The 102,201-nt window shown below is 41.2% G+C and overlaps 5 protein-coding genes across 9 annotated transcripts; 1 reads left to right on the forward strand and 4 right to left on the reverse strand.

Moving 5' to 3' along the window:
* Positions 1-15,714: 15,714 nt before the first annotated feature.
* On the forward strand, positions 15,715-19,997 carry LOC308086881 (glomulin-like; the record flags this gene model as incomplete). Its single annotated transcript, XM_080430524.1, has 15 exons — positions 15,715-15,847; positions 16,052-16,301; positions 16,506-16,596; positions 16,683-16,861; positions 16,971-17,024; positions 17,131-17,161; positions 17,281-17,370; positions 17,686-17,727; positions 17,816-17,889; positions 17,990-18,074; positions 18,366-18,475; positions 18,867-18,930; positions 19,021-19,156; positions 19,730-19,824; positions 19,902-19,997. The coding sequence occupies 15 exons, from the start codon at positions 15,715-15,717 to the stop codon at positions 19,995-19,997; spliced, it is 1,530 nt and encodes a 509-aa protein (XP_080286650.1).
* Positions 19,998-20,583: 586 nt separating this feature from the next.
* Positions 20,584-23,681, reverse strand: cUnh1orf146 (chromosome Un C1orf146 homolog). The gene is made up of 5 exons (XM_080430325.1): positions 23,543-23,681; positions 22,203-22,296; positions 21,889-22,060; positions 21,550-21,628; positions 20,584-20,753 (listed from the first exon to the last, which is right to left on the reverse strand). The coding sequence occupies exons 1-5, from the start codon at positions 23,606-23,608 to the stop codon at positions 20,640-20,642; spliced, it is 525 nt and encodes a 174-aa protein (XP_080286451.1). The 5' UTR covers positions 23,609-23,681; the 3' UTR covers positions 20,584-20,639.
* Positions 23,682-24,161: 480 nt separating this feature from the next.
* btbd8 (BTB domain containing 8) lies at positions 24,162-56,896 on the reverse strand. The gene is made up of 19 exons (XM_080429823.1): positions 56,627-56,896; positions 55,821-55,951; positions 52,439-52,615; positions 51,474-51,592; positions 50,000-50,117; positions 47,365-47,454; positions 46,142-46,222; positions 45,943-46,039; positions 44,603-44,694; positions 39,787-39,889; positions 38,909-39,091; positions 35,465-35,611; positions 33,976-34,105; positions 32,882-32,943; positions 30,726-31,275; positions 29,332-29,416; positions 28,990-29,126; positions 27,026-28,912; positions 24,162-25,077 (listed from the first exon to the last, which is right to left on the reverse strand). Exons 2-19 carry the CDS (start codon positions 55,928-55,930, stop codon positions 24,578-24,580), a joined length of 4,668 nt encoding a protein of 1,555 aa, XP_080285949.1. The 5' UTR covers positions 55,931-55,951; positions 56,627-56,896; the 3' UTR covers positions 24,162-24,577.
* A 3,745-nt stretch (positions 56,897-60,641) lies between these two features.
* Positions 60,642-70,124, reverse strand: ephx4 (epoxide hydrolase 4; the record flags this gene model as incomplete). The annotated part of the gene is made up of 7 exons (XM_080431903.1): positions 60,642-60,882; positions 62,459-62,607; positions 63,919-64,022; positions 64,526-64,654; positions 66,822-66,979; positions 68,740-68,825; positions 69,882-70,124. The coding sequence occupies 7 exons, from the start codon at positions 70,122-70,124 to the stop codon at positions 60,642-60,644; spliced, it is 1,110 nt and encodes a 369-aa protein (XP_080288029.1).
* A 6,645-nt stretch (positions 70,125-76,769) lies between these two features.
* Positions 76,770-93,557, reverse strand: brdt (bromodomain, testis-specific). Of its 5 annotated transcripts, none has more exons than XM_080431899.1 (21): positions 93,505-93,557; positions 87,668-87,937; positions 87,084-87,221; positions 86,830-86,968; positions 85,104-85,258; positions 84,644-85,000; positions 84,347-84,475; positions 83,926-84,174; positions 83,613-83,824; positions 83,191-83,483; positions 82,955-83,068; positions 82,742-82,864; positions 81,884-81,939; positions 81,628-81,799; positions 80,966-81,256; positions 80,595-80,668; positions 80,347-80,404; positions 80,159-80,262; positions 79,839-80,035; positions 78,455-78,683; positions 76,770-78,362 (listed from the first exon to the last, which is right to left on the reverse strand). In XM_080431899.1, the coding sequence occupies exons 2-21, from the start codon at positions 87,857-87,859 to the stop codon at positions 78,297-78,299; spliced, it is 3,348 nt and encodes a 1,115-aa protein (XP_080288025.1). In that variant the 5' UTR covers positions 87,860-87,937; positions 93,505-93,557; the 3' UTR covers positions 76,770-78,296. The 5 variants fall into 5 exon arrangements, with proteins under 5 accessions (XP_080288025.1, XP_080288024.1, XP_080288026.1 ...); XM_080431898.1 differs by lacking the exon at positions 93,505-93,557 and adding an exon at positions 92,204-93,476; XM_080431900.1 differs by lacking the exon at positions 93,505-93,557 and adding an exon at positions 91,928-93,476 and having other exon boundaries at positions 85,104-85,231.
* Positions 93,558-102,201: the final 8,644 nt, after the last annotated feature.

The raw sequence follows: 102,201 nt of genomic DNA on the forward strand, positions 1-102,201 counted from the left end.
CAAAGTATTATGACATTGTATGACTTTTTTACAACAGTATGTTGAACTACTTTTGACTTATGACTAAAGTATTGCATGACTTAATTTATTATGACATAGTATATTAAATGACTTTTGTATATACTGTTGGCAGGATTTTACTGAAGTAAAGGTGAAATTGAAAACCTATAATAATAAATAATAAACAAATAACATTTACAGTAAACCAAGTTAAAGGGATAGTTCACCCCCAAATGATTTTTTTTCCTATCGATTAGTCACCCCATGGTGATCTATCCCTTTAAGCATACATCATTATTTTCTTTTACAAGGGCATGGGGTCATCCCTATGTTCCCCGGGTTCTATGTTCCCCATGCAGTCCCCACTTACCTTAGGGTTGGGTTTAGTATTGTAAGCGGGGGACATAGAACCCGGGGAACATAGTTCCTTGAGTTCTATGTTCCCCGGGTTCAACCGGGAACTTACCTATCTACAATCTTTACTCTGCACCCAGATTGACTCTTTTATTCAACGCAAAACTACGTATAGCAGTTTTAGTCAACCAGAACTATACAAGATTGATTTAATCAAGTACATTTGCTGTTGTCACTTTGGTTACTGCACAGCTTCTCTTTGATTAGCTGAATTAAGTTTAATTGAGAAAATTCCACTCATGGCATGCAACCTTGTTGTGAAAACATGCCGCATACTTGTGAACTGCCTTTTCTTTTGAGCTATTCTTATGACCCAGATTCATTAAACTGCATCCAACCACTTCCATTTCATGTTATTCATTCCAACAAACACCAGTTAATTACAAAAACAGATCACTGTGCTGTGAACAATTTAGGCAACTTGTACAAAGTATTATGACATTGTATGACTTTTTTACAACAGCATGTTGAACTACTTTTGACTTATGACTAAAGTATTGCATGACTTCATTTATTATGACATAGTATATTAAATGACTTTTGTATATACTATTCCCAAGTCAATGAAGGAACTCCTTTTTGCATCAACTCCTCCAAGGAACAGGCCACATGAATGTTGTTGGCAGGATTTTACTGAAGTAAAGGTGAAATTGAAAACCTATAATAATAAATAATAAACAAATAACATTTACAGTAAACCAAGTTAAAGGGATAGTTCACCCCCAAATGATTTTTTTTCCTATCGATTAGTCACCCCATGGTGACTAATCGAGCTTTTTTTTTGCTTTCCTAAGGCAATAATTTGATGACCGGCAGCGGTTCCGGTAGGAGAAACAAATTTGTGTCTCCTACCGGAACCGCTGCTTATTGGCATAGGAATGCGTAAAAAACTAAAAAATATCCATGAATTCAAGTCTCCATGGGGTGACCAATCGATAGATTTTTTTTTGGGGTGATCTATCCCTTTAAGCATACATCATTATTTTCTTTTACAAGGGCATGGGGTCATCCCTATGTTCCCCGGGTTCTATGTTCCCCATGCAGTCCCCACTTACCTTAGGGTTGGGTTTAGTATTGTAAGCGGGGGACATAGAACCCGGGGAACATAGTTCCTTGAGTTCTATGTTCCCCGGGTTCAACCGGGAACTTACCTATAGGCAGGTGTAATGTAGGCCTACAGCATAGCCTACTCCAAATATGATCACTGAATCATTACTAAGGTGTTTAACTAAATATTTACTTACTGACAATGCCACAACAGGAGAAACAAACAAACGATCACATGTTCTCAATCAACCTAATTACATCCACTTACCGGAGATAACATGTGACCACCACACAAAATAAAAGTCCTGCATCCTAGGGCTTGAACCTACCGTTCTGGCTCAGCAGAGGCTGTGGTATCAGTGACCGATCCTCTCCCCTATGGTACCTTCACACTTAGCACGCTTTGATGTCAAGAGTATGAAAGCCTTGGTTTGAACCAGCAACCTTGTGGTCATCTAGTGAATGTCATAACACAGTGATTCACTGTTCTATTGCTGTTTTTGTAGAACCTTAGCATACCTATTCTGGGGAGAACATTTACAGAAAATATCAAATCTACAAACTCTCAACACATCACAACTTCAATGCGTTTTGAGTTTGCATCTGCTATTTTCAGCAAAGAGATTAGATAATTAATAGTAGGGTATAAGTGGTTAAATATAAGTCTCAGTATCCTGGTCAGTATCCTGGTGTCAGTATCCTTGTCAGTATCCTTGTGTCAGTATCCTTGTGCCAGTATCCTGGTGTCAGTATCATGGTCAGTATCCTGGTGTCTGTGAAGTACATGCGAAGAGGCAGCTCTGTGTAGGATTTTTATAAAATGTACTTTCATTTTCAGAATACATATTTGTATCTCAAATACATTCCTCAGACCAGTATTTTGTATTTGTATTGTGATTTAAAAAAATAGACCCAGTATTTGTAATTTGTATCAAAATATCTTTTGATATATTTTTGCCCATCTCTGTGGGCACTGGGGAATTGCCTTCTGAGGAAGTGAAAGTCAGTGTACCATTTAATTGGCTTTAAACATTCACCTTGAATGTACTGAGTCAGGGACCAATCCCTGTGTATCCCTCTGAAGAAGTGGACAAGACTCATGTCACTATGGTATTGTCCAATTAAGGTCAAAGCTTTAATGATACAATATACAGTTCAACAAAAAACAAAACCAGAAAAACTGTTACTCAACTAAAACCTGCTTCAGATTTACAGAAAATACCACAAAACCTCTGTTAATACAACCATTAACAACCTTCTTAACCACTTAATAGTCCAATTCAAAAACCTTCAAAAATAGCCTATCTACAAGCTCACAACGCATTGCATCGTGACACATTGTGAGATTGTGTATCTTTGAACATTTTTGAAAATCTTTACAAATAATGGCATGCCCAAAATAAGGATGCCAGTGTGAAAGTGGTTAAACGGTTGAAAGATAGTTATTTCCTGTCACCTATGGTCTCTCTAATGCTGTATGGTTCTCTGTGAGAGAAGCTCTTCTAACCAAATCTCTGCTCTTTGAGTTTTCAAATGAGCCATTAGGATGACCAGATTTCCTCCCAGGGACCCAGGACATGGGTGCATCGGTTTTTAAAGCTTTACCCCACTGCCCCCAGGCATATCAAATATGAATAGAATACGGCTCAATCAATTTGAGTGGCTTCAGTAATCAGAGCACTGCAGTCTGAGGCTCAAATCTAGGTCTGTGTCTTGAGCCTGAAGCAGACATGCACAGGTGAACACACACACACACACACACACACACACACACACACACACACACACACACACACACACACACACACACACACACACACACACACACACAGTTGAATTAATATTTCTTCACACAGTGGTCTGAGTTGTGCAATTATAAAGTTAGGTGTCCTGGGTTTAGTGGTTTTGGATGCTTCATTATTAATCTCAAGTTACGCATCAGTTATAAAAGATACATTTTACAGACACAATATTTTGGTTTTTGATGACAAACGTTATAGGCTAATCCCTTGCAAATGAAACTAGGCATATATGAGCTATGTAGGCATTATACATGTCTACATATGCACATTTATGAACCTGCTGAATGTGGCATATAAGAGTCATAAATGTGTCATATACTTGCCATATATTTACATACTGTATATGTTCATATATTTTCTTTCTGTGTGGGTTATGAGAACAAGCATAAAGAATGCAAGACTTTGTAACAATATACATTTTGGGGTATTTTCTTCACTAAGTTAACACTTGACCTCAATGAGCTCTCAGACTCTGTTGGTCTGCAACCAATTAGGTCATTCATCAAGGTGTGAAAATAAAGAACAGACTTCTCAAAATGTTTGTAGCACTTCTTTATCGCCACCAACTTTGAAAATATTCAAGCACTGGTGTTTTTATTACTGCTTCATGATATAGCACATGCAGGGTAGCTGCTATCAGACACATAATGTGCTATTTTGAACCTACTGTATCTTGTTGCAGTTAGACCTTTGTCTATGTTGTACAGCTACTGGTAATTTTTGGCATAAGAATTAGGTTAAACCGGGTATCCCTATTAGCAAATCTTCCAAAATAGCGTAAATAGCTAATCTACAAGCTCACAACACGTCTCATCGCGGTGCAACATGAACAGGACTGGCTAATTCGCCGCATGACACCATCTTACGACCAAGTATAAAGATAGGGCTTACGTGATTAATTCTCCAACTGAGACTTCAGAGACCACAGACAAGCTAGTCTCATTTGTCAGTAAGTAACTGGCATAAAGAAACCCCTTTTTAAAAACAGACCACGTGTCAAGAGGAACTGATTCACAACTGTCACACATGCGACTAAACTGCCACAGAGCAAAACTGCAACATGTATAAAAAAGATTATCACACACATGCAAGCCACTGTGGCTGTTACTGTGATCAGCAACATCAACATCTGGTCAATGCCAAGTACAAACTGTAAAACTGACTTATCACACAGTACGCTGCATGGTGAGAAAATCCTCACAAAGAGAGAACTATTGTGATTATGGCCTGAGGCTTTCTGATTGCCACAGTGTATACTGTAATAATAGCGTGGTATTCACTGTCACGCTCTGATCAGCACATTTTGCTCTAGTTGAACAGGTTTGTAGCCCTACAGAGATATGAACTGGGGGCTGGAGCAGGGCAGGCTCCTCAGCAAGCTGGGAAAAAAATCTGCAGTGATCAGCAATCAGTGATGGAAAAAACATAGTAGGAGAAGACTCAAGAGTGAGGGAGAAAGAGAAATGGAGAGAGATAAAGGTAAAGGGTGATAAACTTTCCTCCATACCTGGCCCCTCCCCCACAGGTTGACATGCCCTGTGGTGGGACAGACAGAGAGAGAGAGAGAGGCAGGGCTCACGCAGGACGCAGCTCTTTTGTTTGCAAGGGCTTATTCATTATTCACCTGATCTGAAAAATAGACTGCAAGCCAACTGCACAGCTGTCATCAAGCAGCAAGGCATAGACACAAATTATTCATGATCCTGGAAAGAAAAGGCAGGAGAATGAGAGAAAAATAATAACAAGAGATACCAGCGAGGCAGGCAGCTGACAGGCTGAACACGCTGTGTGGGAGAGTTGGCCATGTCAGGCTGACACGCTTGTTTCAGGACGTACCAGAGGGTCCTGGCCAACTCCAGGCTGTTCCTGGATGCGCTCACATACTGTAGCTGACTTTCACAGTACTCATTTTACGCTCATGTATTTAATAGCTTTACTTTTTAACAGTTTTACACAGCATTAAAAAAGTGCACTAGCATTAAAAGAGTACTATACTATATGTTTTTAAAGGACCATGCCGGGGTCTGTCATGTTTAGCCCATTGACTCCATGATTCATGGTATACTCGACATTGCTCAAAGCAAATCTTTCAAAGCATGGCATAGGTTTCTTTTTACCAGCTTGTGGTGCAAGCTGGTCTATATTCAGTCTCTGAGCTAGTAGTGATTTTTTCGGGACTTTTTTTGTGACCTTCTCCTCATTGGCTGTCCTTTAAGCCAATGGGGAGTCCGCGATGCCTTCCCACATTCTGAACGGGCGTAAGACCTCCGAATTCAGTACAACACTCGCTAATTTACCGTCGCTAACTTACAGTAGACACACGCTACTCTTCACCCTCTGGCAAGCATTTAAATGAACACCTTCAATACGTTTTTCATGCAAAATAAAGCACTAAAGGACTAAAGAATAAAAAGTGAACATTCAGGCACAAACAATCCAACATCTAACTGTCAACATAAACAAAAATAACTTACTACTAGGCTTCTAATAAAAACTCCAGTAATACATAACATACCGGTATTCAACTCCTTTGAACACATAGCGAGACATAGCGAATTTCATTATTAATCTATTGGTTCTCATTTAGTAGAGTCATGACAGTACTTTTCAAGTCCCTATTTTGGACAAAAATGTCCAAATAATTTCCAAAAACATAAAGACTTTTGTTCCAAGAAAGGCCCTTGTTGGCGTCAGGGCACTTTATTATGGCATGTCCCTTGTCTACCAGCAGACTATCTTTCGATCCAGAGGAGCTGTGGAGGGACTGAGGTGTTTGCGTGTGTAAGTGTGTTATTACGCCCATGAGGAAGTCTTTCAGTTTTTTCTTAGCCCAGGTTGAACCCTCAATAACGACCACACACACACACGCACACACCAGTGACACCAGAGAACGGTAGTGGCCAAATGAGAGCCGACATTTCTTTTTTCTTCCTCCGGCCGCCTTGAAAGCTTTCCATTAGCCGTGCTGTGCTCCAAGGGTCTTGGGGGGACCCTGAACAGCGTGTGTTCAGGGGAGGGGAAGCCTGCCAGTCTGATGAAAGGGACGAAGGGAGAGCCGGGGTTAGAAGGGATTGGGGGTTGTAAGAGGTCGTCTTCTCATTTAAAGACATGTTTACCCGGTTCATTTAGCATTACATATCACTAGACAATTTGGATGTGAGCTGTCACTCAGGAACAAAGAGGGTGTTCTAATGCTCAGTTAGGGCCCATGCAGCCATGACACAGATTCCTCCATGTGCGGCCTATGCACTGTAACTTTGCACAGGTTTTTTTGTGTGTAAGACAGGCTCATATTCTGTACCTTATACTGTACTGTACATGTGGGGGGGAAAAGCTTTTTCTTCATTTCTAATCCTTTTTTTCGTGCTGTTACAGTGCACCTGCCATGTTGCATCTTTATCTATGGTTGTGTCTGATAACAAGTGAATCCCGAGTGTGACATTAAAAGGATCTACCTTGGTTAAAAGGCTCGATAACAATGGATTCTCTTTTGGGGGCGGAGATGACATATGAAAAGGGAAATCCTGAGAGAATCACAGTGACAAGGACTAGAGCTTTAAAGCCTTTTAGAGAAGAGCTGAAACTGCTGACATATACAAGCTTTAGTTAGTTAGTTAGACACTTTGCCAGACCTGAAAGGGATGAGATCAGGAATGTTAAGTAAGAGGGTTCACCAACCCTTGTTTACTGTACAATTAACACACAAATGTTAAATTAATGAGTCCACTTGGTCCTCCTCGTTGCCTCCAAACTTATATTATTTAGCATAAATGCAGCTGTCTAGGTAATTGCAAGATAAATGCATTCATCTGTGTAACATAACCGTTTTAGAAAGAATGAAGATTCCAGTTTGCCACCAGAACAGAACAGAAATTACACACCAATATTAGGGAAGTTATACTTCTTATGGCCTATGCTGTTATTACAGTACCATTTCTGTCTACTCGCTCTGTGTCTCGGAGAAGGGCTGGACAGTTCAGAAACCTACCTACCGATGATCATCTCAAAACAAGATTAAAATGTTCCATTAATGCAAGCTTCTATTTCAGCATGCAAACTTTACAGGAAGACAACGGTTGTAGTTCCTAATTGCTTGGAATCCCCTTTGATGATGTCATTGGTGGGCAGGTTTCTGAACTGTCCATAGCCCACCAATGAGACGCAGAGTGAGTAGACAGAAATTGTGCCATCTTATAATGAACATTAATGAGGAACAATTACATAAAGATAAGGTTGAAGATGGGTGAAGTGCTCCTTTAATCAAACCAAGCATAAAGCAAGTCTACAGGTGTCTAAGAAGCGTCACAGATTGTAAATGTTGTACACTCTGAGAGTGTACAAATGGACTTGAAGACCGGAGTCAAATAAACACTCAGGACTTTACTGTGCAAGCAAATATTTAAAAGTTTACGTATCTGTTGGGAAAAGCCAAAACCTTGCTCTTCCTATCTTATCAAATGGCACATGATTTGAGAGAGTCCACACAACCCAGAGATGTTGCTTTCTGATACAGTCCTACCCTGAACCGAGCCTGATTGCAGCTATGAATCTCTCTGAAAAATTCATAAGATCCATTTCACAAATGACCAAGCCAAGCGTGCACTTGTATCCAAATAGGAGAGGGAGGGAGAGAGAGAGAGAGAGAGAGAGAGAGAGATAGAGAGGAGAGAGAGAGATGCACAAGTCAGCAGAGGATTTATAAGTGGTGCCACAGCCAGGGGAGAGAGAACAAAACGACAAAGATTTATTCTCAGCCATGATAAAATATTTATGCCGAGGCATTCAAGTAAAGTTACTTTTTGTGTTCTGATTTAATGAGTGATTTGAGCGGTGGCGATGCTGGGAGGCACAGATGTAAGGTTTGTTGAAGCCTGTGCTAATGCCCATTCAGGGGGCCATGTGGTCATGTGTCAGACTGCAGCAGGATCAAAACTGGCTAATGCCGGCATAGAGATCACATACGGGAGAGAAGAGATGGGAAGTACTTCACCAGCCCCAGAGGTCTCTGCTGGTGCCTGGCTGCAGGAACAGCACAGGGAGAGAGAAAGACAGACAGACAGAGAAAGAGTGGATTGTGTTTGTGAGCTCACAATAAGGTTACTGATCCTGAATGTACAGATGACCAACCATTTGTTACTCTACGTTTTGAAAAAATAAATAAGTATATACTGTATAGGGTATATACATAATTTTGTACTTTGTGTGTGTGTGTATAGTGAGAGAATGAGAACAGGCATAATGTGTAGCTGTTTAACATTTCATTCAAGGTGAATCCTGTGGTTCCATTATTTCAAATGGGATTGAGCTGATCAACTAGTGTGCCTGCGCCTGTCGTGAAAACATTCACCGAACGGTAACCGAGCACCTCTGTTATCTTTTCCCCATATCTCTGCACGTGGTATAGACGACCCAACGTTTCCATGGCTTTGAGTGTAGGTCTGATCCAAAACGACGGAGCCATGGTTAAAAAGGAAATGGATCCAGGCAGTGCGGCTGAGACTCTCCCAGTCCCCCTCTGGCGCCCTCTGAAACATTCATGATCATGAGGAGAATCTGATCTGGTCCACTTCAAACTCAGAGCTGTACCTTCACTCTGAATGGGACATTCACAGCGCATTGATAAGGCCACCTCTGAGAAGCATTGATTATAGCTGCTTGTGCCTAGAGATCAGATTCAGATTCACTTTATTGTCACTTAGATGCACTGTTTAGGTACATACATGTGGAAAAATTCCAACACAATAAAACAATTAAAACCAAACCAAACAGAAAAAACTTGGAAGATGTCAACATAGAGAGAGAGAGGGGGGGGATGTTTTTGCTGCATTATGTCTTGTCAAACTAAGTTTTCATATTGGACAACATATATGCCAATACCGATATATCTGTGACAGGCCTGTGCCCAATATTGACCGATAAAATCGTCCGACCTTTATATCGTTTAGGCTAAAATAAATAAACCAAAAAAAGTTCCCCTAGAAACAACAATTTGACCAGCAGCCAAAGAAAAGATTCCTGGTCAAGTATCTCCAATTCAGGGGTGATCAGTTGACCTGGCAGGGAGTGGTGAGCGCACGTGGCAGGTGAAACACAATTCTTAACACTCGAGCGAACAGTTAAACGGATAAAGGGAGTTTTGAAAAAATAAGGGGAGAGAAAAAAAGAGGCTTAAAAGCCTCCATCACTTCAAACAAGACATTGGTACCCCAAACACAGTGTGTCAGCATCTCCAAACACCAACCCGAGAGAGGGGATGACAAAATTGCTTTGACAGCCAGTTCACATGAAACATCTGCGATTAGTCCACCTTGGGGAGTTGCCGGGCCGGTCTTGGCCCCGCAGCCGGGGAGGGTGAGGGGGTGTTTACTGGGTCTGTGTGCGCGGCAGCAGAGTGCCCGTGAGCGCACAGTGCTTTATTGATCAGAGTCAGACAGGGTGTCAGTCACCACAGCCCGGAGAAACAGCGGACATGCAGACGTTATCTGTGTCGACCAGGGTGTGTGCGCTCTGTGTATTGATTGGGAACAACTTGACACTGGTAATTGTCATTAAATGGCAACATACAAAATGGTGAGCAGGCTCCGGCATAGGCGAAGGTACGGTGCTGGTCGAAGGTGGTATGGATTTGCAGGGGCACTCCCCCCCCCACCCCAAGCGTCATCCGCTACCAGACAGATGCAGGACAGACTGCGGTGTCTGGTCTCGGGCCCTTTGTCTCACCTTGGGAGCTTTCTACTCATGCTACACCGGCAGATGAAGAGCCTTTACCCCATGTTGAAAGATGTGAACAAGGGCCGGGCCCGGACAACATCCAGGTGACAGAGTACACACACACGTCACGTGTTCTCCAAACACACTCAGACCCCACCCTCAGAGCCCCTCCCGTCAATTGTTTGCCACGGGGAGCAAAGCTTTTACAAATATTCTCCCTTGTGAGAACAGCCACTCCATTAGCTCTTAGCTCACTTGGGGTACATCTTCCTCCTTTGAATTTTTGTTCTACTCCTAACATCCACACCAGCATTGGTTTTGCACTGAACAAATCACACAGAATAAACTGACTAAGCCCCCACATCACTCTGACAATGCTGACATCTGCATCTTTCAACCAGTGCTGGAGGAAAACCTGTAATCCTGCGCTCACTTGCTGCAGAATTCTTGAGGGTCACCTGGATCAGAGAGCAAAGGCAGCGATCAGATTCTGGATGAAAAATATCCTTGTTTGAAATCAAATGCATCAGTCCAACTCAGAATGAACTGGGCCCAGTGGGAGAGGCCCTAAACACGGCGCTTTTTTCCTGACAAGCACAGGAGGGGCCCAGAGAGGGTTTTGGCAGACAGGAGAGGTTGCAGTGGCACTCTTTGAGGGCCTCCTGGGAGGCCTCGACTGGGTAAATAGTCACTCAGAACATTATGATCTCTAAAAGCCTATGGTCACCAAGGAAATATGGGAGAGAAACATGCAGGCTTCATATAGTTCTCATACTGCTAGACTACATACAGTACGTAAATATTGTACAGTATACTAGCACTTCACTATCGAACATGAAATAAGATTCAGGATCAAGCTTTTCCTCACACACTCTTTCCACAAAATATAATTTTATTTGTAGGCTATAATTGAGTTCTTGTTCAGTCGGGTTACAGTAATAGGATAAAACTATCAAATCTAAGCTGTACACAAAATTCATGAATTCAATGAAAATATGAAGATCAAGAAAGTAAAACAATGAATATTATTTTGTTTTAAATCCATGCTCTAATACGTGGTTTAAACACATATTTTGAGATCCTGTTTGACCACAGTGCAGCCTCCACACACCTTGAAGCACAAACTAAAGAGTCGTGAATCCATGAGGGGATGGGGTTACACAATTGTTTTCTTGTAGTCCAGCAAATTAAATATAAATGGACATGCGATAGCAGTGACCTGAGATATGCCTGTAAGCGACAGACAGCTCCCGAATGCCTGAAGCAGAGCAGCCATGATTGGACAAGGTAAAGGTATATTAAGCTATAATGCTGTTAAGTGGACGACAGTGTTGTGCGCTGAAAATAGCCAATCTACAAGTTCACTATGGATGCAGTAGTGCCTTGTGAGCTTGTAGATCTGCTATTTGCCAGTACAAGACACCACCATATGAGGGAGCATAAATTAGCCATTATACACTAACTACCTCTGTCAAATGACTACTCATCAATATATCAATCAAGGCCATGGAAATGGAAACTTTAGTTGACCTGATACAGTACATCAGGCAACATTCATTTAACAGGGGCACTCTGAGCTAGTCTTAATTAGATTTCATAATTGGATGTCATTCAAACTGTGTGGTTGTTCTTATAAACCTATGCACATAGTTAACATATCTTGTATTTATGTGCCTTTTGGTTTTTATCAGAGTCTAATATGCAAACTTTGGGTCAGCAAAAACAAGTCAAAAAGCAGTTCTATCAAACATATATTATATTATTAAGTAAGGGGAATATTCACACATCCAAAATAAGACCATTTATAATAAGTAGGATAGGATGAGCACAATAAGTAAAAAATAAACACACACACACACACAACAGAAAGAAAAATCCCACACTGCACTGCTCTTACAAGACATTATTAAGCTTCATGCCTTGTAAGAGCAGCAGTGAGAAGAATTCAGGTTCTCTCACTTTTTTGACTTTTCAAACATTCCATCAAATGTTTATCAAAATGTATTAACTCATGTTGTCTGCCTGTTTGATCATCTGGTACACTACCTACCATGGAGTCACTCTCAGACTAGGCTATAATATCATGAAAACAGTGCCCTCCTGAGTTGGACACTGATCACTGCAAAACACTGAACCAGGCACATAAAAATGTCAGTTTATAGATTTAATTTGTCCCGCCATGTCCATCTCACAATGTCCATAGATTTTGATCTACAAGAATACATATTTGAATGCATGGTGGTAAACAATAAAAGCAGTTACAATACCATAAGAGGTTACACTATTTTATTAATTGTTACAATCCCAATGTTTTCTGTTTAAAAACAACTAATTCTTCACTATTTTGTGACCATGCGCACAAAGATAGAATTACAATGTTTGAATGGCTGTACCTTTTAATGAAAACAACTGGTCATATTTAAACCAGTGTTTCTTAACCAATGTGTCAAGACCCTAAAGAAGGCTACTTGATGCTGTGAAATGATTCATGACAAACAACTTTAATAACTAAGAATTTAATATTGTGTTTTCATATTTTTGGTCCTAAAATAATGGACAACAAAAATGTGTCTCCCAGTGTCATACACTTTGATAATCAGTTACTTACAAATATAAAATGAAAGTTAAACATTCTAAACTCATGTGATTTGGGCTGTGATCTGTCTCCTGCGAATCCTACATTGGTAATTCATAATTGAGAATAGGGCATAAACAATACAAGCATTGATCCCAAATTTCATATACTCTCATGTACTCCTCACCCAGGTCCCACTGTCAAAACATAACCTCATCAGCCAGCAATTAATAACAAAAATCAGGGACAAACATGCTGTGAGCGTCAGTCTGTGTATCTGTATTTGCTTTGTGGCTTTTGTATAAGGCTTTCATCGCGCTGTAATAAAGAGAGCAAACCTAACCAGCAGATGCTGGCTAAATCCTACCGTTCAAACACGCTCCTCACCCCATTCATCTCAAATCAGGGCTTGAGCTGGTCCTTTACCCAGGCTGTCTAGCTGGGGCAGGAAGTCAGTGATTGTACTTATATTATATTACACACACATGAGTTCATTGGGGAGAAAGGATGGAGCATCCCTTTGAAGCCTTTTGTCATTAGATAGATGACTAATATAGTGACATTGGGCAATCATGGACAGGCATTCCTAATCCCCACATTTTGTGTGTGTGTGACATGCTTCTCCATTTGATTACGTTGTGAAAAGACAGGGATGCTCAGCTAGCATGGTGACTAACAAACGGTCAAAGCTTTTATTAATATTTTGTGCATGTTGTCTAGGCTAAAGCATTTACAGGGAAAGTGAGTCTATTATAACAGCCTTTATAATAGCAGTGATCTACCAAAAGATCCGTTGGGACGACCTTATTTTCACCAATTTACTAGCAGATAAAATGATATGTTGGCTACAGTACAAATTTCCATTTTGAGCTTCATGGTGGCTCCACTGCAATATCTATGAATATTTATTAAATCATATACAAAAATGTTAAGCTTTTTAAATTACCTCTTGTGTAATGGATATCTACTTTGGGGGACTTAATCCAGTGTATATGTTTCTACTGTATTTGGGGGTGGGGGGTGGGAATTGAGCTAGAACACTCCAGACAGTTCTACATGGCCCATAGAAGTGCCCTGGTTTAATCCTATTACGCCTCAAGCACAAAGGGAGATAAGAGGTTTATGGTGAGCACACTTCTCCCTGGAGACTTGACAAGATCTTTAGATTTGGCAGGTTACTGATGCTGGGACTGTTTTATTTCTTTGTGTGTATTTAGGACTGAAATTCTGCTGAAATTGACCACACACTTAACACTGCCTGTAGAACCAGAGGAGACTGAGGATGTCTGTGCATCAGGTGAATGATGTAATTCAGAGATGGGTAAGTCGTCAAGCTAACAGACCTTGTTCACGTGCTTTTAATGAGTGTACAACAAATCCTCTGATACACACCGAAATATAAAGACGCTAAATTAACAAGATTTAAAGCAAAAAGAGAAATCAGAACACAAGTTAAAAATGTAGAGGAATTTGTCAAATGCAACATTAGAAAGCAGGCAACTAGCATTTTACCTTTCGTATTCATTATGACATTATAATACAACTATAATGTCACTATAACAGCTTATGATGTCTATGACTTATAATGCCTTATAACCAACCCTGTACCCTTGACCACTTTTGGAACACATTTATGCTGCCTTGGCAGAAACTGATATTGGTCTAATATTTTGAAATGAAACTGATTATGAGATGTTACTACTTTGCCTTGGCATATTAGCATGAAATGGGACATTTTAAAGCCTGTTGTATATTTCATTCACACATATATATATATATATATATATATAATTTATTTTTATATCAAACAGAAAATCATGCTAAATGAATACTGCCCATAACAATTCTTAACAAAAGCATTCTACACAGTAAAAACCTCAGTGATAAATTAATTCTCAGAGTTAAATTATTGTGTATCCTGTTTCTTTTACTTAGAGTGATAATCCAGAGGGGGGTTTGAAGCCAGAGGACCATAAGCTATTCCATAATTTCATAACAACCTGTCTCGCTCGCGATGGCAGCGCGCAACTACTAGCAATCCTTCAGGATGAGAAAAACCAGGTAATGCTACAGTACATGTGCATCACAATGACAAAAACACAGTTAGGACTGGTCTGGTCACACATGTGTGGAGACATATATACTAGTGTCCCAGAAGTAAGAACTGCATTGCAAGTCTCCTCGTGAAAACAACATAACCACTTAACCCCTACGTAAATACTTCATTGTCCAGGGTCCCAGGCTTTGTGCCCTGCTTTCAGGGCACCACATCTTTTTGCTGGAAATGGCCGATCAGATCTGCTTTTTTTGCAGAATACGAACAATAGGGTTCATGGGGTTAAGAGATACTGCAGTGAACAGCGGTAACTCACCTCCCTACCAGCAGAATATACAGTACATGTCACCACTCACGCCCTGAAGGTGTGCGAGCGAAGGCAGTAGATATGCAGTCAGATTTCTCGCTCCACTGATAACCGTCTTCGATACGTCAACTCCTCTTAAGTGCCCTTGGTTGTCCCATCGCCCTATGCTTCCCACTCTAAAGCTCATGTACTTTCAGACGCATGAGCCTTTCACTTGTGTTGTCTCCAAGTCTCCATACACTAAAAGAAACCAGCTACCCAAAGAGAAACATGTGACTTTCAGTTTTTGCATCTGCTACATGCATAGGGTGCATTTTAATGTTCAGAAACATGACAATAAGCCATACAGATATTATGAACATATTGTCACTTTGGTAGCATTATGTAACATTTTAATTCAGAACATCCATAATGCTTTGAGTCTGAAATGTCAGAGAACGTTAATAATTGAAAATGACAATCGAATTTCTCTTTTACTCAGGAATTTGTTAAGTCTACGGGCTGCGCTCTCTTGCCAACCCTCACAAATGAAGTGGTTAGAAATGAGAAGAGTGCTTGTCACTGTGAGGCTGCCATTACACACCTGGCCAAGGTATGTAAAACCGAATGTGACGATAGGACAATTATCATAACGATAGGACACAACATCAGCAATACATGTTAACTGAAGCCTGATTTATACTTTGTCGTACAACGGTGTCACGTGTAGAAAATAGCCGATCTACAAGCTCACAATGGGTCACTGTGACGTGTGATACAGTTGTACGATGAAGTATAAATGACCGCAGGCATTATAAAGTTGATGAATGTCGATCCTGTTGTCCAGACTTGCTACCCAAAAGAGCTCCAGTGTGTTTTGCTTCAACTAGTGGAGGACATTAATCCAGATGTCATTGCTGATACCATCATAGCCCTGGCTCCACATATTCAAACAGGTACCAACCACCACAACTCCTATCTATGACATAATGACCAGCTATAACTCTCACTCACTTGCATTAAAACATTCCCCACTATCAACAGCAATTTCCATGTAATGATCATACATGGCAAGATAGTTATTTACTAAAAAAGTGCTATTTGCCTCCCCCTGCTGGGAAGTGACAGAATCTCATTTGATGTCCCTGTGTCTCCAAAAGTGGTACTTCGGATGGGCGAGGAGAGGGCAGCCTCTTTGGGCCTGGCTCTGTCTGCCCTGCAGAAGCAGGTGTCCCGGCTACCGGTGCCTTACACCCTGCAGCAGGAGATAGACGACATACACGGTCTGTGTCGCTGCTGCACTATCTTGGCTGCGTTCATGGAGCCCTTTGTGGAGGAACTGAAGAGGAAAGAGGCGAACGGTGCCATCACTGCTGCCGACCATGACCTGAAGACTGAACTTCTTAAGTTGTACGTTTCACATAAAATCTACCATCTCCATATTTGGTCGGGTTGAAGAATTTGAATATACATTTACAGTTACTCACCACAAGTCACGATGTGTCGTGTGGTGAGCTTGTAGTAGAGAGATCAGCTAGTTCAACAATTTGTTTTATGTCGAAGTTTATAGGGCTTATGTGGTTAAAGGAGAGTTCTTTTTTTTTCTTCCTACAGCTGCATGAAAAGCTTGAGGGAGCCTCTCCTTAAGGCCGAACTAGAACCAGGGATAAAATCACCCTTATGGATCTTTGCAACAGTAATAGTGGTAAGACAAAGCTCTTTCTTACATTGCATCTATGTAAAGGCAGCCATAAAGACACTATACATTCACTATACATTTCCTGATCCTAGGTCACACTGCCAGTCATCCAGGGACCTCTACCAAATCTCCTGTTTTACAACAATATCATGAAGAAAAGCATTCAGGTGGAAAATGATCAGAGTCAGGAGGCAAAAGAATCAAGGGCCTGTCTGGCTTACCTACTCTTTGTCGAACTCATCACCATAGAGAGTTTTCCTGCAGTGTTCAGGTAAACCTTTACTAAAACGCAGATGATAAACTTTCACAAAATGTTAATCATTTATCACACAACGATCCAACTGTAAGGAGTTCATACTTGTGTTTTTTTGCTGTTCCAGTCCTGTGTTTGTTCTTCAGTGCAACATGGAATACATAAATATCTTACTCAGCACGTAAGTAAACACTAGGCACTGAGCATGGCGCTTGTACAACATTTAAAAAAACATTTTTTAAATAAAAGCTGGACCACAAACATTAATTTATCTTTTTGTCTAACAGAAAAGATGAATCACGTGCACAAAAAGGCCTGGTAAGAGACAAATTACTTTCTATAAAAATAAAAAGCTCCTTAAAAAAAAAAATCAGCCTGAACCTGCAGCTGAATCAATTCTCCTCAAGTGTTAAAGTGTGTTTAATAATTGTATTCAGGCACTGTATGCCAAAGCATTAGAGGGCGTGCAAGACAACAGCCTTCCAGTGGATCTACTGGAATTACAGACCTTCTACAGTGTCCCACAGGTGAGCCACGTTGTGATAGTGTTCCCATTCTTATAGTCTCAAATATCTATAGAAATAACACATGGTGAAGTATGCCCTAACAAAGCTGTGGAAACATAACATAATGTGTGTCTACAGTATAAGGAACGCTGTGTAAATGTTGTCAACCTGTTTGTATTCCTCTGTAATGTTCTACCTTGAATTCTTAAAATCCACAATGTCATGGCTGCCACTGCTTTGAGTTATCTTAATGCCATTTTAAAGATCTTAGTCAAGTGCAGAGCATTTCAATTGCTGACAAATCAAGTCAGACTTGTGTTGAACTCTACTTGACAGCATTTGCGCCACATTCTCACTGACTGTCCGATGCAACATTTGGTGAGTATATCATCTATTTAATGATAACTTATTTCGCAATGGACATACTGTCAAACAAATCGGTTTTACCTGAGGGCTGCTTTCCCAGAGAGAAAAAGGACTACAAGTTATTCAACTCTTCATAAATAAATTGGACGTTGAGGCAAAGTACAAGTTCTTCAGGTAAGAATACTAAGAACATGAGAAAAAAAGAAAACATAATGTCAACTACTAAAATATATCCATCTCCAGTTAGTTCAAAATGGTTGATTTTCTTTTGCAGGTGCATGTTAAAAACCAGCCACCATGCAGGGCTGGAGGGTTATATAATAAAGAACATCAAGAATCAAATTGAACTTTCCATGAAGGTAAGATAAAAAGATGTCACATTACATTTTTCTTTACACTGGAGAAGTCCTATCTGGATATATATTATGCCTGTCTGGGCCAATTTGGCTGTTCATCTATTAAGCTATAACAAGCAAGAGGCCTAATTAAGTTGCAGAATAACTGAGTCAACTGCTTATGGATCCCTGGAGCAGTATTACATAAAAAATAACAGCACCATAATGAAAAAAGTTGCTGTCCCAGGGAACCTTTTGTCTAAATTGGATGTCCATCAACTAAAGACTGTACATTCTATGACAATTCTTCTGCAGCCAGGCCATGGCAATGACTGGTTTCTAGGAGCAGAATTCCTCCCTCTGTTGGGGCTGGCCCTGTGTCTGCCACAAGGTGCCGAGACAGACCTGTTACACGGCATGGACAGGTGAGAAACATTGTCCTCGTCCTTTTAAGCACAGAACTGATCAGTAGTTTCTGTACTAGCCTTACTTTATTTGAAAGCAAGTCTATTGTCATAATTAAGGTATTGCCATGACAAGGCAGATGGATGACAGCACAGATCCACTTTGCAATGAAGCTCACATTTCAGGAACCGTGGAGCTAATTTCTCAGAGGCTCAGGTGTCACTGACAGACGCGACAGATTCAAATTTAGACCAAGTAAACTTAAAGGCCCTAATGGCTTGATTACCTCTTAAATATATGCATTTTCCAACTAGTAAAATCCAATGGACAGTACACTTGTTAATGTGACTGATAACAGCTCCTCATTTAGGCGGAACCAATATTAAACAATACCCTTGTCTCTCTACCCAGGATAATGGAGTGTCTCAATCTGCTACGCTATCTCTTAATCAGAGACAAAGAATGGAAGAGAAATGTGAGTCGTTGTGATTCACTACAGATCTTGTCATCTGTCACTTGGTGCAGATAATGCAGCGCGCTGACAGCTTATTCCTCCTGCTTTCAGACAGGTGTCTGGACAGAGCTGTGCAGGATCAAAGACGAATACATAAAAATGCTGCGCGTTTGTCTCAGCCTCTCCAGAGCCTATTACGGAGCTGAGTTAAGAGCACTGCGGGAGGATCAAAAGCTGAAAGCTAAGGGTAGGCATTATTCACTAATCCACATGAAAAAACAAACCAGATAACCTAACACAGATTGATATTGGGCGGCCACAGCTGAGTGGTTAGTGAGCCCGCCTGGGGAGCCAGAGGCCCTGGTTGTCCCAGGTACAATTCCAGGCCAGGCTAGCAATGTGTCCCTGAGCAAGGCTCTTAACCCCTAATTGCTCCCCGAGCGACGTAGAATGGCGCTGACTGCTCCTAGTAGTTATAGGATGGGTAAATGCAAATTTCAACAAGGTTCAACAACAACAGGGGGGTTCCAGGGGGTCCCTGGCTAAATGATTAATGGTTAGAAACCAAATGGACCCTTTCTGATCTGTAATAAATAGTGTACAAATGGAACCAAATGGACCCATGAGCCATTTGGTTCCATTTGTACCCTCTCAGAATGAAATTAACAGTGAAGATTGGATCCCAGACATAAAATGAATGTATCAAATGGTAGTCTGTGCTGGTCTAACTCTAATGCATAACAAATCCTTGAAAGTAAAAAGGTTGAGAATCACAGAGCAAGCGTTCATATTCTGAACTGTTCATTTTCTTCTCTTCTAGAAGCCAGAGCTACAGCTAGATCTACCAAATCCTTCAAAGGCACAACAATAAGACATGAGAAGGTGTCTGATATGTCCCCAGAAGTCCAGCACCAGGTACTCTAACTATTCTTATCAGCTGCCAATTGTCAGACCTGCATTAAGAAAGCTTAAAGAACTCCCATACTTTTCAGGTACTGCAGAGTGCTTTGGTCACATTTGACCTGATGGAGAGCCTTATCAATCGCGTTGAAGAGATAACCGAGGAGAACATGAAGAGCATAGAATAAGTAGTTGGAAATAAAGAGCAGATCAACATAATCTGTTGTTTTTCCAACTTGTTCTGTTACCACTGCTGTGAGAGTGAAAGCAAATAAATGAAATCTATGACTGTGATTTATTTTCATCCCTTGATAATGACAAAGCAACACTGACAATGTTCCACAGTAGTGTACCCTGGATGATGTCACTGATATACAAAGCTGAACCACAGAGATTGTGTAGAGTACAGGGTATTGTAATATTCACTGTTTGGTCCAGGGACATTTCTGAAAGCAATACCGAGCGATAGATAGTACGGTACATTATAGCTTGTGTGGTTTTATTTTTTATTTTTAGGAACTTCATGCAATAAATAAGATTGTAAAATGGCCTATAAGTCACCAGTTTAGACCACTCACTGATTTCACGAAGTTTTTTTATTTTTTATGTTGTGGCTAAATAAAGACCAAGCACATATAAAGTATGCATGTTTCTATCCATAACATCTCACAGGAGATATAACAATCTCTTCCTATAGTCCGTACAGTAGTAGACTAGAATCGTAGTCTATGTTGAATTCTCAAGGAAAAAGGCTCAGAATTTGTACGTGTACATTAACAAGTTCAACAGAATATAGTGAACAGTTGGGGTCTTGAGACTTGACTACCTGCTCAGCCAAGCTTTATGTCTCTCAGCATCTCCCATACAGGACTTCTCTCAATGATGTGGGCCCGTGCCAGAGACATCCGATCCCGGATGCTGTCCACATGGGGTTTACTGGTAGCCTGGGAACATATGTGACTTTAAACATTAATATCATAGAGGGTAGAATAGCCTATACATTTTGTTTCCCACATTCACCAACGTATGAATCTTTGGTTCTGTCTCATTTAGAATACTGCCCTGTAATCTGGTCGTCAGCTGCAAAATCTGATTTGAAAAAGTTACAGGTTGCTCAGAATAAAGCAGCTTGTCTGGCACTAGACTGTTCCTACAGGACAAGTATTAGCTATATGCATGAACATCTGGCATGGCTAATGGTTGAACAGAAATGATCGGTGAGTCTTCTAATGCTACGGCGGAACATTATTAGCACTAATAAGCCGTCTAGCTTGGCTCACCAGTTACATATGACTTCTGAACATGGTTACAACACAAGAGGAGCAGCTTCTAGTAACATAAGAACAAGAACAGCACCAAGAACACATTTTCTCAAACTCACTTATATATATGTCAATAGTACTCTGGAATGCTCTGCCCAAAAACATTTTATTTACAATCCATAACAAAATTACTTTAAAAAAGTAAGTAACTTGTCAAGTGTGTAACTGTTATTTGTGTATTTCTTTAATTTGACTGGACTGTTGGATTTGATTTCATAATGTTAATATGTCTTTTTGTATTCATTTTTATTTGATTGATCTTTTTTAAACTTTAATTTATAAGTTTTAGTTGTATCTGTATTCTATTTGCTTTGTTCAGGACCCCAGGAAGACTAGAGGCTTATTCATGTGTCTCTAATAAGGATCCTTTAATAAACATAAACATAAACGTATGACCATGTGCTGTCTTTATCCATACCTTAGCAATTGTCAACATGCCTTGGACGATCTCTGCATTGTTTCGCACAGGTAGAATCCTTAGACTGGTGCCAAAAAATCTGAAATAGACCAAATCAGCTCCTTTCACAAATGACAGAAACATGACCACCAGTATAATTGCATTAAATTAAACACATTTATTGGAATCATTGTAATGAAACCCATGGAATTCAATGAAAATCCTTATCTAATTCATGTCGTTGTTGAATTACATTTGGACCTGTGTACATGTGACGACAACCATGAACTTGTTTTCCAAGATCCAACACAGTTGTCTGAATAATCAATAACAAAAAACACAGCATTGTCATGAAACTACCTGTGTTGAATCATTGACAAGATGTTCGTTTCACTTTTCCCATGAAAGGGGGCCTGTAGAAGTAGGAAGCAGTTGCGGTGGACTTTCACAAACGTATTGATCTTCTCAAACAGTCCTGACTCTTCCACGTTCTCTGGGAGTTCTTGTAGGTGAACAAGCAAAAATGCTGTACCTGCGAGGAAAGGGAATAATGCAATGATGGTCTATTAACACTTATTACCCATCTCCATCAAAGACCGTGGCTGTGGTGTCTTTAAATTGTAAGTTTATAGTTCTGACCATGAGTTTATTTGTATAATGTGAACTGTTTTTACCTGATAATGGGAAAACAAAGGCCCCAGGCTCCACACTGTCTGAAAATCTAATCCTATGTTGCTGCACACCCAGCATCCTTGACACACCATGATTCTGTTAGATCACATAAAGATCATTTCAGATTCTTTCACAATAGTTGAGAAGCTGCAAGCGACATCATTAACGGACCACTTATTTCCAACCTATCTTCATATAATTGGTCCTTTGCTCATGATTATATGGTACCATCGTTTTCTAACCGGTCTGTGTCTCATAGTAGGGCTGTGGACAGTTCAGAATCCCACCTACCAGTGACATGAGTACCACAGCATGGTACCATTTTTGTCTACTCTGTCTGTGTCTCAGAGGAGGGCTGTGGACAGTTCAGTTTCTGAAGTGTGCACAGCCCTCCTCTGAGGCACCACTGAGTAGACAAAAATGGTACCATATTATCATCAGCATTAGTGAGGACCTACTATATCAAGAAGACAGGTTGAAAATGGGTGAAGTCGTCCTTTAACCTTGAATATTCAGCATTATGCTTAACAGTATTGCTATCATCTCATATCTGTCTATATCTATCTATTATATCTATATATAATTTTAATTGTTTTAAAAATATATATTTTTTCATTTTAGCTAGCAGTGTTGAGTGGTGTGTAAAAGGACCCTTGTCAAGTTCAACATCAGTCATATAGTTTATATAAAATTAACAATTGTTGTTTGTTTACATTTTGGCCTTATTCAATAAACATTGAGTGTTTGTCGACAATTACAAAAGTATTTTGTAAAATACTTATTTAAGTGCTCTTCAAGCTAAATAATACATTATACAAGCTAACTACATTTAGCTTTAGCCTGCCTGCTGCACACCTCTCCCCCTTTCACAAGCTCACATGTTGGATGTGAAGGTTGTGAGCTTGTAGATCGGCTATTTTCAAATAGCCTGTGGATAAAATAGGGCTAAAGTGGTTCATGCAAGTTTTATAATGTAATAATTTATATCTGCAAAGTAACTAGTAGGCTAACTAAAGTTTTCAAATAATTGTAGTGCAGTAAAAGTACAATATTTGCCTCTGAGATGTAGTGGAGTAAAAGTAAAAGTATTGCAAATTGGAAATACTCTACTAAAGTAAAAAAAATAAGTGAAAATTGTGATCAAGTACAGTACTTGAGTATATGTACTTAGTTGCTTTACACCACAGGTAATAACTTTACGTGGGTGTGTCACATCTGTACCATGGACATGCAGGCAGCATGGACTGTCTGCTATCAGAGACCTAAATGAAGCACGTTAACTTCAGAAGGCAGCGTTTACTACTGTCCAGTTGAAGTAAAATGTTTAGAGTAACTTTGTTACCTGAAGTGGTGTGCTGACTATAATGGTGGTTTTCCATTGAACGGGTGAGTCACTGTGGGTAGACATCACTGACCACTGACCAGACGGACTGCTTGGATGAAAGAAAGCAACTGATGCAATCTGCTGCGACTAGATCCCATAGGCTGGAACGATCCGCCGTGTGATTGGCTATTCGGACACCTGCTGAAACAACGCCCATCTTTGAAGCGGGCTCTCTCTTTCCCAGACGTTTCGCCCAGGTGGGCAGGGTTTTGAGGTTAGGTTTAGTTTAGGCATATTTGGTGTGCGAGATGTTTAGTGATGTTAAGGTTAGGGTTGTTTCTAGGCATATAACCACGCTCACCTGGGCGAAACATCAAAGAGAGAGCAGTCCCATCTTTGATGTTTCAGCTTGTGTCAATCAATATTAAAGGCGGATTACATTTTATGAAACTTTTCTTTTACCCAGTATATGAAATTGAAATGCGCCTCCAAAAGTATTTAAATTTGTGAACTAACCATGTATTCAAAGTGTACTGCATGCATGCATGCACTCTCTCACACACACACACACACACACACACACACACACACACACACACAGTAAAAATAACGACATGACAAACATTTGTGATTTATTCAGAAACACTACCTTTTATTAACTTAAATATTACAGTAAATGTAAGCCAAGAGGCCCACTTGCCTTTATTTTTTTTAAGAAACGCCAGTCATTCATCAGACCAATGTCATGATAAAGAAATGCTATTTTACTTCTTTTCTAGAGTTTTGAAGCAACACCAAGTAAACAGTTGAACATAGGAAAATATCCACATGCATAACAGCCCATGTATGTCTAAACAGTCCATGATTAGGGCATCGCTATGGGAAATGCAAAAAAGATACTTGTTGCTCAGTCCCAAAACTCAAGTTGACCAAAAGAACAGGATATGCCTAGAGATGGAGAGATATGTCAGAATAAGTTAAGACGATGTTGCAGCTGGTAAACGTTCAGAGAGAAAGGTGACAACTGTCCGTCAGAGGAACTCCTCAAGACCATCAGTGATGCGTTTCCAGTTCCACTATGGTCCATTCACCCTGTGGAGACGCAGCGTCCTCCGGGGAGAAGCTGGTCACAGTGATGCTGGTGGAGGAGTCGTCCATGGGCGAGATGAGCTCTGCCCAACGTTTGAAAGTCTCCTTTTCATGGGGCAAGAAGGCCTCCGTCTCCAGGCAGTCCCGTGACAGGGACAGTGTCTGCTTGATGAGGTACTGGGCCAGATTCAGCTCCTCGGGCACAGGGTTTATGATGCCCAGACTGGACCCCTGGTCGGAGAGCAGCTGCCTGAGAAGGCTCCAGTCCCGCTCGGCAAACTTACAGTTCTCCTCATCATCTGCTCTCTGCTTCTCTTCCTCTGCCCGCTGTACATTACTCTTGTCCTTGTGCGAGCAGCGCTCAAATGCTTCACCCACATCCGTCTCGTAAATGGGCGAGAGGGCTTTGGATGGACGGCGTTCATGTTTGCTGGTTTGATCCAATCTGTCACAACCAATGTCGCCTAAAAGCAATTGACAATACTGCAGAATGATAAAGTGTTTCATTCCTCCATAGTTTTTCTTTTTTTAATGTCAGAGATATTCTCATACTACTCACAGTTACATTAAAACATTGATTATTGAATTTCCACCCTTAAAGCAACTGTGTCCTTTAGAAATGATCACCCACTGCAGTTGGGTCAAAACTGTATGGTGGGGAAGCAGTTTCACTGACGTTATCACCACATCTGGCCACATTATGGTCAGTCAATGGCTCATATTTTTTTATTACTACTAGATCACTGCTTAGAAGATGGAGGACAAGGATGAACAGCTGCCTTAAAGGTAATACAGAGGAATGCTTTTTTCTGAATGTGTCTCTTTTATCCACCAGTGTCAAAAAACAGTAAGCCATGCATTGTCAACACTAGCGAGCTTTCATGTCTTAAGCTCATGTAGCATGAATGTATTTTTTGTGAAGCTCTTTCAATGAACCGACCCAACATAAAGACTATAGTACTATACTGTCACAAAACCCTAAATGCAAGCAACAATGAGTAGCAGAACAAATGAACACCACCAATGTCCTTGTGACATTATTATTATTAGTCTTTCTAAACAAATGAACAATTTCACTGTAAAACCTAAGGTGGCAAAAAAAAAATGCATTTTGGCATTGAAAGCAGAAAATAATGAGTTAATGTTTGCACTGGTATAGCGCACACAGCAGGGGTTTTCCATATAATGACAGTGAAAAAAGAGAGACATGGCAGAACCGTTAAGTCTGTTCTAGAAACACGGCACACAATACTGTACAGGAGACTAACGCTAAACAAAATCTACAGAACGAAAAGCTCACACTACAAAACACTATTTTCTTGAGCCTCTATCTAGAAACACCAGTCTAGTGGGAATGGCAAAAGGTAATGGATACAAAAAAACAAAACAAACTTAAAAAAAACAAAATATTGGATGGAATAAAATAATGCAGCAACAAATGGTCTCTAATAGTAGCATGCATGTGTCTGCAAGTGTATTAAGCTGAAGCACAGGTACAATTTATGGAGGACAAAAGCAAAACGGCACCACAAAGGATCCTGGGAGAAAGGGTCCCTGGTGTAGCCCACCATTTCTCAAAAGCAGTCAAGTGAAATAAGTCAAGTGGCAGTTTGTTGTGGTCAATGTTGTACAAATATTTTAGATTTATAATCCCATATCAACTTGCCACGCAGCATAATTTTGTAATTGGATTTTCATAAAATAGAATAAACACAGCTTACTCATGATTTGCGTTTGTTAAAATCAAAATATGGCCAAAACCTGCTAAATTTCAAGACATAAGAGAGACAATGAAAATAACTGAACTTGCATTATATGTACATCAAAGTGCATTGATATGACTATGTCACAAGCCTTGTCGCAAGGCGGATTCTTTAAACCAGCACATGGCATTAATTTTGACATACAATTCTATCCATGTTGTTGAAACGAACATTGCTTTTTCCCTTTGTTTAAATGTAAACGGTGACATCAAGGGCTAAGTGCCTCTGATGTTAGGTAGTTTAGTTGTCAAATATGTACATTTCAGCTTGTGTTTTAATGAGACCAATCTACATCCTTAAAAGGATATTGGCGTTACAAATTCAAATGTAGAACAGTTGCACAGAAAATGATTTTGAGATCTACACAACAAGCATTTAGCTATGAGCAGATCAAGAGATGATTGCTCATAAGAAATTTGAATTTGTACTGGTACGTCTAACTAGTTCTTAAACTAGTAATTCCAATAATATCCTTTTTTTTCCCTAAAGAGGGACCATATGTTAATGTATTGGATGCAGATATGGTCTAGGCATCAGACCAAAGGTGACCTGTCTTGCAGGGATAAACAAAACCTTCATCGATGGAGTTTGGGAAGAGAGGATGGGGTTTGACTTGGGTTTCTAGGAGGGTCCATAGATCATACATTACCTGCTGGGGATTGTGCGGTATGTACAGCAGAGTCCTCTGTCAGCTGAGGCTCATTTAAGTCTAGGAATAAATCAGCTCTCTTGCTGTCTGAGGGCTTGGCAGGGTTCTTGCGTTGCTTCCCATTGCTGTACTGCTCAGTATGTCTGAGGTCCAGGTGGCACGGCCGCTCCTGGGGTGGGAGGTCTCTGGCGTCGTGGTCAGAGCCTTGGATACTTGACTCTACTCCATCCACCTGAACTACCGGACGCTCCGCTTGCCTAGACTCCTCGACCTCTGTAAGGAACATGACCGATTTATCTTCTTGCTCATCGCAGGGTTGTTTGCCTTCCAGCTCTGTGCTTTCCAGATGGTCTGAGAGTCTGTTCTTTTGTTCAGTGGAAGGGACAGGGTCGGGCTGAGGGGTTTTAGAGTCACATTCAAAAACGTCACAGGGTGTGAGAGTATCGTCGGGTTCTTGGGGCGGGGTTTGGATGCCACCTTCTTCTGATGCCAGCTCCTCACACTCCTCGACAGAGAGCAAGACAGAGCGACGGAAATTGGAGGCTGACTGGTAGTCAGTCTGCTCATTCTCCTGCTCACCGGCGTCATCATCGAACGCAAGGTTGACGATTCCCTGAAAGTGGGGCGGGGGTTCGGTAGGGGGAGCCAGGCCCTGCGCGGGGAGGACCTCGACCTCTGACCTCTCATCTTCCGTCTCCTCCTCTTCTTCCTCCTCGTCTTCCTCCTCCTCAGAGAAGAGTTGGTGGTCGGGGACGCACTTTGCAGTGACAGAATCAGTGGGCTGCTCCTCTGCAGGGAGCTCGTCCCTGTGCAGCCAGGAGCGGGGGCGCTGCCGTGCTCCCTCCTCCTCGCTGGTGGTCTCCGCCTCTCGGCCTCGGAGCCGCACTTCGACTCTCAGGCCGGCCCCGCCTTCGCATATCTTCAGCTCCTCCGGGGTGCTGGTGTCGCTGCTGCTGCGACCCACGAACTCGTGACAGCGCACGGTGCCGCACTTGGACACACCTCGGTCATTGGAGCAGTCGTCATCCTGCGAGCCTCCTGCGTCATAGTCCTCCGAGCGTGGCTTGATGTCATCAGAAGACGTAGTGTTGCTGCCAGTCTCTGACTCTGGGGTGACCTGGTGATGGATACCGCTCCATGAGTCCTCCAGCGGGGTCTCGGTGCTGCCCACGCTACAGGGGGTGCCCAGGGGCAGCTCTGTGTCTTTTGGTGAATTCAGGGAGCCTGGCGAGTGTTTTCCTTTACTCTGTTTACAAGGCGCTGCATTAACAGAGGTGACTTGGGGAGCTCGGCGAGTAGGTGGTGGTAGAATGGACTCGCCTCCCGTGCTGCTGTTCTCAACCGTTTTAATTTTTGTCTTTTGGAGACTGTGCTCTGGGTCTGAATTCAGGGAAAGGGAACGTGAATCCCCTGCACCTTGGCTTAACGACTGGGTGCTGTGTGCTGTGGTTTGGTGAGAGGAATCCGGCTCTGAGGAGCTCTCTTTATGTTCTGCAGCTCCAGTGTTATCAGGTGTAGAAGATGTTATTTTGCAGTCCACATTTTTGCCATTCACTGCCTCTTTCCCTTTAGTTCCTAGTTTCTTTGAGGCTTTCATAGCTCCCCCAGATTTTGGCGAGCCTTTCTCTGTGGATAATTCAGTAGCACTTTTTGGCTTTGCTACTGGTTTGGAAGTTGCTAGCGGAGATTGCTTGGAGGTAACCGATGAGGCTTTTAACGGTTTAGTGCTGGATTTAGTCACGGCTGCAGTTGATGAAGTAGGTTTAGTCATCTTTTTCTTAGTGGCTTCATTGGTTGCTTTGTCCGCTGCTGAGGACTTGGACGCATCCTTGTTGTCTTCTTTCCTGGGGGACGCAGGTTTTTTCATGGCAGATGCGTGTCTTGAAACTACATAGAGAACACGATGTTAGAATAGGAAAGAACATCAATGCTTTGAGTGAATTACTAAACCATGCACATCTCACCATGGTTTTCCGTTGCACTAGCTGGAGGTGTGCTTCTCCCCTTCGTGTCTGCTCTGGATGTAGTCACTGCAGAGGATTTCTCTGCAGCGCCCAGCTTGCCTTTACTGCTTTCTCTCATACTTGGCTTATTGGTAGGGCTGTGATCAATGCAAGAAATAGGCAATCAGAGCCATTAAAACACGTTTTTAATGTAATATATATCTGCGTACAATCTATTTCAACAGTTTTCTGTTTGAGTCATTCATGCATTACTATGTGACAACAGTGGGGGGCAGCAAAGTTGTCTCTAGCTTTTCTCAAGGACAAGTGTCTGAAACATGACTCCAGGATTTAAATGCTCACCTGTTGGTCTTTGTTGTGTCCGTTTTCTGGGGCTTTGTCACAGGAGACTTGTTCATCACCTTAGTCTGCTGTTTTGGCTTGGGCCCTAAAAAAGATTACCATTGCATGTACCATGACTGTAAATATTAAGTTTGACAGTTTTGAGAATACAAAAACAAACGAAGGCTAACAGACACCGGACATTGTGGTGATGCTGAAAGGCCAACACACTTAAACATTATTAACCGAGTCAATATAATACACCAATATGACATATATATTTAGAAAACAAGCCAATAAAGAACCTTGATCAATAAAATAAATAGTGGTCATATACATTCTGTATGCGTATTGGCAATAATATTATTCACTGCTCCTGAATAAAATTTAAAAACATAAACTAAAAACACGTTAAAAGACTACCAGAATGCAGAGGTTTAAAAGCATAAAGACTATTAGTGGGGGAGGGAGAACATATGGCACTCTATTTCTCTTCCTTTATTGTAAGAGGAGGGATGGACATCTGCATCCCGGAGGAAACTGGTATCAGTAATGATTACCCCACCTCCCCCAAACAAGCATTCGCCATCGCCACAAAAGCTCTGGTCATACCCCTGTACCCCTAGTGACAAGCTGCATTGGGGTTTGACCTTTGCTGTTCTGCTGTTAGTCTGCATATCAATGATGATGCATTCAGTTGACAAGGGCAATGTAGTCTAGTGCGCAACAAATGTTGATACATCGACATAATGTATGACAAATTAATGCCGAAACAGTATCAACAGACTTGTGAAGTAGGCTCTATAATGGCCTAATCCCTGACTCTTTAGAGGTCACTACTGAAAAAAGAAATGCTGCAAACTGCTGTCCTTTATCAAATATTTGAACGGTCTTAGAAGTGCATTCAGTCTGTGGATGTCAACTTGTACCACTAAGGTGCTGCAGTCACGGGGTCTTTTGTTCCTGCTTTTATATACATATTTTCTTTAATTATTTATTATTAAACAGTAGTTTTTGCTTTTGTTTCTGTTTATTTAACTATCCCTCCTCTATCTATATTGCATTTCAGGTAGGTTTGGTAGCTTTCATTTACAGTTCACAATATAGTCTTTGCTGTCATGATTGTATAATTGCTACGTTTTATCATTCGGTGCAGTGGTGAAACAGACTTCCCTTCCAGGGCATAAATGAAGGCAATGAATTAATAAATCAATCAATTTCACTCCCTATATCCCCAAATATCCAAGACCACTGTACAGCAATGCTTCATGCTAATAAATGTACATGTCTCATCAGCTAACATGTGCCTGAAATCGGTTCTCTTGACACATCTCCTTGGTTATGCTGATGTACTAAAATGTAATCAGCGTCGGCTCCAACACTCCAATTAATTAAAACTGACATGGGTCACAAACCTGGGATGGCATGGCTGCTGTTGCGCGGGCTTCCGGCGCTGTTCTCTGGAGAGACACTGCCAGACGTGGACGAGGCGGTGGTGGGTTGAGGCTGGGCGGGGCCGTCTGTTTTTACTGCTGTGCTTTTCGGAGGTTTCACTGGCCTGGCCTGGCTTGGGGATGTGAAGCTTGGGGGGGAGGTTTTGGGCCTGGCACCGGGGCTAGGCCTCTTCTCTGGGTCCTTAACGCCGCCGGCGGAGCTTCTGGGGCCGTTGGCAGTCGCCGCGTCCCGCCTGGCACATGCGGCTCCTGCACCGTTGACGACCGGTGCGGCCGGGGACGGCAACTTTGCTTTTGGCGCCGCACTAGTACGCTCACCGGGTCTGGTTTTCCCATTCTTTGCCCTGGCTGCCTGACCATCTCCTAGCTTATTAGGCGCCCCCAGTCCGTCAGACTTCATGGCTGCCACAGGAAAGCGAGGAGAGGTAGCAATGGTGGATTTGGAGACCTTCTGAGTCCTGTGCACGGGAGGGCTCTCAGGTGCAGCTGGCTGGCATTTTAGAGGCTTCGGCTGCAGGAAAAAGATGTTATCAGAAGAAACCACATGGGTCATGTGATTGTGATAATAAGACTACATTTAGCAGTACATAACTATTACGCAGTATAATGACATGAAAGTAGATAATACTGATAAAAAGGTTACTGCAGGCCACTTTGTAATGTAAAAAGAATTATACGGCATTTGTTAATTAGTCACTTGAACATATCGGTCTCTGTTTGGATGAGGGGTAAATGCAATTATTCTTTTTGTGTAAGAAAAGGCACTGCAGCAGTTAATAACTGCTTTTCGTAAGGTTAACCACTTTCATCCATGTGTCCCTATTTTGAGCATGTCATTACTGGTGAAAACCTTCAAAAATATTCAAAAATAGCCAGTCTAAGCTGTTGTAAGCTTGTAGATCAGCAATTATTGAATAGGGCTTAAGTGGTTAAAGACAAGGCAACCAATACTTTTAAATGCTGGAAATTTAAATAATATTAAAAAACAGTACCTATATTATAATTTGGCATTCTCATAAACAATATATTTTGAAATCCACCCCTGTCAGGAGTGGAAAAAGTCCAACCTGGTAAACTCACCCAAGCTACAAATACAAGGATACTTAAGCAATATATTTGACAGTAGAAATGCTTCCAGAGCATTGCAAATAGGGCTAGTTTTGAATGTTAGACAAAAGATAGCTCTCCACCGCACCGACGCCGGTAAGTGTTGGAAAGCGTCTGTTGCCGAAAATCTGCTGTTGAATGGGCGGTGGGTACACTGTCGCGTCGGGTCACAGGTTGTAGGGAAGCGACATAGTAGCCGTCTGTTGGTGTCGGCTCTCAGGTAGCCTGGTAAACCCACCGGGAGGGTTTACCAGGCTAGCTCTAAGGTGCACTCAGCAACTTTTTTTTCACACCTTCCAACCAACTGATCTCCCAACTTCCTTCGACTGCCAGTCTGTAGTAATCTGTAGTAGTCTGTTTGGTGGAGAGCTACCTTTAGATATTTACAGTGTAGGTAGGCCATTATATCAAGTACAGTCAATACACCAAGTACAACTAGCAACTTCGTCCACTTGTGAAGTCATCTCTGCTACCGGAGTACCTGTACAGCTGCCTTTTGAACTTCTCATTTTAAATTATTTGCATATAATTATATATATAAAAAAGCAACAGATATTGTTGTCTAGAATAGATCATAGTATGTAAATATCTGAAGTTGTTTTATCGGTTTCCCTATCTTTCAATAAAACAGAACAGAAGCACTTCTCTTGCAGGATTTGTCAGAAAGTGGTGTGGCTCTTCAAGGCCAGTCATGCTAAACAACTCAGCAGTCGCTCTCTGGACCAACTCAGCCGGCCTCCTTCACCCATAAACAGTACAGTAACAGTATATCTGTTGAGCACTGTTGTGTTTATACTGCATATCGGTACTGAGAGGAGTTGCTGCATATTGCACTGGACGGCCACACAGTGATTATAATCACTGACATGGATTATACAGACTTACATGGATTTCTCAGAGCTCATAGACTAACTGAGCCTGTGTTTTGAAAATGCTTTCAAGTAATTTCAGGGTTAAAATTCAAATATATGATGGAATAAAAAGGTATGAATATTGAGTATAAAATGTACCTGTGAACTGGTGAATACAGGTTTTTTACCAAGTCTTCTGTCGTCTCCTTTATCAAGAGCAGCTTTCAGGGAAGAATAACATGAAAACAAACACATTCCAAGTTACAACCACAGACATTCCAGTGGCACTACAGCAAAATACGATGTTGTTCTCCTGAATCAATCATATAGAACAGAGACTTTCTGGACACGTGGATGAGTTCCCATTCAGAATTCAACCTGCAGCAGCAATCCTAGGTCAAAAGCTGTATATACAATACGAAGGCAAAACATAGCTACAGTATATTCAGTCAAGCTGAAGTAGCATATCAGTCAGCTGTGTCCACCATCTAGCACACTTTGTTTTCAACACACACACACGCCAATTTTTCTCAACAAACCTACATTTGCCTACAAAATGGTGGCTGTTCATGGTGAAAATAACCAGTGTTGCTTATTTAGTCAATATGCATGTGTATTGTTTTCATCTCAGACACAGCCTGTGTGATTCCATTGCCAAGAAATAGCAATAGCAAAGCATATAGAGCTGAAATCTAGCCAAATAAATTATTCATGCAGTGCATTTCAGCACACAACAAGCTAAAGAATGAGAGAACTGGATTTTCTTTTTTCATTTGTGGACCCGTTATTCCCCCACCCATTAAAACACAAGAGCATGCTAGAGTACGGCTGGTGCATTTACCACGATAGCCCACACTCATCTGTCTAGGACAGCTAAATGCCACCCCCACCCCACAGAAAAACAACAACAGGGTGAAAATGGTACACGAGCAAAATAATGAATGGAGCAGCAGTGGTGAAGCAGCTGTGCAAAAGGAACCATTGATGGTTCCATCAGCAGGCAGCATACGTGCACACCAATAGCTCTGGTCCATCTATCATGATGCAGAGACATTACTTCATCACTAAGCTTGGTAAGGCACAGAAAAATACCCCCCCCCCTCTCACACACACACACACACACCCACCCACACACACACACACACACGCAGCACACACCGCAGCATGAATATCCTGAGAGTGGAGACAGCCGTGCAGGTACAGAAAGCCCCACAGCTCAAAGCTCCCAAATTAAAGATGTCCTCCCCCTTTACCTGCCAGTATCTTCTCACTGTACATCAAGGGTAGCCTCTCCCATCCCTGCGTGTGGCGGATGGCATAAAAAGACTGGAGCAAGAAGGTCCACAGCCTCTCGCGTAGCGTACAAATCTCTTGGCTGAACGGCTGGCAGAGGGAGGGGGAGAGAGAGAGAGAAAGGGAGGGAGGAGGAGGGGGAGAGGAGGAGGAGGAGAATGGAAAAGGGTGCGCTTCGGCGCGAACGAATCAGCAGCTGCTTGAAGAGCCCTTCACCATAGCAACCAATACCCCTCCCTCCCTCCCTCCTTCCCTCCCCTTAGCTTCACTCTCTCTTTCAGAATCCACTTGAGCTAAATCACTGATGTCACAGGCTGTGGCTAACAACTGCCTGTTTCCTCACCTATATATATTACAAACAACAACAAAAAACAGCCAGGGCGGAGCTATCGTTCTGCTCTCCACCCAGTCACCTCCATTTTCCTCAGCGCTTTCCCACTCTGCCTCTCCCACCAGTGGATATAAGAGCCAGATTAGTGCAGGCCACTCCCATACCTCAGTGTCTCTTAGTTTAATCCATACTGCCGTGTGCTTTCACTCATGCAGCCAGGTCATTTCCCCTAGGAAATGGCGTACAAAATGCCTAAACCCGATTCTGTGTGTGTGTGTGTGTGTGTGTGGGTGAGTGGGTGTGAGAGTGGGTGGGTGGGTGTTTTGGGTGGGTGGGGGGGATTTACAATAAACAGCGGAAGATTTAATACTTGTAGAGTGATATCCTGTGGATTGTTTTACGGTTGACAGATTTGAATTAAATTAACCACTTATGTACCATTTCAAAATCTACAAGCTCACAACATGTCACAATGTGACACGTTGTGAACTTTTACACCTGCCATTTTCAAAACTATTTTTAGTTTTGGCCAGTAATGAACGCCCAAAATAGGGATGCCAGGTTGAAAGTGGTAAATGTTTTGCAAAGATATATATTAAATCATGAAGAAGATGCACACACATCCGTGGCCCAGGTGCAAGACAAGCAGCAATATCACAAAAAGAAGTACAGTCTGCACCCAGACTGCAGACTGTACTTATTTTTTTATCCTATAATATTAAATTTGTCTTACGGGAGGGACCGGCCGGAGGACGGACCTCTGACGTCACGCTCATGTCACCATGACTCAGCCATAACCATATAAGGAGTTCCCTTCCCAATGCAGCTACGCCCAAATATGGAATGTGTTGTCTAACCTCAATGTGTCGTCATGGCATCAGCAAACAAAAGTCAGTTCCATATATGGCTACAAAAGTAACAAGGACTGACAGATGCTGAGATCTCCATATATGGGCATATCAGTCAGATCAGTGGTGCGACGTAGTTGTGTGGCCCGAACTCTATGTAGTATTATGTATGTGTATGTGTAATTAAAATGTACAGATCCAAAATAAAACAAACCAACTTAATAATAAGTAATTTGGTGGTGAATCGTTTAAGATTCATGTATTGCTCACTTCTTGATGCACATATTGCTCCATTTCCTCCCTGTACAGAATTGCCACAGCCAAGAAGAGGTCACAGCAGTTGTCCACAGTCACACCTTCTCTGATGGCTAAGCACAGCTTCTTCAACAGGGCGGGCTCCCGGGTGATCTTTTCTCTCTGGAAAACACACAAACCCAACACTGAGAAAACCACTGGAGGGCAAATATTGAATCTGTTCTTTTGAGAGTATGCATGTAAAAAACCTATACCTTTGTCATATGACAGCGTTGTATTCTTTTTTCCCCTTTTTTTTACAGCGCGTCTCTGCAGGAAGCAAGCTGTCTGTAATCGATCCAAGTGTGTGCCTCTGTCTGACTGTGAGTCTGCAGCTAATCTTGCAAACCGTTGGGACCGTCCAAATTTCTTGTGCACACTGCCAGCAGGCCACAGAAGCACCTCTGCACATTTTTTTCCTAAATGACATCATTGCGGTCATAACTAACCCTATACGTACTTCTGTCAAGTTCTCCTCTAGACTGTGGAACCACTTGTCTGTATGTTCGAAACAGAACATGGTGAAGTCTTTTATTGTCTCCGCCAGGCCGAAAGGCATGGCCGAGACTACGGTATGTTTTGCACCCTGTCCGTCTGTCCGTTGTCCGTCCATCCTTCTGTCTGTGGACAGCTAATCATCGTTGGCTTGATGGCAGCAAAACTGTGCACACACTCCCTGGATGCTAGAGCAGAACCTCTGATACGCCCATATACAGTATAGGCATACAGATATATGGAGATATATGGCAATTAGAATTGTATTCTCATGTAACCAATTTCAGTCAGTGAAAACAAATTATAATAGGGGTCAACAGAGAATGTTTGCCATCACATTTTACCCAGACAGGATTTGGCTATTCAGTATATTTTCTTCAGATTCATATTGATTCATCAATATGAGATCAAATGTTTCCCTGATGTTCTCTACTGTCGCTCTGAATTGTGTGAGCCAATCCATGGTTCATTTTGCATCAGGCTGACATAAATTACAGAATGATCAGCCAGCACAGTGAGAACAGACTAATATTATTCAATAAGCCTAAATTAATTAGTCATAATGATTTCCCCTGGCAATTCAAATACCTCAAGTAACCTAGGCTTCAGACAGCCCATCAATACAACGTCCATTTATGTAGAAGGTTCAAAACAACTGTAGCCTACATTTAATAACTATACAAGTTAGCCACCTGTTACGGCCCGTAAAAATACAGCAAGGCAAGACTCAGCTGCATTGGGCCCATGCATTACAGAATGTGCAGTGTTGCTTGCCAAAAGGAACAGATGAGACAGATTGATATGCTAACATGCTATCATGGAAGGCGCTATATAAATTCAAGCTATAATTATTATTATTAAAAAACATTTTATTTTTTTATTTTTGAAAAAAAATGTTCAGAACCCAAGATATGATGATTTGAAGATTTGCTGCTCCATTCACTTCTTGTTTAACTTCTTACTGAAAAAGGCTGCATCTCGGCTCCTAAGCACTTTTTTTTTACAATGTATTTTTGGCCTTGGCACAGGGGTGATAAAGCCAGAAATAAGTTTGGCACTGAATGAGTTAACAACGCACCACAGATGTAGATCCGTTCTTTTTGGAAAGTGACACCGTCCCGCTGTGAATTATAAGCTTCATGTTGCTTGATATCCATTCGTCGTTCGATGGTGTAACGAAAATATCCGATCTACCAGCTCACATGCGTCGCGGATGAAAGGTGCTGTGGGCTTGTATCTGCTACTTTTGGTGGCAACCATGGCATTAATCTTACATTTCAACAACTGACGGTGAAAATCACACATTTCCCCGGTATAATCTGGTTACATTTATTTTGTTATTAATTTGAAGGTCCCCTTTACATTTGATATAGACTAATCTTAAAAGCAACACAGAATCAAGTTTTTACTGAGTGGTTGCGCGACGGTAAACAAACAGGTTGTGTTGCGCTATGAACTGGCATGCATTAGCCTACCTCCATCAACACAAAATAGGGATAATATGCATTACCTGTCCAGCAGTAGTTATCAATTTTCCATTTCTAACTTCAGGTTTCTTGCAGATTTGCCGCAAATTCATCTTTTGGACTATACTGTACAATACGAACACCTTTAGTAACTTCGTCAATGCGTGTTGCACATCTCTCTGCCCTTGGTCTCTCTACAGGTGAAACAAAACTTCCCATAAACTGCTGGGATGTTGCGACCGAGGGTTGTGTATTCTGTGTGTAAACAATACCCACTGCTGCTCGCTGCGGCCTCTAGCGAACGTAACATCACGTGACATAAAACTTCTATTAATAGCGCTCTCTCATTGTCTAATCTCAATACATCAAATAAGCGAATCAAATTAATACATACAGATGTTTATGGCTTTCATTTTCCCCATGAGCCTTAAAAACATTATCTTCAAATGTAATACCTACGGTCAAATTCAAGAAAAATTTAGACCTTAAATTCCTGAAAAAAAAAATACAATTTAAGACTTTTTAACACATTGGGTGCCAGAGGTTTATTAAAATATTATACTTTGAGTGCCAGGACTTTTTAAACATTTTGAACCTTTTTCAAGTAGTCACAAAATATTTTCAGTGATCACCGTCCTCACGGTGATCCCCTCATTACACACATACAGGTCTCGTACAATCGGGGGGAAAAAATTTAAAACATTCGGAAATCCATTCCATAGTTGCAGCCAGTTGAAAATAGTTAAATTAACATTGTAAAAAAAAAAAGTGCACAGGAGCCGAGATACAGGTTTTTGAAGTCATAAGTTAACCAGGAGGTGGATTGGAGTCTAAATCTTGTAGGAGTGATATTTCCTGTTGCTGTGAAGGAAAAAAAAAAAAAAAAAAAAGTAATTTTTTTTTTTTTTTTTTAAACCCGTATATATACGGTTTTGGCACTCAACGTTAGTATGCGCAAAACCGTATATATACGGTTTTGGCACCCAATGTGTTAAGGACCCGTAGGAACCCTGACCCTTTTAACATTGCCGTATTATAGCGCCACCAGGAGGCCGATTTTTGCAAAACATTCTTTTATATTACTCCCACAAATTTTGTCCAAACATCACGCAAATCGGTACATATTATCTCTATAGTCAAGTAATCAAGACGGATCCGTCCTGATCTTTTCATATTCCATCCTGATTGGCGAATTCCGAACATTGCTGGCCCACAATAACCTACCTGAACTGGTTTATCCCAATTTAGTCATTATGCCAATTCCCGTGTATTCTAGTCACTGACAACTCCTGCAGTAGGTCTTAGGTGAAAAGCGGCCTTGACGTCACATATCAGAGGAGACAAGTGGTTGTCTTGTGCTCTCCCTGACAGTAAGGAGTTTCACCAGGAGGACATTTTTCACCAAAAAAGTGGATGATGTTGGTGAGCGACGAAGCATACGGCCTCAAAGTTCCCTTACCCAGAGTAGGTTTTGGAAGGCGTCGGTGTAAATGACCGCGGGGAGCTGGCTGACGATCACACTTAGGCTGTAGTCCTGCAGCTCTGTGGCCAGAGTCATCACCTGCTTGGCCCACTTGACCTCTGGGAGACTGCCAATCAGCTGCTCGGTGCCACAGAGCACGCTCACAGCATCATTCGCCGTCTGTGGAAAAAACATCGATCAGCTAAAGTAGCTCTTGCAGCACAGCTAGAAGAACACAAACGTGCACACGAAAATAAACGTGCACGCACAACATAAAGCAAAGCGAAGCCACTCGCCAACTCTGGGAGACAACTTTGCTACAACGGCCAAGTGTTCGTGATAATTGGTGGGAAAGCCGAATTTAGAAGGCAATAAATCTTGACACACACATGCAGTACACTAAAATCCTCAAGTGTTAGTTGAACTCTGGAAGTGTACAAATGGAACCAAATGGACCCGTTAGGGTCCATTTGGTTCCATTTGTACACTATCAGAGTTACAGATCAGCAAGGGTCCATTTGGTTCCTTTCTGTACACTCAAGAGTTACAAATGGATAAATGAACACTGAGCATTTTACAGTGTACTGTGCTAATACAAAGCACATTATTGTGGTGATGAAAGGCAGAAGGGAAACAGGCTCCATTATCAATTTCAACCACTGATTACAACCCCATCTATCAACATTTGAATTACATTCGATAATTACTATCATCATCAGCAATTCATAATTTAATAAAGAAGTCCTTTTATTGGATCATGCACAAATTGCCTTCCTGTGGAAAAAAACTAAAACAAACTACATGTACATGGGAGAATGGAATGGGATGAAACGGTATGCTGAGTGGATAGAATGCATACTGTGAGGAATACGCACCATATTTTCAGTTATGGCTGTTAGAAACTCCCTCTGGAGCTCACACGGCAGAAGGGAGAAGTTTCTCTCTGACCAGCACTTCACATAATGTTCCACAACCCACCTGCAAAATACACATCACTTACAAGTAAGACGCGCGAACGCGGGAAGCGAACGCTTTCAACTTGCCATCCGGCCTGAAATATGCACAAATGACATGGAATTCTTAGAGATCCCAATAGCTGAACTCGTGTAGATGCTTTTAGATGTGTTATTTTTTACTGTAGCTGCTATATTTCTCTCAGAGGAGTGTAGTGTGTGTGTGTGTGTGTGTGTGTGTGTGTGTGTGTGTGTGTGTGTGTGTGTGTGTGTGTGTGTGTGTGTGTGTGTGTGTGTGTGTGTGTGTGTGTGTGTGTGTGTGTGTGTGGGGGATTTCAGCCACACTGTGGCTCGAGCACGGTTGCATAGTAAGCTCCACTTGCGCCTCCTTCCGCTGCGTTCGCAATAAAAGGGAAAAGAAAGGGAATATTTACTTGTCCCTGAGGTAAGGGGAACTACTTTTACTGATTCACCCAACAGATGGCTGCTCAAATGGCTCAGATTAAAGTCTTGCTCAGGGGCACTTCAGCACAGACTGGGCGAGCTGATGGTCGAACCGGCGACCTTCCTTCCGATTTTCAAACCGCCTCTCTACCCACCCAGCTACGGCCGCTACAACCATATAGGACAAGTTGACTTCTCAAAGCCTTTAAAAGTTTAAATCGTCAGTAAATCACTGGTTCTCTGTCATGCAGTACATTATCTTCAAACAATGTCTACTGTGTGTGAGGCCATCATCTGATATATCGCAGCTGTGGTGGTGACACAATGCTCACAGTGTGAGCAGTGGGCCATAAGGTTAGGAGGAGGAAGTGGCGTTTCATCTGAATTGAACATTCAGTGAGTTCTATCTGTAATTTAGGTCAGGTCTGTGATGGAACCGTTTCAGACAAGCCACTATGCTGCCAAATTCCAGGCCAGACAGATTCATTAACCTCGCTGGCTTGCAGCTTGGGGGTGACTTCAGCCAAAGAATCCTGAAACTCTGAAAGCATGGCACATTTCCAAAATAGTGCCCAGTTCTCTGTCCCTCGCTCTCAGATTTGATCATACGCTAACTACCTCAATCAATGAAATTCAGAACAATCTTAATGCACCCGTTGTCCCCGTTACAAAAGATGTAGGCATAGTTAGTTAGTTACAGTATACGAGGCTGTGGAATCAATGATGCAGTGCTGCACAGTGCGGCACAGCTCAACTTACTATCACACAAGGGTGACTCATCACATCAGAAGAGGAATCATGAACCAGCCTCACCCCCCCCCCCCCACACACACAAACACACGCAGACAGAGAACATCAAAGCCCACAGCTTCTAATATTCTGACCTACATTCACATACTTCTCTCTACACGTTCAACTGCAGTGGGAACTAAAATTACCAGAAGGCTAATCAGCAACAGTGGCTTAAGTGGCTTAAGTGGAACTTCAGGTTTGCTCAGGTGCACTTGTGCACTTGTGTGTATATTTATTTACAATTATCCCACGCCTGGACTAATTTCATTGATACTGAATATCGGTCAGAGACAGGAAACTTCCAAGAGACTTGTCACTATTCATCTGTTGGATCTGAATGCACAACAATGCCGCCATAGCCCACTGAGCTCAAACAACAACACCCTGAGTTCATGTGTGTTAATTAAAATGAGTTGATATTGGCATGGTGCCATACTGGCAACGTGACAGCATTGAAGAGAGTAGCTCAAGCTGGAGTGAGGAGTATGCGGAGAAAGGCAAATGATGAACATTGTGTAAATCCTCAAAATGAAAGGGCATCTCCTCAGCAGATAGGACAACTGCACATACAGCACATGGTTCACATTCTAGTGCGCTTTCAAGCTATTCCTGACCTTTGGTGTGTTTCGAATGCATTACCAGGTGCAATATTCCCATACAGTAATGATGGCTCTAAAAGGCCACGATTGAGTACGGCTTATTTTACAGACATTGCCATAACTTTTCATTAGTGCAATTAATTCAAAACTCTGGTGACCCTCAAACAATGACACAGCTATTACTTATCAGAATGAAGTCCATTTATCAAATTGTTTATTGCTACAGTAAAAAAGAAGCTTATTTATTTTCAGAAATAAATGCTAAAAGGTTTAAAACACATCTTGCAGAAAAATGTAGGTTGATACATACTACAAGCTGATAGATTACGCACATAACTTGCCGAGTTAAGATAGGATCATGAAAAATAATAGAATCCACACACTCACATGCTCAAATACATTTTAATGACAACGTTTCGAGCCCAGGCTCATAACGTTGTCATTAAAATTTATTGAAGCATGCGAGCGTGCAGATTTGGTTGATGAAAACTTCAAATCAAAAAGAGAACAAGGACAAGAGCTTTGCCAATTGGGCAAATATTGTAAAAGTGCATTGAAGATTCCTTCATGCGAACTGAAAGATTTCACAGGTTATTTTGGAACTGTAGAGATTCATCATGATTGCAATACAATGTAGTTTCGCAAAAACAACAAAAAATAAATCTGCTAAGACTGCATATTCCTGATCCTACATCAACTGCTAACAGCATTCCTTTGTGGTGACAGATTATTGTCTCCGCCAGGCCGAAAGGCATGGCGAGAGAGTATGTTTTGCCCCCTGTCCGTCCGTCCGTGTGTCCGTCCGTGTGTCCGTCCGTGTGTCCGTCATTCTGTCATTTTGTGTACAGCTAATCTCCGGCACCGTTGGCTTGATCACAGCGAAACTGTGCACACACACTCCCTGGATGCCAGAGCAGAACCTCTGCCCCAAATTTTTCAAATTAGCCTTTTATAGCGCCACCAGGAGGCCGCTTTTTGCAAAACACATTTCTTGACAGTACTCCTACAGATTTTATCCAAACATCACGCAAATCAGTACACAGTATCTCTATAGTCATGTGATCAACACGGATCTGTCCAATTTTCCATATTTCATCCTGATTGGCTAAGGTTGGCTTCCAAAGTTTGCAGGATTGCTCCGTTTTCAACAAAATGCCTCAAATCATGAACGCAGCTTGCGATTTCCGTGAGATTTCACACGCACATTCCCACTAGGCCGAGGAAGAAATGCCACTTGAAAATGTTCAAATCAGCCTCATGGTGGCGCTATAAATGGACGATTTGTGTTTTTAACTATAACTGCACCGATCTGCATGAAACTTTGCACGCACACTCCCTAGAGGCCAAGGAACAACAACTGACCTGCATTTTTCACATTTGCCTTTCATAGCGCCACCAGGAGGCCGACTTATGTAAAACACATTTTTTGATATTAACACATTGACCGCCGGGCCCGTAGTTCTACGGGCCGTTAAATCCAACGGTTAAGCGCCAATCCCGTAGCCTACGGGCTGTGGTGCTTTTTCCTTTTTTTCGATTTTTTTTTTTTTTCAATTTTCTAGGGGGACCATTTTCAGTGTAACACCACCCGATCTCGACCGGAAGTGCGATCACGTTTTTTGTTTCCCGTCTGTCTCCATTCTAAGTCGTACACATAAACCCCTGTAAAAGCCCCTGTAAACATGTAGTTTTTCATCCTCGCATTTCCCATGTTAACTTAAACGGTCAGAACTCAAACATGGCGGCTCCGTTTGACACGTGGTCTTCACTGGTAGAAGCAGTGAGATCTCCGCGATGTTTACAAACAGTGCACAGCTCAATCTTAAGGATTTTAACAAGATCTGTGGCGACGTGAAAAAAACAAAAAACAACAATAAAACGTTGGCACTGGTGAGTACGTATGAGATTAACCTCTGGCGGTCAATGTGTTAAGCCTTCAGAATTTATCCAAATTTCACGCACATCGGTACACTTGATCTCTATAGTCATGTGATCACGATCTTTTAAAATTTTCATATTCCATCCTGATTGGCTAACATTGACATCTAAAGTTTGCAGGAGTGGCCCGTTTTGAACAAAATGCCACAAATCATGAATGCAGCGTCCGATTGTGGTGACACTTTGCACGCACATTCGCACTACATTGAAGAACAAATGCCACCCTTTTAACATTGCCCTATTATAGCGCCACCAGGAGGCCAATTTTGCAACACTTTTCTTTTTTGGGCGGTGAAACCGCCCCGCCCCTATAAGTGAGGTTTGGATATTTGTACAACAAATCCTGCGCTGTGATTGGCCAAAAATGTATTGTACAACAAATGTATTGTACAACAAATGTATTGTACAACAAATGTATTTGTACAACAAATCCTGCACCGTGATTGGCCAATCACAGTCTGTTCAGGACTGTGATTGGCCAGTGTCACATGACACATGTGCATAGCCCTATATAAGAAACCATAACTTTAAAAAAATACATAAATTAGTTTTTTTAAGTTATGGTTTCTTCCATCATAAAGAGTGTTTCAATAAATGTATTTATTTTTTGTACATGATTGGTTGACTCCATTCAGTATTGTGATTAGCTAGCAAGACACCGCCCACTTCACACAGGGTGTGATTTTTATATTACTCCTACAAATTCAAACATCATGCAAATCGGTACACATATAGTCAAGTGATCAAGATGGTTCCGGCCAATTTTTCATATTCCATCCTGATTGGCTAATTCCGAACATTGCTGCCCCACAATAACCTACCTGACCTGGCGGAGACCTGTGCTCCGAGGAGCACTTTTTCTAGTTGTCAATACAACGGCACCTTTACGGACAACCTCTGCTATCATTCCTGACACTCTTTGAGTGGGATCCACTCCCTGGATGAATGCAGCAATCCACACTCACCTCTTACACAGCGTGTGGAGGCTTTGAAGGCCTAGGACTTGGCTGAGGGATAGGCACTCTAGAATTGTCTTTTGGACCCCATCAACAGCCATCTGAAAACAAAACAAAGAGGGTGTATCTTCATAAGAAAGCGTCTTGCAGTTTGTGTATCATTATTATTATTATTATTATTATTTTACATAAAATATTCAGATACAAATGGTATTAGCTGAAAAACTAAAGATGGTTAACAACCCATTGATACCTGGAACGCATCTGTGTCACTTTAGATGTCTTTGGCTATTCAAAAATAGCAGATATACAAGCTCATAGCGCGGCACCGAGTGCCGCACTATGAACTTGTATATCTGCTATTTTTGAAAAATCTTGAAAAATATTTTTTTTAGATTTTTTTCAAAAAACTGTTAGGATTTAGAAAACATTTTTAAGAATCGCCTCAGGTCTTAAAGGGTTAAGTGTGAAACAGGGGACGAGACCACCGTGCATGCTGTACAGCACTGGTTCTCAACGTGGGGTCTGGGGACCTACAGGGGACCTTGTTCCAGGTGGTCCCCAGTACACTCTCAGTTACATTTTACAGTGTAGATTCATATCAAATGGGGGGTCAGTGAAAGTATATATAAACCTGGGGGTCCTTAAAATTAAAAAGGCTGAGAATCACTGCTGTACAGGGACAAGTCGCCACAGGAGTCAAAACATGTCACGTTGTATCAGGGAACATGATGATGAGGGCGTTAAGAGAACTGAGACACAGCAGGACTTTGTTGGCTGGGAACATATCTGCAAGGTACAAGGACAAGTATAAAATAAAGAAAGAACAGAGGAGACGTCTTCTCCAAATATAGCTTCCATCATGTGCATTCAAGTTTTGATTGTAAGGCAACTATTAACCCATTAAGATCTGAAACACTTATGTTGCTAGTGTTGCTCTAACTTTTTCATGTCAAGGATCTCCAAAATTAGATGCATTTGGCCGCGGACCCCCATCTCAAAATATGTTGTTCCAGGGACCCCCAGAAGCAAAGATTTGAGTTAAAAATGTTCGCTTTAAAAAAAAAAAAATATATATATATATATATATATATATATATATATATATATTTTTTTTTTTTTTTTTCAAATATTTGCCCACATTAACGTTTTTTTCACGATTCTTCAAAAATAGCAGATCTACAAGCTCGAGCTTGTATATCTGCTATTTTTGAAGAGCCAAAGTATAAAATAATGGAAAGTGGTTACACAGATGCAGATCTGAAATGTTGAAAAGCACAATGTACAGTATGTCACTTCTAAGCATCGAATCAGTCTTTGCAGGCATTTCAAATACATGCGACACTGACCTTGGGGAAAAAGCGGCAATAGTCTCGGGTCAGAAGCATCTCCACCACATGATTTAACCCCTCCAGACCCAACATGTCTGCAGCCAACACCACCTGACTGGGGAGAGGATGACACCAGCCGTAGGTTAGGTTGTTTCATGGGCCTGTGTCCTGGGCTGAGAGTCCATGTGAATATGGTCAGTGTGTTGACATGTCATACCTAATGTTGGCTCTGGGAGGCAGGTCCACTATGGCCCCATACATAAACAGGAGCAGGATTTCCATCTCCTCTGGCCCCAAGCTGAAAATGACAGCTTAGCATGAGTTCACAAGCAGTATCAGAATCATTTTTATTGCCTGGTATGTTTGCACGTGTGATGAAGTTGTTCTTTCAGTTTAGGCTGTAGATGAATCTGTAAACAAGTAGGATTGTCCTCTTAAAATACCCGTTTAGACTGGGACTTCATATACCATGGGCTAAAACTGCATTCCGTACGTTTTGTGTCCTCACTGGGATTGAAACCCGGGTCTCCCGCATGGGAGGAAAAACTATGACCGCTGATCCAAGATGGAATACCCTCTTGGCCATAGGGGATATTGGGCTTATGGGCTTCTGGCAGAACTACTTGTCAACAGTAGGTGTCCCACCTGACACCAGCATCTAACTTCTCAAGTGTAGGCAGACCACCTCTAACCACTGCTAGTTATATTGTATTAACATACTCCACAATACAGATTGGTTAAAATTAAATTTTATTCATAAAAATAAGTTCTGGATTTTATGCATAGAACTCGAGTCATAGCATTTTGCAGGAAAACTGGACCCGTTTATAGTCTTTATCACGACACGAGTCAATGTTTCCCGTGTCACGAGTTCCCAACTGCACGAGCAGCACCAGTCCATGTGACTACAGCCAGAGGGTTAGTTCAGGGTCATTGTGCATCGCCCCTCCACCCCCAATCATCGCAGTCGTCCTTTGCAGTGACAGAGGCGTCTCCCCCCCGCCACCCTCAAATCAGCTGCGCTTGGGTGAGTGACGCATTTTCCGCCAGGAGACAGTAGGCCTCATTTGCCTCAGTCATTCTTCAACAAGATTGCACTGGGGTATAGGCAGTGGATCAGAAGACATTCAGTATATACTATGTGCTTCCAGGAGGGGGACAATGCAACCCACGGCGGGTGGAAATCTGAGCAATTCATTTGAGATTCCATGGCCTGTGGGTCGGGCAGTGTGGGTCTGTGTGTGTTTGCATATTATGCCACGTTGGGGGAGAGACACATTGTGTTGTTGAGTGAAACCCCGGTACAGAGACACCTCTGTGTCAAAGCATGAATAATTAATGTGCCACACATTGTTCCGACAATGAAACGTTTCACTGTAAGGCGAAGGCGGAGGTGCATTATGGATCTTATAATGGTTACACTGTGCCGGGGAGCCATACCCTTGTAGAGTGATGCAATGTCTGGAGCTCTCCATCCAGCTCCCACTCAGCATGGCTCGGAAGTACTGAGATCGTGCGCACAGGATCGCCCTACAAATTCACACAAACAAGCAGGCATCAACGGGTCAGTTTCACTCACCACTGTAATATATCACAGTGGAGGGGCGGTGTTTGACAACAGTTTTTTTCTTTTTTTGATCTCTGAAGTTGCCTAGAATCCCATTAACTGTATGGAATACAGGCACTACTCCAAATGAACATATGTGGATTGACCAAATCATGTCTTTGTTACCCCTGGAGAGGTTCAAATATGAATTGCAGGATATGTCAGATTTATTTTTGGAAGTGTGGTCCTCCTTTCTGGCCTTTATGGAAGAGATTAATTGATTCAGACTGTTCATGACCTTTACCCAGGCATCATTACCCTTTCCGCTTTAAGGTGATGCCAGTAACATCTCACACTCTCTCACACACACTCACAGTGACTCCTCTGATTTCTGGCCCGGCTCACACCATTGGGCATACGTTATGTGCCTGGTGGTGTGGGCCGTGGCTTTTGACGTCAATGTTTTGTGTGTGTGTGTGTGTGTGTGTTGGGGGGGGGGGGGGGGGGGGAGGGGCAGGGGCGCCTCGCTGCAGTGTTGTCCTCCTTTTGATGTTTTTACCACTTCATTTATTTATTTATTTTTATTATGAATGTGTCTATCGATATTTAGCTTTTTATGATTATGTTATCACAATTATGTATTTGTCTGAGTCTTTATCTAAAATAAATTATTTGAAAAATCTCAAAATAAATGATTAAAAATCTAAACAAAAATGTTCACAACAACACTGGTGAACTAAGACATACATCTCCTGATTGTTGAGGTGCATATACATTGGGGCATGAAACATCTGTTAAGTCAGAAGTCCAATCTGCTCCAATTCGCCCGTTTGCCAGAGAAGCGTGCAGCTTACAATCGCAAAGGGAAAGTACCCAGCCAAGACATCCTCGCACATTTTAACCACATTGAATGGTCTAGAGGAGTAATATCAAGTCTCTGACCAGGGGTTCCCAATTTTTTTCAGCTTTAGACTAGAGTTGTTCCAATATCGATACCAGTATCAGAAAAGCTAACGTAATACATCACATGATATTTCATTTACTGAAAACAATTATTTTGTATTTTGAATCTTTCAGTTCATGTTGCGCTACCGTTTTATACTCTTTTCATCATTATTTTACTAAGTTGTAATTGCACTTTCACAATAATTAACTCTTATTTATTCCTAGATTTGTTTGTTAACCATTGGTATCGGATAGGTACTCGGTATCGACCGATACGCAAGTTGTGGGTTTCGGATCGAGATGAATGAAATGGAATATCTCTACTCGAGACCCAAAAGACAAATGTGCTGTCTATCTGGGACCCAAACTTACAAAAATAGATTATGAATTAGCCACATAAAATAGGGCTTATGCAACCCACAGTGAGTGGAAATCTAATCTAACACGAACTTATAGATCTGATATTTTCACTATATATATATTTTTTTTTCAAATGTATTTGGAAAAACAAAGACAAGCTATTTAAAAAAATATATAACAAAAACAGGATATTTACTCACAACCCATAAAATGGGTCTGTGACCTATAATGGATTGCAACCCTGTTTGAGAAACAGAAAAAGTAACAAAATCAGGCACTGCATTTTCAAACTCTGATTCTGAGTTCTATGGCCTTTAAAGACAATGGTATGCCGGCAAAGAGAAGCCAACCGTATAAGATTGGAGAAGTGAGAGACTAAATGCTTGTCACTTAAATGACTATGATGGATGATGGAGTGTCTTAGTCACTAACCCTGTGGTTTCATTCCTGTGTAATAAAGTATGACTTAGATAAATGTCACTGAATGAACTGAATGAACAGTAGCTTAGCTAGGGACATGGAATGGCTCGCTGAATATATCGCTTCTCCTATGTGTGGTCAGGTAAGGGTAGTTGACGACTGTGGTGGGCAGAGCCACTGCAAGCTGTGGCAACAACACTGAGCCACCACACGTGTCAGTGTTGCAGCGGAGAGCGCTCTCGTTCTGTCATTAAAAAAAAAAGGTCTGGCAGGCTGCTCTGCTCAGATCCAAGAGGAGCTGCTTTTCTTTAGCTGCCTGACTCCCTGTGCACTAGCAGGGAAAGACCAGTCTCCATGGTTACCGGCCACCACCATCACCACCACCTCTGCATCGCTGAATGAGCACTCACTGTTAACGCCCTATGATGCACGCCTGTGGCTAGAAGATGAGGAATCTCTGTCTACACATACTCACAGAAGACACAGAGCACATCCGCCATCCTGATCCTCCCACACCAGAACAGCGAGACCCTGGCCAAAAATCTGAGGAGCCACCCGTGTGTGTGTGTGTGTGTGTGTGTGTGTGTGTGTGTGTGTGTGTGTGTGTGTGTGTGTGTGTGTGTGTGTGTGTGTGTGTGTGTGTGTGTGTGTGTGTGTGTGTGTGTGTGTGTGTGTAAATGAGGGTGGGATGTCATTGGCATCACCATAAAGAGGAACACATGATGATGGTTAAAAATAAACCCATATAGATTGTGGTTCTTGGTCGAGTGTGCCTACAGAGCCCTGACAACACATCTTCTATACCTGTGGCAGGGGAAGACCTGATCCCCCACTTGGATAGTGATGTCACATTGCTCGCCCCTCTGGTAGAGGTCCAACAGGTCTGCTCCGAGCCCCGAGGCCGGTTCCAGAACACCACCGTCTAGTAAGATGTTAGGACGAGGAAGGACAGGAGAGGCACAGAGAGAGAGATTTAAGAGGCTGTGAGTGTGCATGTTATGAGTATCCGTACATCTGTTAAAAAAAAAAGGACAGCGGTATTGTATGGGGATGATGCGACTAACTACTTCTCCAAAGTGAGTCACACCCACAGCCACAACACTAGAGGGAGCGACCACAATCTGGTACTACCCAAATTTTGAAAGAAATCTCTCATTCTACTACTCTGCCACCACAATCTGGAATGCCCTGACATCATCCATTAAAAGATGTGAATCAGGTTTCTTTCTAAATTGGCCTGAAAAAACATCTTTCAGGACACCACAAGGGGAGGTAAATGCAAATTCCCAAAGAAGGTGTCATTCACTGCCACCATTTTTCCTTTTTCTCCTTTGTACTGTACATATAGTGTTTTGTATTTGTTGATGACATGTGTAATCTTTTTATGCTATATTGATTAATAGACTTTTTTGTTATCCTTTTTGCCTTAATGTCTGACTGTACTTCGTGCTGTTTTACATTTCTGACTAATAAAGTATTAGATATACTGGCATTCCTGAGGAGCAGCGATTGTGTGTTCTTTGTGACCTGGGAGTTGTGGAGGATGAGGTTCATTTTGTTTTTCACTGTCCACTGTACAATGATGTACGAAACTCTTTATTTGAAAAAATGCAGGATAAGAATCCAGATTTGTTTTGGATGTCTGAATGTTATATAGTTGGCTATTCAATAAGGAAGTTTTTGTTTTAGGAAAATTCATAGAGAAAGCATGGCAGTTGAGGTGGAGGACGATGTACCCGTAACCCACAGCTTGGACAATCAAAATGTTTATGTATTCTGTTTGTGGTGTATCTTGGTGTATGTACATTGTGTGAGTGTCTTATAAGCCTGTGCGGGCTGGGCATCATGTGGTGCAGGACACTATAATAAAAATCTATCTATCTATCTATCATTAGAGATCAGATATCAAATATACATAATAAAGTGTGTGACTGTGTTCCACGGTGCGGTCCCTTGTGCAGGTCAATGACCTGACGAAGATGTAATAAGACATGAAAACGTTGTGGTTCTTGCCAGTGCCTTCATTATTCAGCTATATGTGTCTACTTCTGAGATGCACCGGACCAGCCTGATTTAGGCTCGAGGCGTGGTAGAACCTCCCTTCATCAAATAACATCATTTTCATTACCAACGAGAGGCTAAATACGATTAGGTCTTAAGTGGCTTATAAATGGAGATGGCTTGAACTGAGGCAGGGAGGAAAGAAAGAGAGAGAGAGAGTTTAAGCAGACCTAAAACCTAAAACCTCTCAATGAAAACGGCTTTGATTTGTTCTTACCCGAGTCATCAGGACTGAAGGGGTTTGTCGGGTCGGGAACAATTACTGAATCAAATTCCTCAGCCTCTGGGATTGAACCAGATGAGTACATCATGCGCCGCTCTGCTGTGTACACTCGCCTGCAGGGAGAGAGTGGTGTGTTTATGACCAAATCTTATCTCATGATGCACCTATGACCACTTCGGGTAAACACAGTGTGACTATGAGGACAGAGGTCCCAGCTATGAGGGATGTTCCGACCTTCATTCATTTTTATTGCAAAACATTATTTAGGAACAACAAACCAGTTGCCATGCATACCGTCGCTGAAGAACTATATCAATCCCCATACACATCTATAGTACCTGATAGAGCCCAGTCTACCCTGTTTCCCCTCACACTATGGCATTGTCAATAAAGACCTTGCATAGGCTACCTGACACCATAGTAATGCTGTCACACCAGGACAGCTCTTTTAACAAGTCCTGATTTAAATAGCTAACTAACATGCATGGACAGTATCAATTGGCCGTTACTGCCTTAACAGTAACTAGTTGATTATCTATCTATATTAAATTATTAATGCAATATTATCATTACTATTATCATTATTGCTGCGATTATATCATAAACAAAAAGAATGACAGTGCTATTTGAAACCTACATAAAAGAACAAATACCACACCAACCCATCTAACAGATTAAATGCAGAGGACTTAGCGCCCTCTGTAAGAAAAGCCTGGGAACTGCAACACCACCAACACAAAGCTAAAGGGTGCCTTAAAAGTGAAATCAACTGTTGTCTAAGTGGTGATAACATTTAGAGATAACATTAGAGCCAAAATGCTATTCAATAGAGAAAAGACACACAACTCCACTCCATGAGTGTCAGTTTGAACCAGACCCATTTCATTTGGAATCCCATTTCATTTAGAACTGGATGACATGGCTCAGTCATTACGTGAGCCCATGCTACTTGCACCTACCTGAGGAAGTCCTTGAGATCCGTGCTGACAATGTTAGGAAGGTGGACTTCATTGGTGTCCTTGTGAGCCCCTCTGAGGATGTGCGGAGCTCTGGCCAAAAGCAACACTCTGTGGGCCTGTAGTGAAGTGGTCCCAGCACACACTCGAACATCAGCTTCCAGCTCCTCGTGCAACAACCTGGGGATATATCACAACTAGGGATTTAACGATCATGACATTTTATTTGACGATTAATTGTCATACAAATAAATGCGATTGACGATTTGTGTTTTTATCATTGAACATTGGAACATATAAATAAAGATTTCTGTTTGGCTTTTAGGCTTCGAAAACCAAAGTTTCACAGGGCAGATATGACAAATAACTTCAATATACTAAAGAAATGAAACCGACATATTTAATAATTTTATACTTTCAAAATATGTAAAAGGTAGCTATCTACAAAATCACAACATGTTGTAGCTTAGCGTGATGCGTTGAGATTGTAGAGCTACTTATTCACGCTATATTTTGAAAATGTATGAACATTCTTCTACGCGAAAATAATTATGTAATACTTGTGACAGGCCTACAACACAATTCGAGGGTGGTTTTTCGGGCGATATCATTTGCTTTAAATGTGAATTTTAGGGAAAGATCAGAGGGCAAAACATCAAATTCTCAGCACAGCATCAACCTTGTCAATTTAAAATAAACTGCACATTTCATATGAGGGAACATTCCATCACTTCCACACACTGATCACAATCCAAAACAAACGAATGAGTGAAAGGAGGTAAAGCTACAGTGAGTAAAGTATGTAAACAAACTTATCGTGCACACATGATGTTTATTGCAATAAGGTATTAAGACCGTTTGTTGCGAGATCTGAGGTGTTAACGTACCGTCATCTTAAGGCCACTTACAACTTTGGTGAAATTGAAAGATTAATCTAATGGCCTGATTTCCTATTTCAGAGGGACTCTGAGTCTGAGAAGTGAGCACAGTCCTCGGGGCCTTTCTTCACCACCCATCATTAAATCCCATTTAGATGACTGAACTGGGTGACCCAGAAAGTGGTCGGCCTCAAGCCAACTGGACTATAAGAGTTCCAACTGCTGGTGCAGCGGCCATTTCCCTCTGTAGCCCTCAGGCAGGGAATGAGAATGGGGTCACCACCACCAGCAAGAAAATGTTCCAATCCAGTACGCCCAGGTCCTCAACCCAAGTCTCTCGGAAATACATAGAGGGAGGGGAAGACAGGTCTGTTTGATTGCAATTGAACATCCTTGTAAGATGGATGTTTCTTCAATTCTTTATAAGGTTGTTGGGTCAATCAAATCGCATGGGAACGTTGTGGACAGTTAAGGCCCCTGCAGTGTACAGTTGAGCTCACTGGCCCTCGGCGTGGGGTCCGAGGAGCCCCATGGGTCTTTCAGGGGGTTCTAAATAGTTAATAGAGTATACATTTGTACACTCTCAGAGTGAATACTGAGGACTTTACAGTATAAATTAAGATACCAGAGAAATCGTATGCATATCAAACTGAAGGGTCCTTAAAAAAAGTTGAGAATCATTGGTGTTCCCTTGGCCCTCGGAGGGTAGCTCTTGGACATTTCAGTTATAGGCTCAAGTTATTATTAATAAGAATTATTAATCATGAAACGGCACTTAAGTGACGTACGTGCAACTTCCGGTTTTAAAAAGGGATTCCCAGAGGTGATGACAAATTTATAGTGGATTGGAACGCAGGGTAGGAAAGTATCCTCCACTCCCTCCCTCCTCCGCACCCTTGTAACAACCCCATAACTGCATGGGTGAGGCGTGGGCGGCATGAGTTACACTGTCGCTGACCCACCAACAGATGGCACTGATGAATTACACCAACATTTTCCAGCATGCTGCAGCTGACAACTTATGTGTCAAGCAAGATGCTTCATAGAAGGGATATCCCATGATCCTAGTGTAAAGCAACAGATAGCACATTATTCTCACAGATTTATGAGTGGACAGACAGACAAGAAGCTAAGAGAATGTATGTACACACACACACACACACACACATGTACACACACACACACACACACACCAAAAAAAAAACCTGCATTAAATCAATATTTGATGTGATGACCCTTTGCCGTTATAACAACAATTCTCCTAGGTACACTTGAGCAAAGATTGTTTTTAAATGTACTCTGTAGGCAGGTTGCTCCAAACTCGATTGTGTTGTGCGGACCAAATCTTTTTCAGGACTCCTTGTTCTTCTTTTCACTAAGATGTTTTTTCATGACTTTGGCTGTGTTTGTGCTCATTGTCATGCTGCAGAATGAATTTGAGTCGGATGTTGATTAATTGAATACATAGGACCACAATGGAAACAAGTCTCCAGGACTTTTTTGTGTTATCATTTTAGCCTCAATGTTGGACTGTACCACGTGATGTTTACATTTATGAATTTGGACTAATAAAGTATTCAATCAATCAATCAATCAATCAATCAGATGCCTCCCTGTCCCTGATGGTGTTGCATGATGTAGAATAATCTGCCTGTACTTCTCAGCATTGAGGAGACCATTAATTCTGACCAAACCGCCAACTCAATTTACTGAAATATGGCCACACACCTGTAAGGAACCTACACCATGGTTCACTCACTGTTAATAATAATAATAATAATAACAACATCAATAATAATCTGGACACACCGGTCTGCCTCAAAATGTCTGCCTGTGACCTTGCTGATGCAGGATTATCCACCTTTTGTCTTGCAATGCTCTCTCTTGCCATGGTGTAAGATTTTTTTCTTAAGCAACCTCACCGTTTAAACTTCAGCAACCTCAGCTTTTTAGTATGGCTTATTCCTCCTACACAGCTGTTTCTGTTTCAGTAAATCCTTCTGGCTCAACCTACATATAACAACACGTACACCAAATATATGATCTACCACACACAATATATATATATATATATATATATATATATATATATATATATATATATATACACACACACACACACACACACACACATACACACTTTATATATACACAGTACTGTATAAGCACACACAGATTGGTGCTTTCTGACATGCAAGGCAGCTTTCATGCACTATGCAACTATGATGGTGTTTACAAATGAGAAGCTTCCATAGGTGCCATTGCATTCAAATGAATGCCGACTCGACTAAATATGCAATGTAATTGCGTGGTAATAATTACATCAGCAAATGACAGCCCTGTTTTCCTGTAACTCACGAAGGCAAACTATAGGGACTTGGTCAGGTGATAATGGGATGCATGTGTGACCTGTGTTTATCACTCAGTGTAAATGATTGACACAGACATGACTAAGGCCTGTATACCACATGATAAACCAATCATTGAGCTCTGTACAATAGTGTTACCTGTTCAAGTCCTCAGACAAGGCTGATGACAAAGATCTCTTGAGCTGCGCTTTGTGTCTCCGCTCCTTGGCCTGGAACGAAGCCTTGCGTTGCTCCTCTACACCGCTCATGGTTTATTTGGCCGTCTACCACTGCAGGAAGGCACAAATCTCAGTTTAACTACTATCTCAATTTAGCTTATCTTAGTTTTATTGGACTGTAAAGCAGGCCGACTGAGAGCTGAACTGCGGGTCAAAGGGAAGGATGGACAAGATAGCATTCATCACAAAAGATATTACAACACAAGCTAATTTTAGATTGAATATGGATTAATACTATATTAACAGTTTGCCAAAAAAAGCACAGAAAGTACAATTCTATACAAGGTCTACTGAGATGATTAAAACCCAAGAAAGCACCATGGCATGTTTCCATTGGGGTCCATGCAGTGTATTCAATTCATTCATTCATTCATTCATTCATTCATTCATAGGCTACATATATAGCATATAGCATATATATAATACTGATTCAAAATCAGCAGGAATTCACCTTCAAAAACCTATTTAACACACTCATGCCCCCCCCCCCATCATTCTTCTCACACACCCAAACACACTCCATCTCTCTCTCACACACACACACACACACACACACACACACACACACACACACACACACACACACACACACACACACACACACACACACACACACACACACACACACACACACACACACACCTCTTGATCGGCACAAAACTACATATTATGCAGCTAATAACTACTGTTCCATTTAGGTCAGATCACATTAATGCAGCCACTCACTCTCATGTTCCTCCTCTATGCGGCCAGTTAGCAGCAGGCTAGCGATGGGCTAGCTAGTCATCTCTCCAGCCCAGTCCGTGGACGGGATCTCCTTCACTCAACAACACCTACTACTAGTGAAAATAAAAACTGAATGCAAGCAATAAGTTGGTTGTTTACAGCAAACAGTGACTAGTAACTCGCCGGTGCAGCAGTAACGATAACCAATTAGCAGTTATGACTAATTAACTGACCCATATCAATGGGCGTAGGAGAGCAGAGCTGCGTCTGTGTTGACATCATTGCACGCTGTTCACCAGCCGCCCGTCTGGAAGGCAGTGTTGCCAGGTCCTACGAGAGAAACAAGCAACCAAGTCTATGAAAACAAGCTCAGAAGAAGCGAAAATAGCCTATCTACAAGCTCACAAGAGCTTGTATATCTGCTATTTGCTAAAAAACAAAAATTAGATTTTGGAATATTTTTCATAATATTTTCAAGCAACTTTACGGGAAAACAAGCCCAACGTGGCTTATAATAAGCGGACATGGCAACCCTGGTGTCTTACGTTTAGCAGGAAGATACCAGAAGATGCAGGAGACGACGCTTTCATCATCACGACGTGTGAACACTGCACATGCGCAGTACGCCATACAAACGCACACACACAAATCATTATTTCATCATGATTTGTGTGCATGGGGTTCTCATCTTAAACAAGCGTAATGCTTAATGAGGGTTTCCAGTTTAGTAGACCTTGTATTGTGAATTTGTACTTCCATGTACTGTTATGTACTGTCATGTACTATTCTCATGTCTTTCTAAATAAACTACATCAATCAATCAATCAAACGCTCAAGCGCTTGGGTTGTTGTCATCCCATAGCCCGGAGGAATAGGGCCGCTCTAATTGGCTACCTAGTTGTTAGGGCAGGTAACTGTCTGCGGACTTAATATTTTCCCAATGAAAGTAATTTTCAGTGGTGTAAAGCAGAGGTCTTGCAGGGGGAGGTACTGCAGGGGGTCCGCGAAATTGTTGTTTGATTAAACAATATTTTTGTTTGAAAAAAAAAAAAATGTCAAATTGTCTTTAAACATAACATGAATGCATAGCAAACAGATAAATGGAGGCACAATGCACAATAACATGGTATGTTTATACATATTTTGTAGAGAATTTTTATTTTGCACACCTACTGGGGCAGGTGCGTATAGGAGCAGGCAATATAAAACACAATTGTATACATAAATATACAATATATGTGGTAGCCCCCCCTACCCTACGAGGTAGGGGGTCCCTGCTCCATCTCCCCATCAGTTTGGGGGTCCCTGGCCTGAAAAGGTTGAAGACCCCTGGTGTAAAGTAACTAAGTACATTTACTCAAGTACTGTACTTAAGAACAGTTTTGAGGTATTTTTTACTTAACTGGAGTATTTCCAAATTTCTGTACTTTTACTTCTACTCCACTACACTACATCTCAGAGGCAAATATTGTACTTTTACTCCACTACAATTACTTGAAAATAGCCGATCTACAAGCTCATAATGCGTCACGATGCAACCCATTGTGAGCTTGTAGATCTGCTATTTTCAAAAGATTTTTATACATTTGAAAATTTGTGAAATGGGACTTTCTGCATAATGAGTACTTACTTTTTACTTTTGGTACTTTCAGTATATTTTGATACCAATACTTTTGTACTTTTACTCAAGTAAATTTTGGATTCTGGACTTTTACTTGTAACAGAGTATTTCTACATTGCAGTATTGATACTTTTACAACTGTAAAGACCTTTTGAAAGAGCGAATAAGAATCATGGGTCAGAATTTGCCTGACAACCAAATAGCCAATCAGCGTGACTGTCCTTTCTGACTATGGGTACAAGCACTACCAGGGAGTCAAGGCTGCCTCCTGCCGGCCTGCCTGTGACGAGTTTTAACCATAGACTGTATAAATGAGAGGGTTTAACTTGTACGTCTACCACCCCACCCACCCCACTGTAGCCTGGTAAACACCCCCTCCCTCCGGAAATCTCATGCATTGCATTGCATTTGGTTTCAGGAAGGAGGGTCTGGGATTGCTCACAGAGTAAAGCTGCCCGAACCGCTGCGCATACGAACCAATCAGCGGCTGCTAGGGGCGGGATCATCCAATCACCTGCCTAGTATCTTGAAAAAATGAAACTCCGTCTGTCATCGATTCTGCGCCCGAAGTCTCAGATGCAAGTACGCTGTGAAACAAAATGTGTGTCGCAAGCTTCTTCCATTTGACGGAGTGAGGTTAACCCCACTGACCCCAATGGAAAAAAAAAACATCTGCCCCAGCAGCCAGTGGTGTGTAACTCAACAATTATTTTTATTTTGAAAGAATTTAGTGAATCTGAGATTTTATTGAGAAATTATTTGCCACAAGGAGTGAATTAAGCATCCACTAGAGGCAGGTGAGAGTCAACTCAGTACTGCTTCACATTTGCAAATGCTTACAGCAGTGGTTCTCAAAGTGGGGTCCGAGGACCCTCAAGAGTCCTTGAGGGGGTTCCAGGGGGTCACCCGGCTAAATGAGTTAATATAGCATCAAAATCAGTTCGACCACTTCAACCCTATATATATCTACTATTATACTGTATAGCTTACAACGCGTTGCATCGATATTTTCAAACAATCTTGAATACATTTGAACAATTTGGAATATTTTTGAAACATTTTACCAACCCATGGGGGTATGTGGGTCCCTGACACTAAATATTTTCAGTTTGGGGTCTGCGGCCAAATACATATTAATCTGGGGATCCTTAACATGAAAAGGTTTGAGAACCACTGGCTTACAGTATGAATGCCAAATGAGGTCCAGAACAGAACCATTTGGGAGAAACGCTCCAGAAGGTCCTAGACGTCCGGCAAGTATTACATCTGGAACATTTTGTCAAAATGCCGTCTAAAAACAACAAATGATATGAAATGATTATCAGTACAACGCTCTTGGTAAGACTGCTTGTTCCGAAGCAGTGTACAACACACCTCATGGGGGCATTGCCCATGCAGTTTGAATCACTGGCATCCATAAATGACTTTTGTGACAAAGTGGGTAGCTTACCACTTGTCACACCTGTTTGAAAAATACACAGTAAGATCCTCAGGGTTATTGTAACTCCAAAAGTCTACAAATGGATACATTAAAATAACAAGAACAAGGTACTACCAAAGATTCACACCGATTACTTTATTTATAAAATCGCATGTTGTAGACCTGGCTCAGTGAATTTCAAAATGCAGTGTATTAGGAAGAGATACAAAAAAGTACAATATTCAACAATCACCTTTTTTTGTCTATACAGGAAGATCAAGATAACATTCTCTATCTGAGCAAATATAATTGAGATAAAATACAAAAGAAAATAAATAAACATTTTAGACAACACTACCTGATAGAGGGAGAAGGGCAATGGGCTGTGCCCAAAGTACAGTAGAGTGGGGTGATCCAGTGACACAACTATAGCAGACAGAACCACAGCCTAAAGCCTAATTCGTACTTGCGTCGCTCGCTGAGAAAGAACACATTTTCCACACACAAAAACGAAAAGAAAAAGCAAGCAAGCGACGCAGCCATACGACAATGAAGTGTAAATTAGGCATCTCTCAGGATGTGGCATCATGTCTTTACATCGCTAAAACATTAACTCGAAAGTTAAAAGGCACCACACACAATACAACTCACGAGGAGACTTCGCCACACACTTGTAACGTTGTAACCAATAGACTTTAAGGCGGATGTCATGTGCAAAAAAATCATCTTGAATATGTGTCAGATGTACTACTCGCGTGTCCTCTCCGATGAAGTGTGCTTTTGTTCTTTTACTCGCCGCTGACATCTTTTAAAAAAATATTTGAAATGTGTAAGGTTTTAAAGAATGATTGCGGTATCGTTTATGTTGGTTTGTTTTCACAGGCATATTCCAGGCTTCCAGGACAGGTATGGCAACATGGGGGGAGCGCTGGGCGGCCGGGGGCAGAGCTGCTGGTGGAGGCCTTGGCACTGATTCAGTTCCTGTAGCTTTTGCGTCCCTCTCCTTCCTTGAGGAAAGTCCATATGAGGGTGTTGACGATGTCAGGCTGGTCCTGCTGCAGCCAGTGACTTGCCCCGGAGATGATGTTGAGACGGAAGTGGTTCCTGATGTACAGGCGACACGCCTCTGCCATTTCCTGCTCCAGGAAAGCATCCCTCTCGCTCCACAGCAGCAGAACCGGAGACCTGATGAAGTTTTGACTAAGGGGGAGGGAGCTGTGGAAACAAGTAAAAAAAAAAAGAAGCAATAGACACAGGTCAGATGTACAGTACATCACTTTGCACAGGAGAATCCCACAAATGAGTCCAAAACACAGCTGTAGTAGTTTTAAAGCTGCAGTCCACATGAACCCTATAGCGTCCCTATCGGTTCTATGTTCCCCGCTTACAACCCTAACTCTAAGCCTAACCCTATCCCCTTTGGTAAGCGGGGAACATAGAAACCGGGGAACATAGAACCAGGGGAACATAGAATCCGGGGAACACAGGCCCTAAGCTCACAACAAGTCAGCTTGTAGATCAGCCATTTTCGGCGAAGAGATTTGATGTAGAGTGAGGAAAAAAAGGAGCTAACCAAGAGCACTGGGTATCTTATGGGTTGCAGCTTTAATGTGTGTTTATCATTGCGCTTTTGTTGTTGCCTTCCTATAGACACATACAGAAAATGCTTATGGAGACACTAATTGGGAATGGGTCAGTGAAATTCCTTTTACGTAAGCAGAAAAAAGGCTATTCTGAGATAAAGTAATTGCTTAAGGATGGGGCAGCAGATGGTGAGCTCAGCCGCGCATGCTGAGTTCACAAGGCAAACAAACACATGCACTGGAATTGTGATTGACAATGTTTATTTTCCGCCACTCATTCAAGTAAACAGGTGAGTTCATCATGTCACAGCAAAGGAATTTGTGACTAAATGTGATTTCACATTACTCTGACTTGGAGAAAGACACAATTATCCAGCCGCTTTGTAACACGAGAGGGCGCAACTGGTTTGGTTGCATTGAGTGGACACAACGTTTTGGCTTCCCTGCTCTCTGGGCTGAAAAACTGCTCACATTTTAATCTCTGCAGATGCTTACAAAAGCTTCAGTGTAGCGTTAGCGTTGGTGTAACACAGGTCTGGAGTTGTGGGAAAAAACACTTAAACCACTTTGTGTAATAGAAGATCTATCCACAATCACATATCTACAAATGCTTGTAAATCTGCTATTTTCACTATTCGCTTTTCCAAAATAATTGGTAGAAGAATAATTTGACACATTAAATGACATTGTGATAATATCAAACATGAATATCAAAAAAGAAATGCATGTATTTAATTCAGTCGGACCAGAAGCAGGGATAACATCCCCACAGGCAATATAAATGTATGTCCAGAGGGAGGGATATCAAAAGCAGTCAATTCTATTCAGGAGATGTACAGTGGACACTAAATATGCTTCTGACCAATCATTGTGACATTGTGACTATCTGACATCCATACTGTATATGCCAGTAATAGACAGAGGTATGGTCTCTTTCCTATACCACCAGCATATCAATGTAACTATGAGATGAGATTATATTAAAATACACTTTATTAATCCCTGAGGGGAAATTATGGACTAATTAATTTACAGTAGGGAGTATCCTTACTGTAAATTACATACAAAATTAATGAATGAATCATAAACTAAACATTAAACCCATGCAAACGTCTTATCCATAGATTCATTGGAGGGAGAGGCAGCACAAACCCTACGATCATGAAGTGTAACTTGCTTTCAGTGAACTTTGCTCTGAGTGAACTTACCTGAAGACATTCCTGTAATAGTTGAGGGCTCCCGTTAGAGCGCCAGGCTGTGAGAGGGCGTAAAGGTAGGCCTCCATGTCCTCTGCAGTTAACCACCGGCCTTTCCTCCCAATCCCTGTGCTGCGGCTGGTGAATAAGGCCTTTAGGGCCTACAGCAGGGACAGAGGAGATCACTACGTGAGTGTGTGTGTGTGCGTGTGTGTTATGTGATGTGATTTCAACAAGAAGACACCCACAGACAGGGTCATTCGAGTCTCTGTCCAAATGACATGTTGGACGCTCAGTGTGGTTGACCATAACCATTACAATGAAAGCTTGGCTAATATTGCTGTCCGGACGATTACGATGTATACGACTACTTGTTATTATTTGTCCCAAGCTCTTGTTGATGTGTCACACCCTTAGCATACCTTTTGACTGTACTGCATGTACTGTGAAGAAACGTGTTAGTAACGTATTCAATCAATCAATCAAAAGCACAAATCACAGTTGTTAAGCACATGTTTCTGTTGTGAATGACACGTCAGACCGGTGCTCGAACAGTGAGAGAGACACAGAGAGAAAGTGGGAGAGAGGGATAGGGAGAGAGAGGGATAGGGAGAGAGGGATAGGGAGAGAGGGATAGGGAGAGAGGGATAGGGAGAGAGGGAGGGCGGGAGAGAGAGAGGGACAGAGAGCGAGAGAGGGAAAGAGAGACAGTGTGAGAAGGGGAAGGAGAGAGGGGGGAGGGAGGGAGAGAGAGAGAGAGAGGGGGGTGAGAGGGGGAGGGAGGGAGGGAGGGAGAGAGAGCCTATTTCACGCAATAACCTGGCCAATGGCTACCGGAACCTGAATATGCTGATCCGTGACGCGTTGTCAGCGCAATAACCCTGGCAACAACGGACAAGCTGATAACTGCTTTTTTCAGCTTGTACTGTACGTGTTCCTAATCTTGGCAATAACACAACAAATGGATTTGAAAATACAAAAATAGCAGTTACTAACATCTTTGAGATGAAACAAAAGACTGGCTCACAACCTGGCATTTTTCCAAATACTTCAGCCAAAACATTAATCAATGATATCTTATCGTTTATATAGAACATTAAAGATCAAGCATTTTTAAACAGTGCCATACTTTACAATGGAACAGCAAATTATTAAAACAAATGTCAAAGAGGTGCCAGTAATCCTCGTAATCGGTTGATAACATACAACTAACCCTTTTCAGTTCAGCATCTGTCACATAATAATGTTAATACTAAAAATAGACTGATGCTAGAATAACATCTTGTCATACAACTATACACCAATGCACTTGCATATAACATGCATGGATGAACACACATGTGCAAACACACCCACACACACACACACACCCCCACACACACACACACACACACACACACACACACACACACACACACACAGACACAGACAAGCAACCTTGACCTTGAAATAGCTCATACGTCACAACCCACCTTGAAATCGTTAATGGAGAGCATGAGCTCTGGGAAACGGGGCAACTGAAAGAAAAAGAAATGACTGGACTTCAGCAGCTGGCTTGGATGACGCAGTGCATAATCTGTTGAGGAGAAGAGAGGAGAGGAGAGGAGAGGAGAGGAGAGGAGAGGAGAGGAGAGGAGAGGAGAGGAGAGGAGAGGAGAGGAGAGGAGAGGAGATGAGAGGAGAGGAGAGGAGAGAAGATTGAGGTTAAATAGTTATTAATGACTACAGGGTGCATCTTCTTTAGGCAGAGGTGCTGTGGAGTGTGATAAGTCTGCCTGTCTCTACCAGTGCAACCAGCTGTTCCTGCTCCACGTTAAACCATTAGCTGTAATTACCCCTCATTTTCCCCTTAAGGAAGGAGAGGATTTACCAGATGGAGGCAAACACGGAATTGAAGAAATAATGCCCCTAATTAATGATGATTATTATGGTGATGATAACACAGGGCCAAGACAGACCCTCTCTAATTAGCACATTTCTGTTCATAATAATTTTCTTTTAAAATAATAATTGACATTTGACACATACTGTGTACAGGATGTCTGAGGACTATACATTTCTGAACCGTGTAGTTAGTACCTGCGAACACAGAGGGGTGGGGACAATTAAGGACGATGAGCTTCGTCACCATTTCTGGATAGTGAATGGCAAACAGCCATGCGATGGTCCCGCCCCAGTCATGGCCCACCAGGCAACATCTGTTGTAGCCTTGGAAACAAAAGCAGACCAAAATCCTGAGTGTTCATTTAAATGGACCCTACCATTTGGTTACATTTGTACACTCTCAGAGTTAGACATGACTCAGGGAAATAAGGAATACATTAATAAATGAACACTGATGATTCTACTGTGTATGTTTAACCTGTTCGGCTTGACAACACGACTGTTTATCAATAAGTATATGTCAAGGCTTGGAAAATGAATGTACTTTTCGCAGCTGGATCCCTCCCGCAGAGGCCATCAACACCAATCAAAGGAGTGTAATTTGTGACACAAACTCAAATGGAGATCAAGGTCAGGGCATCAGTCTGAGAGGTTCTGATCACATTATCTCTTCCAGTTCCCACAAAGTAATCTCCTTACCTGCCCAGCACCCATTCACACCCCCTGGGCTGGGATGAATCATTCCAGCAAGACGTATCTCAAAATTCTGATATCACATACGCAAGGAGAGGGACACAAATAGCTTAACTTGGGGGACAATCTTGGCAAAAGAGTGCGTCAGGAGTGAGATTTGTTTGCCTGTTTCCATTGACTGCCTTTCAGTGTTTGCCATGATCTTGAGGGCAGTTGTGAAGGTCAGGGTTCAATTTGTAAAATAGAAACAAAACAAAAAAAAACAAAGAGGGTGCGACATTTCTTAACGACTTAAGACACATTGTAGTTCTCCGATTCCTGCAATTCTTTTATTAAAACAATGAAAGATTTTGAAAACTTTTGACAAATTTGCCCAAAATAGGGAATTAAATGATTAAATTGTGATATTATCAAACATAAATATCAAACTTATGAGACAGTCTACATTTCCCAAAAGAAAATAACTACATCCAGCAAATCGAACCCTAGTGAGGGGTACAGATAGGGAGATTGAAATGAGCATATGACAAATGGAGACTTCTCAAGTATTGCTTTACTAATTTGCATTCCGTCATGCCCTGTTATCAGCTCATTTTCTAGGCCTGTTGAAGATTCAAACAGCATCATCAACATCAACAACAACTAGAAACCCGTAAGTGAACACATATCGATCCCTCTCTGCTACAAATCTCATAGAACACACAAGCTTCTGAAGTCACCTCAGAGTATTTAGCAGGCAGCAAGTAGCCCCAAGGCTGTATCATGACTTCCATTACGGAACAAAATCATTTTGTTGCTTTCATCAAGACTGTAGGCGTTGATGAAAATGGGACAATTTTAAAGCATACAAAACTATTTATTTTGTTGTGCTGGGGTAACTGTTGTGCTGGCCACGTACTCATTAAATAAACTGTTTGCAGACAGCCCCCTGGTGCAGTGTAACCCATTAATACCTGGAACGCATCTGTGTCACTTTAGATTTCTTTGGCTATTCAAAAATAGCAGATCTACAAGCTCATAGCACGGCACCGAGTGCCGCGCTACGAGCTTGTAGATCTGCTATTTTTGAAAAATCTTGAAAAATCTTTTTTTAGATTTTTTTCCAAAAACTGTTGGGATTTTGATTTTTTTTAAGAATCGCCTCAGGTCTTAAAGGGTTAAGTACCTGCCCACCACAGTGGAGGTTGTGGATTCGAATCCACCGTGGTGCGTCTGGCTTTTCCGAGCATCTATACGAATACAATTGGCCCGTGTTCGGCGGAGGGAAGCCGGGCAGGGAGGGTGATAATGATTACTCCATGTAATCCTATGGGCTGGGGCGGCACCTGTCAGCAGCAGGAAGTGTTGGGCGGGAGGAGTAGGACGAAGGCTCTACATCCTCCCAGTGGGGGTTCCTCACTGGCAGGTGAGGATACAACAGCAGTGACAACAACACACATATGTGTGGGTGGGGAGGAACTAATTGGCATAATGACTACATTTGGGAGAAAAAGGGGTAAAAAAAACAAAAAAAGACGGCCCCAGGTCAAAATTCGAGCTTCATGTTAATTTTAGTATGTAGTCAGCGGAGTTTCGGGGGCTTTGACTCCATTTTACCACAAGTTCCCATTTCAAGTAAACATGAGTCACGGAAAGCTTTACCATGCTCCATCCAAGCAAGCCCCAGAGGCTGTCCGCACACAGCTTAGGAATGAGAAACGAGTTTATGGCACCAACCTCTCCGAGAAGTAACTTCCAATAAGGTGCTCAGGCAGACGCGTGATAGAAAAGATTAGAAAGTTATCCTGTGCTCCCTTACCCAGGTATTCCACGATGTCCTTGATGTCAGTAACCAGGTAATCAAAGCGGTAACTTTCAGTGGACTGGGGCACATCGGACTCCCCATAGCCACGCATGTCGATGGCCACTACACGGAATTCACTCTTGAACTCGCGAAGCTGGTGGCGCCACGAGAACCTGAAGCACACACAAACAAAATACACTAGACTTATCAATACATTGTAAAATGCTGCTAATGGAACAATTCTTCTCAGCTGTTGAAAAGCTTTTTTTATTTTTTTATTATGCCATTAGTGTTATAGGTGTGAATCATACTGGCAAGAACTAGACTAGAGAAGACGAGTTGAATCCAATCACCAAAACACAAGTCCTTTCTCTACCAGGGGCCTCTGTTGAAAATTGGTTTGATACAAAACTACTACAATATCATTTACCCAACTTTTTTAAATCTGTTACATCTCTTGTTATGTATTCAAAGTAGTTACATAACCAAACCAAACCAAACTTTTTCTTTCCAGCTGGATGAAGGTCACCTTTGTATAATAGAAGCTGTTTCAGATTCTAATCCGCCCACTTGTGATGTGAACTGGTATGACTCTCTAATTGAATATCTTGTCAGCTGTAGAATCTTTCTGCTCGGAACTAAAAAACCCTCCTCCTTCTCTACCCGGCAGATGAGAAGCGAGATGCAGATTCCTAACTGTGAATCTGATGACTCAGGAAGAGAGCCCCATACTGACAACATCTTTGAATATAGATGAAGTTTAAAAGCAAGCAAGGCTTGCCACACACACACACACACACACACACACACACACACACACACACACACACACACACACACACACACACACACACACACACACACACACACACACACACACACACAAATAATGTTTAATTCTTTCATTCTTATTTCTAAGTGGTAAACACATCACATTTTAAGAATAACTTAAGTAATGGATTTGTGTCTCTTAATTGCACCATGGAGTACTTTATCCCAGTGAAATACTGTATATGACCAGTGAAGCAGAAAAGACCCCCACTATCGTTAATTAATCTATGTCCTGTCTTCTGCAGCTCTGATAATATGCCTGAGATATGGATACGCTTACAGCACTCGACAGTCGACCACCTCTTTGGCCCAATTCCAAGAGCGTTCCCCCACCCACTCGAGGCTCGATAACAGTTCTTTCATTATACCGAGAGGAACTAGATCTTCAACGGTTTGGACCTTGTCCCCGTGGACACATTAAGTCTAGTCCAAGACTAAATGTTCTGTCAATGAAGTAATTCCCACTGGAATACATTTGTTGCTGTGTCCCAGAAACCCTATCAGACATGTAATGATAATATTAAAACTCTGGAGCCATAGAGCAAACATCCTCATCAAGGACATATGAAGGGATCATTATGAAAGAAAACTGAGATTCAAGAAAATAAAACAAAACAAAACATAAACAGTGCAGTAGAGTGATCACTGTAACAACCATGTTATATTTAAAAATGGACCACTTTCAGAGTTAAATAAACCCTCACGATTGTACTGTGACGCTAGAAACAAGAAATTACCAAATCTAGTTTATCTACTGGGCTGTCGATATATGCTGATGGTATACAAAGGAGCCATATTTGTTAAGGAGTAATTCCCCAAAGACAGACAGACAGACAGACAGACAGACAGACAGACAGACAGACAGACAGACAGAGACACACGCACACACACACACACACACACACACACACACACACACACACACACACACACACACACACACACACACACACACACACACACACACACACACACTCTCTCTCTCTCTCTCTCTCTCTCTCTCTCTCTCACTCTCACTCTCTCTCTCTCTCTCTCTCTCTCTCTCTCTCTCTCTCTCTCTCTCTCTCTCTCTCTCTCTCTCTCTCTCTCTCTTTTGACCTACCAGAACTCTGGGAATCCATGTAAAAACAGCATCAGTGGCTTTCCTCTCTCTCCAGCAGCAACATAGTGGAACCTGAGGCCAGACTCCTGGATGGGAAGCACAGAGCCATATACCAAAAACTACACCTGAAGTCCAATTTATACTTCCTTGTACAGAGCATAAATTAGGCATCAAACACATAGTTGAATACTTTGAGTAAAGAATAACCATCATTCCTCCAGTCCAAACTCATAGAACAATAAATACGGGAATGATACTAAAAATTACAATAAATTACGTTTATTTTTACAGACTCTTTATCCTTGTTCCATAAAGAGTTTCAGAACCAACAATGCTTAAGTTAAATGTATCTACCACTGATTAGTATAATTCAGTGACTACCTGTAATCTCTCCAAAGAAAGTCATGTATTGAATGAGGTAAGCTGCTCTGACAAAAAGTTTGCTTAATGGTGAATTAAGCATCAGCTTGTAAACAAGGTCGGATGTTCCTCCACGATCGACTGAAGGTTTGTCAATGTACAACATTTTACAGCGCTTTTATTTTACTTATACTTTTTTTTCACATTTAATTACATTAATGTTGAACACATACATAGGTTACTTAGGCCAGTGGCTCTTAAAGTGGATTCCAGGGACTCTCTGGGTTCCTTTAGGGGGGTCTAAATGGACCCTTACAAGTCTGTAACTCTGTAACAAAGGGAACCAATTGGACCCATTAGGGTCCATTTGGTTCCATTTGTACACTGTCAGAGTTAAGGGCAGACCTTGAAATGGAAAGTTTGAGAACCATTGACTTAGGCGATTCTATGAAGCGGCATGCTTGCTGACATTCTGCACGATCAAACGCCACATACAGTCAGGAGCTGTCCTTTCAGCACCACCTGGCTGAGCGCCGGCCAGCAGAACAATGCGCAGCAAATCTCCTTTTCACTGGAAAAAACACTCAAAATAAACAGATTCTGCCTCATACATTTGCACACTAAAAGCAGGCCTATTTGGCTTTCACGGACACGACATGGCAAGCAAGGTGTTTCGGCATTGCATTGCTTTATCCTACGCATGCAACTGCTCTCCCACACACATAGACAGTACACACACACAATCGCGATGGGCTGCTTAGACACCTCTCACTATGTCTTACCTTTATTCTAACATAACAGTGGGTTCCCAAGGACGTGTCATTTAGACAAGCCGGGGGGATTTCACGAATCCCCCACTGGAAGGTTGTTGACGGCCTCAAAATGATGTTCCACCAAAGTTTCAGCAGGGCTACGGCGGTGCAAACGGCACAATAACCGTATATCAATGACCAATACCCCCAGACTCTGATTTTCAGCGCAAGTCTGATCATCAATAACAGCAAGTTGTGGAGCACTCTCGCCATCTTTACATCGCCGCAGGAAATCAATCCGTGATCACGTTGTTACCTATTGATTTATTTCCGTTAATTGCCCCGTTTCTGTGGAAATTCTTGCTCTGACCAGCCCGTTGTCTCGTTAGCAGCGCATCTACGCACGACTGCCTGTCTGTAGGGAGGATCCCGGTGAGCGACTGAATGGAACGGTGGCAGCAGAAGCATCACGTCAGAACTCACGCTTGCGTTGCGTTGTGACAGCGAAGGTTGTTCAGCTTGAACGGGGTGTTGACGACCGTTGGGAGGCAAGTCCAAATACAAGACGAGACAGCCCGTTAACCAGCTTTAGATAATTCGTTTGTGAGCTCGGCTATTTTTTTTAAAATATATTTATATATCTTATATTATTTGACAATTTGGCCAATGTTTGACCAGTTTTTATAGTATAGCCTATAGTTTGTTGATTACATTTGATGCAGTAATGGTCTTTTTCTTTTCTTTTCTTTTTTTTTTTGGGTACACAAGGGTCTTACAAGTCCTTAAATTGTCACTTCACTGTCATCTGGGGACCCCCCAAAAAAATCATGTGGGGACCCCCCTGAGGGTCCCGACCCACAGCTTGAAAACCACTGGTTCAGCTGAACCAGTGTTGTCAGGGTGTTGACGACCGTGGGAGGCAAGTCCAAATACAAGACGAGAGCCCGTAATAGGCCAGTTAACCAGCTTTAGATCATTCTAGCCTATAATCCCTCGACGTGGTGGTGGGACTGTATCAACACTGCACGGATTTAAAAAGCTTGGCACACCTATTAACATCGCCTATACCAGACACGAATTGATGGTCATCATTATGAGAGGGACGTCTTTAAAAAACTGTTCAAATAAAAACAGCCAAGCAAGTTTGTCTGTTGTCTTAAGCCAATAGAGTGCAAATCAAAAATGAGTATGGTTGCCTATGTCTATGTGTCAAAAGCTGAGAGAGCAATAGGCCTACCAAGAGTTACCAGCAAATAATGTATCTCTCTCTCTCTCTGTGTGTGTGGAGGGGGGGGGGAGAGTGAGCTGTCTTGAGCTAGTAAGAAGTTGGTTTTATCATTGGGGAGGGAGAATGGTCAGCTCACTGCCACTATAGATGGGTTTCCCGTTTGTAAACATTGAGGATGATGCGCGCGCAGTGGAGGGAAGAGCCTGTAGAGGGCGCTATTACCCGCAGCATCTCTGGCCACTGTACATTGATAAAATAAATGGTCTTCACCGGGTTTAATGAAAGTAGATTAAATGATGCAGTTTGTAATATCTTCTTTACTCAATAAAAATGATTTGTCGGAAGTTGGATCTGTCTGTATATAATAGCAGCATTATGCCTATTCTGCCTATAATAGCAGCATTATGCCTATCTAAATCCCGAAAATAACAATAGAGTGAATGGCACTTCCGGGTCGTTCTACCTCCCGCATGCGCAGAATGCACACTCTGCTCTGTGATGACGTCGCGCGGAAACCCATCTATAGGCTGACAAGAGGCTGCTGGGGTGCAGTGGTTCACCATCATCTCCCCAAGCACTGGTCGCAGGCCAGCACATGTAATGTTGAATTGGATAGAAGCAGCCTAAGAGAGCCAGTGAAACAGGGTAGAGGTGAGAAATGGCATGAGAATTTATGGAGCTTGAAGACAAAGTGGGTTGCACTTTACAAACCTACATCAGCCAGGAGGATGGTACAGTTGTCATTCTTGATGAGATTGAATGAAGCTTGGGCCAAATAGACAGATATACTGAAGGAAGAGAATGTCCTGAACTCGTGAGACGGAAGACAGCAAATTGGAAGTGCCAGACAGAATGAGGACAGTGGAGGAGGATAGAAAAGGGGGACAATCCCACACTGGTATTCTGCAGCTGACAGGGGTCTAGAGATTCTCTTTATTGGTTTGTCATGGCCACTATCAGAATGCAAGAAAATGCAGTACTCACTTACCCAAAAGATCTTTTAATAGATTGTATAAAAAAACAATGTTTTAGTTTGGCATATACACTGTACCAATAAAGTGCTATGTTTACAACCATAACAAAACCTATAAACAAATGAACAAAGTACAACATTTCTAAACATTTTATCAGGATTCCTGAGTTCACACAATAAAGCATAACTTCCAATAAACATGCTGCCAATATGGCAATATGATAAGAAAAAGAAAAGGCCTGCATGGGGTCTCACATCTATAATTGCCATGTGATGGACTAAACATCTTGTCATTCATAGAAAAACATATAGCACTTAAATATAGCATTTCCCCCGTAGCTTTAGCATATGTTTGCTGTTAATACTGAGTAAATGAAACCTACATACAGTACTTGTATATACATAACAGTTTAACAGACAAAGAGGTAGATTTTAAACACCATGTAAACATGTCCCTGTTAAATCAGCATGACAAAATGTCAAATATAGGACTCACCAAAAGGTGACAAGAAACTTAAGACAATAAAATTACTATTAACGCACAACAGTGCGTTTCCGGCTCGCTCAAGTTAAACAGTGCATGAGTGCACATTCTTCCTATCTTATAAAGCATTCGAAATACAGAAAATGCAAGAACACAAGATGTAAAAGACCAATGTAAACATGTCCCCATTAAATCAGCATGACAAAATGTCAACTATAGGACCAAAAGGTGACAATAAAATAAAAAAAACAAAAGAGAAATGAAAGGGGTGGAGGGTGGGGAAATGAGGGGATGGAGACTCAACCACACCCACTTAGGAGACCATTTATGTTATAATTTTTCATACCAGTAGCGAGGTGTTGGATTGGCTATCTTGTATATTAAGGATCTTTGCAGCAGCTCTCTTTCAACTTCTTGAAGGTAATTTCCCCATCTTACTTTGGGCAACCATGCTGTTTTCAGCATTGTAAAGCAGTGGTTGCCTCATGGGTCCTTTTGGGGGGAATAAATAAATAGTACCTGTGGGGGATGGACAGGTCTCCATCCACGGCTCCCTTCATAGTGACAAAAACCTTGTTGCCTGTGGTGGTTGTGGTGAGCCCGACGTCCAAGTGGCAGAACGCGCCTGGCTGACAGACAAAGCTCTCCACGTTTAACTCATCGCCTTTGACCTCCGACTGGCCCTCGTACACCTTATCCAGGCTGAACTTCTTCAGCAGCTGGTGGAAGACAAAAAAAAACATGTTTTGACCGGTGACTTATGTCCCAGGGACAGCAAGGATGAAAAACAAACTACTTCACAGCACATTTCAACTACTAGATTACTGGATAAACAGGTTTTGTCGAAATGTGTAACAATTGTAGAAATATTAGACCTTAATTGTCGAATGTTTAAGCATGTTCTAATCATGTATAGGCCTACTTTACTTAAAACCTATCCTGTTACCATCAATACTAACATGGCAGGTGATGATCCTGTTTGAGAAACATCCTGTATTTCTGGGTGTTGTACTTATTTTTGTCTTGGATGACCAGGCGTTTGCGAGCAAAGTAGTTAGTCTTTTCCTCTGGGAATAAGAACACAGAAGCAAGAATGGTCAAATTAACACTCAAGTGCATAAACAAAAATGAGAAAAAAGAATTAAGAGGTACAGCTGCCTTGTGAAAGCCCCTGACCTCTCCTTCTCCTGAATTTGACCTGGTACCTCTTGAAGTAGGCCTTTTCTTCACCACTTTAACAAAACCCTGTGAAGAGACATGTCACCAATTCAACAGCTGACACTCATACACACAATAAGCAGATCGTGTGCATATTCCATTTAGATCAGGGGTCTTCAACGTTTTCAGGCCAAGGAGCCCCTAGCTGAGAGAGAGATAAAGCAGGGACCCCCTCTATATTGTATAAAATTGTGTTTCAGATAAACGTTTGCTGCTTTTTTCCCTCTACGCCTATAACGCTTTGCTCAAGCTCACAACGCCTCGCGGGTGAGCTTGTAGATCTGCTATTTTTGGCTAAAGTTCTCCTCAGAAAAGGGATGCTAGGGTTCAAGTGGTTAATGTAAAAAAAAAAAAATCACAAAGATTTGGCGGGCCCCCTGTAGTAACTCTGAGGACCCCCTGTTGAAGACCCCTGATTTAGATGCATTATGCAGCGAGGTGCCAGTCGCTGCATGACTAGCCTCCTACACCTATACCTCTTTGCCAAAAATAGCAGTGTAATGTAAAAAAAGAATAACAATCATATCACACAAAGATTTGGTGCCCCCCCTGCAGTAACTCTGAGGACCCCCTGTAGTAACTCTGAGGACCCCCTGTTGAAGACCCCTGACCTAAGGACGGTGTCCCCCTGTCACACACCCTGTAAATGTCACAGGCAACAGGAATTAATTGCGTTTGGCTGAACGTTAGCAGGACAGAATCTATATTCATCCATAAGTAATAAAACACACCATCGGACATTTGAGGCCACGAAAGACAAGGTGTGAGTCTTATATATGGACGTAGATGGATATTTGGACAGATTATAAACCATTTTTGTAGTCTTTTTGTCTCCCTAATAAACAGCTAAAGACTGAGGTTTGGACTACTCTCTGCGGCCTAAGTACAGCCTAAGTACAAATATCATTTATGAAAAGGCTACTATAGGCTACAGTGAAGTCGCCTTCGGACTGAATAATGACCTAACTGATATTTGTACTTAGGATGTCCTGAAAGTTTATAATATTTAGAGAAATTTAAAGTTTCAAATACAAAAGTAGTAGTAGTAGGCGAGAATTAGCAAGCTGGACATTTAGACATAGTTTCCTTTATCCTCATCTTGCTTTTACTAATGCACGCAACTGTTTTGCCAGGTTTTATCTTTGTTGTTTCTCATAAGCGTGCATCCGTTGTCCGTCAGCAGCACAGTAGTCTGTGCCTTGACTTCAGTGCGCTGACTCTGCGCTGTTAGTCTTTTCGCGAACTAAGTCTAGTCCAGGACTAAATGTTCTGCCAATGAAGTCTCACTGGAATACATTTGTTGCTGTGTCCCAGAAACCCCATGACAGAGATGTAGGCCTAATGATAGGTCCCCACTGTGTACAGTGGGGACCTCATGTCTTTGTCTTCGTGATATTTTGTTTTTGTTGTTATGTTGTTATGTTGTTTTTGTTGTCTTAACGAACAGACCACAATAAACAATATTATTATTATTATATTAAAACTTTGGAGCCATAGAGCAAACATCCTCAACAAGGACATATTAAGGGATTCTTTTTGAAAGACTTATACTTTACTAATAATACTATATCCACTCAAGGGACATGTGCAGGACCAACAAATAAGAAAACCAGGGAGTGTGTGTGCAGTTTCGCTGCGATCAAGCCAATGATGCCGGAGATTAGCTGTTCACAGACGGAACCACACACACACACGGACGAACGGACAGGGTGCAAAACCTAGTCTCGGCCATGCCTTTCGGCCTGGCGGAGACAATGACAAAATAAAGTCTGCATACTGGCGTAAAGGGCTCCAGTCAAAGCTTTATTAACATTATGACTTAAAACAGTCTGCAGACATCAAAAGCACAGCCATATACCAAAACCTACTCCTGAAGCCCAAATTAGGCATCAAACACATACACATGGAATCACCATCATCCTCCAAAATGACCCATGGAAAAGGAGGACAGGAATGACAATATACAACAAAAGAAAATCAGCAATATAGTTTTTAGTTTCAGAACACTACTTAAATGTATACTACATTAGTATAATTCAATGTCTACCTGTTATCTCTACAAATAAAGTTATGTTTTGAATGGGGTAAGCTGCTCAGACAAAACTTAATGGTGAATAAAGCATCAGCTTGTAAACAAGGTCGGATGTTCCTGTTGATGCGCTCGACTGAAGGTTTATCAATACACTGCAACAACGCTTTTATTTTACATGTAATTACATTAATTTTGAACATGCAGGTTACTTTGGTGTTTCTGTATAGCGGCATGATTGCTGACATTGTGCATGATCATACGAGACGTATAGGAGCTGTCCTTTCAGAACCACCTGAGCTGTTACAGATTTGTGGCAATGAAGAGTGCAAACAGTCAATGAGAAACATGTCAAAATAACAGATATCAGTATTTACCATCAATAGAATTACTTCCACACTACATCTACTGTAAGTAGATCTATATACTGTATATAACTATCTATATATATATATAGCCTACACCTACAGTATCTATATATCGATATACTATGAGAGAGAGGGCAAGCTAGAAGGGGGTCCTTGAATGGGGAATGACTGCGGTCTTGAGCTACCAAGAAGTTGGTTTTATCATTGGGGAGAGAAGTAGACCAGGTGTGATGGTCAGCTCACTGCCACCATAAGCTGACAGACAAGAGCAGGGCAGGGCTCAGGCGACAAATGGCATGAGAATTTATGAAGGTTGAAGACATAGTTGGGTTGCACAAACCGGCCAGGTACCATCCTTGGCTAGTACAGTTGTTATTCTTGATGAATTGAGTAAACCTTGGTCTAAATGCCAAATACCTCAATGCCTGAAAGGGGAAGAGAACGTCCTGAACCGGTGAGACGGAAGACAGGAAAGTGGAATTGGCAGACAGAATGAGTACAGTGGAGGACAGGAAAAGGGACAATCCTACACAATTTTGCAGCTGACAAGGTCTACAGATTCCCTTTATTGGTTTGCCTTTGCCTCTATGACAGAAGGCAAGAATATGTAGTACACACTTCCCCAAAATATCTTTAATAGATGATACAAAAACAAAAAAAAGTATTTTGTTTGGCATATACAAACTGTACCATACAGAATAAAGTGCCATTTTTATAATCAGAAGATAACACCAGAATAGCATAACCAAATGAACAAAATACAGTACATATGTCCAAACGTTTTATCAGGATTCTTCACAATAAAGCATAACTTGCAATACACATGACACAAATATATGGCACTGGCAAAAAGATGATATAAAAAAAAAGGAAATCTATATTTTAAACTCAGTCCCACATCTGAAACTGCCATGTGACTAAACTTCAACATCTTTAGGAAATACATTTCCATTCATAGAAAAAAAAAATATTTTCTCAAATCTTGCAATGAAAGAACATTTGAGTTTTCTCAAATCTTACAATGTTACAAAGAAAGAACATTCCAGAGTCAAACAATTCACATGAACATAATATATACACATCCAACTATAGCATTCCCCCCCTACCTTTAGCATATGTTTGCTGTTAATACTGAGTAACTTAAACATACAAAGTATATAGTACTAGTACGTACATAATATAGTTTAACAGACTAGCAAATTGGTCAGATTAAAGGGGTTTCCACTTAAAACACTTCTGGGGTCATTTTAACTATGGCTTGTGTGTACACCCCAGACAGTTTAAGTTGCTTGATTCAAAATGTAATTGATATTGATATTAGTTTTATCAGACCCGCTCCCCTCCTTTATAAGCCCACTGAAAGTAAAGCTCTATTTTAACCAGTTAGACTAATTTAAAATTATTGACAAGGCCCCTTCATGCATTAGGACAATATCAGTCACCAGAAGCAGGCCTGTGTGTTTTCAAGACTCATTGAAAACATGAAGTTCATCATGGTAACTCGTCAAGAATCCCAGAATCCTCTCTACCTCCTTCTCGGTAGCCTCTTGGTGAGACTTTTCAACTGAGTTGGCATGATCCTTACATAGTAGGGGGGAGTGTCTGATAAAAATGAATATCAAATATATATCAATATTGAATCAAACAACAAATACTGTCTGGTGTGCACACAAAAGTTGACCCGGAAGTGTTTTAAAGTGAAATACCACTTTAAATCAAAGAGGTGAGATTAAAGTACAATGTAAACATGTCCCCGTTAAATCAGGATGACAAACACAGCTGTATAGGAGTCACCAAAGTGTGACAAGAAACAGAAGACAAGACAAAGTGTTTAAAGAGTTTTCAACATTACTTACAAGTTAAACAGTGCATTAGTGCAGATATTTTCTATAAACCGTTAGAAATACCGAAAATGCTAGATCCCTTTATTAAATATATGGTATTTTTACATCTTAAAGAGCGTGTTCTTAAAGGGTTGTACAGGTTGGAGGTGAAGTCATCATCACGTAGCCCTCATTTGTTTATGGACTAGACTATTCCGTTACTCTGTGCCTGCAGAACCAACCAGCATCTGCACTTCCACAATATCAGCTTTCCTGCCGTGAACCAAAGAAAACCGTTCTGTTGTCGATTCCCGCGTAATCGTTAGAACAGGTTATTCTCAAATGTAGCCATGATGTCCCTCTGCATAGTCATGTCAATACCAGCCATCTGGGGGGTAGAGAATGAAACCACAGAGCAGTTATGACACCGTTTCACCAGGACACAAAGGCACATGTAAATGACACTGAGGCAGTACTTACAGCCTCTCGTCTGCGGCGCTCTTGCTCTCTTCTGCGGGCCAGCTCTCGGTCCCTGTCCAGGGACGACTGAACACAGGGAGGTGTTGAAGGCACAGGGGACTCGGGTTTCTTCGATTCTGTATCTCTGGATTCCTGTACGGTGGTGGCCTCAGTGCGAAGATTCTCTGGCGATTCAGGATCGTCTTTAACCGGTTGGAGTTTCCTTTCTGCTCTGGGTGATACTGGTAAGCTAAAATGAAAAAAGTTGGCCAAAATGACTTTGAAACCTTTTGAGTTGAGCAAACCCACAATGATGAAACTGTCTTTATGATGGTTTAACTTAAATCTTATATACTTCATTGTAAGTCAAATAGCCGAATGTTCACCTTTTATGACATGTCCAGAATATGGACACTAGGGCTTATATGGTTAAAAGCACCATACTGGTGGTGTGGCATGTTTAGCGCACCGACTACGTCTCACACTATACTTGACATTACTGATGACCATTTTTAAAGCATACAGTAGTTGAAAACTAATATATGAATATATGAAAATAAACTTGATTGGAAATAAATACACTTTGTCAAAAGTTATGTTATCATTCAATACTAATCCTTTTTAAATCACCAGCAGGTCGTAAGGCTGGGAGGCAGAAACAATGTTTTCACCCCTGTCTGTCTGTTCATTCGTCTATGTACAGCTGAACTTGGACATCGCTGCTCAATCGGTGTGAAACTTTGCATGCACACTCCCAGTATAAAGCGGAAAATTTTGTCAGGTGGGAATGGACGTATGTATAAACGGGAAGTTGTGTCATGATCCAAAGAATCCAGAGGGAAATATTTTTGATTGTAAGACTTACGGTCCAAGAGTTTTAGGCCAAAAGGTGAATCGGCCTGTTTTAGAGCCACCATGAGGCATATTTGAAACATTTAGGGTGGCAGTTCTTCCTTGGCCAAGAGGGAATGTGCAGGGAAAGTTAAGTGTCACTGCAATCGAGTCCATGATTTGTGGTATTTTGTGCTTGATCACATGACTGAAGAGATAATGTGCACCGATTCGTCTGATGATAAAAATGTATTTTACAACAACAAAAATCGGCCTCATGGTGGCGCTAAAATAGGCCGATAGTGTAACAGGCCAATTTGGAAAATTAGCAGTTCACCGGCGAACAGCCCTAACATAACAAGCCCTCGCCTTTGACTGTTCCGGCCTGGCGTGGATGCAAATAAAATGGCCTATGTATGATACATACTGTATATGGCTGAAATGGCAAAGTCATGTCACTTACTGTAGTCAAGTCAATTTAACTACCTAAAAAAAAAGCACTAAAAAAGCAATAAAAGAGGTTATGCAAGATATAAACTGGAGGTGATGTCATGAAGTATTTCTCTGGGAGTACCTGCTCTTTTCAGGCGCCACTCGCTCCCTGCTGGCCCCCATCTGGATCTTTCTTAAGGCCTTTTCGCGTTCTTCCTTTTCCATAGCAGCCTTACGGAACTGCTGGAAGCTCTCCCTTGAGGATTTGATTTTAGTGGTTGTGGCAGTAGCCGTTTTCATCAGACTAGCCCATGAGTCTGCATTTTTCAGGACAATTTCCTGCAACAGAAACACAAAAATCAGGCACATTAAGATCTGTTAGCCACAGATACAATGATAACAGATAAGGATTCAAATATTGTAGAATATATATATATATATTTAAAAAATAACCACGCTAACCTTTTTGGGAAACTGGGGTTTTCCCTCTTCAGAGACTTTATTGTCTGTGGTAGAGCAAGGCAACACAGTACTGCTGTCCAGAACATTCTCTCTGCATCTAGAATCTAGGGGGATTGAACTCTTTAGACAATGCTCTGCCTTGTGTTATTATTATTAAGAGTTTTTGTTAGACTCCTCCAGTAACTTACCGAGTCTATTCTCCTTCAAAGATGGCAATGGGCTGTGTAGAGGCGACAACAATGGGTACTGTTGGTTGAGCCGTGAGAAATATACATGAATTAGTATCTTATGGTCTTAATCTATTATGCAATGTCATCTTGAATTTAAAACATTCACATTCACTGGACAATCATCATATATATATATATATATAGAGTCTGATGAGAGAATGTTAACATAGCAAACTCCAATAAACATATTTGAATCTGAGGATTACCTCAAATCTTGTCGTCATAGGGTCCAACATAACTGTACACGGAGATGTCAGTGGGGATAAAAGTGCAGACAAATCTGAATGGGAAAAAAAATTAAAAAAATCAAGAGACTGAGACTCAAAACAGAAATGCAATATATCGACAAAGAGCTAATCGAGATGAAAAACTACAGCACCTACAGCCAGAGCTACAGAGATATTGGGACTGCGTTAGCATGCCAATCAAGACAAAGCCAAAGAATCAGCTGAAAGACAGAAACTGACAACATCCAAGTAGACTGAACGACACATACGAGGCCATGCATGCATGCTACAAGCCGGGGGGGGGGGGGGGATAGTGTGGCAACTACATGATGTTTTGACTGATCCCTTACCTTCCTGTACAGACCTCTTAGGAGGACTGAGAGAAAGTGAGACCATTTTCACTTCCCGTGTTTGGGATTCTGAGGGAGACTGAGGAAGTGTGGGATTTAAGGGGGCAGGGGCCTGAGGGGAACAGGGGAATGTGGAGGCAGGGTCACTAGTGGGTGTGTTGGGAATGTCAGGGAGGGACTCCCGTTGAGGGGGCTGAGAAATCTGACCAGGGGTCACGCAGTGTTTGGGAGGTAGCGGTGCTGCTTTGCCACTAGGTCTCGAAGGCAGCTGAGGCAGGTGGCTGTGTAAGGCTGTGGCAAGGATGACCAGGGATAGGGCAGAATAGAGATCAAACTGTGAGAATGACTAGTGAATCATTACATTAGAAAAATAAAATGGTCTAAAAATGCTAATAGGCTAAAATAGAATACAACAAATACGTTTAACAAATGACCAACCAAACTGTTTTCCATCAGTATAATAGAAATAGTCTAGTGCAGTTCCTGTTTTTTTTTTGTATGAACAAAGTTTAAGGTAACCTGTGCTGGTTACATGTCAATTGAATTACCAAGTTACAATCAAAAACTGGCTAACAACAGTCATTAAAATGTTCATGGATAAACATGCATCGTTAACATTTCATCTTAGTTGCTACAGAAAAAAACTGTCATGTGACCATTACCTGGGGGTGATAAAATCATCTCATCACAAGATTGGGCTGCATATGGCTGTGTAGACTGGCCTTTAGCTTCCATAACCAAGGCAAGAGGTGGCCGACAACTCTCTGCTGAGAACTTAATCACATCTTTCTTCTTCCGTATCGGCGCACTACGGTCAGCGCACTTCACCTTTGACTTGAAGAAATAACATTCTTACGTTTCATTCAACACAAACAATGCTAGACTACCCAGACACAAAGCAGGTATGCATGTATTTACCTTGATTTTAGACTTCTGAGAAATGTCTTTACTTTTATGCTTCTTTGCTTTCGGCACTGAAAGACATGTACAACAGTTCTCAGTATCCTCAGCCAAAACTCCCCATAGCAAATTAAATGCTTTTGACAAGATATTTCCCCAATACTTTTACAATGTCAATACAGATTTTACATGATGCCCTTAAAACATTGTGTATCCAACATTGAGTGTCAAAGATTCAAATAATGTTGTTGAACATGAGTTTCAAATTTGAAAACAGACTAGACTTGTAAAAGATATTGGATTGACTGTCCTACAATGTGTTTATTTGAACTTCTATTTCTGAAACACTTGGGATATAAAATATAATTATCAGTGCAAACAGGATCAAATATTTTCCACACAACTACTATCCATTCATTTAGATGAAAAGTTTTCCTACCAACAGTAAATGAACAACATTAGCCTAGTATGCATTAATACATTTAAACAATGACATGTTATGTGTCATGCTGTGTAGTAGCATGAAAGGCACATGAAATGAATCAGAAGTGTGACCAATGAAAACAATAGTTTAAAATGCAGCGCTTCCTTTCTTCGTATAATGATATGAATGGCTGGGGGGTAAAGTAATGTGAATTGTTGTTTATCAAGTGCAAATATATTGACCTATTTTACAAATTATGTATTTTCTACATTTCAGAATCAACCACCATACAAAACTGCTAAAATTATAATAATAATAATGGTGAACTTTAGCAGTAGATTATCTTCTTTATTTAGAGTAGGGGGCGGATAAAAGAAAAAGAAAGACACAAAGTGGTATAAGACAGGAACAAAGAGGTAGGTGAGAGGAGAATGCTGAGGAGAGCATCTAACCTGATTCACAGTCACTGTTGTCAGAAGTGCTAGAATCACTACTACTGCTGTCAGAGGAGCTGCTACTCTCACTGAGGCGGGGTGGCGGGCCCAGTAAGAGTTCTGGGAAAGGAGTGGCTTGACCTGTTACACAGAGGGGAAAGTGTGACTGAATGCCCCAGAAAACATTGACCATGAAATGGAATCATACTGATAATAAAATTCACTATTTGCCTGCTGTTTTTTTCTTCTTAGAGGAGCTCTGCACATTGTTGATGTCTTGAGACCTCACGGCATCGTTTGCTTTACCGGGCGGCAACCCTCCTTTCGATTTCCCTGGATTTTTTTCTGTTGGATTGCACAGAACGAAGACAACATTAATCCCCTGCAGTTCCTAAAATGGAAATAACTGCCATTTCATTAGAGAAGAGAAGCCTTTTATTTAAGGAAGTATGAGTCAGTGTACTTACGGTCCACACCACTGGTCTTGGGCCGCTTCGCAAGACATTTCAGGATGAATCTTTGCACAGCCCTCAGTGTAGAAGGCTTGAGCATTTCAACGTCAATCTCAACATCTTCTAGACTGGAGTTCTTCAGAGCAGGCTCGCGGGCCTGGATGATGCTCACCAACTTGCCAAGTTTGTCACTAGGCAACTTGTTTATGTCCAGACTCAACTTCTTCTTCTCTTGGTAAGCCATTGGTACTACTGGAACCACATCCAATTCCAAAGGCACTGCTTGAATATTGCATTTCTTGCCATGCCTACAGGAGTACATATAAAAAGGTTTCACATTATCTTCCACTCAAGTTGTAGGAGGTTGTTCTCCCCATGTCATTTGCACCAACTACCACATCAAATTCAACATCAATAGTTAAATGGAGTTCACGTACCGAGAAGACCCTTTGTGGCTGATGGTTTTCTGTACTCTAAATTTGCTTCTTGAGGATGAGTGTTTTTGTTTTTTAATGTCTTTTTCTTTGTGTCGCTTCTCTTTTTTGGACTTCTCTTTCTTAGGCTTCTCTTTCTTAGACTTCTCTTTCTTCTTTGATTTCAGCAGTGGTGTCTGTGCGATTTTCGTCAGCTGATCACGAACTGCTTTCAACTGAAAAGCGAGCCATTAATGAGATCACAAAATTAAACAGCACTGAAGTACATAAAATTCTGAAATGGCACTTCAGAATCATATTTTATGAACACACCAACCTGTTCTTCCAGAGTGGCCAGACGCACAGTTCGCACAGTTTTTTCCTCAGGTCTTTCCTTAGGTCTTTCCTCCCCTCCTTCCTCCTCTGTATCTGAACCTAAACTCTCAGGCTCTGAAGAACTTTCACCTTCGCTACTCGCTGAGCTTGGGGGACATTCAGGCCCATTTCCTCTGCCATCTTTATGACCAGGCAAGGAGTGACTCTGTGGTTCTTCTGGTATCTTCGAAAATTGGGCCTCAAACACATCCTTTAGGCACAAATACATGTTAATTTGTGGTGCAGTATTTCAAAATGAGGTACATTGTGAATTATTGTCAGCAGAATTCAAGGACTAACTTTGGTGCAGTACAACATACAGTAAAGAGCAACAGTCCATTTGACACATTCAGTTGAATTCATTTAGATTTGACTGTGTATACCTGCAGTCTTCTTGCCATGAGGACTACTTCATTGGAAGGTGGATTGTATTTATAACAGTTCGAGAACATTAGCCTGAAATCAGCAGCAAACTCTTGGGTGTTCTTATACTCTCGTCTCTCCATTTTTTTCTTCAAGGAAATGCATTATAAAAATGTTAATGGTTAATAAAGCAAAGACATCAATTATTTGAAGACTCTCTGAAGCTTCAGATTTTGTGCTCAGTCAACATAAATACTAATTTATCAACAATCAATAACCATTGAATCATTATCAACATTAAATTAATGTTCTCTTACCTTTATGGTGCCTAGATCCATAGGCTGTTTGATAATAACATGGTAGTCCTGCAGGCCCAAAGCCTGTGCGTCAACAGGGTGAAAGAAGGGCCATGCGTACGGAGAATGCCTCTTTACATACATCTCTTTCAAGATATCGCAGCAGTGCTTGAGCGGCTCCGAAAGTTTAGCCCTCTGTCCTGAAGGGGGGGAATCGGGCAGGTGTTTCTTAGGTGGTTTTATAGGCCTTCCACTGCCCCGCCTGGAGATGATCTTGCAAGAAGATGGCTGCACCTCGCAAGGGGGTGGCTCTATCCTAGTGATTACTGGGGCGGCCGAAGTTGTGGTGTCTGCTTTCCTCTTAACACCCTTTTTAGTCTGAATAAAAGACAAGGCAAGACAAAGTTATACGACTTGCTGACTGACTTGCATACTGTGAAAGTTGATAGGAAAGCACACCCCCCAAAACAAAAGTACTGACTGCCGTGTCGATCTGTGTAGGGAGCTGTGGCGTTGGGAGGGAGTGGAGGGCTTCCGGAGGGATGACGGTTACAGTCTGTTGAAACACTACTTCTGACAAGGGAGAGTGAGGTCTCGGCTTCACCGCACCTGCACAGGAGGAGACGTTCAGAGGACCTAATGAACACGCACACAAGAACCACAATAGATATCATTCTAAAACTGGGCTCACATCCAGTGATTTTCCAAAATTCAGTTGTCAAAATATACTGATTTCAATTGACGACCCGAATGTTGACATTTAAAAGGATCCCTGGCTAATGAGCCAAATATGCCTTAATACATTATAATTGTCCTCTATAAAAAAATTAATACATTTAAAACACCTTAAATATTTTATTTATTTTAGAAATAGTTCTTCTTTCACTCAATAGGGGCAATGCCCGTCACAAGTTGATGATGTCATTTGTCCATATGTGGTCTAGCCCTATGGAATGCATGTGAAAATAAAAACCAACTTAATGCTTCCTACGGTTAATATGAGCATCGCATTTCTTATATATTTTTTGCACACGCAGTCCATAAATTCCATAGGGCTAGCCCACACATGGACAAATGACATCATCAACTTGCAACGGGCATTGCCCCTCTTGAGTAAAAGATGAACCGTTTCTAAAATAAATACAATATTCAAGGTGTTTTAAAAAATAAAATGTGTTATAGAGGGCAATTATAATGTATGAACTCATTAACTGCCAGAAAAAAACATTGTCTATGCTGCCCCTGCCAGCGATTTCCGAGTGTTTTCACTAACCTTTGAAAAATCATAGAATATTCTTCTTCACAACAATCCACCCGCCGTGGGGGGGGTCTCGTAGACTCGTAGACAAAGGAAATTGTGCCGCCGCGATATATATTTTTTTGTGATCACGTGATTTGCTGCCACTTTGCTTCCCTAGCGAACAGCGCCATCTAGTGGAAAACCACTGAAAACACCAAAACACTTCAAACCGTCAATGGCGGTGTGGGCTTTGGAGAAGAAAAAAAACGTCAACCACGTCAATGGCAGAGAATGAGTTAACTCTTTGGCTGGCATTTGAGATTTCTCGTCATATTTTGCTATGGCCCACACCGCCAATGACGAGAATGACGAGATTTTGTGTTTATAGTGGTTTTCACTAGATGGCGCTGTTTGGCTCTCTGTGAAGGAGAGGAGCAGCGGGTCACGTGATCGCAAAACAAACAGCCCGTAATTCGATCTGGAAGAATGGCTTTTCCGCTGTTTGTGTTGCTTTTTGGCGAAAACAGCCTACATTCAACTGCCCACAACTATGGAACGGATGGTCGCAGCAGCTCGCTTTCCCCCCCCCGATTCTACGAGACTCGGATAAGTCTTTTAAAGCTTTCGGGGGATCGCTCCTACTGGAGATAAATATTCTATGATTTTTCAAAGGTGAGTGAAAACACTCGAAAATCGCTGGCAGTGAAGTGGCAAAATTATGTTTTATTTCTAGCAGTCAAAGAGTTAAAAGCTGAGTTGGCTGATGACAAAGTCTGTGTAGAAGGCAAGCAGGGACACCTGGAGGATATCATCAAATTAAAATAATGAAATAATGATGATATCTGCAAATGACCAAAATAGATGTTCAGGGGAAGAATGACATTAACCCGGTCATCTCAAAAGCACCGGTGTGGCACAGTGTACTGTACCTGCAGGGTGAATCCCCTGTGTGTACAATGTACTGTACCTGTCGTTTCCTTCCTCCCTTTCCCTGGTGTCTTTGTGGTGACTGATGACACTTCACACTCCTCCTTGGGCATTTTGTTCACATGCTGTAAGAAAAGCTTCTCCAGGGTTTGGGCCATTAGAACTATGTCATCTCCAGGCTGGGGAGAACAAGGTAAAGTGAGGCCCCCCCTCATGAGATTCCACCATCTTAGTCTGTTAACATTTACATTTGGTACAGTAAATATACCATAAGGGAAATCAACTCTTCCTTACCCGATTGTAGAGATAGCAGTTGGTGAACATGGCACTGAAGTCCTGTACACATTCAAGTGCCTTCCAGTAATAATTGTTCTCAAGACGTTTCTTAATAGTGCTCAGGTCCATAGGATTTTTTATAATTGTGTAATAATCCTTAATAAAAAGAGAAAGCAACAAAGACATTATGATTAATAAAGCACTATGTACAAAAACCACAAACTAATTTGAAGCCAATTATTGAACACAGAGGTCCCCAATTACTTTATGTGCCGTTGAAGGCATGTTTTCACTCTCCAACAGGCAACTTCACTAATAAGTGCCACTGTGCATCCTTCTCTGATTGAAGGGGTTCTAATTATTAGTGAACTTACCTGGTGGAATGTTGTGTAAACCAAGAGTTAAGTATAGTGAATATATTTGGTGGTTAGTGGTTTATGAATATCATATTTGGCACATACTGTATTATGCCATCTTGGTTCTCATCGCCTTTTACTGAACAAACCCCCACAGGATAAGTTGAACAAGATGGCATTTAGTATCAGGTTTAAAAGTTATAATTCATATTTTTTTATATATCAATATACATTTTAACTACTTACTGGGATATTTAGCGCCACTGCATCAACAGGGCTGCGAAAGGGCCAAGAAAACTGGTGCTTCCATAACGCTCCGAACACCACCTTCTCCAGACACTGAAGCTGATTTGTTACACGACCAAGCTTCTTGGGATTTCTGACCTCTGGAGGAGGGGGGTTTCCACTCATAGTGGCGATGTGGGACACTTTCGACATTGTGTTGTTCAAAGCCAGCGGTGGGAGACTCGTCTCAATTTCTCCTTTACTGCAGCTCCGCTCTCATTACACGATCTCCTAAGAAATAGAGCAGAGTATTTTAAGGGCTAAGATAAAAGCAAACATCATATTGTGAGCCTGAAGCCATCTCTTAAAGATTGTATATGACAGAGATAAATATATGTACATAAACAAAAAACGGCTTTTAAGTCAAAATGCTTTCCCCCCTGTAATTATTTATTCCTCACTCCTTTGGTGTAATTTTGTCATTGTACATTTGCACATATAAAATCTGTCCTCTGCATTTACCCATCCTATTAGGAGCAATAAGTATATGGCATGTGCATACATTTGCGATTTGGCATTACATTGCCATGCACATATTTGGCAAAATTGGCAAACATTTTATCTTTCAGTAATGTGAGTGATCACAGCCGGTAGCATGCTCATAATTCAATCACTGCAATTATTATCAAGCTGAGTATTTGACCACCATCTCAAACAAACTACGATTGCATCTCTAGCCAAAACAAACTGGCAGATGGATCGTACTGTTACACCAACCAGGCTTGAGTGTTTAAATCCCATTTCAATACAGGGTAAACCGGACAAGCAGAGACACAATTTCTGCTAAAATGCCAGTTAAATTATAAACTCTTTTTTTTTTACGTAGAATGATAGTTTTATTCAGATCATTATTAAGTGTATTTTCTTTAGAAACTGTGAAACAAGCTGAAGTCATAATTTCACTACGTAGAATTGAAACGTTCAAGTTTAATAGTCAGCATGCTCAATAACTTCAACAAGAAGCATCTTTAATGCAAAACATGGTTAATGCTGCCACCTACTGCCTCACTTACAGTACTATTGCAACGTTAATATTTGTAGTTGTCCCTAGAATGAAAATTACCTCCAGTTGATCTAAAATAATATGCATATACAGTAGTATAGCAACCATTAACGGCCTATTTATCAACATACATATTAAAGACACATTATCTTTAATGTGTTGAGAAACACATTTAATCATTTGTGTAAGCTGAGAAATAAACATTAAAGATAATCTTTAATGTGTACGTTGACAAATTGTTTCTGAAAAAGGTACATTTTAAAACCAAAAAAAGTATGTCAGTAATTATGTCTCTGGTATGCAACTATAACAATTGTAGGAAACGCACTAGTACACACACATTCATTAATGCTCTTTAGGCAAATGTAAAACATTGTCTGTTAAAATTCAGGGGACATATCAGGTCACTGATGTGAGAGGTGTGCTTTAAAGACAAATGAGTACTGGTGGGGTGGGTGGATGGATGTTGGAGAGGGGTGACAAAGCTCCTCAAATGACTGAGAGTGCAATGAAGATTTGATAAGGCCATGTGTCAAGACAAAAAAAAACTAAGGCACTGCAGATGGTCCAATTAAAATCCAAATATTCTATAAAAATGCATGAATACACAATTTCAAGCATGATTACTTACTACTTGAAAATAATTTGAAAGTAAAATTATGCCTGTATGTCTCAAGCTGAACATACCTCATAGAACATAAATTAAGAATAACTGTAGCAGTTCAGAATTAAACAGACCATGCCTCAATTGGAATATAAGTGAACAAAATAGATTTATCCAACTAGTGTCCAAAACCTATTAGTTGACATCCTAGAAAATAAACTTTGTATAGTCAACCAGCAAATCTATAATCACCCTGCCATGAAATGTGTAATGTTCCAAGAACACAGGCAGGGCTACTCCGCAGCAAACATACAGCGTCAGAAATGACAGAGGTATGGCAAGTAAATGTTAACTAGCTAATTCTTGACCATTACCACTTACCAATTATGTTCATGGTCCCCAATTAAATACTGATGACTTTAACCCCCCCAAATAATTTACATTACAATTTATTTTGATCTTGCTCTCCATTTTATTTTATATCAACACAAATATAATGTATACAAAAAACATTTTAAAACAATCTATATTCACGTCCATTACGAATTCTAAAGCTAGAGAAAAAACACTCGACAAGTAAATATTTTACTTTTACTGATATTTTTTCACGCTGCACAATTTCACGTTCAAGTCCACACAATTGAGATTGGTTAGATGATTATTTTGATGAGATAGGCAGATTAGGCAAATACCTGATTAAAGTTAGTTGACCAAAACAATGCTTTAATACATTTGTAATTTAAGACAATGTGTGGGACTATTCTTTCAACATGTTCCTCTCCTACGCACCTGTTCATGTCAAATGAAAATCTGGAAGTTGTTAAATCACATGTAATGTTTCCCTTTTAGAATTGGTTAAAGATCATTCACCTTCTAGTCCATTGCCCATTACAATTATTTTATCATCCGATTCCAAATAAAATAGAGCATTGTTCCAATGCACAGTCATGACACTGCTTTTAACAAGTACACATTCGTTTGCCTCAACTTGCATCATCATTTATTATAATTTTTAGACAGAATTCCACAGCCATAACATTAAATCTCCAATGACAAGTTAAAGGGATATTTCACTGTCAAACGTGTTTGGGGTCATTTTAACGTCTACTCAGGCTATTGTGAGCATCCCAGACAGTTTTTGATTTGCTTGATTTAGTATTTAGATATTTGATATCATTCACTCCCCCTTCCCATACAAACCCATTGTAACTTCAAACTCAATTTTTATCATGATAGATTCATCGAAAACACCCGTCCTTAGTTCTGGTGACTGATATTGTCCTTCTAATGCGTGAGGGGCCATGTTTTTTCAAAACCCCTTTTCATTTTTATACATTTTAGAGGGGGAAAAAAAATACAATAAAACATTTAAATTAACGAGAAAAGTTATTGCAAAAACATGACTTGAGTCACCAGAACCAAGGACTTGTTTTCGATGAATCCATCATGGCTAAAATGAAGTTTGAAGCTACAATGCGTCTGATAAAATGATGAAATATCTAAATACTGAATCAACCAATCCTGTGCAGACTGAGGTAAGGGCAGTTTAATACGTACACATGATTCATGTGACTGTCAGATGATTTTAGTTTAAACACAGGGGCTTTGTTGGTCCAACTCCATTCTTAATCCGTCATGTTTGTTCTGCATTTCTAAACGGCTGCTAAATAGATAAGTAAATATTTCTAAGACGACACTTTCAGAAGTCAACCATAAAACCCCTTTCAGAATCTATCTTGTGTAACATACTGACCGGGCATCCCGGGCATCTTATAAGGATACAGGATAGGTGGGCACTAGGGACATCTGGGTACCTCGATGTAAAATTTTGTCCAAAATGTTAAAAAATGTAATATTTGAAAAATGGTCTAAGTAATGTAAAGTATACATGCGACTTAATTTTATCCTTAAACTTATTGTTTATGCCCCAAATGACTGGATATACAGGTTTTGTAGCTATTGTAGAAATATTAGACCTCAATTGTCGAATGTTTAAGCATGTTCTAATCATGTATACTTCACTTTTAAACATTTTCCAAATATTGTATTTAACTTTTGGACAAAATAGCCAATTTCACATCGAGGTGCCCAGATTTCCCTAGTGCCCACCTATCCTGTTGCCCATTATAAACACCTCAACTGCTGGAAGACATTGTCAATTTCTCCCAGAAATTGCTGTCTCTGAGCAGTAAAATATAATTAAAATAATCAACACCGTCCTCCTTGATTCATTGTTTTTAATATTATCAAATGGTTGTGAATAACGTGTGGTATGTTGCAGGCTGCAGCATGGTCCGTGTTTACAGTTAACAGCGTGACGCATTTTGCCACGCCCACAGGACAGGCCCTCCGGAAAGGAGGAAAAAAAAACTTCCGCATTTTTGTCACGTGAACTACGTGCGTGTTGTTGTGGTTTTAATATCATTAAAATACAAGAACGCGCTTTAGTAAAACAATGTGTCGACCAAATGTGACGTCACCTGGCGTGCACGGTTTGGTGGCCAGCGGCCAACAGAGTTGCTTGCTAATGTTTGCTAGCCTGCTAAGCGGCTAACGCGGCAGCATAAACAAACATTATAAACTTGCTTATCGACGACCATTTCATAACATTTACCTTTCCGTCTCTGGCACACGAGTGTTTTAGTGGCCGAACTGAGACGTTTCTTTGCCAAGTGCAGGTTGTTATTCTCCTCTTTTCAACGATGCATCCAGTGTAACGTCGCAGTTAGCATCTAGCTAGCAGGCTAGCTAAATGTAGTCGATGCTGCAGCAGAGCCACGTTTAGTCAACGTACCTTTGGCTACGTGTTAATGTTTACTTCAGCGTATACAACGTCTCAAGCGTTATCTTTAAATAAACATCAATGATGCTAGTTAGTGTTTATTATTACCGCTTCCAGAATAAACAACAGTCTGGTATTTCCATGGCGGACCGACGTCTCTACGGCAACCGCCTCATATTTATAGCCCACCGTAGAAGACTCCAGTGTTGCCAGATTTTGTGAGAGAAATAAGCAAGGTCTATGAAAACAAGCCAAAAAAGAAGAAACTTAGGCCACATGAGCACTTTAAACCTATATGATCTACAAGCTCACAGCTTGTAGATCTGCTATTTTAACAAATAGGCTACATATTAATTCAGGTGGTCCATGATGAAAATATTTCAGAACCACTGGTTTAAATAATAATTACAACAATGAGAAGCAACCCCAAATAAACAACTATACTCTAGAAACAAGCCCAAAAAACGCAACTATTACGACTACCACAAAATAATATTGGAAAAATACAGAAAAATAAAAATATGCAGAAAAACAAGCCCAAAGTCCCTTATAATAAGCAGACATGGCAACACTGTTGAAGACTGTCGCTGATTGGTCAGTTCACACCACGTGATCTGCTCTGCCGCGTTGCCCATGAATGCAGTAAAACTGTTAAAAATTATTTTAACTCTTCAGAATACGACTAAAACCTTTCCTCTCACACCTGTACGTACAACAGATAGAATCAAATAGAAATCAGTGCTGTTAGGGTAAATGATATAGCAACACGGATCACATCACAACAAAAGCCGAAACCAAACGGTGTTTTCGAAACGCAACCCTGAATGTAGCCCGGCCCGTTTGGAACCACTCTCTCCATGATGGCTCCAGAGTGAAGTTCCAAACGGGGCTACAATGAATGCAGCATGGATGGATTAACTAACGGCCTCTCTCTCTCGACGTCACCAGGCGTTCTGGAACATTCTCTGTCACTATTGAACAAAGCGTTTAATGAATAAAATTAAACGCAGCTCCGCATAAACGCAGCTGAAAGCGATCGATCGACTCGTCGACGGTCGTCCACCACTTGTTGCCACGACGTAGGTCCTGATCGCTAATTTATACTGCAGTGCTACGTAACGACACCACGGACATGACTGACAAAACGCAAGCACACACACACACACACATCCACATACGACGCGTGTTGGTTACAACATGGTTAGCTTGGATAGACACTCGACAGTATAAGGACAGAGTGACCACGAACGTAAAAATGTTAGTTCGGGAAACAATCGAAGCGAAGTCAGGCTAAAAAAGTTTATATAATTCGACCATGCAGTCTGATAACAAACGCCAACCTCGAAAATTAGTCAAGCAGGCTACTGATCAAATAAAAATAAAAGCGTAGTGTAGTATATTATCCACACCAAATTGTCCCACCATGGCTCAAAGTGAGCCGAGTTGACAAATTGTCGATCTTCCTGAGTCCCGGGGACTCCCGGCCGGTGGGGGCTTTATAAGAAAAGAGCATTTTCCCAGGATCACCCGAACTAACCATTCATTTCTACTTCCGCTGCAGGCAGCACATTAGCCCAGTGGTTCTCAACCTGTGGGTCGGGACCCCCAGGGGTGTCCACAGAGATGACAGTGAAGTGACAATTTAAGGACTTTCAAGACCTTTTTAATACCTCGAAGAAAAGAGAAAAGACCATCACTGCAACAAAAGTAATCAACAACTACTATAAAAACTGGTCAGACATTGGCCAAATTGTCAAATAATATAAGAAAGAGGCAAAACGTTTGAAAATAGCAGATCTACAACAAGCGTTGTCTTGCGAGGCGTTGTGAGCTTGTAGATCTGCTATTTTCACAATATTTATCTGTGAAACCGAGTCAAACTAAATGTAATGCCTCAACTCCTACAATTACAACTGCTTGTCAGGGTGGGGGGTTCCCAGTTAAAATACGATTATTTTTGGGGGGTCCCCAGTTCATTTATGATTATTTTAGAGGGTCCTCAGTTCAAATATGAGTATTTTGGGGGTCACGGCCTGAAAGGATTGAGAACCACTGCATTAACCAATGGAGGTTTACAGACACACTATCATTAACATGTGTCATCATATTTTGCCATACAAAATGCTCAGAATGGGATCTATGATATCATACCATATCAAAGAAAAATGTCCCGCACACTGTCTGGAACTTGTAAAAAGGATGCTCTTTATTAAAATGCCAAATCCAATAATTATCCTTTTGTTCTACTCAAATGAAATGAGCAGGCTGCTAAAAATATTTGCTGAGTTTAACATTTTAGATCTTGTACATTTCTTTGGATAATTGTTGTTGTACAGTTAGATTGGTCTAATGTATGCGTGCCTCAGTGCTTTAGATCCACCACAATAGGTTTTGTCCTCTTACAACACTCACTGGTTCTGAACGTGGGGTCAGAGGACCCCAGGGGTCCTTTAGGGGGTTCCAGGGGTCCCAGAGATAAATAAAATAAAATAAATTTGTATCAAATAGGAGTCTGTGCTCTGTGGCCTGATCAAACTTGGGGCCTTTTAAATGAAAATGGTTGAGAATTGCGCGCATGTGTGTGTGTGTGTGTGTGTGTGTGTGTGTGTGTGTGTGTGTGTGTGTGTGTGTGTGTGTGTGGACATGAATACATTGTTAAAATGTGTGCATGCCTATATGATATCAACTGGAAAACACCATGGCAGTCTGCAGAAAGACAGCTGGGAAGTAGATACAGGCCAGTAAGGATAGAGAGTCAAAGTAATCTGTGATCAGTATTAAATACATGTGTCTTGAGTTTCACTTTCAATAGCAGGAAGCTTGTTTCATGGGACTTAGGAAAAGGCTGCGCCCTCAGCTGTTGCAACAAATTAATCCTCCATCTTCTAAGTACTGTGGGTGTTTTATGAGTCGGTAAAGGAGAGGATAATGTCAGATCCAGTTGATCTTCCATTCGTGAAAATATGCTCTTTTTAATGTGAGTGTGAGTGGAGAATTATAGATTATTATATAGAAGGCATTTAACATTTGACTGAAACAGGTCTCAACCTAATTTCTGTTAGAATTCTATGATGCATAAATAGCTGTCAACAAAATGACTACAGTGAAATTGATATTATGATGACTGATTTCATCACCCAGAAAAATAATATGATGTGTAAAAAGCCTTAAAGTTTGTGCAATATTATTGATAGCCACAAGACCTGGAAATATATGTTCTGAATGCTCTAATGAAGGTTGCACTGAGACATACTGCTAAGACCATGATGTGTCCGAACCAGTCCAGCAGTTTTGTCAAAATCTGATTTCCATCTTCTCTCTAAACTTTTTAAATATTTTCACAAATGTCAATTTCCAGACATTTATACACACCTGACACTGACACATATGTGTCTTAGAACTTTGTCTTATTTTAAATTGTCCACAAGAGAGCAGCAGAATCCACATAGTTTTCTTCTACACAATAATCTGGTCAGGGAAGGTATATTTATGTCATCTGAGTTTCATTCAGTCGTCATAGCAGCACTGCAGTTTGAAGCAGACAGATACAGATATGGGTAAAGAGATACATCTACACAGTAAGCGGGTAGTAACGTACAGGGATTATAGAAATAAGGTACCAAAGACATCTAGGGTGTTATCTGGCCCTCTGCACTTGGACCACCCAGGATTTGCATGGTGTGTGACAGTCAGAGTGAGCTTTTAACAAGTATATATAATGTAGTCAAAGCGTTGGTGAACAATCTATCCCCAGTAGTAGGTATTGGGTAAATGTACTGTCAATCAACAGTTGGTAAATGAGGATTGTTACTTGTAGATTGGGAAATCAAATGGAACCGACAATCATTTCACCTACTTTCTTTTTTTTGCAATAAGGACCCTTTTCACTTTGGCTACAGAAAAACAAGCCTGGATAAATATATAAGAATATAGGGAATAGTGATATGTTGTGGCTTTGTAATTCATCTAAAGGACAACCAACCTTTAGATTGAATCTAGGTTAGTCCTTTGATTTGGAAGATTATTTTTTTAAGTGGATGCACTAAACACAACTTTGTTGTATGTTCCATACAGTGACAATAAACATCTTATCTCTTATATTATCTCTTTCAAATTTATGCTTTATTGATGTACCTGACTACCTGTGGAAAGGTGTCCTCTCTGCAATGTATATTTGACTGTATTATGGGAGCAGTGGGCAGCTACTGAGCAGTGTCTGGGGACCAACTCCAGCTCTAAGGCCTGTGCCTTGGTCAGGGCACTTCAGACGTCCTTAACATGAATGATGAAATTGAATGATATTGTTTAAATGATACATTGAATTATAAAATGACACTAGGCCATCCTTGGTGCAATAAAATATACTTTTGCCTGAGTAGCACACTGCACCCATGCACGCACACACACACACACACACACACACACACACACACACACGCACGCACGCACGCACGCACGCACGCACGCACGCACGCACGCGCGCGCACGCACGCACGCACGCACGCACGCACGCACGCACGCACGCACGCACGCACGCACACACACACACACACACACACACACACACACACACACACACACACACACACACACACACACACACACACACACACACACATACACACACACATACACACACACACACACACCACCGCCAAGGGCGAGGAGGTTCTACATCACTGCGAAAACAGGTAAGTGTTTGATCCTAGGCTCTTCAATACAACACACAAGTGTTGGAGCCAGCAACTGGATTAAACTACAGATAGCATGCCAACCATGCCCCATACCATTCCCTTTTTATGAAGTTATAAGAAAGCAAAGCATTCTCCACCGTGACCATCTGATAAGTCTGTTGTTGTGGGAATAAAGTATTTAGAAGCCAAACTGATATCCTTGTCTGCAGCTTGCATACAAAACTAGTCCCCAACCAATACAAATATTTTTTGTATGGACATGCGTGCCCAGTTTGCTGGAATATGGACAAAGGAAGGGATTTCCCACAGCTGTGTGAAGTTGCATGATTTATTCATTGATGAGGCGTCATTCAAAGTAATACCAGCAATTGTGTAATAGCCTTTGTGTTGGGAAAGGGTAAAACATGGTTCTGGTTATATCTTCCCTTAAGGAGAACAATTGCATTTTATGTCCACAAATAAGTAAACAAATAACAAAGAAATAAACACTAAATTTATGATAAAAGACTTAGGTCATTGTCCTTTGATAAAGAAATTGTATCATTATCAGCTACCTCTTTATTTAGTTATATGCCTAATATTGGAAATTGTTGGTCTTTGTAAAACAATGCATTTCTATAGTTCAGTGAAATCCTTTTGACAAGTGCACGCTGCTCATGTTTGACAGTAATCATGATTAAATTGTCTGTTGGGACCAATATGGATGCTGTTCTTTCAGTTCTTACACATACAGGAACAAACAATGAGGGGCAACACCCCTTGTTTGGCTTTCGTGACTGCAGCTTTTATTACAATGGACATTTTCTGCCAATCATTCTGGATGAAAGATTACAAGAAGCAACACAATTCATGGCATTGCTCTTAAAGATACAACACAAGAAATTCGACTTGTGTGTAAACGTGTGCTCTTTATAAAGAACTTTATAAAGCAAAAAGGCTTTTCTGATTTTTTTTAACCTGCCATAACTGAAAACTAGGAATTTGTCTGACACAAGTAAAACTGATGTTGAACTGTTTCTGTAATAAAAACTCAGACATTGACAATAAATCACACTGAAAACAAAGCCAGCATGTTTCAACTGTGGTTGCCATATTGCAAGCTTTCACCTCTCTGCTTTCACATACTGTACATGATCACATTTCAAACACCTCGTAGTCCTGCAGAAACCTCAGCCACAAGAAAAGAAAAACTGTGCTGAACAGGTTTGTTTGGGTTCAAGGAAAATAGCCAGAACTGATGATGGAGTTGTTTATGTTTTTCGTTTAGTTTAGTTTTGTCTAAAGAACTGCAGAGGTTCAATTGCCATTCCACCATTGATTATCATGGTCCAATTGTGTGATGACCGGTCCAGACCAGTACAGTACAGTGTATCCAGTGTAAACAGTGCATGTTCTTTGATTTAGTGTTTGTACAACTACAGTTTGTGTTAAAATGTTTATTATTAGTTCATAATTGTACATGGAGGGAATCGGACAAAGATATCATTTAGCCATCATGTTTCTATAAACTGGGAATACATCACCAACTTGAAAACAATATTCAGATCACCTTCCAGTACGTAATATTTAATCATCGTTCAACAGCATATCCACCTCGCATATTGTCAACATTTTCTGTTATAGTGCTTATATCATATTGCAGATTGGGCAATGCATCAATTGTCGTTTTTAAAGATGCATCAATTGTTGTTTTTTCTGCCTTTATTTGGATAATATACAGTACTAAAGTGTGGCAGGAAACAGGGAGAGAGAGTCAGAGATTGACAAGCAACAAAGGCATTTGGACTCGAGAATCGAACCCACGACTCACTGTCATGCTGTATCAGAGTCTATAGTTGGTATGCGCCGGCATCCCCACAATTTATCCATTGTAACATCTTGATTACATAATCTATATACTTATGTTATGGGTGATAGGCGTATTTAAATAATCAATCAACCAGTTGGCAAATCAATACATTATACAGAGCATGATCTATGATAAGTCAATGGTATAGGGGACCAACTATCTCAGTCAAAATAAATCAGAAGAATTGGATAGGCTACTGTTAACATATTAACATGTTAACATTTGTTGTGCAGCAGTGTGCTTAATAATCAAACAATAGCATTGTGTAAAAAACAACTAAACTGAACAGTTACATTGCCTTCAGGATCTTTGGTCTAAAGGTAATATAATATACAGAATATTATAATATAATCAAATACTAACATTATTCTTTATTATCATGCAGTAGCACTTGGTGGCAATTGCATTCAGCACAACATTATAGCTCTGACAGAACATTATAGGCTAAGACAGATGCCACAATCAACTGGGTCAACAAGAACCCAACCATTGCTCGTACCACATCAGTGGAATGTGACGAGGCTTCAGACTGTATGTACATTCCATGCACCGTTACACTTTCTAGCACCCTTCATCTCTGTTGTGTTCTCAGCCCCTCACACAGAGTAAATAAACACAGTGCATGACTTTCTCCGAGTCATGCATATGTATGAGATGTAAAATAATTTGATCCCTTTGAGCATTTCCCTTGTCAGCTCTCAAACGCGGCACTCTGGCATATTTTTTTTGTGAAGGCATCATGCATTCCAAAACAAAAGTTTCCTACCCTCTTGTCACTGGTGCCACCTCATTAGTGGCAAATCAGGGAGCTGACATTCATGTTGTACCAAGTCATGCAGCATCTGCCTCCCGGTGGCAGACTGATATCACAGCCCAGGCAATGTACTGTTTGTTCAGGAGGGTATGCTGCCAAGCTGCATCCATGCTACTGTATTATAACAAACCAGAACAACATGCACAAATCCTTGCATCTGTTCAGTGTTGGTGCTGATTTATAACAATGTGATGGGAACACAGATATAGAATAACATAATCCTTAAATCCTAATATTAATCAACAAAAATGGAATTCAGTGAAAGGTCCAAATGTCACGCCTTTCTGCATTTGATAATACTTGAGCAAATTGTTATCAATTGTCAACATAAAACCAATAAATGTATGTCATTCTAATAATAACTTGAGTATGTGTGCAGGCATACAAGTGAAACAGCATCAGCAGGTGCTATCAGTAGAAATATAAGGCATCGTTCAGTTTAAAATAATACACAGACTTCATTACACAAAAATGAAGTTACATAAGTTCTTTATTCATGTATCTCCCGCTTTGAAACACGTGTCCAAGTATGTTGTTAGGGACATTGATACATAGTTTTGTCCTCTGTCCAAGCAAAAGAAAAAACTTCCGGATTGAGGCTTTCCAGGAGATCCTTGCTATTGTTATTTCACCCCGTTCTCATTGTACTGGGAGAATTAAAGCTTCAGAGAGCTCAGTATCCGTCTTTATCACTCTTATTCCCTCATTACTGCAAATAAACTAATAATAAAGTTTTGGAATAAGGAAGGGATCGTGTGATTAAGTGAAGTAACAAATATTTTACATCTTCAAGAAATAAGGTTCACTTTAAATGACAGAACTGTTCAATTAAACAAAATCTGGCAACTTCTCATGTTTTATCTTCAAAATGCAAATGTATCGTTATTTCATGATATCTCTGCATTCGTTCTGTAATCTGGGTGGGAGTTGGGAACGGGTTGTGAGGGGGGTGGGGAGAGTGTGTCAATATTTGTCATTTCTTTATTATGTTCTGAACCGAGAAGTGGATCCTTCACACTGCATCAGCTCTTGGAACTAGTATTTTTGTCCCAGGGTCACTGTATGTTCTGTCTGGAAAAATAAAATAGATGCATTTTTTGAATGTTGCTACATTCCAAAATGTATACTCCTCAAAAATGTATGAGGGGCCGTAATCACATCTTTACCCTAGGCCTAGAGCCATTCAATGTTCAGCAACGATGGCAGATTTTCAGTTGTCTGAATCAATTCTTTGAAGAATACTCAACAATAATACGCAGTTAAGGGTTAACGTCTTGTTCTGGAACACTTTGACACATAGACCAGGGGCTGGGTGGTGAACTGGTGACCTTCTGATCACCATGACGACCTCTATACCCAGCCGCCCCCCAAAAAAGCAGTATGGGTGCACCATTCCCAGAGGCACTGGCAATGCCGGGTCAATGCATGGAGTGAATGGAGCAAGTCCTGTATCAACTCCGGAGGCAAAAAATCTGTTTAATATTTTGTCGCGGTTCTCAAACTTTTTCAATTCAAGGACCTCCAAATTAATATGTATTTGGCCGCGGACCCCCATCTGAAAATGTTTTTTTCCAGGGACCCCCAGAAGAGATTTGTGTAAAATATATATATATATATTCAAACATTTACTGAAATTGAGATATTTCTAAAATAATAGATGCATTTCGTGCTCACAGTGCGGCACAAAGTGACGCTCTGTGAGCTTGTAGATTTTTTTTATTTTTGAATAGCCAACGTATAAATGGATAAAGGGTTAAAATGATTGTGATGCTATATTAACTACTTTTGCTGGGGACCCCCTGGAATCCCCCCAAGGACACCTGGGGGTCCCTGACTCCCCGGACCCCACTTTGAGAACTGATAGTATAGGGGACCTATCAGATATTAAACTGATAAGAACAGATACTTGATCTTAGCCAAAAGGCAAAGAAGCCAAATGTATTCATGTACTGCATCTAGTATATTCTCTCTCAACATTACAGATCAAAGGTTTAAATGTTCACAACAGGTTCAGTTGCATGCCTGTGTGTCAGAATAGGCAGATTTTTTCAATGTCAAACGTCTTGTGTGCAATATCGATGCCAGTCAGGAAATGGTAGGCCTATTTCAGCTCTTGTGTATGGCAGCATATTAGTTACTGCAACAATAACACCCAGTATCAGAGAATGAGCAATTAAGCATGCATGTAAACTGAATGTGTTTTGTATTTTGTTTCCCCACCCCCCCTTTTTTTTCAATAAGCAGGTTTAGAAGGTATCCAGTTACATAATTGTCTCCGCCAGGCCGAAAGGCATGGCGAGAGAGTATGTTTTACCCCCTGTCCGTCCGTTTGTTTGTCCGTTTGTGTGTCCGTCCGTCCATCTGTCTGTGAACAGCTAATCTCAGGCACCGTTGGCCCGGTCGCTGTGAAACTGTGCACGCACACTCCCTGGATGCCAATTCAGAACCTCTGCCCCAAATTTTTCACATGGGCCTGTTATAGCGCCACCAGGAGGCCGATTTGTGCAAAACCCTTTTACTCCTACAGATTTTATCCAAACGTCATGCAAATCGGTACACAGTATCTCTATAGTCATGTGATCAACACGGATCTGTCCGATTGTCCATATTCCATCCTCATTGGCTAAGGTTGGCTTCCAAAATTTGCAGGATTGGTCCGTTTTGAACAAAATGCCTCAAATCATGAACGCAGCTTGCGCTTTCCGTGCAATTTCACACGCAAATTCCCATTAGGCCGAGGAAGAAATGC

The sequence above is a fragment of the Gymnoscopelus braueri genome (genome assembly GCF_963280865.1).
Source record: "Gymnoscopelus braueri genome assembly, chromosome: 6".
NCBI lineage: Eukaryota > Metazoa > Chordata > Actinopteri > Myctophiformes > Myctophidae > Gymnoscopelus > Gymnoscopelus braueri.

What these genes read in the sequence shown, in the direction of transcription:
- btbd8 (XM_080429823.1), bottom strand. Translation starts at nt 55,930, where the DNA reads ATGAGCGGTGTAGAGGAGCAACGCAAGGCTTCGTTCCAGGCCAAGGAG. An exon ending in ATTGCCGCTTTTTCCCCAAG is followed by an intron (nt 44,695 to 45,942) that starts GTCAGTGTCGCA and finishes TTTTGTTTTCAG; the next exon opens with ATGGCTGTTGATGGGGTCCA. An exon ending in TACCGCACAATCCCCAGCAG is followed by an intron (nt 25,078 to 27,025) that starts GTAATGTATGAT and finishes AATTGCTTTTAG; the next exon opens with GCGACATTGGTTGTGACAGA.
- cUnh1orf146 (XM_080430325.1), bottom strand. Translation starts at nt 23,608, where the DNA reads ATGTCTACCCACAGTGACTCACCCGTTCAATGGAAAACCACCATTATA. An exon ending in TTGTCAATGATTCAACACAG is followed by an intron (nt 21,629 to 21,888) that starts GTAGTTTCATGA and finishes GGTCTATTTCAG; the next exon opens with ATTTTTTGGCACCAGTCTAA. An exon ending in GCATGTTGACAATTGCTAAG is followed by an intron (nt 20,754 to 21,549) that starts GTATGGATAAAG and finishes ATATGTTCCCAG; the next exon opens with GCTACCAGTAAACCCCATGT.
- brdt (XM_080431899.1), bottom strand. Translation starts at nt 87,859, where the DNA reads ATGTCGAAAGTGTCCCACATCGCCACTATGAGTGGAAACCCCCCTCCT. An exon ending in TCATGGCAAGAAGACTGCAG is followed by an intron (nt 84,175 to 84,346) that starts GTATACACAGTC and finishes TTGTGCCTAAAG; the next exon opens with GATGTGTTTGAGGCCCAATT. An exon ending in AACCCCAGTTTCCCAAAAAG is followed by an intron (nt 80,036 to 80,158) that starts GTTAGCGTGGTT and finishes TTTCTGTTGCAG; the next exon opens with GAAATTGTCCTGAAAAATGC.